At 49.0% G+C, this 127,110-nt stretch overlaps 2 protein-coding genes and 1 pseudogene across 6 annotated transcripts; 1 reads left to right on the plus strand and 2 right to left on the minus strand.

Moving 5' to 3' along the window:
• Window positions 1–11,770: 11,770 nt before the first annotated feature.
• Window positions 11,771–66,269, minus strand: ACSS1 (acyl-CoA synthetase short chain family member 1). Of its 3 annotated transcripts, XM_001149851.7 has the most exons (14): window positions 65,754–66,269; window positions 56,064–56,160; window positions 36,275–36,474; window positions 28,970–29,145; window positions 28,444–28,596; window positions 26,902–27,049; window positions 25,523–25,660; window positions 20,649–20,741; window positions 19,551–19,663; window positions 19,135–19,261; window positions 18,339–18,466; window positions 18,128–18,191; window positions 14,797–14,915; window positions 11,771–13,470 (listed from the first exon to the last, which is right to left on the minus strand). In XM_001149851.7, the coding sequence occupies exons 1-14, from the start codon at window positions 66,082–66,084 to the stop codon at window positions 13,291–13,293; spliced, it is 2,067 nt and encodes a 688-aa protein (XP_001149851.1). In that variant the 5' UTR covers window positions 66,085–66,269; the 3' UTR covers window positions 11,771–13,290. The 3 variants fall into 3 exon arrangements, with proteins under 3 accessions (XP_001149851.1, XP_009435223.1, XP_016793067.1); XM_009436948.4 differs by lacking the exon at window positions 56,064–56,160 and having other exon boundaries at window positions 65,754–66,181; XM_016937578.3 differs by lacking the exons at window positions 56,064–56,160; window positions 65,754–66,269 and adding an exon at window positions 37,883–37,965.
• Window positions 66,270–77,337: 11,068 nt separating this feature from the next.
• Window positions 77,338–90,496, minus strand: VSX1 (visual system homeobox 1). Of its 3 annotated transcripts, none has more exons than XM_003953696.2 (5): window positions 89,957–90,496; window positions 87,721–87,799; window positions 87,109–87,232; window positions 85,966–86,146; window positions 77,338–80,292 (listed from the first exon to the last, which is right to left on the minus strand). In XM_003953696.2, the coding sequence occupies exons 1-5, from the start codon at window positions 90,378–90,380 to the stop codon at window positions 80,195–80,197; spliced, it is 906 nt and encodes a 301-aa protein (XP_003953745.1). In that variant the 5' UTR covers window positions 90,381–90,496; the 3' UTR covers window positions 77,338–80,194. The 3 variants fall into 3 exon arrangements, with proteins under 3 accessions (XP_003953745.1, XP_003953744.1, XP_001149985.1); XM_001149985.4 differs by lacking the exon at window positions 77,338–80,292 and adding an exon at window positions 81,870–84,831; XM_003953695.2 differs by lacking the exon at window positions 85,966–86,146.
• Window positions 90,497–107,627: 17,131 nt separating this feature from the next.
• On the plus strand, window positions 107,628–108,298 carry LOC129138177 (V-set domain-containing T-cell activation inhibitor 1-like; annotated as a pseudogene).
• The last annotated feature ends 18,812 nt before the right edge of the window (window positions 108,299–127,110 follow it).

Below are 127,110 nucleotides of genomic sequence, written 5' to 3' on the forward strand. Positions count from 1 at the left end.
CGGTGAGGTTCCTCAAAATGGGGGAGTCATGGGAGACTCCTTGTGGGGTTTGGGAGTGGAGTTAGTCCATCGATAGTCTTGCCAGGGATTGGTCAGAATCCGTTAACAAGGGGAGTCACTGGAGGAACCGTGGCCTTAGCTCTGGGACATGTAAGTCCATTCGGAGTTACCAGGAGGTCAGCTCGTGGGCTTATCATGAAGCACGTAGGTAGTTGGTGTTACCGTGGTCTGAGCTAGATCATTTGTGCTGCATAGCACAGGTTCAGTACAGGTCTTCTGTTTTCAAGTCACGGTGAAGCACGCTTTGCTTGTTGTATTTGTTTCAGTTCTCAGTTCTCCCGCCCCACCTTCCAACCAGACCGACTTTGTTTCTCATCATGCTGATGCCAGTTATTGGCAGAGGAATGGGACCACTATGATTAATTTGATCAGGTTTCTCAGCACCACTGATATTTTGGGCCAGATAATTCTTTGTTAGGAGGCGGAGGGGGGCCTCTCCTGTGCGCTGGTGTTTCAGCAGCATCCCTGGGCTTCCCCCACTAGATGGCAGTAGCATCCCACCTAGTCGTGATGATAAAAAATGTTGCCAGACATTGACAGATAGCCCCTGGAGGACAAAACAGCCCTTGGTTGAGAAGCGCTGAGTGAGACCAACCAAAACCCACACCCAACCCTGGCACTGGGGATAAGGCTCACTTCCATCGGAACACTGGCCCACGTGGAGGGCATTTATCTCAACAAAAGCAGGCTCTGCCAGCATGGAAGAAGAAGCGCATGATGCTGGCAGGGAGCCCACAGTATGCCTCGCAGCTCAAACCAGAAGCAAACCCTACTTCTAGTCCAGTGCTTTTTCCCCGTCCCATGCTGTTTCAACTCCTTCCACAGAGATCTCCTGAAAGCCTGCCAGGTGCCAAGTGCGGTGACAAAACAAGGGTGAAATACAGTGATCCAGCCTGCACAGGCGTTATCATCTGGGAGGGGAGAGAGGAAGCGTAACAAACGACACTATAAAGCACTGCTGCAGAAGAGCTGCAGGGTACCTTGGGGCTGCAAGGAGGAACAAGTGCTATTAGATGGGACTGACCAGAGATGGCTTCTTGGAGGAAGGGGCTTTGCACCAGGACTTAGATAAATAAGATTATAATGGCGGTGGGGGGGAGGTTGGGGGATAGAGAAGGACAAGAAACAGGCTAAGAGGGAAGAGTGGGGTGCCCAGGGATTGTTAAACAAGGGGGTGATGATCAGGGATGGACATCAGGGTTACTGAGTGATCAGAAAGAATAGCCACAAATATATACGCCTGTTATGTACCCACAAAAACAAAAAATAAAAATAAATATTTTTAGCAAAGAAAGAATAGTCTGAAAAGGGCAAAGCAGGGCAGGAAGTAGCTGAACCCCTTCTTCCCCACAAGTCCAGGAAAGCACAGAAGGCGCTGCCAACTCGGAAAAGGGCTGCAAGGGAAGTTGTTCTGTCGCGGTGGGAAGCTCCGGTTTTAATTCAGGTGGGACAGTGGAGACAGTAAACTTAGGCAATGTACACTAGTTTGTTCACCGCAGGAAAAGCACCTTAGAGACCACGCAGCTACCAGAAACAGACATCCACCAAAGCTGGTGGAGAATGAGGGAGGGATGCATTGGAAGGATCTGGGGATACCTTATGGAACTCAGGCTCAGAAAGTACAGCCAGGCCTCACAGGGACTGGAACAAAGACCTGGGAACACAGGGGCAGAGTCACCCTCTGCCTCCTGGTGCCTCACACTGTCCTGTCTCTGCACCCCTCCGTGCTCACATGGCACGCCCTGCTGGGCTGGCCCCTTCTCTTTTGTTGCCCTCCCCTGGAGAGCTGGAAAAGATCAGTGTTACTCATCCAGCTGTCAAAGCTAACGCAGCCATAGGCAGTATTTTGGCACAAGATAAAAACAGAAATATAGTGACTATTTTGACCTTTAGGAAAGTTTTTGCATTTCTGATAAAAGGGACAAATGGGACTAGCACTGCCCCTTCTTCTCCTGCCTGGAACCCGAGAGTTAAGCATGGAGCAGCAGCATCTTAAGATCACAGGAATACACCTTGATGTCTAAAAAACACACCCAGAACAGAAGAGCCTAGGTTCTTAATGGTGCCCCTGAGCTGTTCACCACAGCCAGCAACCACCTACCTCTGGGCTGCCTATCACATGAGAGAAACAGTCCTTTTATGCATTGAGGCAGCTGTCAGGGGAGCAATTTGCACTGCCCCTCAGGGCCAACAGGCTAGCATTGTCTACCTGGACATATCCATGGTGAAAAAGCATCGCCTAAGCCCGACTCTCCCTGGCTGTCCCATTTCAAGTATCCCACACGAGCTAACTATGGTCTCCGTCTCCAAGTCTTGATTCCTGGACTGAGAATCTGATGTTCCCAACTTTGGTGAGGTTGATGATCCATGTTAGAGGATAAGACCCCGTGGCCCATTGACCATTCAATGGGAACAATACAGCAGCCTCCCTGTTGTAGGCAGAAGGGCAGGACAGGCTCACTGAATGCGTGGTCACCCCATGAGAAGCAGGGAGGAGCAGAGGTGAGCATTGAAGAGAGGCTGGCCAGGAAAATTGCCCTAATTGCCCATGTGGAGGATTCTTAAGGTCAACCTAGACTTGGCAGGAAAAGTGCTCAGGAGGAAAGACGTTCAGCAGTCACCTCCACCACGGGCATGTACATTCCTGATTGTCTGTTGTTGAAAAGTGAATGGCCAGCCCCTTTGTTCCCTTTGGAATCTTAACACTGACATTTCATGATTAGCACAGATCACTCATTAATCATGTTTTATTACATCCAGAAACCATCTCTTGAGAGTAACTACACTTGACCCTTGAACAACATGGGTTTGAACTACACAGGTGCACTCATGGGAGAATGTTTTTTCAATAAAAGTTACACCAGCCTCCCCTTCCACCTGCTCCACCTCTTCTGCCTCTGCCACCCCTGAGACAGCAACAACCCCTCCCCTCCCTCCTCCTCCCAGCCTACTCAATGTGAAGACAATGAAGATGAAGACCGTCATGATGATCCACTTCACCTTCATGAATAGTAAAAATATTTTTTCTTCCTTATGATTTTTAATGGCATTTTCTTTTCTCTAGCTTAGTTTACTGTAAGAATACAGTATATAATACTTAGGACATACAAAATATGTGTTAATTCAATGTTTACAGCTATCAGTAAGGCTTCCAGCCAACAGTAGGCTATTCATAGTTAAGTTTTGGGGGAGTCAAATGTTATATGTGGATTTTCAGCTGGACTGGGGGTTGGCACCCCCAACCTCCACTTTGTTCAAGGGTCAACTGTAATCATTTCCATTTTGATGATTCCTGTCCTGCTTTTTTTTCTGTTGAAAAAACTTATGCATATTTGTAAGAGTTCAATGTTTCCTTGGCTCTCAGTAATGAAGAGATGTGTTGTTTGGGTGAGGTAATGTCCTTCTTTAGGAAGGAATTGGCCCAATGTGTTTGTTCATTCAGAAGGCTGTGTGGCAAAAGTTTGGATCTACAGGAACAGAGAGACTAGAAAACCCAAGATTAACCAACTGATGGCTCTTGCCAGAAAAGTTCCACCCTGTTGCAAAAGAAGTTGGCAATGTTAGTTATCTCAAAAGGTTTCCAAACTCAGGTGTGTACTGGTAACGTCCTAGGGTATGGGACACCCAGCTGTCTTCCATCTTCTACTTCTGGGTTTGTTTAGGATAGGCTTCTTGCCCTCTGGCTTGTCACCTCCATAGCCAGGGGTGGCTCCCTGTGGTCCAGTTCCATGGGCACTAACCAACAACTTTTCTTGTATCTGGAATAAAGACTGGCACAGGTGGGAGCCTCAGTTTCACGATTAGCAACAGCCACTGGAACAGAACCAAGTGCAAACTCAGGCACCCACAAGTGGCAAGTTCGGGGGGTAATGGCATTCCTGTAGGATGGCTGATAGGGAGCAAGTTGACAGGGAGATCTCCACTCTCCCATGGCCTTAATAGAAGGAGAAGCAGCAGCTGGACAACTGAACAAAAGCATGACTCTTCTCCCCTAGACGGATAAACTGAGCCTATCTCCTCTGTTTCTTCCCTTTCTGCCCTCCAGAGAGCAGGGTGGGTGAGGACACCCTCATTTCCTCACTCTGATGCTTGTAAGCCAAGGCAGCAGGCAGGAGGATTTTCGTGGCCCACATAGGTCTTGCCTTCTTCATAGGTCTGCCCTGTGCCTTCATAGCAGTTTATTCCCCTCCCTCCACTGCAGAACTCCAGAGCCTGAGCCAGCCCCTCCATTCCCTGCCTTTCTCCACCAGGCCAAAGCTCTGTCCTTCCCACACATCAGCTAGGTCAGTGTGACGTCTGTTCACTCTTCATTCTACATATATCACTGGGGACTTTCACATGCTGGGCACTGCTATAGGCACTGGGGATTTGGATTGGTGTTATTCGCCGTGTTTATCAGTATGTGACTGCAGACGCAAGCTCTGAACACTCTCGCTTTCACTTCAGTAAGTGTCACAGAGCTCCTAAGTCTTTATAGGGAAGCAAATCATTTATGAACTCACAGGAGGAAGGTCTCCTGAACTCAGTAACTGACTTAAGGCATTTGTGTTTTCTCAGGGGCCAAGTTTCTCGCTCCACTCTTTGTTTACATGCACACACCAGAGAGGCAACCCTAAGGAGATGAACACCTTCTCCTTCCCTTCCCATGGCTCAGGTCCTGCTTCTCCAGTTTCCTTCCTCCGAGTGCCCTGTGCCAGGAGGCCATGACAGTGTTGGGCTCCATAATGAGAGTGTGGGTACCTTCACAATGGCAGCAACTGGACTCGGAGGCATTCCATGGAAGGGAAAAGGAGCTGCGTATGCCAGGCAGCAGAGGCAAAGGCTTCAACCGGGCATCGTGAATTGTGGCTGTGCTTTATTGTGTCACCCCAGAGGGGCTGAACTTTAAGACAGTGGCTCTCAACTTTGGCTGCATGTTGGAATCATCTGGAAAGATGCCTGCGTGCCACCCCAGAAATTCTGGTATCACTGGTCTGGGGTACTGCTTGTGCATTGGGACCTTTAAAATACTTTTAAAAACTAAATTTGAAATAGATTAGCACTTTAAAAGCAAATAGGAAATAGAGAAATACGTAGAGCTTTCCAATTTGGGGAACCTGAGTCCAGTGTCTCTAAGACTGGAGACCTTGGAGAATCACTGCCACCACCACTTTGTACTGGGGACCTGAGGGACTGCCCGCCTGCAGGAGACACCTGAGAGGCAGCTCTGGGCTGGGAGGGGCTGCAGGGATGCAGGTGAGACGCTGACGAAACACCCCTCTCCTCTGCTGGGCTGGGACTCTGCAAGGCTGTGATTTAGCCATGGGACACAGCTTATGATCAGGAATGGGTGGGGGTGGCATCTGAAATGCTGATGTTTTGTATCATGACCTTGGAGGGGGTTACCTGGGTTTTGTTTTACATCAGCTTGTTTAGCTGCATATTTATGTACACTTTTCTATGTAAGTTTGTACACTTGTACACTTTTCTGTATAAGTTTGTTATATTCCATCCCCTCCCCAAAAGTCTAAAAAATAAAACAAAAACAAAAACACCTCTTGTTTAGCTTGAAAGTTCTCTCTATCCAGGTCCCTATCTTAAGTTGAAATAAAACTTAGGCTTGGTCAGTGATCTCCAAACACTGGTTGACTGGACCAGGGCCTGGCTAACTGTGCAAAACACCTGGGGAGTTGTTAGAATTTACAGATTTGAAGACCCCAGCCTCCTGAGAGTGGAAGGAGTTGAAACAGCATGGGACTGGGAAAAAGCACTGGACTAGAAGTAGGGTTTGCTTCTGGTTTGAGCTGTGAGACACACTGTGGGCTGCCTGCCAGCATCATGTGCCTCTTCTGACATGCTGGCAGAACCTGTTTTTGTTGAGATAAACGTCCTTCACGTGGGCCAGTGTTCTAATGGAAGTGAGTGCCAGGGTTAGAGGTGGGTTCCGGTTGGTCTAACCCAGTGCTTCCCAACCAAGGGCCATTTTGTCCACCAGGGGACATTTGTCAATGTCTGGCAACAATTTTTATGATCACGACTAGGTAGGATGCTACTGGCATCTGTGGGGGGAAGGCCAGAGATGCTGCTAAACATCAGTGGAACATTATGCAATACTTTCCATTTAGATGATGACTAATTAGATAGACTCACACTCCCAAAGGGGACAACAATGAACAAAATATTTAAAGCATTTGCTTGAAGAAATCGGACAGCCTGAAACTGGTGTGGAATTGCTGGACCAGGATCCGGGAACAACAGAGACCCAGGATGATGAGCCTGGTGTGTAACCACTTTTGTTTTTTTACACAAGGTCTCGCTCTGTTGCCCAGGCTGGAGTGCAGTGGCACAATCAGGGCTCACTGCAGCCTCAGCCTCCCAGGTTCAAATGATCCTTCTGCCTCAGCCCTCTGAGTAGCTGGGACTGCAGGCATGTGCCACCATGCCCAGCTAATTTTTTTTTTTTTATTTTAGTAGAGATGTTTAGTAGAGGTCTATGTTGCCCAGGCTGGTCTCGAACTCCTGAGCTCAACCAGTCCTCCTGCCTTGGCCTCCCAAAGTGCTGGAATTACAGGTATGAGCCACCGCACCTGGCCTTGTAGCCGTTTTTCCCCTGGGTGTGTATGCAGCTTCCACAGGAGAAAGTTGAGATGCCAAGCCATATTTCTTTTTTTTCCTTTTCTTCTTTTTTTTTTTTTTATTATACTTTAAGTTCTAGGGTACGTGTGCACAATGTGCAGGTTTGTTACATATGTATACATGTGCCATGTTGGTGTGCTGTACCCATTAACTTGTCATTTACATTAGGTATATCTCCTAATGCTATCCCTCCCCCCACCCCAGAACAAGCCCCGGTGTGTGATGTTCCCCACCCTGTGTCCAGGTGTTCTCATTGTTCAATTCCCACCTATGAGTGAGAACATGCGGTCTTTGGTTTTCTGTCCTTGCGATAGTTTGCTCAGAATGATGGTTTCCAGCTTCATGCATGTCCCTACAAAGGACATGAACTCATCCCTTTTTATGGCTGCATAGTATTCCATGGTGTATATGTGCCACATTTTCTTAATCGAGTCTATCACTGATGGACATTTGGGTTGGTTCCAAGTCTTTGCTATTGTGAATAGTGCCACAATAAACATATGTGTGCATGGGTCTTTATAGCAGCATTATTTATAATCCTTTGGGTATATGCCCAGTAATCAGATGTCTGGGTCAAATAGTATTTCTAGTTCTAGATCCTTGAGGAATCACCACACTGACTTCCACAATGGTTGAACTAGTTTACAGTCCAACCAACAGTGTAAAAGTGTTCCTATTTCTCCACATCCTCTCCAGCATCTGTTTTTTCCTGACTTTTTAATGATCGCCATTCTAACTGGTGTGAGTTGATATCTCATTGTGGTTTTGATTTGCATTTCTCTGATGACCAGTGATGATAAGCATTTTTTTACGCGTCTGTTGGCCGCATAAATGTCTTCTTTTGAGAAGTGTCTGTTCATATCCTTCACCCACTTGTTGTTGGGGTTGTTTGATTTTTTTCTTGTAAATTTGTTTAAATTCTTTGTAGATTCTGGATATTAGCCCTTTGTCAGATGGGTGGATTGTAAAAATTTTCTCCCATTCTGTAGGTTGCCTGTTCACTCTGATGGTAGTTTCTTTTGCTGTGCAGAAGCTCTTTAGTTTAATTAGATCCCATTTGTCAATTTTGACTTTTGTTGCCATTGCTTTTGGTGTTTTAGTCATGAAGTCCTTGCACATGCCTATGGCCTGAATGGTATTGCCTGGGTTTTCTTCTAGGGTTTTTATGGTTTTAGGTCTAACATTTAAGTCTTTAATCCATCTGGAATTCATTTTTGTATAAGGTGTAAGGAAAGGATCCAGTTTCAGCTTTCTACATATGGCTAGCCAGTTTTCCCAGCACCATTTATTAAATAGGGACTCCTTTCCCCATTTCTTGTTTTTGTCAGGTTTGTCAAAGATCAGATAATTGTAGATGTATGGTATTATTTCTGAGGGCTCTGTTCTGTTCCATTGGTCTATATCTCTGTTTTGGTACCAGTACCATGTTGTTTTGGTTACTGTAGCCTTGTAGTATAGTTTGAAGTCAGGTAGCGTGATGCCTCCAGCTTTGTGCCAAGCTGTATTTCTAACAGCTCATCGTGAGTGAGTGAGTTCAGGGACATATTTTATAAGATTCCTCCTGAGTCCTGAGATGGAGCCCGAGTTGTCTGTCACACCAGCTGACTCACTCAAATACTTGTATTGGTTCTTGCTCCTTCCCTGTTCCATACCCCTCATTCCTCACATTTGTTCCTAGAATCACATCCCTAAGTAATGTACCTGCATGTAAGCCTTTATATCAGGCTCTGCTTTCCAGGCAACCCAGGCTAAGGCAGCAAGAGATACAGAAATTAGAATGTGAGAAATTTCATCATATGGGAAGTTGGGGTCCTCAACAAAAGGAGAGAATAGGCAAAAATGATATTTAAAGAGACAATGGTTGAGATATATTTCCAAAATGATACAGACATCAATACAGGTCTAAGAAGTCCTGCAGAACCCAAGCAAGATAAAAAAAAAAGTCAACAAAAAATAAAACTGCAAAAACCAAAGACAAGGAGAAATATCAAGAGCAGCCAAAGGAAAAGTGGTAGATTAACTTTAAATGACCATTTCTTAGTTTGACAGCCAACTACTCAACAGAAACATGGGAAAACAGATACCAATGGAAATGAGATCGTTGTAGTGCTGAAAAAAATAATTAACAGGCTAGAGTTATACACCCAGTCAAAATATCCTTTAAGAGTGATCATGAAATAAATACTTCCAAGTAGACAAAAACTGAATGAATTTCTTATCAGCAGACCTTTATTAAAAGAAACGACAAAAGTCCTTTCAGGCAGAAGGTAAATTATTCCAAATGGAAGTTTGGAGGTATAGAAGAGATACCAAAAAATGATAAATATATGGGTAAATCTAAGTTAATATTGTCTATATAGAACAATAATAAGATGCATACAACTATAATAATACTACCTTGTAGAATTAAAATAGAGAGAAAACTAAAATGCATGATTTATAAGTTGGAAGAGAGGTTTATATGTTGTTAAAGTGTGTTCTTAAAGTCTTTGTATTGACTGGAAATAGGGTAAGGTACCAATTAATATTGAAGGCTGCAACTTATAATCTAGGGTTACAATTAAAATGGTAAGAGTTTATAACTTCAAGCTAATGGGGAGAGGGCAAAAATTAGAATAATAAAAAATAGTCACTCTAAAGGAAGGCAAAAAAAAAAACAGAACATAGAACAAACAGGGCAAATAAAAAGTACTGAGTTAGATGGTGGATTTAAACCCAAATATATAAATAGTTACGTTAAATGTAAGTAGATTAAATGTATCATTTAAATGGCAAAGATTGCCAGAGTGGTTTAAAAAACCAAGGTGAAGCTACATGCTATTTAAAAGAGATACATCAAAAACATAAGGCTATAATAAAATTAAAGTTAAAGGAATGATCCAGTGGACACCATGGTTTTCTCCTGTGGTCCCAGCTACTTGGGAGGCTGGGGTAGGAGGATTGCTTGAGCCCAGGAGTTCGAGACCAGCCTGGGGAACACAACAAGACCACGTCTCAAAAAAAAAGAAAGAAAAGAAAATTAAAGGGATGGAAAAAATATTCCATGCAAATATTAACAAAAAGAAAGCTGATGTGACTATACTAATATCAGATGAAATATATTTTACAGCCAAAAGAAAGCACATTTAGAGACTAAAGGGGGATGCCTCTTTTAGAGTCAATTCATCAGGAAGTTATAACAATTTTAAATAGCACCTAATACACAACAAATAGATAAATACATAAATAATTGTTCTAGATAAATATGCAAATAGATAAAGTTTCAAAATGTCCAAAGCAAAAACTGACAGAACTAGAGAAACAGAGAAATTCACAGTGGAAGTGGGAACTTTTAACAAGTGTGTCTCAGTAAGTGACGAAACAACTGAGTAAAAGTGAGATGGGACATGGATTTGAACAACATGATCAGCAACTTGACCCAGTGGATATGTATACAATCTTCTACCCAATGATTACAGAATACTTCTTTTCCATCTCGAATGGGACCTTACTAAAAATTGGCGATAGGTTGAGGCACGCAGCAGGCCTCAACAAACTTCAGAGCACAGAAGTCATGGGAGAGCATGCTCTCTGATCACAGTGCAAATAAGCTAACACCAATAACAAAAACTATAAAATAACAAAAACTAAATGTTTAGAAAATTTAGAAATAGGCCAGGCGCGGTGGCTCACACCTGTAATCCCAACACTTTGGGAGGCCAAGGCGGGTGTATCACCTAAGGTCAGGAGTTTGAGACCAGCCTGGCCAACATGGTAAAACCTCGTCTCTACTAAAAATACAAAAATTAGCCAGGTGTGGTGGCATGCACCTCTAGTCCCAGCTACTTGGGAGGCTGAGGCAGGAAAATCGCTTGACCCGGGGAGGTGGAGGTTGCAGTGAGCCGAGATGGTGCCACTACACTCCAAACTGGGTTACAGAGCAAGACTCCATCTCAAAAAAAAAAAAAAAAAAAATTAGAAATATTTTTCCAAACAATCCATGATGCAGAGAAGTCATAATGTCAAGTAGAAAAGCCAGAACTGTACCCCCAAAAGAGCAGGTACCTCTGCAGACCTGGCCCTGGCACAGGATATCTGGGAGAAGGTTGGACAGCCAGTCTGTTTGCTCTGCAGAAATTTCTTTGTGGAATAGCAGAGGGGTATTGCAGCGATGCCAAATAAACATAGAACAGGATCCTAGAAGCTGGAGAAGGAGGAACCCTTGGCCAGAAGCCCTGGAGCAGCTCTGTTTGTTAATTATTTCTGTAGTAACCAAGGGAACATTGGTGAGCACCCCACAGAGTAACCACAGGTCAGCATCAAAGTAGGCAAGTAGCTGGCTGGCAGTATTTCACAGCATCTTTGCTTTTCTTCCCAAATCTGCAGTTTGAGAGAGGCGGCTTGCCCTGGGAACTCTGCTGGTAGGGCATCATGCATCATGGTCCAGAATCCTTTTCTTTTTTGTCACAACCTCTGTACAATATGAAGTAGGAAAGTTGTATTCGTTTGTATTCATTTGCTGCTGTAACTAAATATCATAGGCTGGGTGGCTTAAACCACAGAAATCTGTTTCTATGGAGGCCAGGAAGTATAAGATCAAGGGGCTGGCAGATGGGTATCAGGAGCAGACCCAGACCACTGAGATTCTGCCTCTGTGGCACTGATTCAGTGTGTCCTGATGAAGGACCAGCCCACCCTAGCAGAGGGATGACCCAGGGACCAGGCCATGCTCCTCATGCACGCTACTCAGAGCCAGGTTGTCCCTCGCTCTTGCCTGTGCTCTAGCCCAGTGCCGCCTGCGGCCTCCAAGTGATGGTGGTAGTGCGCCTATCTGACCTGCTGTGCATGGCCTCTGGGCACTTGAAATGCAGCAACTGCAGACTGGGAACCAAATTTCTATTCTGTTTAAGTTACAGTTAAGTGGCCACGTGTGGCTGATGCATCAGTGCAGTCAGCCATCCTTGGTAAGGCAGGTGAGCTCACCAAAGAGCAGTCAGGGCTGTGAGTGTGAACCCCCCAGGAGAAAAGGCCCCTTCCAATTTTGTCTGTAGGATTATATTCAGGAAAAAAAAAGAGTAGCATTATTGGACCAAAAAAAATCACCACAAACAGAAAATGAACAAAATAAAGCTTTATTTGAACTCCCTCCCCTACAGATCATTCAGATGCCCGGGACCATGTCCAGGTTCCTCTCAGCAACATGGAAAGCTAAGCCATTTCACAAACGCACAACTGTAGCTACACTATAGCCCCCCATGCCCAGGGCACAGCTTTGTTGCTAAGCCTGTAACAAAAGACCACCACTCAGTATTTGTGTGCGCTGCAGCCAACACCACCTCCTGGGCATCACAGGCTCACTCACCCAAGAGGCCAGCACAACCACGACCGAGTGGGTACTCAGTAGCCCAGACACCCCCCGAACACTGGCACTGCCACAAGGTCCTGAAGGGTAGACTGTGGGGCAAAGAGGACAAACTCTCCCTCCCCTAAGGGACCCGGCTCACTGGGCCTCCTTCCCCTGCCAACCGCCAGCCCCTGCATGCCTAGCAGGGAGGTAAGCACCCACTGGCGTCGTGATTTCCATTATCTTGCTAATGTTGACAGCACCTAAGTCACATTAAAACAAAGAGAGACTGGATCCAGACCTCCAAGTCTCATCATTGGACCTCAGTGGTTCTCACCGCCCCAACCACAGAGTGAAGGTCAGGCAGCGTTTGCCAGGATTTGGCTCTGACCAAGTTAGTGCTCTAACAAGTCACCTGAGTTTCTAATAGCTTCCCTGAAGAACCCAACTATTTGGAGTATGTTGCCTCTCCTATCAAGAGGCATCTGGGGGCACAAAAATCTTTCTGGATCACAGCTTGAAGAAACAGAACATAACTGGAGTAGCTTCAGAACTAAGGTGGCCACATTCACCCCACCGCTTAGGAGTTAGCTCCATTATACACAACCAAGCACAGGAGAAACACTCACCAGGAAAAGATGCCGGAGGCTTGGAAGTTCTCAAGGGAACTGTTCAGACAGAGGTACAAACATCTCCCATTCAGACTTCCAAATACACTAACAATAATTTAAAATGTGGCCTCTGATCCTCATGTTTCCTCACCAGTAGAGGCAAAAAAGGAGATTTTCATAACTACATGTTAAAAAGAACATGTTCAAGTAAATCCACACATGTCAGTGTTGCATGCTCTTCTTCCACAATATAAAAGTATAAAAATAAGATTTCTGACCTTTGTATCTAGACAGATCTGGAGAAAACACGGTTGCTACTAGCTAACTAGCTCTGTGTTATCTGAGCAGGCGCGCTATCCCAGGGCCTCACCTTCCTGTGCTGGCTCAAGAGGGCAGAGGAATGGAGATGGCAATGCCTTTTCATTCCAGGAAACCAAACTCAGATGGCAGAACCAGCCCTAGCCATGTCGCATAGCCTCTCCATGGGTGACACTCCTGGGACCTCCAATGGATGGGAGAAAGGGCTCTCAGCCCAGCTTCACGTGAGGGCGGTGTGGGTCATGTGTGGGGTGGGGGCTGCTTCTGGGACGTAGGAAGATGCCAACCTCAGGGGTACCTTCTGGGAAGGACAAGCCAGGGCTTGGGTGCCCGCCCATCCCAAGAGCCCCACAAGGTGCCAGCTCACTTAGCGGCAGCCTGCTTGTCCTTGCACTTCTGGTAGACACTCAGGATCTCTGCGATGATGCTGGGGTCCTCCAAGGTGGTAGTGTCTCCCAGCTCCTGGGCCTCACTAGTGATGATCTTCCTCAGGAGCCGCCGCATGACCTTCCCAGACCTGGTTTTTGGAAGACGTTTCACCACCTGGCAAGGAACAGGCATAGTGTTAGAGCGTGGATGGTGCCCAGCCTCCATGCTAGCGTGGACTGCATTGAGATCAGAAGGGCTCTGCTCAGCGGGGATGCCCTCCCGGGGATCCACAGTGGATGTCTAAGCCTCCACCCCAGAGAACGGTGAGGCCCGAGGTCTTGGCTTTATCCTCCTACTGTCTGGACCTAAGCTGAAATCCACCCCGATGCCCTCCGCCAGGCAGGGTCCACAGGCCGGGTTCACCCCGTACTGCCGTCCGTCTGTCCTGCCACTGTGCCACGTGCAGGCACCCAGGTGGCAGCAGGTCCAAGCACCCACTGGGTGCCTCATCTCCATTCTCTGGCCTGGGACTTAGCAGGTTTTGTCTTACATCAGAGGTGAGAACTACTTAACAGAAAAATTTTGTCTTAGTGTTTGAAAAGCTAACATGGAGCATGCTCAAACAACTACAGCCCATTCACTGCAAATGGCAATGCATTAAGAGCTGTGTTTGGGATCTTTGACAGTCATTCTGTCTTTTGAAATAGTTCAGTTCACCTAGGGTGAGTCCAGGTCTCCTGAAACTCTGGTCACTGGGCCAAATGTGTCAACTCTTGTAATACCAAGTGGATCCTGGCCCTGCCGCCTCTGAGGGCCGCCAAACCCAGAGTCACAGCGCGCAATGTTCATAAAGGAGGGAATGAAAAGCCGGGGGTTGAAGAGGCAGCCCAATCCTCCCCTGATTCTGACCCCCTAGGTTGGGGGTCTGCGATCTCCTTCACTGCCACCAGGAAAAGTGCTCAAGAACCACACAGGGGCTGGAGAACCCTGGTACTGTCCCCATGTCTCTAATGAAAATCCCTAAGGTTCTTCACCAGCAGCCCCATTTCTGTGACTAGCCTGCACATGCCAACATACGAGAGCAGAAGCCTGCCTAGGTGACCTCCTGGACAGGTGAGCTGGCTGGGCGTGGAAGCCTGCCTAGGTGAACTCCTGGGCAGGTGAGCTGGCTGAGTGTGGAAACCTGCCTAGGTGGCCTCCCAGACATGTGAGCTTACTGAGCATGTAGGCCTGCCTAGGCAACCTCCTGGACAGATGAGCCCACTGAGCATGGAAACCTGCCTAGGCGACCTCCTGGACAAGTAAGCTGGCTGAGCTCACTTCTCCCTCTATGACAACACAGAGACCCACCATCCTCACCACCAGCCAGGAAAACCAAACAGCTAGTGTCCGTTTTGATGCTAATTGGAAAAGAGTAATATGCTCCTAAAAGATCATTGTCACTTGACAATTGTGGGAAGAACAGCAGCACAGCCCCATCTTTGTGGGAGGCCCACTCACCAGGATCTCATCAGGCACAGCATATTTGGCGATCTTGGTGGCCACCATGGACTTGAGCTCCTGCACCACCACATCTGAGTCACCCGCACTATCTTTCACCACAATGAAGGCAAAGGCAGCTGAAAATAAAGCCAAGTTTGGGGATGTATTAAATACTAGACAAGGAGCCAACTCCCGAGGCAGGGTGCTATGCACAGACTGCCAGAAATCCGAAGGGCTTTAGAATCCTATGTTAGTGACATTGTAGCAGCTGGTTTCTTTAGTTGCAAACCCAAAGATGCACTTCAGTTTCATGAAAAGTGGCAGCAATTCTAACAGCTCCACAGATGTTCCAGGTGAGTGCACATGTGTGGCTGAGAGCTTGGCATCTCAGCTCTAATGCTGACTGGCTGCGTGTGACCTGGGACATGGGACCTCCCCTCTCTGTGTCCGCATCTGTGAAATAACCCATAATGTGGTTTGATGGAATGAGACTTCCATGAGAAGGTGCACAGATGCACAGCAAATGGGCACCACCAGCCTTTGGGGGTGTGTGTGCAACATGGTGCCATGGGCCAGGGTAGCTATTTCAGTTCAATTAAATCAGCAGCTCCCTGGCTGCATGAGCCACACTTCAAGTGCCATTCAGCACCATGAGCAGCCAGAGGCTGCCACCCTGGACAACGCAGACAGCTGAGAGGCAGCTGAGAGTTCTGCTGGGCAGCACGGGCCAGCCCACATTATAGCATAAATACTAGCTTTCGTTTTTCAGTACCCTGGCATGTTCCAGGAAGAGTTCACACTGTGAAGAGGGATCTAATTTGATTGTTGTCCATATAAGGAGTTGCTTGTCCCGGTGCCATCCCTGATAGCCTGCCCATCCCCACTGGCCTGTGAGGTGCTCTGTCTCTCCCTCGAAGCTTCTATATATGTGTGGCTCTCCTACTGCTCATCTGCCCCAGCCCCATGCCACCTTCACCCATTCTTCCCTGGCATGTAGCACCTAACTGACTGTGTCGTTTCCTTGGTGATCATCTTTCTTGCTCTTTGTCTGTCTCTCTCCTCTACTCTTGACCCCTCTATGGGGTCAGAGACCTTCTTACTCACTGCTGTGTCCCCAGCATCTAGAACCATGCCTGGAACACAGGAGGTGCTCAACACATGGTTGTTAAGTGCATGAATGGATGATTGGTTTTCTGAACAAGCTACGATCTGTAAAGACCTACAGCCTTTGCCTGAAAGGCCTTCCTATATCCATGTGGCGAACTCCTATTCATCCCTCAAGACTCAGTTCAGCCACCTCCTGCTCTGTGAAGCCTTTCCTGACTCCACCCATGAATCTAGTTTATGGCACATGCTATGTGGGAACAGCTGTCAGTCCCCCTGCTGCCACCCCACTAGGCTGTTAGATCTTTGAGGGAAAGAACACCGTTTTTCTCATCTTGGTCGTTGATATGGGATCAGAAGTGGGCCTGGACTGTTGAGTTCTGAGGATGGTGCTGGAGGGAGGAAACCTTCCACATGGGTGGAGGAGCCAGTTAAGAGCCAGGAGGAGGCAGGCAAGGCTCAGGACACTGGAGACAAGAGAGACAAGAGCCTGGCCAGCAGCACCAGAGGCTTGCTGGGTTTAGGTCCTAGACAAGGTCCAGGGGCTGCCCTTTTTCAGAGCTGCTGCAAAACAGAGAGAGTGGGGACAAATATACGATATTCACAGGCAGCTTTAGAGCCAACCAACAGCTGTTCATCAGCTCTTCATAATTATAGAATGGATACTCAAATTCATTAGAAATCAGGAAAATGCACATCATCACACACATGATAGACAAATTATCCCCACACATCTGGCAGACATTAAGAAGCCTGGCAACACCAGACTTGCAATAGCTCCACACACGCAGAACATGCCCTGGGCAGCAGCGTCCACAGCAGACCATGCCCCAACACCACCCCAACAGACCTAAGGCTAGGCCACCCTATGAAAGACAGTGATTGTGATGCCCAAACGTTTGTCTAAAGGTCACTTCCATTGTCCTTTCCTTGATCTTGCACTTGCTTTATGGAGTTCAATCCAGGGGCTGCTGAATCCCCAGACACAGTGGACCATGCCCGGACCCCTCTCAGTGGCCCCAGGGAGTACTGGCTCAGCCACTGGACTCAGACATAGATGGGGCTTTCAAATCCCAGGACACATCAGTGCCCTGTGGACCCCCAGCCCAGAGACGTGAAATGCAGGAGTCCTCAGAGGAGGGGCCCAGGCTCCTGCCAGAGCGAGGTAACCTCAGGGGGGCACTAAGTTACCCTAGTCACACCTGAGAAACTGTCCTCGTCTCCATCCTCTCTGACACTCCTGATCACACCTGGACATGTCACTGGGCAGGGGTCCCTACCAGCTCTCTCCCACATCCCAGCCTTACCAGCATAGCCTTTCCATGGCAACTGAAAATGCTGTTTGTAAAGCACTGAAACAAATTCTCAATCTTGCAATGCCTCAATTTAAAGAGAGCATTTAAGTAAATAATGGAATAACGGCACATAGAAGTGCAGGGAGGAAGGTGACATCTGGGACACACTGTGACACAGGGTGGCCTCCCAGTGGGAGGGCAAGCCTGACCCCAGGCCACTGGGCAGGGCAGGAGAAGCCAGTCTGCCCAGCAGTGCCCTGGCATGGGGTCAGTGTGTGTCCAGTTCACGCCAGGCCAGGCAGTGTGCCTGGATGGACCTGGCATTGCAACACCTGGGTGTTCCCGCCCCTTCCCAGACCCAGCCACCAAGAAGCTGGCCGACTGGAAACGAAGCGTGGCCTTGGTAAAGACCATTCTAGTCCCTCGTTCTGCATTCCCCCAGCATGTCGCTGTGCAGTGGGAACCACAGGTCAGATTCGTCCAAAGAGTCCCAGCGCAGCACACAGCCTGCACGCTCCAGAGCACACTCTGGCACACACGCGTGGCGGCTGCAGAGCTGGCTTGAGTGCTATGACCAAGCCCGTGAGGATACGTGAGGCTGGACATTTTCTCATAAACTCTCTGTAATGGGGCTGGACGGTGTCCCCACCAGATACACCATGGACAGAAGGGGAAACCCCCCAAGCTTAGCCAAGCCCAACTGGGTCATGGCCACTGTGGATGTGTGTCCTGAAAGGACAGCAGAACCAGGGCATTTCAGAAACCCGACCGAACACGAATGCTATTCAGCCTCCTCCCCTACAGTTTCCACTTGAGAGAGAAGAACACCGAGAGCTTGGCCCACAGTATCCCCTATCACTCCACTCTCCAGAGTCTGCTCCTCGTACAGAGGTGCCCATAATGGGTGTGGGGTCAGGAATCAGGTAGGAGCTCGTCTCCAGGACACTCACCTTCTCCTTTGATGTCGTGGGGGTAGCCAATGACAGCACTTTCCGGCACTGCAGGGTGGTCGGCCTGTGTACAACAGAGAACAAAAGGGCAAAATGTGGCGGCCCCGGGTGCTAGAAGTGACTCGGGCCAGGGACTCCCACCCCAACTTGCAGGTCCACAGGGGCATCATGGAGGTGCAGGAGTGAAGGAGGATGCCCAGCCTGTGCTCACGATGGCGTCCTCGATCTCTGCGGTCCCCAGCCGGTGGCCACTGATGTTGATGACATCATCCATCCGCCCTGTGATCTGGTAATAGCCGCCCTCAGTTCGGTAAGCCCCGTCTCCAGTGAAGTAATAGCCTGCACCACAGCAGGGAAATTCAGCACCAGGAACCCTGAGCCAGGACCCATGTCCCAACCTCAGTAAGCGTGAAGCTCTGCAGCCCAGCACACGGCTGAAGTCTCGCCCATCGGCCCTCCTTGCAACTCCGATGCTTCCCTATGTTCTAGAGCATGGGCAGGTGGCTCCGAGATATCGAGACTTCAGGGAGCAGAAGGTATACAAGCAGCACATCCAAGATGCTTCTCCAAAACACTGAGTCTTGTTTACAAGCTTGAGACTGAAAATTACTTGTTCCAACAAGACAGAGGAGATAGCGTTCATATAAATTTCCAACCCAAGGACAAAAAGGGAAACTGGGAAAAAATAAAAGTAAACTGGAAGAAAACTCCCAGCCGTAGCTAACAGGATCCTACCATGGGCCTGGCTGCAGTGCAGGACTTCACACCCACACCTAAGTAGCCCCAAGAAAGTCCCTGAGCGGGGAATCACTCCCACTGTCAAGATAAGGAAAGCCAGGGAGGTACAGCAAAGGGAGAGGGGTGCGGAGTCAAACTCTGGCCTCGCGAGCACCTATTCCTGGCCACAGTGCTACGCTGCACTCAAATCCCATTAAAAATGTTTTCTGAGAATAAGATTCCAGCAGTCAGCTGAAAAGGAATGAGAGGGTCCCTGACAGCCTGCTCACCTGGGTAGGCCTTGAAGTAGGCGTCCACAAATCGCTGGTGGTCGCCATAGATGGTCCTGGCCATGCCCGGCCAGGCCTGGGAGATGCACAGGGCCCCGGAGACGTTGCTGCCCTCCACGACGCTGCCCTGTAGACCCCGGACATGCATGTGAGACAGGGCAGGCTCTGGGTGAGAAGCGTGCCAAAAAATGACAAGCACTGCCCTCAAGGGAGCTGTCCATAGCTCTCCCCTCTGCCCCTGAGGAGGGCCCCAAGCCGCCTGTGTGGCCACTACCCAGTGCATGATACCAGCTGCAGTGAACGCTGCGAGGTCAGCAGTCTCCTGCCAGGTACAGACCTGGGCACACAGGAGAGAGCTGGGCTGGGCAGGCAGGGACAAGGGAGGGCCTCCCCATGCAGCGGAGGCCCATACACACCTTCTCATCCATGAGGACGGGGACGATGCCAAAGAAGGGCCTCATCGCCATGGCAGGGAGGATTTCCGCCCCTTCTTCCGAGGGCCGTGGTGCGATGCAGATGCCACCTGTTTCTGCAGATATGACAAGAAAGAAATGCATAATCGGCCCCGGACCCAGGGATACATGTATCCAGAGTGGGTGGTAGGTGGGACTGTCCCTGTTGTGGGCAAGGAAACACCTCAGGGGCACAATGATCTTTGAGGCAAACCAGATGTGGGTCTGGTGCCCTCCACTGTGGATATGAGAGGCGGCCCCACAGTGGCCTCAGCCCCAGGAGCTCTGGCATCCCACAGCCAGGTGCAGGCCGCCTCGCCATGTCAGGCCCTTGCTTGAAGTGGGAAAGGGCAGAGCCCATCCACTTGCACATGAAGACAGGGAAAAAGAACTGCTTCTGGGCCAGCGCCCATTTGACATGAACCCAACAACGAAAAAAGATGCTCTCAAATCCTACCCTCACATTATTTCCAGCCTGTACCAGGGAAATGCCTCAGTGACTCAGCTAGAGAATCTCTGTCCCAGGTTTTCCCGAATGGATGGGACTATCCCATGGGAACACCTCATTTTCTGGCTTGAGGATGAGCCCTCAGATAGTTACATTCATTACATCTATGGTGGTCTCTCGCCCCAAGCCTCCTAATAAGTCAGATACCGAAGAGAAGGGGGGACAAATCCAAACAAAATGTCACAGGAAAAATTCCTTTTCCCACTAAAATTTAAATTTAGACTCTGAGCTCCTGCTGCACACCAGGCCTTGGGCAGCAAGCTGAGCTGTGTCACCTCAGTTCACCCTCACCCAGGCGTGTGGGGGGCACCCCCACCTCGCAAAGGAGGAAACCGAGCCTCAGAGAAGTTGTGACAAGAGGTCCCACAGCTGGGAAACAGCAGCCAGGCGACCTCTGAGTTCCCTCACTCTAGGCTCCAGGGTTTCCGCAGTCTCGGGCGTTGACGCGTCTTCTATCGCACCTGCTGTTGAGAGCTCGGACCCCAGTCCCAGCCTCACACCTGACCCTGCAGACCCAGCACTTAGACCGGAACCTGTTCCCCAGGCCTCCTCACCTGTCTGCCACCAGGTGTCCACCAGCGTGCACCTGCTGTCCCCCACCACCCTGTGAAGCCACTCCCAGGCCTCACAGTTGATGGGCTCTCCCACTGAAACCACACAGAAAAGAAAAAGATGTTAACAGGCTGCAAATAAACCTGAAACCAAAAGGAAGTTTTGTTTTTTGTTTTTTGTTTTTGTTTTTCTTTGAGACTGAGTCTCACTCTGTCGCCCAGGATGATCTTGGCTCATTGCAACCTCCACCTCCCAGGTTCAAGCGATTCTCCTGCTTCAGCCTCCTGAGTAGCTGGTATTACAGGTGCCTGCCACCACACCCGGCTAATTTTTTGTATTTTTAGTAGAGTCGGGGTTTCACCATGTTGGCCAGGCTGGTCTCGAACTCCTGACCTCAGGTGATCCACCTGCCTTGGCCTCCCAAAGTGCTGGGGTTACAGGTGTGAGCCGCTGTGCCCAGCCAAATAAAGAGATTTTTAAGGAGAAAACAGCTCCGTAATTTTTGTTTTTGAAGAACATACAAGGAGACCTGAAAATGCAGTGAGACATACCGTATTTATGGTCATCAAAGAAATGCACATGACCATGATGTGTTTTTACCATTAGATGATCGATATCAAAAAGCCAGTAAGAATGTGGGGAAAACAGGATTTCACAGACACCATTAGGAGGATAGTTTGGTTCAGCAATTTTGAGGAGCAATCTGGATGTTTCTCTTAACATTTAAAACTCCATACAACCAATACAACTACTTTGAGCAACTGCATGGGGCAGAATCTACTACAGCTAAATACCTCAAAACATGACCCCTGACGTACACCCCACAGAAATGACTGCAGATGGCACCAGAAGTGGATATGTAAAGGGTGTCCTCAGCAGCTCTGCTCATGTTAGAAACCACACACATCCCCCAGGAGTAGGTGGCTAAATACAACATGGCACGCTCCTGCAGAGGAACGCCACATTGCAAAGAAGATGGCGAACCTCCACGACCCACAGCGGCACGGGTGAGTCTGAGGCATGACGCTGGGCAAGGGAGGGGTGTGCTGTGTGATCCCACCCAGCTGAGGTTCAAGTGCAGCCGGATCTGTCCGTGGTGATGCAGGCCACACTGTGGTCATGGCTCGGGTAACTCCCGTGACTGGGAGGAGCCATAAAGGGGCTTCTGGGGACTAGGAATTTCTGTAGCACTTATACACGTAAACATCTCTCAAGTTGAACACTTAACATCTGTACCCTTTAGTACACATTATATCTCAATAGAAAGGAAGAAGATATGTGTACACCCTATGATTCTCAGTGTCTACCTTATGACATTTCCACACCAGGCCAGCACTCAGCCAGAACTCACCAGGCTAGACGTCCTGTCACTAAAACACTGAAATACTTTCGTGCTGGTGGTTGCCTCTTGCTCAGGACCACTCACAACCCACAGCCTGTCCTGGCAGTGGCCCCCGCGTCCATGCTGCATGATCAGTGCTGGCCACATGGGCAGCTCAGTGTCTTGTGTGTCACACCTGCACTCAGAACATCCACAAGGGGCAGGGAGATGCCCCGCAGCGCTGGTGGACACGCTGGGAGACTGTGACAGCCTGCACCCAGCCACGGGGCTGTGACCACACAAGCCAGGGCAATCCCCACAGCAAAGCAGGTCCGTGTGGAAAAATGCAGATTCTACAATCTTAAAAGAAACATTACAGCATCATAGCACGGTGTGGTAACTTTGGTGTTAAAGAAAACGTCATTTAACAGAGCTGCATCCACTACAGGAACTTAACTGCAGAGACAGGGCCGAAGGCGCAGGAGCAACAACCCCTGGAGCAGAGGTCGAGGAAAACTTCAGCTTTTTTTTTTTTTTTTTTTTTTTTGAGGGAGAGAGACAAGGATCTTGCTCTGCTGCCTGGACTGGAGTGCAGTGGCACGATCATGGCTCACTGCAACCTCGACTTCTGGGGCTCAAGGATCCTCCCATCTCAGCCTCCCAAGTAGCCGAGGGACTACAGGCATGTACCACCACGCCCAGCTCCTAAGGACATCAGCTTTAAGTACAATGCTCCAATTTCTTCTTTTCACAAGAGCGTATCCATGTATTACTTATGAAATTGAAAGTTTAAAAAGGCTTTGAGAAATACAAATCTAGGGGGAGTGTCTTGAGTGAGTGGGATTCTGACGACTCAATGGATTAAATGTCATGAGGGCTGATCCCAGCTGCCTGGAATGGGTCTGGGCTGTGGAATTGCACCGACAGGTGTGCCAGCACAGCACTGGCCCTGGCCAAGGTGTGGAACACACTGACCCCCAGCACTGCTCCGAGGTGCTGGGAGCCCCAGGTGCAAGACATCACAAGACGCCACGCTGCCTGCCAACACTGTATACCGAGAGCAGAACAGCGAGGTGTGTGATTAGCACCTGGCCTCCCGCAGGGCTCTGCGGCTAGAACCGGTTATGCAACAGGAATAGGAATGTGCCTATCAACCAGCTAAATACACAAAACCCAGCTAAGCCTCTGCTGGGGGCTGTCCCCCTGGCTCAGAGGTGTTCCAAGTCTGTGGGGACCCCTAGGTGAGGCAGAGGCTGCTGGGATACACATCCCACTCTAATGCAGCTGCCAGAGCACACCCCTTCCTGAAATGCACTTAGGGCGGTACCCCTTGTCATTGGACCCCGTGAACCTTCCTTCAGGAGACAAATCCCATGAGTGTATCTGGAAAACCAAATCTTGCCTTTCAGCCCTGTCCCCACCTAATGCCTAGGGCCCACTCAGGTGGCCCTGCTGACAACACCTAGAGGATCTGGGTGAGTTTCTATGGCCCTGGCCACCCCGCTGTTTGTTCCCAGTCCCCAAGCACTACATGGCCCAGGCAGTCAGAATCACACGGGCCTCTCAAGCCCAGCTCCAGCATGCCAAGAGAGACCACCCAAACTCACCACTTGTTATGGTTTGAATGTTTGTCCCCTCCAAATCTCACGTTGAAATGTAATTGCCATTGTAACAGTATTAAGAGGTGGAACCTTTATGAGGTGATTATGCCAAGAGGCTTCCACCCTCATGAGTGGGATTGGTGCCATTATAAAAGGGTGAGTTCAACCTCCTCTTGCTCTCTCTTGCCCTCTCTTTGCCCTTCCACCATGGGACGATGCAGCAAGAAGGCCCTCACCAGATGCCAACACCTTGATGTGGACTTCCCAGCCTCCAGAAATGTGAACCAATAAATTTCTGTTCATTATGAATCACCCAGTTTCAGGGTATTCTATTACAGCAGCACAAAGCAAACTAAGATACACCATCTAGAAAGGAACCCCATACTCTTTCTGAGAGGTGGAGGGGACAGTATGGCAAGGGACCTGTTGAGGGTACAGGGTGGGGGCACAGAGCCCATCAATCAGGTGGGGGGCAGAGTGAGTTTTACGGACTCTAGAACCAAGTGCTGCGTTCAACACAGGCTGCCCTACTTGCTGAGTGACCTCAGGCCGGTTCTCTGACCTCTCTGTGCCTCCTCTTCCTTCTCTGTAATGTGAAACAACATCTGCTGTTTGCTCAAAGGACTGATGTGAAGATAAAGGCATTTAATACATATTTGCTCTTATTAATAGTATTCAAACTCCTCCTGCTTTTTAATCTAGAAAGCTGGTTGAGAAACAGAAGGTTTTTACTGTTAATGGGGAAAATAAGGGAAAAGAGGAGGAGGAGTCATTGGATGCCTGCTATTCCTCAGGAGCTCTCTCCATTAATCATCTCCATGCTGAACATTACACTAAGGCTCACATCTGACCCTCTGTGGCATCCTCGCCACCCTGTAGGTAGGTCTCATCCCCATCTCACATTTGGGAACAAGTGGTGAGCTCTGCAGGGCACAGCCCCAGCTGCTGTGCCTCTCAGCCTGTGGCCCGGATGCCCGCATGGCCTCGTGGTCACCCAGCAGTAGTGGAATCACATGTTCACTGGGAGGTACATGCTCCCTTCCCAAGGATGCATGTGGCAGAATGGGACACTCTTCCATGGTCACTGCCCTGCATGCTTCCCCGGTGAAAAGCCACCAAGCAGGTGGCTGACCACGTGTGACCACACGTCAAGGCAGACATGAAATGTGGCAGGGACAGGAGAGAGAACAGCAGTCACCAGCACCCAGTCCCTCCCAGCACCAGCCCGAAGGACAGACACTGCCGATACTGTCGAAACCATGCCACCGTCACATTTCCAAAATGTTTCCATGTGATTTGGCAATATCCATCAACATTACCAATAGGCCTAAGCTTTGAACTGTCTGCCTGGAAATGTCTACAGTAACAGCAGGGCAAAAGTGCAGGATGGTATCCACTCCACAGACTTGGAGACAATCAAAAGGTCCAACTATGGGGCAGTGTTTAGCAAACTGTAGTTATACTATTATTACTATTATTTAGACGACTGAGTCTCACTCTGTCACCAGGCTGGAGCGCAGTGGTGCAATCCTAGTTCACTGCAGCCTGAAACTCCTGGGCTCAAGCAATCCTCCCACCTCAGCCTCTGCCACCACACCCAGCTAAGTTATACAGTTAAATCCCATGCAGCCACTAAAGAACTGACCTGGCCCTTAACTTATTGAGTGGGTAAGTATTCCTAATGAAGATTAAGCTACAGAAATTGGGCACAGAAACAACGGCACAGAAAATGTCTGGAACGTTGTTCCCCGGACTGGTAACTGCTGCCAGCTCTGGGGAGGGGCTTACAGGTGGGAAGAGGTGCTGGTGCTTTCTACCAGATCCAGTCTGGCATTGCATGAATTCACACATACAAAGCCGGGCAGCTTCATGACTGAAGTCCTGCTGAAGCCCGTATTGGCTCTGAGGGTCTAGGGCAAGCACAACCTCTCCTGCTGCAGGGCAGGCCGCTCACCTGACCCCAGGGTCCGCAGGGAGGAGCGATCATACTTCTTCACCCAGGCATCACCGTATTTCAGCAACAGCCGGACAGCCGTTGGGGCGCCATAGAACTGATTGATCTTCAACCTCTCTACTGTCTCCCAGTACCGACCTACAGAAAGGCCGAAATTCACTGTCAGCAGGAGAGCTGACATGGTTTACTTTAAACTCAGAGATCAGCCAAGACTTCCTGAGTGCTGGGCATGTGCAGACGCGCATATGTCCATATGAAAGGGATCCCCCCAACCCCCCACCCCCGCCAGTGAAAGATGGAAAGAAGCCCCATGGGACAGGTCCCCAATGGCCGCTCTCCTCCAAGCACTCCCCAGATCCATGGGCGGCACATTCAGGAACAGTCTTCACCAGGCTTAGGGTGATGGCCTAGTTCAAGGTGATACTACGTGGATTTAATAACCCATGGAGCATTAACACAGAGCTTTCACTCGGTCACACTCACATGGGCTCTAAAGTGGTGACTGGTGCTTCCCCTGGTGACAGTACAGCTGCCACTGCGTGTGTCCCAGGGAACAGGGCCATGTGCCCGGCATGCACACCCCTGGTTCCTGTAAACCCACTACCCACACCATCCCCTCCACATGGGACACTGAGCTTCTAAGGGCTGAAGTGGTGGCCTGAGACAGCACCTGGGCCATGGCCCTTAATCCCTAGTCTTGCCCCTACAACTTCTTCCTTGAGCACACCCAGCCCCCAAAGGCAGGGATGGAGCACTGGGAGGTGATAACACAGTCCATGCACAGTTGTCAGTGCCATGGAACCCTGGAGCAGCAGCCTTTGGGCAGAGCCACCATGATCTGCTTACATTAAAGAAAATATTTGAAGACACTGTGCTGTGTGGGAGGACGATGCCCAAGGGAGCCAGACATCACCTTGTCTTCAAAGTGATCTCAATTTAATGGAGATGGTTCTAGGCCATGCATAACATGGTTTGAGGCACAGCCCTGAAGGCTCAGGGGCAGGGCTGGGGACACAGAAGTGGCGGGCAGCTGGCCCTGGCTTCGAGAAAGGGCTGGATCTGGGCAAGCAGCCTAGAGGTGAGAAGGATGCCAAAGCGATGGCCTGAGGCCGGCAGTTTAAGTCAGAGGGCAGGAGTGCAGGAGCAGGGGCCTTGAGATGTCCTCCAGCACCAAGTCAGACTCCCTGCTGCTGCCTGTCGGATCTTTCTGAAGACCTGGGGCCTGGCCCCACCGGGCATTTCGACAGCAGGACCTGGAGAGCCACACCCTCACCAGAGCCCAGGCGTCACCCTTCCATGAACCTCTCCACAAGCCTCGAGCCTCAGGCTCTCTCCCCTGATACCAGCATGGGGTCCCAAACAGGGTTCACCATCCTTACCAGCATTGGGATAAACTGGGGTGCTCTCAAAAAGGACGCTGGTGGCACCATTGCAGAGAGGCCCATACACCACGTAGCTGTGTCCTGTAATCCAACCGATGTCGGCCACACAGCCAAAGATGTCACCTGGCTGGTGGTCAAACACAAGCTGCAGAGACAGGAAAGGAGCATCAGGAGCTTGTCCCCCCACTCCACCATGTTCACACCAGGTCACTAGGAAATAGACATGCATAGGCTGCAGTCCATAGCTGTGAGAGGCAGCTGGCTCCTCAAATGGCCTCCAGCAGCAGGACAGGTGGGCACACTGCAGAGTCCGTCTAGTTGTACGTTTAACACATGGACACCTTTTTGCATTACCTTATGCCACGATTTTTTAAACCCCTTAAGAACTACAAAAAATAAAAGCAAAAAAGGCCAAGAATGGCATCAAGCATCAACAGCTTCGAGGAGCATGAGAGGACAGACATCCGAATCCCCTTTATTCTTCCACAGCAGCTGAGTGGAGCCTGATCCCATCTCAGGATCTAACTGCCCACGTGCAGGAAACACAGAGGCAGAGGGACAAGAGGCACAACCCAGACCAAAGGACACCAGAGAAAAATGGCTGGATGTGACTATGGCCAAGTGTAAGGAAATGGGGGAGCATAGGCTTAAAAAGACTTAAAACACATATCAACAATATTTTAGGCCGGACACGGTGGCTCACACCTGTAATTCCAGCACTTGGAGAGGCCAAGGCGGGCAGATCACTTGAGGTCAGAAGTTCAAGACCAGCCTGACCAACATGGCAAAACCCTGTCTCTACTAAAAATACAAAAAAAAATTAGCAGGGTGTGGTGGCAGGTGCCTGTAATCCCAGCTACTCAGAAAGCTGAGACAGGAGAGTCACTTGAACCCAGGAGGCAAAGGTTGCAGTGATCTGAGATCACACCACTGCACTCTAACCTGGACAACAGAGTGAGACTCCATGAAAAAACAAAACAAAACAAAACAAAAGAAAAAACAATATTTTAATTGGCAACAGTAAGCTACAGTGCCCACGGATGCTCATATGGGTCACAAAACTATCAAAATAAAAACACAGGGCAGGCGCACAAGACGCATCAAGACATGCTGGACGGGGCTGTGGCCATATGGGCCTGGAAGGGGCTTCTGAGAAACCGGTGGCCTTCCACTTCTTGATCAAAGTGGCATTTGCCTTATAATAATTCATTAAGCCATGCATTTAATTTGGGTGGTTTTCTCTATCTGTTCTAAAAAGAGTTTTTAAAAATCTTTGGGTGAATGGCCCTTAGTGTCCTGCTGCCGCGTTACATGATCAGATTATCTGGGAGTTTCCAGACAGTGCAGTGGGGGCTTGAGGCAGCCAGGGCCCTGAGGAGCTGTAGGGTGGGAGGAATCGAGGGGCCCTGCCCCGAATAGGCCAGGAAGAAACACTGACCTCTCACACCTACAGGCCTCGCTCTGCAGCAGAAGGACTTCCAGCCCTGCCCCTGCCTGGATCCCTGCCAAGGGCCCAGCACCGCCCGCACAGGCCTGTACCTTGTGAGTCAGGGCAGCATACAGCAGGTAGCCTGCCTGGGTATGGACGATGCCCTTGGGCATTCCGGTGCTCCCTGAGGTGTACAGCATGAAGAGCATGTCCTCACTGCCCATGCTCTCTGGGGTGCACACAGGGTCCTCCTTGGCCATTTCCTGGCAGGGAGAAGAAACAAACAGCCCACCGAGGGCACTCAGCCTCTCTGAGAGCAGCACTCCCCCTCCGCAACAGGACTCCACACACAGGATTCAGAATTCACCTGCTCTGACCTGTCCAAGTTCAATTCCAAATGTGGAAAGGACACAAAACAAAAGCGTGGGTGCAAGCATTTGTGTTACAGTAAGTGTTCCAACATGCTTGTCGTATTGGAGTTTTATCTTCCCAGTCAGGACTCAAGCTCACCAAATACCACAGAGGAACCCTGGGCACCTCTAGGGAACCCAAATTGAGAACCACAACCCGAGAAGCCTCAGAGCCAGCTAACTTGATATGACCTCTCCTCAAACTGTGCAAAGCGAGGTAACCCACCTGCTCCAGCGGGACGTCCAGATCCCCCATGTGGACCTTGTTGTCTGTCCTGTGAGCCACCAGGACATGCTGCACGGTGGGGCAGTGCTTCACAGCCTCATCCACTATTTTCTTCAGCTCCACCACGCGCCCACCCCGGAGTCCTTGGTTGAAGGTGATAACCACCTTGCACTTGGCTAACAGAGACAACACAGACATTTCTGATCAGTCTCCTCCCGACTTTAACCCTCATAGCTCTGACTCACATAGGACATCCAGGCCTAGGAGTGTGAGAAACCCAGTCCAATCTTGAGTAAAAGACTCAATGGAAAAAGTGAGGGGCTGCCTGCTCTCCAGCCTTTGTGTGCCATGAAGAAGCACCAGGCCTTTGTCCAGTTCTGAGGCTGAGGGGAAGGAATCAGAGATAAATTACTTTGAAGCTCAGCTCTTCCTCCTTGAGTCAGCAGCATAAAGACAATTTCCCAACCAGACTCCCACCTTTCTCTCCTGTCTGCCCAGGAGCAAACCCCAGGAAAGAGGCCATCATGCCACCTGCAGCAATCAAGGTGACAGAGAAATACCGAGAGGCAGAGAACAAGAAAGCTGGACAACCAGAGGCCAAGCCCAAAGGTGTCCCATGTGGCCAGGCCCTGTCTAGAGTGACTTGTGTGGGCCAAGAGCCTTCACTGTCCAGAGATCAGAAACCACACCCCAGTGGATGACTGGGAGCTGCCTGCCCTCCTTACCTTCAGGAGAAGGCCCTTCTGATCCCACACCTGCTCTTCAATGACCAATGTTGCTCAGCCAGGCCCAGGGGGAAGCCAGGAGGACCCTAGCTTCCATGGCTAACCTAGGGGGAGGCCCAGAGCAGAGAAGAGGGGTGCACACACAATGGGCCTCAAGACCCCAGGAAAAGGAGGTGTCCTCCACGCTGTGCCCCAGTGCGGGATGACCCAGAGGGATCACAGCTGCAGGGGGTTACTACACAGCCCCTCAGGAAGAGCCTGGGACAAATGCCCAGCTGTGACCCTGACTGGCAGGGCCTCACCCACATCCCTTGGGCCTTTCAGTCATTCTGCACCAAAGGCCTCTTGCAGAGCTATGGGCAGAAGTGCTGGGGAACCCTCGACCAATGGCTCTCCATAATTGGGGTACAAATCCTGCAACTCCCTACCCTTTGCGTGGAGCCATTTGAGGCATGTGTGCCACATTCCCGTCCAGAGCCACCACTGCCCTACCACACTTCCAAGACAGACTCTGGCCTCAATGTCCCCTCTGGGAGAGTCCTACCTAAATAAATCTGAAAGCACTTTTGGACAACAGGCCCACCCTTTCTCCTCCTAAGAGCCCTGGAGATGTCATGGCCATGAGGGTTCCCTGAGAATTTTCCAGCACACACAGCACCATCCGGGGGTCAGAGAGATACCCTAGACCTGCCCAGATGCAGCCACCCCTGCATCTGGCACCAAGAGCCGTGGCTACACACACTCTTTGGCCTTCAAGCCTCAGCGATAGCTCACCTGGGGAAACCAAGTCAGTTGGGTGGAGCCTATCAGAGACTTTCCAGACCTACATCCCCAAGCAGGGGTTGGTCCAGGTGAGCCCCCTATGGGCGAGGAAGGGAGATGGACCAGCAGGAAGGAATGAACCTTTCTCAACGGGATGGGAGACAAAGAAAGCTCATGGGGGTCAGAAGCTCTCACGATACAATGACCCCAGCCCATGCAACATGCTGAAATCACACTACACAGCAGGCAGTTCCTTCCCCACCTCCCAAGGCGCACACCTCACTCCTGACTCGCACCTGTCCAGGGCCTCCCTGCCCAGTAGGCTCTCCAGGAGAGTCCTCTAGGAAGTACCCAGGAGCTTCTGAGCACCATGAGCATGTCTGGCCCACTGGCACCCTCCAAGGCTGGGCCACAGCATGGGTGCTGGCAGGAACCACATGCCACTCTGGGAGGATTCAATTTTCTCTCCCTGGTTTTGAGCAGGTACCAGCATCTACGTTCATTTTCTGCTGCTTCCATAACAAATGACCACAAACTTAGTGGCTCAGAACACTCATTTTTAGCTCAGAGTTCTGTCGTCTGGACAGGCTTGGTGGGGTTCTCTGTTAGAGTCTCACAAGGCCAAAGTCAAGGACAGGGCTGGCTCCTATGTGGTGGCTCTGGGGGAGTATCCACCTCCAGGCCATTTCAGTGGTTGGCAGAACTCAGTTCCACGCGACTGAGGGATTAAGGTCGCCTTTTCCTTGCTGACTGTCAGCCAGGGGTCATTCTCAGCGACTACAGCCACCACCTGCCCTGGTTCGTGGCCCTGTTTATCTTCAAAGCCAGCAACGGCGGGTAAAGTTGCTTTGAATCTCTCTGACCTCCCCTTCTGCTTCACTTCCTCTGCCTCTAGTTGGAGCAAGTTCTGTGCATTAAGGGATGTGGGATTAGATGGAGCCCACCTGGATATCCTATTGCCTTATTCATATGTGCAAAGTCCTTTCACCATGCAAGTGACATAGCACAGCTTCTGGGGGATTACAGTGTGGCCATCTGAGTGGGTCATTATTCTACCCCCACAGTCTCTCTCAAAGCCATTCTCCTGACCGCTACCCTCCCCTGCAACACTCTCCACTCCTCAAGCAGCCTAAAGCAAGAGGGAAGACAAAGAAGAGGGATGGTCCAAGCCTGGAAGCCAGGCCAGGGGACTGAACTCTGGAACTGCACCTGCTGACTGAGGTGGCTGCCCAGACATGTGAGAGCCTAGCGGTCAGACTCACAATATGCACCCACCTCCCAGTGGCCAACTGAAGATGGCTGCACATTCTTTCACCTGCTCTTATAGAGAAGCAGGATCCAGGTCTCCTCCCCTTGAATCTAGAATGGCCACGGACTGGTTTGGCCAATCTAGTAAGGCAAGAGTGATGCCAGGCCTGTGCCAGCCTGGACTGTAGGACACCGGCAGTTGCTATTTCCTTCCTCTTGGAGCCATGTGCTGCCATGTGACAAGACTGACTGCTGAGGCTGCAAGGCTATGAGGAAGCCCAAGTCAGCCATGTGAAGAGGCCAAGTGGAGAGAAAGACAGGCCCACCAGTCCCCAACCCTTCAAGTCAACCTGACTAATGTCCCAGATGTCATGGAGCAGAAAACAGCCTTCCCCTGTCCCCATCTGATTCCTGTCCCACAGACCCATGAGATAGAATACTAAAATTTATTGTTTTCAGTTTTATTAAACACTAAGTTTTGGAGTAGTTTGTGACACAGCAATAGAAAACCAAAACAGCCCCTCATTGACCCAACAGGACACAGATACCCATCTCAACAGAATCTTGTCCCCAGGAACCTGGCACCTGCAGAGCTGCACAAAAAGGCTGAAGGATATCAGGGCAGAGTCCTCTTCAGGACAGAGTCATGGCCCCTGCCCTCCCATGCTTGGTTGTTTAGGAATTCTGAGGTTCTGGGAGCTGCCCCAGCATCCAGCTACTAAATCCCCACATGCTGAAGTCACCAAGAGTCAACTGCTATTGCTTGTTTCAAACAATCTCAACAGAAGCACTGGGTGACCATGGCCACACCAGCAAGAGAGAAAAGGGGCAGCTTAGCATAATGCCGAAAGCATCAACTATGGCAGCAGAATGTCTGTGTTCAACTCCTGGCTCTGTCACTTACTAGGTATGTGACCTTAGGTAAGTCACTTAAACTCTCTGCATCTCAGTTTACCCATCTTCTTCCCTTTCTAAAGACCAGAACCAGATGACTTCACTGGTGAATTCTATGAAATATTTAAAGAATTAGCACCAATCCTTCTCAAACTCTTCCAAAAAATTGAAGAGGAGATACTTTCAAATTCATTTTATGAGGCCAGCATTACCCTGATACTAAAGCCAGACAAAGACTACTATAAAAAAGAAAACTACAGACAAATATCTCACATAAACAATGATGCAAAACTCTTCCACAAAATGCTAGCAAACTGTATCCAGCAGCATATTAACAGAATATACTATGACCAATCAGGACTTACCCTAGGAAAGGAAGGGTGGTTCAACATGCAACAATTAATCACTGTAATACATCACACTACTACAATGAAGGAAAAAACACATCTCAATTGACACAGAGCAAGCATTTGACAAAATCCAACACCCTTTGATGATCAAACACAAAACTAGGAATAGAAGGGAACTTAATTGATAAAGAGCATCTGAAAACCCACAGCTAACATCATATTAATGGTAAAAGACTGAAGCCTTCCCCCTAAGATCAGGAACAAAACAAGGATGCCCACTTTTCACCACTGCAATTCAACATTGTAAACAAAGTTGTTGCCAGAGTGATCAGGCAAAAAAAAAAAAAAAAAAAAGAAATAAAAGACATCCAAATTGGAAAAGAAGAAGTAAAACTATATTCAGAGATGATATGATCTACTATGTATAAATCCTAATGAATCCACAAAAAAACTATTTATTAGAGCTAATAAATCATTAAATTGCAATATACAAGATCACTATGCAAAAATTAGCTGTATCTCTACATATTAGCAATGAACAATCTGTAAAGGAAATTAGGAAAACAATTCCATTTATAAAAATTCATAAAAGAATAAGATACTTAGGAATAAATTTAGCCTAGGATATGCAAGACTTGTACACTGAATACCACAAAATATTGTTGAAAGAAATTTTAAAATACTTAAATAAATGGAAAGCTATCCCATGTTTGTGGATTAATATTGTCAATATGGCAATACCTTCCAATTTTTCTACAGATTGAATGCAATCAAAATCCCAACATCTTTTTTTGCAGAAATGGAAAAGCTAATCCTAAAATTCCTATGAAAATACAAGAAACCAAGAAGAGCCAAAACAATCTTGAAAAAAGAAGAACAAAGTTGGGAGACTCACGCTTCCTGGTTTTAAAACTTACAAAGCTACAGTGTCAAAACAGTTTGATACTGAGATAATAATAGATACATAGGTAATCATATGGATAAATGGAATAGGATAGAGAGCCCAGAAATAATCCCTCACATATATGGTCAAATTATTTTCAACAAGAGTACCAAGTCCATTTAACAGGGAAAAGAACAGCCTCTTCAGCAAATGGCGCTGGGACCACTGGATAGCCATAGGACAAAGAATGAAACTGGACCCTTACCTCACACCCTGTACAAAAATCAACTCAAAATTAAAGATCTAAATGTAAAAAGGTAAAACTTAAACTCTTTGAAGAAAACATACGAACAGGGAGGCCGAGGCGGGCGGATCACGAGGTCAAGAGATCGAGACCATCCTGGTCAACATGGTGAAACCCTGTTTCTACTAAAACTACAAAAATTAGCTCGATGCAGTGGCACGTGCCTGTAATCCCAGCTACTCGGGAGGCTGAGGTAGGAGAATCACTTGAACCCAGGAGGCGGAGGTTGCAGTGAGCTGAGATCATGCCCCTGCACTCCAGCCTGGCAACAGAGCGAGAATCCATCTCAAAAAGAAAAAAAAAGAAAAAAAAAAGAAAACATAGGAAAAAATCTTCACAGCATTAGATTTGGCAATGTTTTCTCAAATAATACAGCAAAGACACAAGCAACAAAATAAAAAATAGATAAATTAGACTCCATTAAAATTTAAAACTTTTATACACCAAAGTTTACTACTGAGAAAGTGAAAAGACAACCCACAGAATGGGAGAATATTTGCAAATCATATATCTGATAGAGGTCTAATATTCAGAATATATAAGTAACTTACATACTCAACAACAAAAAGACAAGCAAGCAATTAAAATATGGGCAAACAGCTTAAGTAGACTTTGTCCAGTGAAAACATACAAATGGCCAACAAGTACATAAAAGATGTTCAATATTATTAGTCATTAGGGAAATGCAAATCAAAACCACAATGAGATACAACTTCATTCTTACTATGACGGCTGTAATTTTTTAAAGTGAAAAACAACAAGATGCAGAGAAACTGGAGCCTGTATACACTATTAGTGGAAATGTAAAATGGTGCATCTCCTTAGCAAAACAGTTTTACAGTTCTTTGATAAGTTAAACATGGAATTACCACATGAGTCAGCAAGCCCACTCATAGGTATATACCCCCAAAATTAAAAACAGGTGTTCCTATACATGAACATTCATAACAGCTCTATTCACAATAGCCAAAAAATGGAAACAACCCAAATGGCCATCAATGAATGCATATTATTCACCTATTAAAAATATGAAATACCGATACATGCCACAACATGGATGAATGGAGAATGTCTGCTTAATGGGTGTAAAGTGTACATTTTGAGTGATGAAAAACTTCAGGTACTAGATACTGATGATGACTGCATAACACTGTGAATGTACTTAATGTGACTGAATTGTACACTTTAAGATGGTTACAACAGTAATTTTAGGGGAGGGGAATAATAATAGTATTATTGCATAAAATACTTATGAAGAGTAAGGTAAATTAAAGGACATAACCTTTGTAGAGTGCTTAGAACAGTGCCTGGTACACAGTTGGTATTACAGAGTTCTAGAGAGAGGAAGAAAAAGAGAAAGAGGTAGCAGCATCACCCTTGAACGTGGGGGAAGAAACTCTGAAAGGAAGCGGAAGGGCTTCCCAGCCTTTTATACAGAGGGAGGTCAACAGGGGTCTGAGAACTCTACCCATTAGTTCTATTTTCTATAAGCCACAAGAATTCTCAATGGCACCTAGAACCTGGCACCTGCCTTGCGAAGCCAGCTCAGGGGACTCCCTCTAGGAGACAGCACGGTGCAGAGATCAGACTGCATGGACATAGGGCCACCATCCAGACACTCAGTCCTTTGACAACAGCAAAACAAGGAAGTTATTGTTCTGCACAATGTCCAAAACACACTGACCCACATGCAGACAGAAAGACCCCCTTCACCTGACTCCAGATCCCCAAATATGGTCCACCCCTTCACTCCTCAGGATAGAAGGCTTCCAGTTGTTGACCTGTGGAACCTTCCCTGTGCATCTCCAGCCTTATCCCACCTCCACACTTCCCTCCTGCCGCACTACACCCACCTCCACTAGGCCCTCATGCTGTGCTCCTCCTCCACTTGGCCTGTGCCTCTGCTGTTCCCTCCAACTGGAACTGTCCCTTTTTCACCTGGCTAAATCCAATGCACTCAGATCTCAGCCCACAGAACAAATTCTCATTCGGCCATGTGCCTGTCCCTAGTACGATCTGTCATTTGTCTGTGTGACATTAATGTCTGCACTCTGATGGTCTCTACACTGATGGCCAGGCCCCCAGGAACAAGGATCAGGGAACTCCAGGGTTCCTCCCTCCCCATGCCCACCTCCTCACCATCATTGATCCTCCCAGCCAAGGACTCCGCACTGAAGCCAGCAAAGATGACTGTGTGGACAGCTCCGATCCTGGCACAGGCCAGCATTGCTGCCACAGCCAATGGGGACACGGGCATGTAGATGGCAACACGGTCCCCACGGTGGACTCCATGCCTCTTCAGCGTGTTGGCCAGGCGGCACGTGGTCTCCAGTAGTTCCCTGCAGCACAGGGAAGAGAGCCATCAGAGATGGAGGAGGGCCAAAATGCAGAGCAGTTTGGGGGTGGAGCGATACTGCAAATTTTATGTCATATACATCCAGCCCAGTGCCAGGAAAACAGGCACTTGAATACTTGATGCATGGAAAGTACTTTTCCAGAAAAAGAAAAGTTTTTAACATTTGTAGATTGCTATTGGCAGAGATTCACTGCCACATTGCTAGGGTGACAAGGCTATCCTTAAGTCCGCTTACGGCAGGGTTTTGTTAGGGGAACAGGAGTGTAGGGGAGCCATGGTGACACCATTTTAGAATCAATTCCATCTTAAAACTAGCAAGGCACATTCCTTGCCAGTCATGACCCACAGTCATAAGATGTTTACAGCTGAGGAAGTAGCTTAATACCTGCAAAGACAAACTCTTGCAACAACAGAATGTCCAGATGCCCCAATATTGCATAATATATGCTTTTAAGATGATTATAGGCATGCTTTGATGTACTTATGCACTAAAATGCCAAGGATAGCTTTCTTTCAATCAACAAAGTAATAAATGTCACTTTGTCAGCCTACCCGCAGGGAGACATAGCTTAGCTTTTACATAGATAAGACCCCTATATAAGAAAAAAACAAAACAGAGGCATTCCTCCTCTTGCTGAGGATGCCCTACTATGTAACTGAGAAGCTTTCAATAAACTATCTCTTTTCACTGCGCTCTGCCACGCGCCTTGGATTCCTTCCCGGCAAGATCCAAGAACCCTCTCCTGGGATCCGGATGGGGACCCCTTTTTCCAGCAGCAGCTTCTCAGGGACCACAAGTGTCTGAGGCATAGATCATCATGGTTCCAAAACTTCCGAAAATGTTTGCCTCCAAAAGAAAGACTGATCTCATAAGACATTTAGTCGAGAAACAACAGGTCCCAGATTTCTGAATCAACACAGTCGAGGGGCACCAAATAATGCTCTCAGGGAGCAGACCCCCAAGCCCAGATAGGGCGGACTCCAGCTCTGCAAAGCCACAGTGAGTTGGGAGTGAAGACGGCAAGCAAGGCAGCCACAACTCCCTGCAGCCCCGAGACAGCACTGGCGGGTAGAGCAAGCACCCTGCTTTCTCCCCAAGCTAGGGGACCATGGACAAGGGGAAGGAAAATCACTGGGCACAAGGTGGGTGAGCAGCACCCCCGCCCAGCCCCCATGTCGTCCACCACGTTGCCTATGTCTATGGTGTGCGCATGCCCTTCCTCTCTGGCCACTCTGGGGCCTATCACCAGGTTCACCCACCACTCAGGGCGCATCATCTCTCTGGGCAAGCTGATTGGCTCAGGGCCGACACGTGACCCAACCTGGTCCAGTCAGAGTCAACCATACTCAACTCCGGGAAAACTGGGAGCAGGCGAGAGCCGCCAACTTGCCGGCCATGCGGTGCGAAGTGGAGGAAGTGGAAGCCATCCCAAGGTTGTCTTTCCTTTCGGCGCCGCATCCCTCTGAATCTGGACCTGGCAATTGCATTAACCACTTTCCCACTCTTGCTGTACTGACTTTAATTAATTATTTGCAATAAAAAGAGCTAACACAGAACGAAGAATGAGGGGAAGCCAAGGCCCTTTCTCTCTGGGCGGGGCAGGCCACCAGCCCGCGACCCCTGCCCTCTGCAGGGGCCCAGAAAGCAGACCCTCCTCGGGCTCTCAAGGCCGCTCGCAGCGTGTTTGCATAGCTCTCCTCTGCTCAAAGGGTAGTCAAGGAAAGGGCTCCCGAGAACAGTGAAGCTCAACGAGGCCACCCGGGAAACCACAGCAGAATGAAAATGAGCTGTCCGCATCACAGGCAGGGGCCTCAAGGAGGCCTTTGTTTCTTCCCAAGGCCATCTGCAGAGGGGACCACATGAGAACCAGATCGCAAGGCCAGCCCGCAGTTCTCCCCGCAGCCAGCACGCCTGCCCAGCCTGGCTCCAGCGGCCTCTTCTGTGGGATTTCATCGTTTTCCCTTCAGGCTTTCAGAAGGAGGACAAAGGCGCCTTTCAGTGGCGCCCCACCCACGCACCCCTTGCCAAGGTTTATGATAAAAGACGGAACACTCCCCCGGAAAACCCCCAGCACCAAGCTCTACAGAATCTAGGGCTCAGAAACACTCCTGCTACTCCGGGAAGGAGGCTGGGGTGGCCTGTGACCGGCTGAAGAGGGAGCCGTGGTCCATAGCAGGGAAGAGTCACTCAACATCTTCGGCCAGATTCCGTTTTCATAGCTCTGAGAGCTTAAGCCTCGCTGCTACGAGAGATGAAGGCTTGAATGTATGCTCACCAGTAAATGGCGATGAAATTTAGTCCCTGTTCTGCAGACGGAGGGCAGCAATCTGAAGCCAAGAAAGGACACTGGACTGTCCCTACAGAAAGGCCTGGGGTAGCTTTCTGTAGTAGCTGCCTAGACATGGGAGCTTATCTTTCTGAGCTGCCATGTGACCATCTGAGAAACAGCAAGCACCCTCCACCTTGCACAGCTGTCACAAGTATTAATAAAAAGCAAGACTGACTTGGAACTCTGCCAAACATTCAGTAGCTATCGTCTTTCCCATCAGATGGAAATTCTCAGAAATCTTTGTTTGAAATCGTTTTCTAAAATGACAAAAATCAGCTAACTCACTTCAGTGAATTCCTGAGATGTTAAAAATCCCATTCTAGGCACCTTGGGAGTGAGTGGGGTGTTTGCATTGGAGAAAGGAATTGACAGGGAGAGTGTCCTCCAGGAGCACAGCTCCGATGAGGAAATGACGGCACATGTGAAGGTGTGCAGGGCACTGAGCAGCTCAGCTTGGTGGTACAGCCACTGGGGGTGGCAGGGAAGGGCAGCAGGGAGAGCTTTCTGGATAGATTGGCTGTTGGGAGGAGGACTGGGGCAGAAAGAAGAGTGGATTTTCCCTATAGGGGCAGAAGTCACCCAGTCATTGAAGCTGGACAGCTAAACGACAGCCTCCAGGGAGGGTCTAGAGACCAGGTTTCCCTGGAAGACTGAGGGGCCTCAACATGGGCCCAAGAGCTGAGGCAGGGTCTGGTGAGTCTCACACTCTTGCTGCTGAGTCCAGAGGAGGGGCTCCTGATGAAGGATTTGATCCAGGTAAATCTCAGAGCTCTCTCCCTTCCTATTTTCTCTGCCAAGGTCATAAACCTTGAAGTGGAAAGGATCCTTGGACGTCAGGCGGTGCAGCCTCCTTGGGGTTCTGAAATCTGGCAGCCACATTCTGGCCTACAGCAGCCCAGCCTCTACTTAATCATCACACTGCCAGAGCTCACCTCATGGGGCCACATCTCTGTCACTTTAATAGGGAAACAGTCTACCAAAAATTGGACCAAGATTTGCAGCTCTTCAAACTCCACCCCTTAGTCCTACCTCAGACCTTTAAAGCTTCCCAGAATAAATCTAATTTCTCAATGACAGCCCTTCAAATTCCTGAATACTCCTTGCCCCTCATCCTCTTAGAAGCTTTTCCTCCCCCAGGTTCTCTGGTCGAGCCCTCCATGACGGCACTCGATCTCAGTAGACACCTCCAGACTTCCAAATGGACCCCCACATTCTCATGGTGCCTGCCCAGAGCTGAATGTGGGTACCCAGACCCTTGACCTCAATTCTATATTTAACCTTTTTTTTTTTTTTTTGAGGTGGAGTTTCGCTCTTGTTGCCCAGGCTGGAGTGCAATGGCACGATCTCAGCTCACTGCAACCTCCACCTCCCAGGTTCAAACAATTCTCCCACCTCAGCCTCCCGAGTAGTTGGGATTACAGGCATGCACCACCACGCCCAGCTAATTTTGTATTTTTAGTAGAGACGGGGTTTCTCCATGTTGGTCAGGCTGGTCTTGAACTCCCGACCTCAGGAGATCCACCCACCTCGGCCTCCCAAAGTGCTGGGATTACAGGCATGAGCTACCACCGCGCCAGGCCGACCATATGGATTTTTTGTTTTTTGTTTTTTGTTTTTTTTGAGATGGAGTCTCGCTCTGTTGCCGAGGCTGGAGTGCAGTGGCGCGATCTCCACCCACTGCAAGCTCCGCCCCCTGGGTTCATGCCATTCTCCTGCCTCAGCCCCCGGAGTAGCTGGGACTACAGGTGCCCGCCACCACGCCTGGCTAATTTTTTTGTATTTTTAGTAGAGACGGGGTTTCACAGTGTTCGCCAGGATGGTCTCAATCTCCTGACCTCGTGATCCACCTGCCTTGGCCTCCCAAGGTGCTGGGATTACAGGTGTGAGCCACCGCACCCGGCCGACCATATGCATTTTTAAAATACCTGACAGGTGGCTCAAATTCAACATGAGGTCACTAACCTGCACCCTCCCAACTCCTAATACATGTAACAGATGCCCTTTAACTAGGGCTTGCTCCTATTATGGCCATGGAAATGTTTTGTGTTTTTTTAAAGCAGGCTTCCATTTATCCCAATCTAATTCTATCTCAATTTCTCCCCATCTTTCCAGGTGACTTTTTTTTTTTTTTTTTGAGATAGAGTCTCACTCTGTCACCCAGACTGGAGTGCAGGGGTGCCATCTCCGCTCACTACAACCTCCACCTCCCAGGTTCAAGGGATTCTCCTGCCTCAGCCTCCTGAGTAGCTGGGACTACAGGTGTGCACCACCACACCCAGCTAATTTTTGTATTTTTAGTAGAGACAGGTTTCACCATGGTGGCCAGGCTGGTCCCGAACTCCTGACCTCAAGTGATCCACTGGCCTTGGCCTCCCAAAGTGCTGGAATTACAGGCATGAACCACCACACCCAGTCGATTTTTGAAGCCTGGATTTTTAAGTTTAAACTCTCATGTTTCATTAGTAATATCCTCCAGACATATATTATTGGAAAATATGGTCAGCAAACCTAGGTCTTCAAATCATTGAAAAGTAAATGTTGTTCAAGTAAGTGATCCTGCCATTCCAAGTACTCAGGAACTATTTGAAAGCATGTTTTTGGACATTCATAATTTCTCAGACTTCCACAAACCGAAATGTTACTGTTTCTGTATCAGAAAGATAGTGCAGCCATTCAGTGACTGGTGCCTTGGGCTACAGTTGCAGGAAACAGTGGCTTCCTCACTACCTGCAGGATCCTCTTATGTAGCACCCTAGTGGGTTTCCAAAGCACGGGAACATGCAGCTTTCTGAGTCACTAAAATGAGTTAGAGTTTTACTTTTAAGTCCAAGAAGAAATATAACACTTGTTGTTCAGGTACTGAGCAGGATATTTAGGTTTGTCTGCAGTGTACTCTGCCGGGTCAAGCTTTTGGTGCGAACGTATGCAAATTATGTGCACAAAAATACAAATGTGGCCTCGTGTTCCTGGTGCTTAACACTAGGAAAACGCTGACTGGCCTTGGGGAAGGAAGAAGACTTATTACCAACTCTTAACATCAATTGGGAATAACTTTTATCCAATGCTAAAGATACAATCTGACTGCAAGTAATTGTGACCAACACGATAACTGCCTGAACTCAGAAGGTACAAATGCACCCCTGCCCCCCACCCCCCGCCTCAGAATTTAAAATTAGTCCAAAACAGGAAACAGCTGGAAACAGAGTTCAGAGAAAAGAGAGGAAGAAATACACTGGTATTTATTTTTTCATCTGTCTTTCAATCAGAGCTAGTTTTGTCACGGTTAATATTGAAAGTGTCTTTTCCTCCTAGACATTTCCTGATGAAGGCCCAGGATAAGTAAGTCCTGTGTGTGCTCTCGTGTTTAAGAAATAAACAAATTGAGGCTGGGCATAGTGGCTCACAGCTGTAATCCCAGCATTTTGGGAGGCTGAGGCAGGCAGATCACTTGAGGTCAGGAGTTTAAGACCAGCCTGGCCAACCATAGCAAAACCCTGTGTCTACTAAAAATACAGAAATTAGCCAGGCGTGGTGCTGCATGTCTGAATCCCAGCTACTTGGGAGGCTGAGGCAGGAGAATCGCTTGAACCCAGGAGGTGGAGATTGCAGTGAACTGAGATCCCATCACTGCACTGCAGCCTGGGTGACAGAGCTAGACTCTGTCAAAAAAAAAAAAAGAAGAAAGAACGAAAGAAAGAAAGGAAGGAAAGAAAGAAAGAAAAGAAAGAAATTGAGAATGCATGATTGTTTATTGCTTACAATTATTCTGGCACTCAGTATTCATGAAATAAACACTAGCTAACAGACTTCTTTGTTGTCCATCAAGTACAAGGTCTGCTTGGGTAGAGATCTGGGTTTTGCTTATTGCCTTCCTCCTGGCATCCACCTAGCTCATATAAGGTACTCAATAAATATTTGTTGAGCAAATGGGCGCAGCAGGTGAGCATGAAGTGGGAAGGACCTCCACCAAGAGCGACACCCACCCTGCAGACACCCTGTGTCCTCCTTCCCCTGAGGGGCTAGGCTGCTGTCACCTTGCATCACGCTGGCATGAAGATGTGCTGCTGCTCTGAGAAGCAAACGGGAAGGAACCCCCTCTGAGAAACCAGCCTACAGAAACGTTTCATTTTCTTCTGCCAATAAGGGAAGTAAACCCAGGTAATTGTCTTGATATGTGAAGGCCTCTGACAGACACAAAGCATTTCCTTGGGCTCAGTCACTTCTCTCCAAGCACCGGTGCTGATGGGGGCTGGGGAAGGCCAACTCCATGGTCTAGATCCAAAACTTGAAAGGACATTCCTATGCTGTCTCTAGAATTTGATATTTTCTTCAGCATGCTGTGTCAGGAACATATTCGTAGTAAGAGAAGAAAGGATCAGCCTTAGGGAAGGGAAGCCTGGCGAGGCTGACCCCTTCTTACGCAGGAGGAGCGTGGAAGGCCACGCAAAGCATGGATGGCCAGCTCGCATCTCATGGACCCAGGCCTGGTGAACAGACTCCTTCCCTCCTGGCAGCCTCCTCTGGCCCTGACATTACTGTAGCCACTGACTGTCATTCAATGGTGGTAAGATTTGCTCACTCTGCTCTTTACTACCACTGAGAGAACAGAAGACCAGGAAGTCAGCTAGCAGGGATCATAAACCAAGTATGAAATTTCTCACGTCATTATTTGATGTCGTGACCATGACATTTAGCAAAGAGAAGCTGCCATGAAAACATAAAGTGGCAGCCGCACTTGAACATGAATGGTCCCCTGGGCCAAGGGGGGCCCAGGCACAGCGAGGGCCCCCAGGAGACATGAGCTGAGTTGCTAGTAGTGATGCCAGCTCAGCCAGTAACAAGATCACTAAAGCTATGTGTGTTCTAAATTCCTTATGGAAAGTGAAAGTCTCTTCCCTGAGGTTTTGCTAGACTCTGTGGAAAGTGCTGAACCTGCAAGTTTATCACTCAGGAGTCTCACGGGAGGCCAAACAATGACTGATCAGAGAGCAGGGTTCCCAACACAGCCCCCCACACCACTGGGGCCTGAATTGTCTCATCTGTGAAATGGCCTAATAATAGGACCCACTACCAAGGTGGTCGTGGAGACCAAATATGAAGTTGCAGGCACCTTTGAAGGTGACCTGTAAACAGCGGCCATAATGACTGCAGAAAATACAAGACATGGGAAAAAGAGAATTATTGAACACTGATGGACCTTTAAGAAAGATGGGCACCTCAGGCACCTCCTTCTCAGGAGGGCAGGTGCAAAATGCTGGTTTGCCTTATGGAAGCTGCAGTCTCTGTGTCGCCGGCTCAGGGCACCTGCACCTCAGCTGTGTGAATGCCTTGCAGGAAGCCCTCACCTACACAGCCTGCCTGCTCCATGCCCCCAAGGCAGGTGCTGAGGGCGGGAGTAGATCTGAGAAGGATGCAGAGCCTCCTACAGTTGGGGTTGCTGCCAGTCTGGGGGTTCCAGGCACTCAGCCTGAGGCCTGTGCTTCCAAAAGGCCAGAGGGAAGGCAGGTCCACCCCACGTGCTCTGCACAGCCTACCACCATCTGCCATGTCGTCCTGTCACGGCCCCCCTGCTGGCTACCCAAGCTTCTCCAGCCATGATTGCCTACCACTGCCAGCACAGGAAACCTCCTCTCCAGGCCCATGGCCTCCTACCTCCTCTGCATCCAGGGGGTATTCCCTCCCCTGCCCCTCCTCCCACTTGCCCTCACCCCACCCTCAGTTCACAGCCCCATCTCATGGAACAAGGACAGAACAGCTATCAAGCAAGTATCCTGTACCCAGGGCTGCTCCCACAGAGCAGGTTCCCATGGAGAACCCACATAACCCTCACAGCAGCCCATAGGCTCTGAGCTCCCCTTCCCTTCTTCACTTTCCTGATGAGGAAATTGAGGCATAGAGAAGTTGGGCCACTTTCTCAAGGCTATTCAGCTGAAGGAGTCAGGGCAGGATTCAAACCCAGGCCCAGCTCCAGGGGCCTTGCTGTCAGCCAGCTCCTCAGTATCAGAACCACTCCTATTGCAAAGGCTCCCAAACTTCAAAAGATTTGCCATCTGCCAATGCTATAATTATTCATGTAACATTTTTCTTGAGTTAGTTCACTTTTTTAATATAAATTTATTCTAAGAATGAACCTGAGGCTGATTCTCATTCAAAAGGGAAAGTTAGCAAGAGAAGTGCCCAAAGTCCCCACACGCATGGGGGTTCAATCGAGCCTTTCTTCTTGTCCCCAGAATGGAGGACAGGGCCGAGGGTGGGTGTGGAATGGCGTTTTCCTTCATCATTCAGTGTTTGGCTCCTCATTCAGGGCCACCTGCCCAGGGCATGCCTCCCCAGGCACAGGCAGGTCAAATCCCACATCCTTAGTTTCTCTTTTCTCCTCTAACCAGAGCCCAGGATGCAGTCAGCTTCTAAGAAAGCCTTGTAGGACTAAAGTACCAGGCCAGACTCCAGAGAAGCTCTGTCCTCATTCCTGTTAACGCCTGGTTTTCCCTTCGACCTCAGCACTTGGCCTTTGGCCCAAGTCTTGTCTCTGGAAAGGAAGTTCTTTCCCTTCCAGACAGAAAGCCCAGCTCACATGACTGCGGGAACCAGGTGTCAATGCCTGAAGAACTCTGGAAGCTCCTGCAGGCTGGCAGCCCAGGACAAGAGCACACTGGGGGACTGGAGTCCTGGAAGCCAGCCCCGAGAACAGCTGGTGCCCTGGCAGAACATTCGCCCCTGGCTGGACAGACTTGTTTACCTCCTGGGAGAAAGCCACAGAAGTGAGTCCTTTCCCTTGTGGAATTTGGAAAGGGATGTAGGTTTTAACATTCTGTAAACATTCACTTTCCCCTGTGGTTAAAAAAAAACCACAGGAGATTTTTCAGGTCCCACTCCAAGTTTGCACACCCCACATGCCCTCTGTTCCGTCTCTCTGAATGGCTCTACCAGAGCCCATTCGGCTGCCACAGACACAGCACAACACAGGGCAGCCAACTTCACACAGAACGCTCCAGAGCCTGGACGCAGGTTGGGGGTCCTTCTATTTATCAGACTTTCCTGGGAGTCCACACAACATTCCAGATTAACACCTGGAGGAGAGTAAGCCCTGGAGGGGAAGTTCACAGACACAGCCACACAGGTGGAAATCCAGAGAGCACAGCCACTTGGCATACCTGCCTCGGGCCCAGCGACTTTCCTTGCCTCTTGGCAGCAGCCTAGAGAAGCATCAAACTCCTCCAAAGAACAGGAGGCTCCTGCTCCCCAGTGCTGTGCTGGATAACAGCCAGTTTCTCTGCAAAAGAAGCCTTGACTTATAACATTTGCCAGTGATCATGGTGCAAATATTTCCACCGCTGATTCTCGGCTCCTGATAGGACTGACTGCACAAGGAAGATATGCACACACAACTGCTCCACAGAGCCCGTTTGACACTAGCCCCAGCCTGGGAGCCTGCAGCCCCAATACCCAAACCACCCAGCCCCAGGGGCAGCCTCCTCCTCTCTCTTTGCAGCCACACCCCAGAAGCTGCCCAGATGCCCCACCCCAGGCCACCCTTAAAGTTCACTTGAACTAATTTTCCCCTTTATAAAACAATAATTGTTAATAATTTATGATTTCATTCCTTTTATTGAATAATTATTCATTTAATGATAAGTAATTGCTAATAAAAACCTGTTAATTTGGCCGGGCGCAGTGGCTCATGCCTGTAATCCCAGCACTTTGGGAGGCCAAGGCGGGTGGATCACGAAGTCAGGAGATTGAGACCATCCTGGCTAACACGGTGAAACCCTGTCTCTATTAAAAATACAAAAAATTAGCCGGGCGAGGTGGCAGGTGCCTGTAGTCCCAGCTACTCAGGAGGCTGAGGCAGGAGAATGGCGTGAACCCAGGAGGCGGAGCTTTCAGTGAGCCGAGATTGCGCCACTGTACTCCAGCCTGGGTGACAGAGCAAGACTCCGTCTCAAAAAAAACAAAACAAAACAACAAAAAAAAAACCTGTTAATTTGGAAGGAAGGTGAGAAGCAAAAGCATGCAGCTTTTTCAGCCCACCCCGTGTGACCTCCAGGCCACAGTCCCTCTGACCCTGGGTTTAAGATGGCATGGAGGGTCTGCATAAGCTCAGGGCTGGGCTTCCACAGATGGCACCGTACTCCCGGGCATAAGGCCACGGGCTGAGAGCACGCCCACAGACTCTCCATGGTAGCCCTTGTCCCCAGGCCACCGCATGTGGCCTTGCAGCTCATCCCTGTTCAAAGGCACTACCCCAGGGATGCTGGAATCCGCACCAGGCAGAATACCCCTTTGGGAGGGGAGCCCTTCCACAAAAGTGGCCCCATTCGCACCAGGAAAACATGCCAGAAACCATACAAAATGTTAGCCTGGAAAACTGTCCCACAATTTAGTTGTGAAGTCCAAAAAACTAATGGGTTTCTAATGTGAAGATAGAAGACTGTTCTTGTTGAAAACGGGCTGGCCTACAGGGAATCCACATGAGATGGGCCACCGTGGGTGGAATAAATACATCAGGGTGAAGACCAGAGCCTGTTAGTTACAGCAGATTTTGAACAGCTGTGGTGGCCAAAGGCCTTTGCACACTGGAGTGACTTTGAGGCTTTGGTCACCTGCATGAGGAGGAAGGACGCCAGACTCCATTCGAGTGGCCTGGGATCCAAGAAGGTACAGGTGGGATCCTCCTGCCCTAACAGTGGGTTGTGGAGCCCAGGTGTCAGCCCAGTCAGGTTCCACAACCCACCCGCTGGCCTAGAATTGCCTGTGGTCACCACAGCGTCTTCTCCCTCCAGATCTGCGCCAGCCTGGCATCCTCCACCAGAGTCACCCTTGCTCCCGAGGTTCTGCCTGTGAATCAGCTTGCATCAGACAGCTGCGCATGGGAGCGGCTGCAAGGCGTGCTGCTGCTCTGCTGCTGTGCAGAGCGGCTAGAGGATGCTGGGTTTCCTGGGGCAGCCCCGCTCGCTGTGAGGGTGCCGAGACACAGGTAAACCAGCAGCAACGGTGGTTTCCTGAGCCCTGGACCGAAGCTGCAGCAGTGTGTTTGGAAACTCGGCAGTGCCCGTGAGGTCTCTGGAGGCCCTTCTGATTGTGCCAGAGGTCAGGGCTGAGGGTCCTTCCAGAGGCTGCTCCTCCTACCTCCCAGGGATTTGGAAGCACCCTGCCTAAACTCCCTTTCCGCTTAAAAGAACAGTAAATCCTGACAGATTTCTGACAAGCCATTGCAGCAGCATTCCCGGGGATGCATTTTCAAATACAGATTCCCAGGGCCTTCCCAGAAACTCAGAATGGCCCAAGCAAGGCCTGGGTACTGTCTCACTAGAAACCCTCCCCAGGGGACTCTGAGGCATGGCCTGCAGCTGGAAATCAGAGCTGTAAATTCCAACCAGAGTGACACAGTTGCTAAAGCTGCCTGGCGATTTCCCTGGCATGTTTGGAGACCACGAGGAATTCCTGAAGACGTTCATGTCTGAGAAGATCCCACATGACCACTTCTGAATTCCCTGTCCACATGGCCTCCCTCCCTTGGTCGAGGCTGTTCCCCTAAAGGCTTCGTCCACGCAGAACCAGCAGGAAGAGTGGGACTGTGCTGGCCCAAACAGGGGGCAGACACATTCACCATATCTGCCAATGGCCCTGAAACCTCTCTCCAGGCTTCTCAGGGGAACTAGACTGGATTTGTTGGTGGGAAATTGTCAAGCCCCCACCCATCCCGACCCCCTACTGTCACCATGTTCAAATGAGGTCAAGACAGCCATGGGGAGGGTCAGAAGAAAGAATGACAGGGGAGGCCCCTGTTCCAAGAGGCCAGCAGCACCATGCCACCACCCCCTGTCCTGGCACCAGTAACTCCACAGCCTTTGACCCTACCTCCTCTGGCAGCCGGCCCTCAGTCCCTGAACCCTGCACAAGGGGTCCTGGAGTCCTCTGGCATGAGCCCCTTAAGCCCCAGCTGGTGTCAGTGTCTGATGAGTGTCTGCTGGTCCTCTGAGGCCCCAGACACCTGGAAGACATGGCCCTGGCCAGCAACAGGGCATCCTGTCTGCAAACAGCAGAGTTCAGCCTGGGCACACCAGGACAATGTTTATTTAGAGGTGTGTGGAGGGCCAGAAGCCTCAGCCACAGAGCCCAGGGGTCCCATTCACAACTGAACTCCACTTCTGATAGGACTATAGACTCCTCAATACATCCACCACAGCCAGAGCTGGGGGACCTTTTCAGCTGCATGAACTCCCAAGTTCCTAAAGCTCTGTTGATACCAGAGTCCCCAGCTTTAAAAATCAGGGTCCCAAGCAAACATCAATATGAAATGAGATCCTTGGTGTCAGCTCCTGCCCAAAGTCAGACCCATGGAGGCAGGGTAAGAGTGGCAAGGCCAGACTGGACACCAAGGAGACATCAGGTGACTTGAGGAGGATGGAGGGCTGGTGCCCCATCCATCCAAGGCCTTGTGTGCAGGCCCATTACCAGGAATTAGGGGTTCCTGGGCCAGCTGGGAGGTCTAGTCCGTCCTCACCCCACTGCCGTCCCCTATCCGGGGCTGCACTGGGCACCCTGCCACAGGGGCACACTCGCTACTGAATGGGCTTTGGTTTCCATTCTGTGCACTGGACCCCACATCTAACCCATGGTGACACCTTCACTCTGTGTCTGCCTAGCAGGGGAGGAGGCAGTGTCAAGGACAGGAACTTGGGAATGAAGATGTAGCCCCCCCATGGGGAAGGGATGGGGGTGAGCTGAGCTGAGCTGCAGTTCTGGGCAGGTGAGAAGGTTTCACCCACTGGCCTCTGTGCTGCCCACACTGTGCTGGTGGGGACTGGACACAGGCAGGACCGAGGGACCCCACAGTGCAGCCCACAGCAAAGCTGCGAGTCACTTACCCCCTGCCTAGTGCCTGCAGAAGCAGGAGGGAAAATGTAAAACAGGAGCCACAAAGCCGTGTCCTGGTCCTCGAAGACTCATCTCCAAGCGTGGCCCTCCCCCTAGGGAGGCTGTGCCCCCACCAGCCCACGCCCCTCCCCCACCTCCTCACCATCACCCGCTAGCTCCCACGCCTCCCCTCAGTCAGCTGTTCCTTCCCATCCCAGAACTGGGCTATCCCCAAAGGCCCCTGCATGGTAGCAAGGGGTCACAAAAGCCAGGATCCAGCTCCACGGCAGGCATTTGCTCGTGTGCGTGCCCCTCGAGTTAAACCTCGGCGCACTGTGCCCCAGAGAATTCTCAGAAAGGCCCTGTCCCCAACAAAGAGGTCTCTGTGGACATAAACTCCCTCAGTGTGGGTCACTGTGCTGCAGTCTGAAGATGGGGCCTCTCTAAACTACGACGTGCCAGGACCTCGGCACCCAGGAGAACGCAAGGGAGCACAGGCAGCGTGCGTAGGAAGACCCCAAATATTCCAGTGGCAGCAGCCGCAGCCTGGGGCTGGAGGAAAGGTGGATGCTGCTTCAAAAACAGCCCATCCCGAGTAACATGGGATCCTATCAGATTCTGGCTGTAGCGTGCAGATTCCAGACCAAGGGTCCCAGCCCAAGTCTCAGAGGCTGCCCAGGCACCCTCCTCTCAGGTGGGGCAGCTAGGCCGGGACTCCACACCTCACCCCACCATGGGAGCCCCACAGACCACACCGAGTTTGCCTTCCACGACAGCCGCTGTGTCACACATGGGTCAACGAGGCTGTTCCCCCACAGCCTCCCGTGAGTTAGGATCCTCCCCCAGCTGCCCTGATGTTTTAATAAGGGCGTGTGCTCACTAGGGTAATTAACTTGGGAGGTGAGCAGAAGAGCAAGGGGCAAGGGTCACCCACTAGGGACATGGGGAGGGGGCACATTTTAGCTGATGTACATGTCCTCCCAGGCAAAGTCCTGCTGAGTACCGTCACCCCTGAAATCACCACCCACCCACTCTCGGCCCCAGCAGCCATGGGGCCACCCATGTCCTGCCCTTCTTCAAATCTGAAACCCTTTGCTGGCCTTCCTTCACCTGGCCCTGACCTGCAGCTGAAACGGACCCTCATCCTCCAGACACCCCTCTGGTTTTCATCCCACATGCCCCTCTCCATGCCCAGCAGCCCAGTGGAGGAGAAGTGTGACTGCATTTTGCAAATGAGAAAACCAAGGGTGGGAGAGGTGGAGTGACAGGCTCTAGGTCCACAGCCAGGGTCAGGCTGGGCAGAGCACAGCCTCCTGCCTCCACCAGGTCCTGGGCCCTGGCCCCTCACCCTGCCAGGGACAGGGCAGGCAGGGCACAGCCTCCCGCCTCCACCACTTCCCAGACCCTGGCTCCTCCCCGTGCCATGTCCTCACCAGTCCCCCACTCCTGCCTTCACCACACTTCCCCTTCCTCTGCCTCTCAAAACTCAACCCTCCACAAAGCCTTCTCCACCTAAGTGTCTGTGACAGGACTTCCTGCTTCCTGCTCCCCACAAGGGACCAGCCACTTCTGTGACCCCCCTAAATGGCTGTGTTCGAAGACATCCAGGGCCGACAACAGAAACAAGCCTCTCGGAGAGGTGGCCCCAGGCTCAGTCCCCGCCCCACCACAGCTGGAGTGTGTGGCAGCTCCCTCTCCCTAGGGTGAACGGCCAGGCCCTGTCATGCACAGCCCTGCAGGCCTCTGCATCAGGTGCCAGGCTGCACAGATTCGCAGTAAAGCCCCATGCCCAGCCCAGCACAGCACACCCAGGGAGAAAGCCTCCCTCAGCTCCCTGGGACTCTGAGGTAGGTGGGGTTGGGGGAGGCCTGACATCCCCTCTGCTCCTCTGGTCAGGGATTTCTCACTGTGCACGACCCCACCCAATAAAAAGGCCAGGAAGGAACAGCCACAGAAATCACCCCCACCAGCGGGAGTTTCCACAGGGAAACAGCTCCCAGAGCGGCACACGATGCCTGTGCTTCCTCACAGAGTCGGGGCAAGCTCTGCTCCTCCGTGCTTCACGCACGCTTGCCAGGGCTGGAACACTGGGGCCATCGAATCCCTCCTTTTACAGATGAGGACGCCAAAGCCCAGAGGGATGGGTCCGAGGCCATAGGACAAGCCAGAGCTAAAACTTGGTCCTCTGGCTTAAGATGCTCTCATTTAAGTTCAAGTTCAAGTTCACACCCCCCTACAGAGACCCTCAGAGAAGAGGTTCACTGATTTGGAGGCTCTGCAGGCACCCCCAGCCTGGCACCCACAGTCCGCTCTCTCCTCTGTGTGAGGGCACACCCTGCTGGCTGAGAAGATCTGGACCTGCACAGGGCCTCAGGCTGCTTCCTGCACCTGGAGTCCAACCCTAGCCTGGGAATTCCTGGCCCAGACTCCAGGTTCCAGGCTTCAGGCTCCAGGCAGGGAGAAACACACCAGCTAGGCAGCAGCCATCTCAAAGCCTCATCCATCTACCTGGGCCACCGCTTTTCCGAAAGAGAGGAACTTGCATTTCTCCACATGGCCACCCCCCAGGGTCTCTAGAACCTGCCCATGTGAACTACAGTGTGAAGGACAGTCTTCTAAAACAGGCACCGGCCAGGCGCGGTGGCTCACGCCTGCAATCCCAGTACTTGGGAGGCCAAGGTGGGCAGTCACTCCAACCCAGGAGTTCCAGACCAACCTGGGCAGCATAGCGAGACTCCATCTCTACAAAAAATAAAAAGCTTAGGCTTGGTGGCACACACCAAGCTATTGGGAGGCTGAGGCAGGAGAATCACTTGAGCCCAGGAGGTCAAGGCTACAGTGAGTTGTGACAGCACCACTACACTCCAGCCTGGGTGACATTTTTGAGCCCCTGCTTCAAAATCAATAATTAAAAATAAAATAAAATGGGCACCTGCTGGAGAAGTGCAGGTAAACAGCCAGAAAGAGCCACTGCCCTCCCAGAGTGCTGCCTGGCCCCACAGCCTTGGGGCCACCAGGCCTACAGCCTCTGGCAGGCACTGTCCTGCTCTGGGCTTTCAGCCTGCTGGCTCACCAGGGGAGAAGGGCTGCCTCAGCTGGCTCCGGGCAGAGGAAGGCTGGAAATGGAGCTGGGACCCTGGAGTCGGGTGGCAGACTGCCCTGGGAGATGGGTGCAGACGTCCCAGGCTGAGCCCTTCACCTCCCAGTGGGAAGTGAGGACTGCACTTGTGAAGGAGGAAGCGGGGCAAAACCGTGGCAGGGGAGGGGCTCCTCCTCCCCAAGCCCTGCAGCCAGCCAGCACGAGGTCCAACCTTGCTGCCCAGTTACAATGCTGAAAACAGCTCTAGAATCCAGTGAGTACTCAATAAATAGCAGCTACATCATTATCACGGCTATTCTTACTTGCTAGTGCATTCAGGCTGTCATCTCCCTGTGCCTACTTTACAGTCATCTCCATTGTGATAATTACCCTGGGTGTACAGATGGGAAAGTCACACCCGGGGAGATTAGGGAGCTGCACAAGGTCACAGGCCAGCAGCAGGATGGTACTGAACTAGAACTAGAACGGGCCTCTTTCTGCTGACCCTGCACCCCAGAGGACCTGGGGAAGCAGGGATTGCAAATCCTCCACTTGCAGGGTAAAGGCCATGGGCACCCGTCCCAGGGCTGCATCTGCTGGTGCTGACCCAGCGTCACCTGTGCCTAAGGTCATGGTGGGGGTCAGAGTCGGGAGGTTTCCCTTGCCAGGTCACCTGGGATTGTAACACACAGACTTCCTCACTGCCTGCAAGCTTCCTGCATCGGCACCAGCGTCCCAACCTCTACCAGCCCCACGGGGTTTCTTTAAATGGCCCAGGCTGCTAGTCTGGACATAGATCTTCCAGCTGAGGAGGCCTGCAACCATCCTAGGCACCTCGAGTGCTGTGGCACAAGGCCCATGGGCAGAAAAGCACTGTGTTCAGTGGCAGTGATGTGTCTGTCAGGAGGACAACCAGTGCCAATGTCTGGGGGCTTTCCTCAGAGAAAGGAAGAAGAAAACCTCACATCAGAAACCTAGCCTGACCAGGACAATGAGGAACTCACATCCCTCAAATACTAGCTGCAATTACAGGTAACACTTTTCACTCAAACAGTAAATAGAAATGGTCACCTGGTACTAAGCCTGGCTAAAGTCTGCAAACCTTTTTAGAAGAAGTCAATTTATTTTTATTTTTATTTGTATTTTTATTTGTATTTTTGAGATGGAGTCTGGCTCTGTCACCCAGGATGGAGTGCAGTGGTACAATCTTGGCTCACTGCAACATCCACCTCCCAGGTTCAAGCAGTTCTCCTGCTTCAGCCTCCCAAGTAGCTGGGACTACAGGCGCACATCACCACACCCAACTAATTTTTGTATTTTTAGTAGTGACAGGGTTTCACCATGTTGGCCAGGTTGGTCTCAAACTCCTGACCTCAAGCGATCCACCCACCGTCCTCAAGTGATCCTCACCATCCCAAAGTGCTGGGATTACCGGCATGAGCCCCTGCGACCAGCCCCTGTTTATTTTTAGAGACAGAGTAATAAGTACTTTGCCAGGGCCATTTCAGTGTCATGGACCTGAAGCTGTCCTTAGCTTCCACAGGCTGGCTGTGGTCCTGAGAATTCTCACATGGTTTATGTTTAACCACACGTCTCCACAGGGCTCCAGCCCCGCTCACAGACCGAACCGCTACTTAGCACACACTCAGTGCTCCCACGGGCAGCGTCCAGCCGAGGGGGCGTGGCACACAACCCGCCTGCCCCAGGGTCCAGGCACACCTGAGAGACTGATGGAGAGAAACTGGCCCTTCGGGGAGTGCCATGGCTGGGCCCTCCCTGCCGGACCTCCAGGTGTCCAGTTAGCTCCTTAGCCCCCGACCCCCAACAGAGGGTTTTCATCTTTTACTGAAGAACTACTCCCGGGGCAGCAGCCTCAAGTTCCTTCTCAGAAGGGGCTTTGTTCGCAGGCAAATGGAGCTGGGCCCACCGTGGCGAGGGGCGGCTGCAGCAGCTTGGGTCTTCAGAGCCAAGCACACTCCAGTGTGCAGGGGCCACCTGGGGGGGCCGCTCAGTTGTCCAGTGGGGCCCAAGGCTCCCGGGCAGAAGAATGCTGCTGGCCTATGGGCCACACGGCATCTGCAACCAGGGACTAGAGATAAGAAATGCATGCTGTATAGGCTGTGAGTCTGGCCGGTGGGGGAGACGGGTCAGCAAAGGAGCCCTGGCCGAGGCTGGTGGAGCTGTGATGGGCCTGAGGGCTCCTGGGGGCCGAGGGGAGGAATGAGCAGGACAGGGCCCACCAGGAGCCGCAGCAGATCCACTAGCATCACTCGTCTGCCTCCAAAAGTCAGCATGAGCACGGTTTTAGCAGGTTTGGTGAATTTGGTCTGTGATAAAATTAGAGTTCAAGAAACAAACAGGAAACTACAAGTGCCCCTTCGCCCCCAGGTCACCCGAGTGGCAGAGCAGTGACCGCTGCTCTCAGGCTGCCCAGTGCGGACCTGCCTGTCGGAATGCTCCTCCTCCACGTCCCCTCGCTCCTATGTCCCAGCCACGTGCACCTTCCCTCTACCTCTGGGACCCCTGCACCACGTCTGCCCCTGTCTTCTCAGGGCTGCTCCTCTTGGCCCACAGGACCTCAGCTGGAACGTGCCTCCTCCAAGAGGCCTTCCTGACTATTCAGCTCACAGTGGCCACCCAGCCACGCTCTGCCATGTGCTTGGGGATTGTTTGTTACTGCAACATACCCCAGCCCATACTGACATGAAGGCACCCAGTGAAGACTTGCTAAGTAATTGGACAAGAAGACCCTGGAGCTGCCCCCAGGAGAGTAATCACGCTCGATGATTGTGTGTGATGGGGACTTAGGAACTCACAGTTTAGGGGCACAGTGGGCCTGAGGCATCTCTGTAAGGGTAAGGTGAGCTTCAGGCAAACGGGGTTTGCATGGAGAACCAAGGTGCTGCACCAACACAGCAGCCCCTACAGGAAGCAGCTTGGGGAAGGCCAGTGCAGATCCCCCAAAGCACACAGCATCTGAAGCATGCTTGGCACGTAGAATCTGCTTAAGGAATCAGAGACTAAAAAGATCAGCTTAAAAACAAAACAACTCTTCTAAAGACGATTTTATTTATTGTCCCATCCTCACAAGGCGCTGAGAGTGTGGCCAGGCAGGCTAGACCGGCTTTTACTGTGTTTCATTCTGCTTGCGTTCACATTTACTTTTCCTGGATAAGAGAGCACTTGCAAAGCCAAAATGCACTCCTTGAGACTCAGACGGCCCCTCCCTGACAGCCAGACTCAGCATACAGGACTGGGCTGGGCGCCTCCCTCGCACCTTGAACATTCGAGGGCACACAGTACCTGTAGGTGATCCTCACTTCCGTTCCAGGCTCATCGCGCTCCCAGATCAAAGCAACGCTCTCGGGGGACTTCCGAGCATGCTGGTCCAAGCAGTTGACTGTACAAAAAGAGGGTTTGCGGATGTTACACTTGGTGCTTTTGGAGTGAGAATTCGGCCAGGTTGAGGGGTTGGAGCGGGGGTCTAGTTTGCTGTGGCTCTCTCTTCTTCCACTGACAGAGACCCTGTCCTCATCAGTGATGATGTTTCTACCCCCTTGCAAGGAGAAGGGTGAACAAACATGATCTCAGAGGTACAAGGTGATGTCCTGCAAATATTTTGAAGTGGTTGCTTCACACCAGTGGACCCAACCCTGGCTGCATATTGGCATCTCCTGGGCCACCCCTAGAGACCCCATCCAATGGGTCCTGGGCCTTCAAAGCCTCAAAAGCCCCATGGTTGGTTCTGATGTGCAGCCAGGGCTGGGCACTGCAGCCTGAGCTGTTGGAAAGAACACTCAGTGCAAACAGGTTGTTCCTGTTTCAGGGCTTGGCTCCTGCAGTTCCCATGTGCCCAGTGCTGACCTGCCCCCAAGGTTAAAGGTGCAAGAAGGGACGAGGACCCAACTCTCCCACGTGTTCCACCAGCACCCAGTAAACCAGCCTTGTTCCAAGAAGTGGCTCATGATGGGGAAATGTCCTGGTTTTGCAGAAGGCTCTGCTCCCTCCCTCTCCATTACCCAAGCTCCCACACATGACCCTCCGGCAGAAACAGCTCTGTGGCACACCGTGAGACTGAGGATTAGCAGCACAGGGCCCCTCCGCTGGCAGGCTGGTCACTACTCATTAGATTCCAAAGCTGAGCCCCTTCTGGCAACCCTCAAGCCAGCTCTCCTCACTCACTGGCCCATCGGTGGGTCCCCAGGTATTCAGGGACATAAGCCCCATGAATGGTTTTGGGGGCAGCAGCACCCACTCACCTGGTCTCTCAGGGTCACCCCTGTAGCCTGTTTGTAAATTACACCTCAAAAAATGTAACAAATGTAGACAGATTCCAGGAAAAATTACTAATACTAGTAACAGACACAGGAAAGTTCTTTGAACTACTATTAACAGAAAAATAAAAGAGAAGACATGCCCAAAAAATAGAAGAAAATAAAAACAAGAAGACAAACTAAGAAGGGGATCAGTGGCAGACCTGAATTTACACAACATCTCTGTGTGTGTTGAGGGGCTGGGGGTGCTAACCTCTGTTCACTGTGGTCATGCCAAGTGCAGCATTAACCACACAATGTTTTGCTGGGTGTTGGGGAGTCTCTTAGGAGCAAAGAGAAGGAGCATACAACCCTGAGATGGTTTAACCCAACCAGTCCCGGGTGCCAATCCTGATCAAGGCCCCACACTGAGCACTGAGGGAAATGCCAGGGCAGATTCGAAGCCCCTGCCATGGGTGCAGGAGACAGATGCAAACGTAAGAAACATGCAAAAGTGACCAAACACACAAGGCCGGTGGCGGCAGGCTCATGACACTTGTCCAAACAGGGCACTGGAGCTGAATTTACCCTGGGAAGGCAAACCCTGGGAAGTCAGGAGCAGCCTGGGGCTGAAACAATAATTACTGCAAGAGCCTCCACGGAGGCAGCACCCGCACCACCAGCATCTCCCATTACGGATGGGAGAACAGAGGCCCCGAAAAGTTAAGCTGCCTGGCCAAGGTCACACAGAGGCGGAGCTGGATTCAACGCAGGCAGATTGGCTCCACAGTCTGTCCCACCGCCCCACCCTCCAAAGTCCCCCGGTAACAGTCCAGTTCTTCACCAGGCGGTGAAGAACTGCTCTATGCAACAAGTGGGAGGGAAGCGAGCTTTGCCAGTAGTGGGGGAATTGGGGAGGAGGGATGAATCAGGCTTGGTCTTACAGACGGAAGACAGAACAGTTGAGAAGAATAGTGAGGCCAATTCAGGCAGGCGACAGGAACATGTAAACCCTGAAGGAGATGGAAAAACAACACAACTGCCAGGGAGAAAATTAATACACGGGTATAGCAGATATTAGCCAACGTGGTCCCTAGGCTGAGTCCAGCATACAGTTGTGCTAACCACCCTGACCAGGGTGTGTGGGCATGCGTGTGTGAGTCCAGTCCAATATTTAAAAATCGAGAGCTTTCACATGAAAGCCATGGACTTCTGGCTTCTGAACAATCAGCAGGAGACCATCCCTCCACAGAGGGTCCTACACCCCACTGCCTGCCTGTCACCTCCAGTGACTCTATGATGCTATGACAAGCCTGGGAATGTCCAGCTGAGGATCGACAGTGTCTGCACCCACCATCCCCCCCCGGGAGCTGGTCACAAATGCAAATCTTCAGCCCCACCCAGACCTGCTGAGTCCCAACCAGCCTCATAAGAAGCCCCAGGATATGTGAACCCACTCTCACATCTGAAAAGCTCTGCCTGACATACTTGCTCCACTCCAAATTTGACCCTGGAGCCCCCCGGAAGAGTGGCCTGCCCAGGTGTAGATGAGCAAACGCCCTCTGCATGGCCTGGTGACCTGCCCAAGGCCCCAGCCAAGATGAAGCAGGAAGGGCTCGAACCACGCTGGACACTTCGCCTTGGCATTCATCTCATCGCCTCACCTGCTCCCACAGCAGCCAGGGCACCAGGACACTCTTCTCAGAGACAGCGACTGCCCAACTTCAAACAGGCCCTCACAGCCTCCCAGCCCAGCAGGACATCCTGCATCATTTTATACCAAGCAGGAAGGCAGAGGTGAGGAAGGTGGAGAGGGGCAGGCCAGCCCCAGGATGGACAGCACCCAGGTGCGGCCGGGTGGCCCGTGAGATAAGCCCTGTGTCCCTGTCTTTCCAGGGCTGACAGGTGGCCTGAGTCCAGCAGATCAGAAGAGAGCCCCAAACACAGTGTCCCCCAGGTGCCTCGCCACATGCAGAGGTACTCAAAAAGTGGCCACCAAGGCCCCAATGACCTGCCTCTCCCTGCTGACCGGGCCACATCTGGTGAGCTCCCCTGCCCTCGGGCCTTTGCTGTGGCTTCTCCCTGCCTGGGGCGCTGTGCCCTCCTCACACCCACACTGCAGCTCTCAGCCCAAGGCGCTCACTCTCCCGAGCACCTCACTGTCCCAGACCCTGCGCATCCCCCAACTCTTCCAGATGCTCACTGCCTGCTGCGCTCCCTAGGGCGAGGGCTGAGTGTCCTGCTCAGGTCTGGGTTCAGGTAGCCTGGTCCAGAGCACAGAGCTGAGGAACAGACCACTTGCATCCTCGAGCCAAAGGGTCATATTGAGGTGTAACTGGCACCAGGTGGTCCCCTCATGCCCAAGGGAGGGAGCAGACCTCTTCTTGTCTTTGTGGCTTCATCCCTCAAGTAGAAGACATTCTCTTTTTTGGCCCAAATCAGTGCTTCTCAACCTTGATTGGCATCAGAAGTCCCCAGAGGGCATGTTAGCTGCAGCCAGTGTGCCCCGTCCCCGCTCTGGGCATCTGCATTTCTAACAAGATCCTAGTGATGCAGCCGCTGCTGGTCCTGGGACCCGACTCTGACAATGTGTGCACATGGACCTACATGCACATCCACTTTCTATGCAGATGCCAGATTTCCAATGGTTTTCTTTTTCCTTTGGGACAGGGGTGATTACGCATACTTGCCAGCCTCATGAGCCACTGGTTGGCAGCCTGGAGTCACCACTAAAAACTCAGGGTCTAAAGTCCAGCCCCTGTCCAGCCACTCACTAACCACAGACAATGCACATATCATTTAATCCAAGCCCATTTCCTAATCCTTGGAGTGGGTATAATGATCCTTGGTCTGGGTGGGACTGGAAGGATTAGGTGCCACTGGGTTGTTTCTGGCTGTGTGTCAGATGGAGTCAAGGTGTCCCCCAAGAAGGCAAACAGAACAACCCTCCCCCTGTCTTTGTTCTGGCCACCACGGCTGGTGCTCAGACCACACAGGCACCTGAAGAAAGCTCCATGTGGGGTTTGGGGGGACAGTGGCCCTAACACCCATGTGCACATGGCTCTTCGCACATAGTTATGGTTCCTGCTAGTGCTTCAATTTCAGGATGAAAAGGTGGAAAGGAGGGGAAGGAAGGAGGTAAGAAGGTGAGGAAGGATGGAAAGGAGGAAGGAAGGGGGGAAGAGAGGGAGGAGGAAAAGAAAGTTTAAAAAAAAATCTGCCCAAAGAACTGGGCAGTGAGACAAGAAAATTCCATTTCTCAGCATTTCCAAGAAGAGTTGGGCGAGGACCCATGGCAATTTAAAGTGTAGCTGAAACTCCACCTCCTATTTCCGGCCTTTCCCAAGTTTCCCAGCACATGATGGATGACCTGTCCTTCGCCTCGCAGAGGCCCACACCATTTCACACTGCCCCATGCTCCCTGGTGGTCCCCATTACGGGGCACAATGCCATTCCCCAAGGGCAGGGACTGCGTCCCTAAGATTCCTTTATCATGGAGACCGGCGTTGGGAATTACATCACAATTCCCCTCCCACCCCAGTGTGGACTTACTCATTTACTGACTTATGGTTCCTCTCCTCATTAGAATGTGAGCTCTGTCGTATTGAGCATTTTCTGGATTATTCATGGCTGTACATGAATTGGAGCCTTTATTTCCAAATCTGTGCAATGGGACCACCAACCACTTCATGTTGGTGCCATGAGGATGCGACAAGCCATGCGGAGCAGAGGGCTGGCCAGCCAGGGCGCTCCATCTCGCTCACAGATGCCCAGGACCCCACCCAGGGACTAACACAGCTGGACGCAGTCAGCCAATGCCCGTGGCTGGGGCAGGGGTTTGGTATTTTGTTTTAAAAAGGCATTATAAGAGTATTGGGATTTCCATTACAATCCTGACACACACGTAGGAATTTTCAAGTACTCTTGTTGCTTATTTAAATACATCCCTCACACTCACACACCCTAACTGAAAGTGGAACCCAGCATACAGAAATTCAATTTGAATAGGGAGTTACTATTCACAATGGGCTTTTTTTTTTTTTTTTTTTTTTTTTTGAGATAGGGTCTCACTCCATTGCCCAGGCTAGAGTGCACTGGCGTGATCTCAGCTCACTGCAACCTCCACCTCCTGGGCTCAAGGGATCCTCCCACCTCAGCCTTCCAAGTAACTGGGACTACAGGTATGCACCACCACGCTCGGCTAATTTTTTTTTTTTTGAGATGGGGGTCTCACTACGTTGCCAGGCTGGTCTCAAACTCCTGGGCTCAAGCGATCTGCCCACCTCAGCCTCCCAAAGTACTGGGATTCCAGGCATGAGCCACGGCGCCTGGCCCACAATGGACTTTCTTTTAATAGCAATCTTCCCTGGCAGGCTTTGAGATATTACGTCAGTCACAAAAATTGTTTTGGACAATTTTCCCAAAGCATCTGTTATTTAAAGTAAGTCGTACCCCTGACAGCTGGGGAGGACTTGGATTCCTCTGGAGGATCCTCCTCCTAAGATTAGGGGTTCCTTTTTCATGTAGAGTTCCCTGAAAAACCTTAGAAAAGTTAATCACTGGAATCACTAGGAGGAAAATGAAGCACAGGCGCACAGCGTCTTGCCGCTGTCAGTGTCCTGCCTTCTGAACGATTAGAGGCATGCCACAGAGAGGAAACTACAGCAAACGCAGAGGAACTACAGCAAAAGGGCCTCTATTCCTGCAATTAATCTCCAAAAAGCATCCAAGAAATTTCCCAGTGCTCAATGCTTGGTTACAAAGAGGATTTTTACATTCTTGCTTAAGAGTACACACACTGAAAAACATGACTTAAAATTGGGGGTTTTAAAAATAGAGCTTAGCTGTGTGTTTTGAAAGCAACACATGTCATTACCCTCCGGTTCTGCATTTACAACTTCCTGACGTCTTGAGTTGATATGCCACAGGGCAAAAACAGCTGCAGAGCCCTACAAAGGACAGAGCCAAATTTCACAGGTGGGAAAGAATCCCTTTTAGAACCTGGCTCTCCAAAGAACCTTCTGCAAGGCAGTTTTACACAATAGAAGCAAGTCACAGAAGGGCACAGACACTCTGTCTACCCTGCCCAGTGAGTCTCAGACACCATAACCTCGCCTGGCTATTGGAGTTGTGGGATGGGCAGGATACTGTGGAGCTTTGAAAGCCACCTCAGCCACCTGCATGCTCTCCAAAGTCTATTCCCCACCTATCCCAGGCTGATCAGATGCAAGCCCATGTGGTCCAGTTCAGATGAAGCTCAGCTCTCTCAGCAGCACTGCCGAAGGCCAAGCACAAGGTCACAGCCTCCCCACATGCTTCATTAATAAATAACAAACGGCCAGTGACTGGGGATGTATAATGTGTTAAGAAAGTGCTGAGTGCCTTACAAGCGTTTCCTCATTTCATTCTAACAGCCCTGGGATGGGTGTGATAGATACTCCCATGGATAACAAAACAGGTGCAAACAGTCAGGTCCCCTTCCCCAGGTCGGAAGATGCCTAATAACATCTGTGCTGGTCTCTTGGACCTCTGGTTGCAGGACATTGCCTGGGCCCAGCCACCATGCTGTGACAAGCCCCAGGAGGTGCTTTGGGCCACAGTTCTGGCTGAAGCCAGCCTGCAAGTTGTCCCAAACCAGGCTCCAGACTTGGGAGTGAGAAACAGGCAGATGACTACAACCTCAGACACTGAGGAGCAGGAGCAAGTGTTAAATAAAATGTATAGGAGGCCACTGGTCTGGACTGAGCTGCATGAGGCCCAATAGATCACACAAAAATGGAGTCACTCTTGCTAAAGTGTGGTGTCACCAAATGGAAACTAAGTTGTTTATCCGGCCTTCTAAGAAACAAGGAGAGTGAAAGATAGCTAAATCTCCAAACAAGCTGGCATGATAAGGGAGCTCCTTCCACTTTCACGTTTACAACAAAAGTAGCTTTGAAATAACCAGTCCACTTTTTGTTCTCCATGTCTGCATTCTTCAGCCCCTTCTGTCTATAAAACCATCCTCCTCTGTTCAGCTCATCAAACATTCCTTCTGTTTTGTGGAATGGGGTGTTTCCCAATTCTATAATCACGAATAAAGTGAATTAAGGTCTTTAAACTAAATTTGTCCTAATTTTGCCCTTTGACATGAGTCATCCCCATCAGGCCCTGTCCAAAGTCCTGACCCACAGACTATGCGAGGAATATAAAATTGTTGTTATCTTGTGTCACTAAACTTAGGAGTGGTTTGATGTACATCAATAGTAACTAGGACAGAATTCAGTTACATACTGCCCTTGTTTTACAGATGAGGAAACATGCAAAGTACAGTACAGGGAAAGCAAGAAATCAACCCGAGTCATGATTCTAAAGACACCTGGATCCACGAAACTGTGTTTCGCCATCCACAGCCCATTATTTGCTTGCTGTTTGTTTAATAGGGCCAAGGCCAGGACACTAATCCCAATTCTGTTTTAGAAGTGCCTTCATCTGCCCTGGTTTGAGGCGTACAGGCCAGTGGTTCTCAAGCCCGAGTGTCCTCTGGAGCATCTGAAGGGCTCATTATAAACACAGGTGTCAGGTCCCACTCCAGGGTTTCTGATTCCAGATGTCCAGGATGGGCTCCAGAATTTGTGTTTCTCAAAAGTTCTCAGGTAATGCTGATGCTGCAGGTCTGAAGACCATGCGTTGAGAACCACTGGTATTCTTGAGGGGGTGAGGTGAAGCTTTCTTCAAGAGTGATATTCCTTTGGAACAAGCCATCTGACTTTATCACACACAGCTGACAGATCAGACCAAAGTGTTCTCATCCATCCCACGACTTTCTAGATGCTCCCAGAAGAGTCATGGCCTGGCCTGGCCCTTTTTCATACTGTCCCCTCTATGGTTTGCAGACACCGGCAAAGGAAAGAGATATTGCTGACCCATGAACAGGAGGGCACGCACATCCCAGGGGAGAAAGCTGCTGAAAAGCTGTTTTTCAAGTTAGTTTTCTGAAGCTCAATTTCTGGCTAAGGTAGCCATAAAGGCCATATTATCAGAAGAAATAAGTGAAGGAAAAGGAGACAGAAGAATGCTTGCTGACCACACCCTGATCCTGACCGAGCGAGGTTCAGAAGGTCCTTGCTGTTGGCCCCAGGAGGTCCGCCCCACTGTCTTATCTGAGTGGGGCTGCAAGTGTGCACAGGCCAACTGTGAATGTTCCCCATGACCTTGGCCTCACAAGTCCAGAGCAGGTCACTTTCCACCTCTGTCCTTGGGCAAGCTGCTCTAGTCTCCTTCAAGGACACATTGCCCCAACTCTGCAAACCAAAGGGTTTGGTTTTTTTCCCACTAGTTCAAGGGCACTTGCTGCTGACTCAATGTTAAAGAAAACACTTATCTAGTAAGTGACTCATTTTAATTAAACCAGCAAAGTAATATACAATATCGGGGAGGGGGGGAGGTCCAAAGTTCCTTCCAATTTCTTTGAAAAATAACTGCAAGACACTATCTATAATTGTATGACTATTTCTGAAGTTATCTAAAATCGCTACTGCTTATGGGTCACCAGTAAGCGCTGGGTCTGCTGCACACCTTGCAGCACTCAGCCTAACCTCTGAGCATGACTGCCCCCATCCTCACAATGAGGAGACTGAGGGCTGGGGGGTCAGAACAACAAGGACAACTGAGGGAGGATTTGGAGAAAATGGGGCCCTGGTGACCCTGCCATAAAGACCCGCAGGTCCTTTCTTAAACACTCCCAAATCCAGCAAGCTGGTTATGGCCACCCTTCTGGTCTGCATCCCTCTGATCAACACCGTGTCTGCCAGCCCCTCCCCGCAGGCCCCACACCCAGGCCCACCCTGCATCCGGAGCCCACCTCGCACTTGGCACCCACCCTGCGTGGCCAGCCCTGCCTGCAGTTCAGGGCCTCCCCCTCGCTGCCCAGTCAGCGCCTTAGGTGGGGGCGAGGGTGCTGTGTACGACCCCCAGCCCCAAATCTTAGCAGAGCAGCAGGGCCTCTGCTCAGCAAGTTCCAAACAACTGACCACCGGTCAACTGTTTGGGGCCGGTTTCCCGGGACCTCAGACCCCGCGGGTCCAAAGCAGGCCCCAGGTCGCTGGGGTGCAGTTCTCTGAGGCCGAGAACGAGAACGGGGAGGCCGCCGTTACTTCCTTCCCGCCCACAGGCCCCAGGCCCCAGGCCCGCAGCGAAGAAATAACTGGTTCCAGCTGCCACGCCGAGTTTCCTCCTCCCCAGGTCGCCCGCCACAGCTCTGTTTGTTTACGTGGGCAGGGCTTGTCCCCAGGCTGATCCCCGGGCACCGCAGCCCGCAGTGACAACCGCCACCGCTTTGTTTTTCCCTCCACCCCGGTATGGGAACGGGAAAGCCCCGACTCCGGGGCGCTCGGGTGTAGCCCGCGGCTCCCCGCCGGCTCTTGCTCAGCGGCGCTATGCACCCGGTAACGCAACTCTGGAGTCCGCCGAGCAAGGCGCCGCGCCGAGCAAGGCCAGCAGCGGGGCGTCCCAAGCGGCCGCCGGGTCCCCGCGGGCGCCGGCCCGAGCTGGGCACGTGGATCTGGGGCCCGATGGGATGAGGGACGGGGTGACGTGGAGCCACTGCTTAGAGCGGGCGGGGCGGACGGAATACCGGAGGAGGGGCCCCTGCAGGGCTGCGATCCGCGCTGCCCGGGGACGGCTGCCGCTGGCGAGAGGCTCCGAGTCCCCTCGGGACCCAAGAGTTGGGGGCGTCCTGGGTCTCCCGAAGCCCACTCACCAGAGACATTTAACTGGCCTCCCAGGAACCAGCCGATCTTGCCAGAGCTGAAGTCGCAGTCCCAGACGGTGTGGTAGGGGGTGTCCCACACGAGAGTGTCCCGCGCCAGAGACCCCCAGAAGGCGGCCGGCTCCCGGGCTGCCTGTGCACTCAGCGCGGGATACGAGCCTGGCTGTGCTGCTGCTGCAACTGCGGGAGCGCTGCCCGAGGGTCCCGAGGCCGCCCTGCGCGGCGCGCTCACCCCGCACGGCGGCCGCGCGGGCTGCCCCGAGAGCCCTCGCAGGCTGCCCAGCAGCCTCCCGACGCCGCGGCCCAGGGTGCGCGCCGCCATCTAGCCAGACTACCTAGCTCTCTGTGCTCCCAGAGTGGGTGCCTCACGCCCGGGGCGCCCCGTGGAGTCTCCGCGGGCCCCGCCCCTGCTCCGCCCTTCGGCCACCATCCATTCCTCCGGGGCCCCCTCCCGGAGCCCGCCCGGGTCCCACCCCTTCTTCTGCTGCCCGGGAGAGGGGGGGCCGCTTAGGAAGAGGGGAGCAGCGTGGGGAAGGGGTGCGGGGGAGCGCGGGGCGGAGCAGGGTCCCAGGCCCTGGCCCAGGCGCTGCGCTCCGGCGAGTCTGCGGTCCCACCCGGACGTTCCTCGCGTCGGCCTGTTTTGGTTTCAGTTTGCACGCTCTCCTGCAAGCCCCGACAGCTTCTTCGAGCTGCCAGAGGCACGTGCGGCCCAGGACGCAGGCTCAGGGCCTGGGGCGAGGGGACCCTCTGGGATGGGGAGGAGGCGGGAGGGAGCCCGCACCAACGTTAAGGGGGCTGGTGCACCCAAGCGCACTGGTGGGTCCCAAGACAATAGGTCGGTCAGTTCCGCATCTCAGAGGCTGAAGCCAAGGTTTTCATGCCTTTGTGCGCCCCTGAGAGTGAACCCCACCCCTGGCGTCTCAGCGGCACGCGAAAGGGGCTGGCGGGGAGCCTAGAAGCCAGGAGGCTGCGCAAGCCTGAGTCCGTGTTCTGGGTCCCATGCTCCAGCCCCCCAGCTGCCGGCCTCCGTCCTGGCGGGGGTCACGTCCTGCTGGGGGTCGGTGGTGGGTGATATGGGGCGATGAGGACTGTCTCCAGTTGCTGCAGCATCTGTAGCCTGAGTTCAAACTCTGTGACCTTGAGCAAGTTCCTTAACTTCTCGGTGCCTCGTTTTCCTTTTGGGGAAGACGGAAGTAATGTCTCCCTGGGGGGCGGGGACGGCGGGGGTGGGCAGCTGCAGTAAGGAATACATTGGACAATGTCTGTCAAGCGTCTACCCTTGCGTGGCCCCATAGTAAGCTCAGTAGTGGGGATGATGTTTTTGCAGCTGTGGAGCCAGGAAGGACAGAAGGAAACGTATAAAACTGGTCTCCACCGAGTTCTTAAATATTTTGACACCCAAGAAGTAAATTCATAACAAACGGGTAAACACAGGGAAGAGAGATTTTGGAAAACTGGTTTATTGAGTTCTTTGTGATGGGAAAGTTTCTTTCCCTTGAGCTGTAGGGCTTGCAGAGGGGAGGAGCCTGCCATTGGAGGAGCCTCTGCGTGGGCTACCCACCAGCCCCTGCTGGGGAATGCTGCTGTCTGCCAGAGAAGACAGGAGTGTACCTAGAGCTGGAGAATCAGTGACATCTACTAGCATAACACATGCCCTGCACAGTGCTAGCGCTTGACCTGCATTTTCTCCTTTGTTTATTTATTTATGATACTTTTTTAGAGATAGGGCCTGTAGCCCAGGCTGGAGTGCAATGGTTCCCATCACAGCTCACTACAGCCTGGAACTCCTGAGCTCAAGCGATCCTCCTGACTCAGCCTCCTGAGTATCTGGAACTACAAGCGTGTGCCACGGCACCCGACTAGTCTACTTAATTTGAAACTTATCTAGTGCTGTCCATTCCCACCAACTGTCAAACTCCAGGTGGAAATAATGAGGAAACTGAGCCCAAATAAATAAAAGGACTTACTAAAGAGCATGCAGCTGGCTAAGGGAAGAGCAAGACTAACACCCAGTGCCCCCAGTGGGGAGCTCGTTGGCCTAAGTTCATTTGAATAGAATATTAAAGACACCCAGTACAGGGCACTGAGAGGCAGAGGTCAGTGAGTAGTAAAATTGTAAACTGAGAAAGCTCCTAACTGTGGCAGGGGGTCCCAAAGACGGCCACCAACTCTTCCTTCCCACGCCTGCACCGCCTGCATGTGATGGTGTGCTGCTCTGTCCAGAGGAGGCCCTGGCTGGCTGGATTGCTTTGGCCAGTACAGCCTGGTGGGAGGGATGCTGTGACAGTTCCATGTGGAGGTCCTGAGAGACCCCGTAGCCCCAGCTTGTCCTCCCATGGAACCCAGCTGCGAGCTGTGAAGAAGCGGGGCTGGCCTTCCAGAGGAAGGGACCCAGGGAGAGGATGAAGCTGTCCCATCCACAGCCAGGACCAACTCCCAGACAAGAATGACGCCAATGTGGAGGTTCCTGTCCCAGCCAAGGCAGCCTCATGAGTCACCCCAGATAACACCTGGGATGCAAAGGAACCTCCCAGTCCACTTACAGAATTGTAGAAGGAATAAATTTAAGCCACTAAATTTTGGGATGGTTTGTAACTCAGCAGTGGTAACTGATATAACAACTGAGGCTGAAAAATGCATGGTTCTTTCACTCACTGACTATTGCCTCTCAGTGCCCTGTACTGGGTGCCTTTCTTCTCTCTGCCTTCCAAGTGTTGAAGTGCCCAGGAGCTCAGCCCTCAAATCCCCCTTTCTCCCCTGCCCCCTAGGAAACAGCAGCCAGCTCTCTAGCCTCTCACTTTCATATTGACACCTCCCGCCTGGACCTTTCCTCCACATCTCAGTCCTGTATTCAAATGTCTCATTCACATTTGAAACATACCAAGTCCTGGGATTCTTCCCCACAACACGGATCTTCCATGTCAGTGAATGGAAATGGCATTTTCCTGTTGTTTGGGCTCATACCCTTGTCATCCTAGATTCCTCCCCCTCACACTCCACATGCAGCCTGTCAGCAAATCCTGTGGCTCACCTTCAGAACACCTGCAGCACTAACCTCTTCCCCCATCACCATCCCCTCCTGCTACCATCCTAACCATACCCATCTCTTTTAGGATTATTCAGTAGGCTTCAAATTGCTTTCACCCTTGCCCCTGACAGCCTAACCAGCAGCCAGTGCAATTCCTTTAAAACAAGAGTCAGAGGAACTTGCTCTGGAGCTTGGAACAATCCAAAGGCTCCCCAGTCTCCTCAAAACAAAGACCATATCATTCCCTGGCCCACAGGCCATAGCCTCACTACTCAATGTGTGGTCCATGGGCCAGCAGCATCACTTGGATACTTTGTAGAAATGCAGAATGCCAGGCTCCATCTCAGACCTGCTGCCTCAGAATCTGCATCTTAAGCCCCAGGGGAGCTGCATGCACATTCACGTTAGAGAAGCGTTGCCCTCCCTGATCCAGTGTACCCTCTTCCTCTGCTCTCACTCATTGGGGCTCCAGCACATCAGCCTCCTCCTGTCCTTCCCATCACCCAGCAGGCTCCCACCTCAGGACTGTCACACGATGTCCCTTCTGCCTGGAATGCTCCACCCAGTTGTCCACAGAGACTCCCCCTCACCTCCTTCAGGTGTCTTCAAACATCCCTTCATCCAAGAGCCCTTCCTTCCCTGTCACCTACATAAAGTTATACCTCCGCCCTCATTCCCTAGTCTCAACCCCTGACTTGATTTTTCTCCATGGCTGTTACTTATTAGCTCTGTGTTTATCTTCCTAGTCCTCCTACCAGGAGGGAGCCCTGTGAGAGAAGAGACCAGCTATGCTGCTTGTGACTGGGCCTGGCACCAACAGCCACCCCATGGAGAGTGCACGGCGATGGCTCCTTCTTCCCACTACCTTCGTTTCTAAGGTCTTCTACAGTTGCAATGAGAAAAGTACGTAGAACTAACTCTGTTTTAAAGTAAATGCTACCTCGTTCCTTCTGGTTGGATAAGAAGAAGTGATCATTTCAGAACCAAACATGTCAGAACCAACCAGGTGGTGCAGAACTGCACTTCTTGCTGCCCGAGTTACCTAGAGGTGGCCTTGAGACCTTCCTTCTGAGTGTCACAGCCCAGGCCAAGGTCGTCCCCACTGCCTCCCTCCTGGCAGCCAGTCATCAACTCTTGCAGAACAAGCACAAGATTGAACAAGCACAAGGAGCACCCACTCTTGGCCCTGCATCCCGAAGGACCCTCAGAGGTTTGGACAGGGCAGCAGCCTATCTGGGCAGTGCTGGTCACATCTTCTCCCTAAGAAGCCGCTGGCCTCAACTTCAGGAGAGCTCACCTTGGAACGCTGGATGCTGTCAGGCAGGGGCTGCAGACACACGAAGGGCTTAGAGGGCAGGGTTCTTGGGAATGCAGGATTCGCTTCTGTCTCGGTACTAATGTTTAGGCCAGAAATGCCAACACAGCTGTGACTACTGACCCTACAACCTGCAGCAGTGAATGCTCTTGCCCTTGCTGTACATGTGTGAAAATAAGCAGGAGGACAGAAGCTCACCCGAGGCCACCAGCTAGTAGGTAGCAGAGCCATAGCGTCCAGAGCATCTTAATTTAACAGCTTTAGGGACAGAGCCCACCAACACGGCCTTCGCCATTTGCCTTCATAGCTCCTGCCATGCCCATTACTCCAGAGTCGCAGTGCTCAGATGCTCAAGAAACAGTCCTGGCTGATAACGGATCCCCACCCACTCCCTGTGCACTCAGTGGTCTCCAAAGAGCTGGTAAAACCCTCCCTTCCTCTTCTTTCCTCCATCTCTCCCTCTTCCTGTTCTCTTCATTTGTCTCTGTGACGCCACACACACACACCTCTTTCCAATGACACTCAGAAGAAACCTGTGAGCTTCTCCCATGTGCACCACCAAGAGCTGAGGGCTCTCAGTTGGACAAGGATGGTCCAGTTATGGTCCCTGCAAGCAAGCAGGTCACAGTTCAAATTGGGGAGAGACAGACACTGTTCAAATAGCTGAAATGCACAGTAAAACCAAAACACAGAATTTAGAAGAGCATGGCAGAGCTCACATCAAGTACAGGACCCAGATGCTGGGAGTCTGGAATTGGCTTCGTCACCAGTTCACTGAGTTCTTTCTCTACTCTGCATCAGCTACAAAGAAAGATCACCAGATTGGGGAAAAGGGAAAGCAGGTTTTATTCCCAGCCAGGCATGGAGAAGGAGAGAGCGCTTGCTCTAAAGACAGCTTCTTCCAGAGCGGTGGGGAGCTGGGGAATGTAACAGGGTTAGATGTGGGGCAGGGGCTATGTAAGCTTATGTGGGGAGGAACTTCAGACACGCAGGTGCAGATCATGAACAGGCTCTTCATACGACACATGTGCAGAAAGTGGCAACGATTCTCTTCCATGATTCTCTTCTATGAGTGGGGACTTTAGCATTATAATGATATGCTAATGATCTAAAGGTGACAGGGGCCACTGGTTCTGGTTTGCTCGGTTTTGGGCAGGCCTTATCTTCCTCTGGTAATTGGCGAAGCGTCCTGAAGTTCCCAGGCCACCCAAAGTTCTTTTAAGCAAGCTTACCTATAGATAAAGAGATTAGAAAAAAAATTGAGTAAGAAAAAATGAGGAGCTTTCTCAGCTATATCTCTAGGGCTGCCATGGTGGCAGCTTCACAAGGTGACAGGGCTCCCTTCCCTTCTGGCTCCTATTTCTCGATGTCCCCATGAACTCCGGGTGAGGATGAGGTATGTGGAGTCTGCGCATACATCTGCTTCAGCAGGGGGCTTGAGGATCCCATATGGCTGCAACACACCATAGCCTCACGCACTGTGGCACCGTGCACCAAGCCGTGCAGAAGTGCAGTGCGCCCCTGACCCTGCGGGGTCAACCCAACAACACACAGCGAAGCACAGGACGAGAGAGGGTGGCCACAAGCACAAGAAGAGCTGGGAAGTGGGAGTGCAATCCAGCAACTGCCCAGTGTCCTTCCTGGGGCTGCGGGATGCCCGGCCAGGCAGCTATGCTCTCTGATGCTCTGAGGGCGGTGCAGGAGGCAGAACAGTTGGGCTCTGTGGTGGGGCAGCTCCTGGTCAGCACGAGCGACATGGTAACTCAATTCCAGCAGCACCAAATCCTGGTAACTCTTAATCACTCACCCCAGCCATCCATGAGCATGCACAGCTGGGGACATCATCCATCAACCACCCATAGAACGGACTTCCCCACAAGACCCCTTGCAGCCCTCAGTGTTCAAGGAAGACACCATGAAAATCATTACACCTGGAAGAACAGTCCCTAACTGCCAGGCCTGCAGGGCCAAGGAGGGCACAGCAATTGCCCCCACATGCCAATGCCCTTCCCCATTCCCAAGCTGCCTCTCCTGGGGTTCCCCTACTGTGGTAGCTGCACTGCCTGCTCTCGCTCAAGGCCAGGCGTCACTTTTAGTGCTATTTGAGAGCTGTAAGTCTCTGAGATCACAGGGACATCTTGGGGTCACTCCAAGGGCAAAGCTCTGAGAACTTTGAGCTGTGGCCACTGTCCTGCCTCCTGTGTGGATCAAAAATGGCTTCCTCCTTCATGGAGCTCCTGAGTGTACACATAGCACTAGACAGGGAGCCAAGAGAGAGGCCTAGAACCCCTCCTGGCTTCTGCCCTCTGTTCTGCCTCCAACCTGCCATGTGGCAAGGCCCCTGACATCTCTAGGCCTCAGTTTTTTCATCTGCAAAATGAACCAATGAGATCCAAATTCTGAATCCTTGAGCTCTAAAATTCCAAGAGGTGTATGAGTCCCATTAAGAACATGCCAGACTTAATAGCCAGAGTTTCTACTCCTGTCCCAAAATCACAGCCTCTGCCAGTGTGGGGGCCCTCCACAGATTTCCCTAAGGACCACCGGACTCTGGCTCTGGAGAACTCCTGCCCTCCTTCCTTCCGTTCAATGTCTTCTTTGTCTCACAACTGCCCCATCCCCATCAGCCGTCACTCTGGGCCAGGGACAGCCGCTCTTTCTCACACTACTTTAGGGCTGGAGCAGAGACATAGCCACCCAAGCCCATGTCTGAGGGATATAGACAGGAACACCCTTTGTGGTTTTCTTTTCATGTTAGTTCAACTAGAATTAACTTTATCTTGGACTTAAGTGCAAGCAGGCATTGACATTTTGGTAGATTTCCAGTCCAGTAGCTTCTGAGAATGGCAGCCAGCTCTGGCTGGGAAGGTTTAGATTTTGACTTGCATAAAACTAAAAACTAAGAGGTGAAGCTAGGAAATGGATCCTCAGCTAGAACTCGGCGTTTGCTTTAGTTTGGATTTGAGTGACAACTAGAATGTGGACCTTAGAGGAGGAGGCTTATAGTCCAGAGGACAAAAGGGATAGTCCCAAGTTCAACACTGTGCTCAAAGAAACAGACTCCCACACCCAGGCAGAGGCACTGGCAGCAGCAGGGTTTCCACTGTGCCTGAAAGACCAGGGGCCACCTGCCCTCATGGCTTTGTCCTGTAGTTTCATCATCCAAGCAGAAGCCTGAACCAGTCCCCACACACATGGAGGGCCAGGGGTCCTGATGCCTGCTGGTAGCCCACCCTGTCCCCTGAGTGGTCTTGGAGCCAGGTGCACTGCTTGAGTCATCACGCAGATATTGCTCGGTTGCTTGTTTTGCAGCAATCACCTGGTTTCTTGATCCCTCCATGATAAGAGGCTACAAGGGGGAGAGGGAAACCAGGGAACAGCCTTTGGCTAGATCTGAGCTGTCGGCCCCTTTGCTCTGTCCTGAGAAGGCAAAGGTCACTAAAACTGCCATCGCATCTCTGCCTACCGCCTCAGGAACTTCTTGGGCTTCCCAGCCTCTCAGCTCAAACTCAGGTGTGAAGGTTTATGATGCAGTCACAGCTTTGAGCAGAGACCACAGGCAGGGGAGGAATTAGTCTGCAAAGGTGCTGATCGCTAGGGCTGGACATGGCTTTCTCAGGGACCAGTTTCTGTGGGTCCCAAAGAGAGATGAAACATGGCCCCAGCCCTGAAAACACCAGCGAGGACCCAAGAGGATGTGTATCTGTTGATGAGGAACTAATAGCATTAGTCAAATTTCTTACCGGGCTGAATGTTGAGAAATTGTAAAGCTGGCCAACACTGCCCCCTGGCGCTGTAACTGATGCTGCTTTCCAGCCTATCTAAGCAATCTGTCAAGTCTTCCACAGGACAAGCCAACCAGAAGAACTCACGCATTCCTTAAGATCATATCGCCATCAAAGGAAGCCCAGGAGCATTTCCCTAATAATGAGCCCTCGCGGAATAACCTTTGTCTCCTTAGTAAATTAATCAACACAGATTGACTATGGCCAAGGCAGTGTGATAGTCCTGAACTCGGGGAATTCTGGATGAGGATATGAGAAATCTGTTCGCCCTCGCAAAGATACGTACTCCATCAAGACGGACTGGGTACAGGAAGTGTATAGATTAGATAGATAGGTAGATAGATAGATAGATAGATAGATAGATAGATAGATAGATAGATTCCTTTAAAAGTCTGATAAATTGGGAAAACACAAATCCCTTGGTGGAAGAGAAATTCTGAGGAGGAGCCCCTGGCAGGTAGCAGGCAAATGGGTTAGAATTCAAGGCAGAAACTATAACTGAGGGATATAGTCAGGAACACCCTTTGTGGTTTTCTTTTCATATTAGTTTAACTAGAATTAACTTTATCCTGGACTTACGTGCAAGCAGGCATTGACGTTTTGGTAGATTTCCGGTCCAGTAGCGTCTGACAATGGCAGCCAGACCTGGGAAGTGGCTTGAGAGGGCAGCTGGGAGCACTGCGAAGGTGCTCTGGGGAAAGTGTCAGGTCTTTTGGCTGGGGACCAGGGAGAAGTAGAAGTAAAGTAAAGCCATTTTTGTCCAGCAAAAGTTTTTGTCTGGATGGAGGAATGATATAAATGCAGGCTAACTCTACATAGTGATAGAAACATGTTTATTAGGTATGTTTAAATTTTATGTATAATTATTAGAAAACTAAAAAGAGTATGTGATTTCCAAACCATTGGTGAAACAAATGGAAGAAAAGTTGGTCAATTTTAATAAAACAAAACAGGAAAGGGTGGAGTGGGGAAGGAACAAGCAAGGATGGCAAGTTGGGAAATATAAAATAAGATCAAGAGATATGTCCATATATCATATCAGTAATAACTGAATTAATTAAATTTTCCCATTAAATAGAAATTGTAGCATAGAGTAAAAAAGAAAATTTAGAAAAGAGGATGCAAGACATGGGGCATGGGATAGACACACATACACTACACACACACACCACACACACACACCACACACACACAGACACACACCACACACACACCACACACACACAGACACACACCACACACACGCACACACCAAACACACACACCACACACACAGACACACCATATATACACCAGACACACGCACACACCACACATACACCACACACAGACACAGCATACACATGCACACCACACACACGCACACACCACACACAGACACACACCACACACACGCACACACCAAACACACCACACACACCACACACACGTGCGCACATACAAAGACACCACACACACCACACACGCACACACCACACGCCACACCACATAGACATCACACACATCACACACATGCACGCACACACATATCACACAACCACACACATGCACACACCACACACACCACATGCATAGACACCACACGCACACACCACACACACCATACACAGCACAAACACACCCTCACACCCCCCCACACCACACACACACACCACACACACGTCATGCACATGCACACACCACACACAGGCATCACACCACACACACACCACACACATGCACACATCACGCACACACCACACACACCACACACAACCACACAGCACGCACACACACCACACACACCACACACACCCCTACACAACCACACCACACACACTCGCACACACACCACACACACTACACATAATGCACACACCACACACACGCACACATCACAAACACACGCCACACACATGCACACACACACCACACACATTCACACATAGACAACACACACACATCCCACACACCACATACACACAGCACACACACGTGGTCACAAACACCACACACACATTACACATACCACACACACACTTCACACACACCACACATGTACTCACACATACCACACGTGCCCGCACACACATACACCACACACACATGCACACACCACACACAGTCCCACACAACTACATTTGCACACAAACCACACACAGGCACACACCCACACACACGCACACACACACCACCACACATACACACGTGCACACACTGCACACATGCACACACATGCACACACACACCAAATACCACACATGCGCATGCTCACACACACATGCGTGCACATACACCACACAGAGGTGCACACTTGTGAGCAAACATGCACACAAACACACTACAGATGCCCATGTGCACACCACACACACGTGTGCACACACACACCACACCACACACACACCAAACACATGCACACACCACACATATACCACAGGTGCACCCACACACCACATGCACACACACCACACACACGCACATGCGCACACACACATTTGGAGTTTTAGAAGGAGAGAAGGGGAGAGGAAATATTCAATGAATTAAAAGCTGCAACACTTCTAGAATTAATGAAAGACAATACTCAGGCTCAGGAAGTACACAAATTCCAGTCAAGCTAAATAAAAATGAAAGCGGCACCTCTACACATGGTTGTGAAACTGTCACAAACCAAAGATCAGCAGCAAGTCTTTAAAGAGCCAGAGAGTGAAGATAGATTACCTACACAGGAATGGCGTTTAGACTGACAGCTGACAGCTGAGTAAAATCTTTAAAGTATTTCAGGAAAATAATTGATAACTTTGAATAGTGTAGTTAGCGAAATCATCTTTCAAGAACAAGCACAAAATACATTTTCAGGCAAACAAAAACTATAGGCTTTTCACCCCATTACTTCAGGATTACTTCCAGAAGAAGGAAAATTATCCCCCAAATGAGGATAATAAGGGTGGTGTGCCTGCAATGGAGGGACAATGAGCAAGGAACTTGTTACACTTGTGGGTAAATCTAAAGAAACATTAGTGATATGAAATTACAGCAATAACGCCTGCATCATGGGGTTAAGAAAAAAAACAAGGTAAAAGAAAAATCCTGAACAAGAGTGTAGAAAGTAATTAAGAAATCAAAAGTAGCATCCTGTAATTCCTCGAATGTTCAGGACAGTTTTATATTTACATCAATATGCATGTCAGATTTTCTAGATTAACCACAAATAGAAGCAGAATATATACCTTCTAATCTAGTAGAGGGGGAAAAGGGGTAAGAAACCTGAGCAGTTTGAAAAATGAAAAAAAGGAGAAATAGATTTAAAAGAAAGGGTAAAAAACATTTGCAAATACACACAAAAAATAAATTTGTTAAAATAAAATTTAAATGTCAACAATTATAATTGATGTAAATGGAGTAAATTCTCTAGTTAAAGACAAAGATTTTTGGAATGGATTTTCAAAATCTCAACTATATACTCCGCAATAGACAAACCTAAACCTAAAACATATTTAGAAATGTTGATAGTAAAAGTATAGAAAACATTTACCAAATAAATATGAATTAAATATCAGACAAAATGCACAGTAAGACAAACGCAAGAAAGTTAAAAGGGGAAACTTTGTATGATAAATGTTCACCAGGAAGATCTAGAAGTTCTTAACTTGCAGACAACTCCAAAAATATGAGCAAAAATTGATGGAAATACAAGGGGAAACTGAAAAATTGACCCTCATAGTATTTTCAGGCCATGTATAAGAAATCCCAAAATCATTTTTTTGATTGGGGCAGTGACTGTATTTCATCTAGATTCACAAAAGTGGCCATTTCACTGGATGCAAACTTTGTTTACAAAACTGAACTCGGTAAAACCAGTTTGTGTGTGCAGGAGGAATTTTAGGTCGTAATAATTCTTCCAGATTCTGTGATGCATTCAGTCATGGCTGGGGTTGTTGTCCCTGGCATCCTCTCCTGCTCCTGCTCCCAGTCTTGTGGGCTTGTGGGTAGGTGCCTTGACTTGGGAGAGGATGCAGGACTGAGGAGTGGGAGAGGGGATGGACAGAATACCCAGCAAGTGTTCCTTCTCCAGTCTGTCACGCCAAGGGCAACCAGGGCTAGGTGCCACCAGGATCTTCACGTTGCTGCGTAGAATGACTTCAGAGGTCTCCATCACAGAGGCAGAAGAGGAGAATTTATCACAAGAACTCCCCCGACTGGTCACGGGCTGCCTTGTGTGTGCTATGGACTTCTAGGAAGCCCTTCAGGGTCCACAGGTGGAAGTACCAGGCAGGGGTACCTAAGGCATCCACATCTCAAAGTCAGAGAAGCCCCAGGGCGGTGTTAAAAGAAAAATCTTAGGCAAACTAAATGTAACAGAGTTTAATTGAGTAAAGCATGATTTGTGAATTGGGCAGCCCTGAACCAGAATAGGTTCAGAGAGTCACCAATGCTGCCGCATGGCCAAAGAAGACTCATGAACAGAAAAAGCAAAGTGACACACAGAAAACGGAAGTGAGGTACGGAAACAGTTGGACTGGTTACAGCTTGGTGTTGTCTTATTTGAACACGGTTTGAACAGTTGGCCCCCTGTGATTGGCCAAAACTCAGTGATTGGTATGAGAGTAGGTTATAGCCTATTTACACATCCAGTTAGGTTATAGTTTACTATGTACAAAGAAACCTGTTGGCCAGACTTAAATATGTAAGGAGGCAGCTTTAGACTAAACTGAATTTAAGTGGGAAGCAAGACCAGTTGCTGTGGCAATGGCCGAAGTAAGAGATATTTGAGGAGATGTGATCTGTGGCAGAGAAGTGTCCCACGCAGGAATTTCTTGTAAGACTCATTGCATTACTTGGGAAAAGGAATGCCCCCCCCAACCCCCTGCACACAGACACTCCTGTGCAATATTGGGCTTCACCTTAGTCATTGTTATGGAATCCCTGGCCCTCCAAGGGCTCCCTACATGGGACAGTAAAGGAGATCCCAGAATCTCCCCCACTTCCCAGTTTAGTTACTGCACAAAATTGACTGTGTTAAAGAGGGAAATAGAAAAGAGGCAGCCTGGTTGCTCGAAGGACAAAAAATTTCAGTTCTGCAGGAGGAATGAGTTTAAGTCCTGTATAACACGGTGACTATAGTTAATAACAATGTACTATATACTCAAAATCACTAAGGGGGTAGATTTTCAGTGTTCACACCACAAAAAAAACTGTATGTGAGGTAATGCTATGTTAATTAGCTGGATTTAGCCATTCCACAATCTATACACATTCCAAAACATTATGTCTTACACCATAAATATATGCAATTTTTGTCAATTAAAATTTAATTAATTCTTATAAAGAAAGAATGAAAAGGAGGAAGTACTTCTTCTTAGTAGGTGATCTTCAACAGAAGAAAGTGAAAAAAAGTCTTAAAATGTCAGTATGAGACAACAGATTCTGCAATGACAGGAAGGATGGGTAATGGACAATTATGTGAACAAACACATTTCAAAGCCCGGGTTGAGATCAGGGGTCAAAGAGGAGATGACCACAGCTGGTGACTTAGAGGGTCAGTAAGAGGAATCAGGGCAGAAAAGCACAGAAACTCCTCCATTTAAAATTTCAGGCTGCAAACTCACATGGGTGCCAAGCTGAGCACCCAGGCAGGCACAGGTCAGCCATGCTAGCCGAAGGGGATGCCCATGTGTCATTCATGATGGAAGGAGAGGAGAAGGGCAGCCAGCCTTGGGGGAACTCTTAAGTTGGAGTAGCTGGGGCAGTGGCTCACGCTGTAATCCTAGCAACATAGGAGACTGAGGTGGGAGGATCACTTCAGCCCAGGAGTTAGAGGTTGCGGTGAGCTATGATTGTGCCACTGCACTCCAGCCTGGAGACAGAGACCCTGCCCTAACACTCAGTGTCTTTTTTTTTTTCTTCAAGGCATTTTGGGTTGAGGAAGTCCAGAAAAGTCAGAACAATGCCCTGGTATGGACAGTTCCCTTTCAACAGATAATCTTGCGCAGAAGCAGTTCCGAGTGATAGACAAAGCCTCTTAATAAGGAGGGGAGTTTCTGTAAGAGCAGCTTTCTGCACCTGTCACTAGGACCTAGCTGTCATGACTGCAGGTTTATTCTCATCAGCTGGTAATAGATACGGGAAAGAACACACTGAACTTGGGAGACCAATGCTTTCAACTCCTAGGTTGTTGAATTCCTTGCACATGGGGTGGCCTGCAGGGGGCAAGTCTGGTAGCAGTGATCATCAAGGATGACACAGGAAAATCGGCATGCTTCCTGAGGCAGAACAATGCTACCTGAGCACTTCTCCAGAGGGGCAGACTTTAGCAGCATTACAGGGTTCAGCTGAAGGTCATCAGGCACCACCACGGGGTCTGGGGAGCCTGTGTGTCTCCTGCAAAGTCCAGTGAACGGGAGCCTCCAGGAGCAGAAGTTTGCACTGGAAAACAGGGAGAGTATTTCACAACAACTCTTGCATATATGTAGATAGAGAGAGGGGAAGGTGGGACTGAGAGAGAGCGAGAGACTGTGGCTTAGTGAACTTAGCTGAAACAGATGCACACAATTGTGACCTTAAAATGGTTGTTTTAAGCCACAGTTTGGGGGTAATTGAAGGATCTTCTAAACCAAAACATCTGAAAGCTTTATAGTTTTGCCTTTCACACATCCCACACATACACCATGTCTTTAATCCACCTGGAAGTGTTTTCCTGTAAGGTGTGAAGTACAGGTCCAATTGTATGTTTTCCCATATGGACAGTTGTCCCAGTAACTTACCAAAAAGCCAGCCCTCCCCCGGTGTCAGCCGCACCCACTTTCTGTCCACACGTGTGTGTGCTGCCTGCTCCTATTCCTGCTGCATGGGTCCATTTGTCCCCCCAGGCCAATACTATCCTGCTGTGATGATCACAGTCTTATCAAAGCACTGACCTGGGACAGACTCAGCCATCACCTCGTTCTTTAAGGGTGTTTTCCCGATCCTTGGCTCTGAGTTTCTCATCCATTTGACAATCGGCTTAGCAGGTTCACTTCATTTCTCTGCAGCCCAATGTCTCACCCTCTGAGAATGCAAAGAGATAATGAATTTGAACATGATTCATTGACCACAGAAAACAATTGTGTTTTCATATATTGTTTTTATACGATTAAACCTAAGGAAAAAGCATTATTTGTTATATCTTGTTCTTCTATCATTTCTGAAAATATCACCTTAATTCATGAATGTCCTCAAGTCCTGAGGTGCTGCCTCCTGCTGCTACAGGGCCAAGAGTGTTACACTGGTTCCTATTAAGAATGTTTCCAAATTCGCCTTACTAAAACTGTAATTTTTTGAAATCTCCTTTTGGATTTTAACAGCCACATTTCAGCTGGCAAACAATTTTGAACACTGGAAACAATTCAGTCCTGCTGTCAGTCTGTAGCCAGATTCCAATCTGACGTGCTGGGGGATTTGAGTGAGGGTTGAGAGGACCACGTGTAAAATCCTGCTGGCCTCTCCATCCTCAGATTGGCACTGTGAGAACCACGCAGGAGTCACTGGCAAGATGTGAACTCTTTATCCTGAAAAATTTTCATATGATATTTTTAAAAGCGTTTTTGTCTCATGTGAATTTAACCCTATATTGAGAAAGCGGTGTTAATATTTTAATAATATTAATATTAAAAAATATTTTATTTTTACATACTAATTTTACAAAACTTAGAACATATTTAAAAATTCAAAGTATCCATTTGTCCATGATCTGAAAAATGTTATGAATATTTTTTAAAATTTTCGTCTATTTTTTCGTCTTTATGCACGTTTCTTGTTTTCTCTCTTAATATCACACACGCACTACTTTATCTCCTGCATAGGGATGACCTTTGGTTGGCTGGTTACCAGTCATTCCCCTTTCTTTCTTCTTTGTTGAAAGGGGCCAAATTACATCAGTTAATGGGCAAAAAGAGCGGGGGCTGGCCACAACGTAGCCCCAGAGGTGAATTTTGATTGGACTAAACCAAACAAGGAATTCTGCCCACCTGGCTGGTGATGATTGGCTTAGGCCTGAGCGTGACATGCAGTGCTGACCAATGAGGAGTGAGAGAGGGTCTGCTAGCAGGTGGGGGTTTACTCCTTGATGAAATGTGGCCATAGGTAATCTCCACTGTGATGTCTGGACTTCAGGAACCTCCAGTGACCTTGCAGGGACAAGCTTGAGTCCTGGATTCCTGATGATGTTCGCGAGCGGCTCAAAGTCCTCGTCTCCAGACTCTAGTCACACAGGACAGCGGTGGTCCTCTGTGGGGGGTGGCCAGTTGAGCTCCTGGTCCTTGCACAGCCAGGGAGAGAGCAGCCCGATGACACACCGAGCCCTGCTCTTAGGGCGACGTTTTGCTGTGTTCGTAGAGTTCTTCTTGAGTTGTTGTTGCAGACCATTCCAACAAGCTATTATTCCATGATTTATTTTGTTTGTCCCATATTGTCAAAAAATGATAATGATAAACTTTCTCGTTTGATTTTTGATATTAATAGAGATTCCAATAATTACAGTAATAATAGTTAATATTTAATTTGCTCCTTCCTCAGTTACACCAGAAAGTGAGCCAAGTATATTACTCATGTCATCTCATTTAATCTTCAGAAAAATGAGTGTTCTGTTGTCATCCCCATTTTACAGTTGAAAAACCAAGAGATCAGAAAGGTAGTGAAACTCATCCAAGGTCACATGGCTAGAGGTGGCAAAGCCGCCTCAAAGACTCTGCTCTTATATATGTACATATAAACACGTGTATGTATGTATACATTATAAAATATTAACCTGCCATATTGAAGAGAGTTCCTTATGTTAAGAAAGCATCCTTCCATTTTTACTTCAGTGCTTCTAGCCCCTTTCTCTCGTGCCACTTCCTATTTTCTCCTTTTCCTTTGTAATATTACATAGAGATTTGTCCACTACTTGTATATTTTGTATGCAGAACCAGTTGTTAAGGTTATTCATTTCATTTTCATTCTGCTTTACATATTTGTTTATTTCTATCTTTTTTCTTTTTTAGGGTTTTTTTTACTCAGCAAAATTTTGTCAGCATCATTCCACATTAATAAATAAGCCTTACTGTTACAATTTTAGTGGCTGCCCGTATTGTCTAAGTGTGATGTATGTAAGTTGCACAGCTTACTGGTTCCCTCTCCCAAACTCAATCCTGGATAAGCTAAGGAAGAGGGATGGAGGCAACAACCGAGGAGTAAACATGAGGAAATGTGTTGAGAACCAACCCTCTGGGAGGCAGAACCTGTGTGGCTACAGAGCCTGGAGCCAGGGCTGCTGTCTCTAAACAGGAAAGACAGAAGAACTTCTAGAGTTCATGCCAACTGCTCATTATGGGTGCAGTCTCAGGCCTCAGTTATGATATCTATTAGCCAGAATTAATACAAGAACATAGGGCTTATCATTTTCTGTTGCTACAGAAAGGAACTGGTGATGTTTAATTTTCCCAAGAGTATGGAACTAGCATAGGATGAGAAAAATAGGCCAAAGGGAGAGAGCTTCTGTTTTCTCACCTGCAGAGATGGGAGCACCAAGCCTAGCCTGACAGATCACTGGGCCAGTTCCCAGAGAAAGCCCTCACAATGAGCAGTTCCACACTTTCCTTGTACTGCCCTTCCTTCTTCAGGAAGCACCATATTTTCCCATCAACTAGAAGGTATCTTTCTGGCCTCTGAACTCCAAAGAGTGAATCAGACACAGCTGCTGCCCCAGAGGAGTTGACAAAGCAACACATGGTAAGAGCTGCAGCCTGAAGAATAAAACGTGTCACATGTCCCCAGATTGAGAAGGGGTGAAGGGAGAGCCTGGCTGGGATCAGAGATAGTGGAGATGTACAAGTGTGTAATAGAGGAGTGCCTTGAAAAGTAAACACACCACAAAATGTTTATTTTTAAAGAATAAATAAATGGCAAAGGAAACGCAGGAAAGGAAAGATTTACAAAATCCAAGTCACTAAAGTGCTTTCAATCACAAATTTTGAAAGACCAAAAGCCTGGTCTGACCTAAAAACACTGTTTCCAGCTATCCAACAATTGTTTAAATATGATCCCATGCTATTTTTAAAGGAAATGCAGAAACGACTAGAGTATGGGTTTCTTTGAATTCCAATATGCATAGCCTATCAAGTGACACTCAAGAAAACACAAAACTACTCCCTAACAAGAAAATTGAAATATCCAAGGCCAAGTTCAAGGTAAAGACAATATAATTCATTCATGTGTCTGTATGGAGTCTTCACTATAATGATATCAGATTCTTCTGGATATTAAACAATTTTATATTTCCTAATTGAGAATGAGGACATCAGACCTAACCTATTCATCTATACAGTACATTGAACCACACATCTCAAATGATGCCCAGCAGTGAAATCATTTTTGAACTTCGGATCCTCCCTGCTCAAGCTACAAAAGAGAATCAAAAGTTTTGCACCAAGTTAACTGGTTAAAGTGCCATTAAGGAACCGTTTCCATTCTAGAATGAAATAGAATTTTCCCTAGGTCACTCATCTGTCCTCTTAAAGCAAGTGGCATTGCATTTTATCTTGACATTGTCAGAAGAAAATCAAACTGAGAGTATATGTCTTGGACCATTTTTGTCTTTTGGAAAATGCCAGTGAGGAATATGCACATTTTCAGCCTTTGACAGTGGGACCTGTGGGTCTCATATGGCTCCCACCTTCCCTGGCTGGGGCCCCTCCAGTGCCGTGGAGTTGGAGCCTCCTTGAGCACCAGCCCCAGGGTGCACTTTCTTGGTCTCCTGCCGGGCAGAGCTGGAGAGGTCAATAGCCACATCTTCCAAGCCATTCTCAGGGCTCACTTTATCTGAGCCTCTCTGTGATCCTGACTCACTCTGGCTAGAACCTTCTTTGAAGTGGTCAGAGCCCCAGAGTCCTGCCAACTTATCTTCACTTCCTGGCTTCCTTATCATCCCCATGGATTTTTTATGCATCCCTTGTAAAAAAAAAAAAAAAAAGGAAAAAATAAAAATAAAAATTGAAATTCAGCAATGAAGTAAATTTCCTTCTTATTGTTATCTAAATCCCACTAGAATTGTCCTTGTCAGTGCCTATCTCTGGGGCCTACAGGAGAGGCAGGTAGGTAACTCCCACCTTAGGGGTTTAAAGCAGGTGCCTGACCCCGGGTCACATCCAGCAAAGGTGTTTTGGATGACACAGTGATTGGCATTGGGCCCACTTTCCCCTAGGCTGCGGTCTCGCAGATGCCAGTAAGTGCCCTCCCCCACCTGTTCGTGCAATTTCAGATGAGCCAGTTTGGGTCACTGCCTACAATGCTCCCTCTAGTGTTTCAGTCCTTGAGAGCAAAGTCAGGACATATCTATGATTGGAACCTCCAGTGCCCAGGATAGGGCTGCTTGGTAGCTGTTCAAAAACTGTTCGCTGAGCAAAAAACTTCCTCCATCTAAACCTAAAATGCCACCATGATCCTCCTAACTAATTACCCCGTGCCCAGAGGTACTCATCTGTGACTCATTCCCACAATCTGTGATCCCTGCCTGTTGGTTTCTGGCGACAGCAAACAGGGCAACAAGGGTGGAGCATCCTGAGAGTGCTGGGCCTCAGCAGCGGAGACTCTTTGAGCACCAAAAATCTAAGGGACAGAAAAGCCACTCGGCAGGTTGTTCATGGCAGAACCAAGCCCGGGGCCAGCCCTCCTGACTCAGATGGAGGGGCTCACTGTCCCCAGGGGTCGCTGCTCAGCACTGCCCTGTTTCCTATTACCAAGTGCCCTAAATTGTATGGTTTCTAAAAATTCTAACAGCATTCAACACTTGGATGCTGTTAATGCAATGATGTCATTTCGCCCTTAAATCCCAAATACATATTTAGCATGCATAGCCCGGTGAGACTTCCACACAGCCTAGACAGTCTCTGTGAAAAATGAGGCAACCATCCAGTTGCTGCAAGCTTTGTTATTAATTTAAAATAATAAGAACGGTTCTGGACCTGAATCTCAGTAAACTGACGTTGCTTTGCTTTGGAAATGGCTGCCTCGGTGGGGACACCCTGGGATTCCCCCACCTCCTACAACACCTCGAGCCGTGCGATCCCGGGGGCCCTTCCTTACCCAGGAGCCAGGGCGCGCAGGAGCCCAGCAGGCCGCCCTCGGCGGAGTTGAGCACGGAGTCTGGCAGCGGGATGCAGTGGCGCACCATAGCCCCGTACAGCCCGTACTCGGCCATCACGCTGCTGCCGCCCCAGCGCTTCTCCCGCTTGCGCCATTTGGCCCTGCGGTTTTGAAACCAGACCTGGTTGGAGGCAGGAGAAGCAGAAGGCACACAGAAGAGACAGTGAAGAGGGGCGCCTGGAGGAGCGGAGGCGGCGTCCCAGGGCTCCGAGCTTCTCTCCCGAGCATGATCCCATGCTATTTCTGAAGGAAATAGCTCCCGGGGGCCAACCAGCCGCCCTCAGGGAGAGCGCCCAGGAGCCCCCAGCAGCGCCCACGTGCGGTCCGGACTCACCGGCATTCAACGCAGTAGGGACACTTGTGACCACGTCCACTGAAGTTTCCATAGAGTCAGGAATGAAAAAAAACTAAAGAACCAAACTCCCTTTTCCCACATTGTGTGAAGAGGTAACTACAGTGTTTCCTGTTTTTTCTCATTAATTGGAAAGAGTTCACTGGGGCACTGGCTCCTTCCAAGCTTAGGCTATTGGGTTGCTGGTGATATTTCTCATTAAAAACATTATGTTAATAAAGGACTATTATGAAATACGGTTTAGCTGTTAAAAAAAGAGTTAGTGACATATCTTCTGATAAAACCAAGAGGAAAATTCTATGTATGCATGTGAGTGTGTGTATATATGCATGTAGATATGTATATGCACATACATATTCAGGGGCAGATAATATACTCCACAAAGTGGAGAAAGGTCTCCTCAGGCATTTGTGTTGATTTCTTTCAGGGTTTGAGATGGAGAGGTAGTCTCTTTTTTTTTTTTTCATTGACATATCTTTATAGTTTCTAGTTGCAGCACACATTATCATGTGATTTTAAAGAATGATTTGATACTAAATAATAATAAAACGAAAAAAGGCATGAGGGTCATAGGGGCAAGCTCTTGTGGTGCCTTCAGCTAAGGGACCCTCAGTTTCTATGCAAAGGGAGCGTGTTGGCTATACAGAAGGGACTGCTGATTGGCTCACTGAATGTGGGAATGACACGTTCTCTGTGGTATCTTTGGAGTGGAGAAAAGGGACCCCAGACACCTGTATCCGGTCTTCAGGGAGCTCAGTTTTCACAGCCAGCATTTCTCGGGCATACACATCAGGGTAGTGGGCCTCGCTGAACGCCTTCTCCAACTCTTCCAGCTGGTGAGCAGTGAAAACTGTCCTGCAAGGACCCCAAAACACACACGTGGGCACATGTCCCCTGGGGACAGCAGCCTCCCTGGCCTTAAGGACCACCGTGCCTGCTTCCTCTGCTGTCCAGACCCTAGAAGCCACTTCATGATAATGGAACACCCCACCTCTGAATGATTAGCTGATGTAAAGTCCAGAAGTTTGATTCAAATGAAAACAGTTCTTTAGCTCTTTCTTAATGAATTCCATCAGCTCATTCTGACAAAATCCATTTGACAGATCCACAAAATTGTCTTTAAAATGCTCCCAAAAAAATGCTAGCAAGATTGTAGCATTTTCCCAGCCTCCTAGGAACTGCAGAATTATCTTCCCAAATGGCTTCTGCGTCCTTCCCATTGCCAACCAGGAAACCACTGGGCCTGCTATCATGCCGGGCCATAAATTCTCAGATGCAGATGCCATAAACCTTGGGCTGTGTCCCGAGGAAAGGCAGGCAGAGGGGACTGCCTGGCCCTATACCTGTGCCGCCGCTTCTTCCTCTTGCCCAAGGTGGGGGATGCCTTTAGGTCATTCCTGTCTTCAGACTGGCTGTCCTCATCTGATGGCACAGAAAGACGAAGAGGACTTTAAGGGTGATCATATCCCCTCTATTTCCTGGATTTTAATGTGAGGATTGAAGTTATGAACCTCTTGGGTACTTAAGTAGTTTACAGTATGAGCTAGCATTTTTAGTGCCTACTAGATCCCAGGCTCTGTGCTTAACACTGTCCATACATTATCTCAAGTATTCTTAATATAATAATAAAACACCAAAATGGCTGCTATTATTATCATCCTATTTTTACAGATGAGGAAACTGAGGCACCGAATGGTTAAGTAATTTGCCCAAAATCACACAGGTAGTAAATGGTGAAGTTGAGAATTCAAATCCCAGATTATCTGAAGCCAAAACTACTCAGCCACTGATTGCACTTTCTATCCCCACACTGCTTCCAAACACATCCACCCCTATGCCCCCAGCCTCATCATCTTAACCTCTACACCAACATTTCCCAAAGGAAGTCTGGGGCTTGTGACATCAGAACCCTCGTCAGAACTGCACCCCTTCCCTGATGCACCAAATCAGAATCTCTGGAGGTGGGATCTAGGAGGCTCATTCTTGACAAGTGTGCTCAGATGATGTGTAGTTGCCCTTGAAAATTTGAGAACCACTCCACTGTGCTTTACCTTTTTATACCCAATACATCAAAAAGTCTAGATGGAAAAGAAGGTTAGAAGACCAAACTATTGTGAGATTCATTGCTAGAAGGCATAATTGCCTCAAAATATCTTTAAAATGAATAAAGGCAAAAATAACTAAATAATACTAGTTTTACTCGTCCATCAATTAGTTCACCAGAAACCTGGCTTGGATTAAAACATTCTGTATTGGGCTGTCCAACCTGATGAGACATGAGACACATAAGGTTATTAAGCACATGAAATGTGGCCAGTAAGATCAAGACATGCTGTAAACATAAATCACTTAATGGAGTTAGAAGACTTAGTGCTCCTAAAAAGTAAAATATTTTTGTATTGATTATGTGTAAAATGATAATATTTGCTATCATTGTTGGGTTAAAATATAGTATTTAGATTCATTTCACTTTTAATGTGACTGTGAGAAATTTCCGTCAAACATGCAATCACATTTCATTTTTCTTGGACAGCGCTGCTCCAGAATTTCAGAAATGCTGGCAGAGTTGGATTTAGCTGCCTTTGGTTTTGTAAGAAAGAACCCATCCCATGAAAACAGTTTTTGCATTTTTAGTGACACTAATAGGGAGTTTCATTTTATCTTACGTAGAAGCTCATGAAATAAAGTCCTTTTAGAGTGGAGCAAAAACGTGCCTGCCTATTGATCTGACATGCTTCCTTTTAGTATCAGAAGACCCAGTCTACTCTTTTTGCCTTGGCTGCCTGGATGCTCAGCTCTAGATTCTACCACATACCATCCTTTCTTGTGTAATTCTTTCTTTTCTCTCCCACACCCAAAACCACTCGTTTCCTTAGCCCTTGTCCTTTATAGAATTTCATTGCTTCCTTCTCTTTCCCCGCGACCTGTCTGGATTTCTTTGGGGAAATGGGTAGGCCGGGAACACATCTCTAGGCGTAACTACAATGAATCCCCAAGGTTGCTTCTTTCTCCTGCACAGGGGACTGGGAGGACGCTGCGCCGGCAGAGGAGCGCGGTACCCGGGACTCTCTTTTCAGCACCCCGAGGGGCGGACAGTTCCAGGGCTCGAGGCCCCGTACTCTTCAAGGACCCGTCAATCATTCGATCATTTCCGCCCGCGTTTCCACCTGGTACCTTGTTCGGTGCTGCTGGTGACCACCACAGGCCCGGGCCTTCCCGACCCACGCAGCTGCCAGAGGCGGAGACTGGCGCCTGGCGCTGGGGGGAAAAAAGGCCCTCTGGAGATGGTTGTTGAAGACCCCAGGGTCTCATCAAAAGGTTCCACCCGGAACCAGGTGGTGGCGGTCTCACATCGCTGAGGGAACAGGACCCCGGATGAGAGGCAGGGATTTGGGATGCAGCAAGGGGCAGGCGGCGCAGCTCCGCGAATGCCCCTCCCGCGACGGGGCCTCGCTCTGGGCTCCCCGCCTAGATCTGGGCCGCTGGGGCCAGGGGTGCGGTGGGGCGATGGTCTGTGACCCCTGCGCGGCTCAGAGCCTAGGGGACAGGGGCAGGAGCGGAAAGCGCGGGCCTGATTACCGGACGTGGAGACGCTCTCGCTGCACTTCTGGCGGCCGAGCGCAGGCGGCGGACGGCTGGGAGCCAGCGGGGCAGCGGGCTCGGGGCCCCTGGGCGGCAGGAACGGCACGTCCGCTAGGAGCAGGCAGGGCGCTCGAGCGGCCGCCGGCGGCTGCGTGCCGAAGCCACAGAGGAGGCCGAGTCCCAGCGGTAGGGCCCCACGCGCCAGGCTGGAGCCGTCAAGCCCCGGGCCCGGGCACGGCGCGACTGCCGGACCCTCGCAGCCAGATCCCTGTCCTGGGCCAGCGGGCGCCGGCAGCTCGGCCTCCAAGCCCAGCAGGTCCGTGATGGCGAAGCCCCGGGGGCGCGAGCCCCTAGGGGAACCGCCAGGCACCAGGGCCCTGCTGCTAGTGCGCCCGTCGGAAAGCGAGTCCCGGCCGGTCATGGTTCCTTAGCAAGCAAGGCGCGAGCCTCTCTGGATCCCGTTTGCGGAGGGCCCAGCTTAGAGGAAGCTTTATAGGATTGGGCTGCCGGTCGGGCGCGGGAGGCCTGAAGGGCTCCAATCAGCTGGGCGCGGGCGCGTCGCCGTTCCGGACCCCGCGAGATGGGGACGCCACCAGTTCCCCTCCCCTCGGTTACCGCCCACCCAGCTGCAGTCCCCTCAGTCACCTCCTTCTCCTCCTCTCTTCTGTCCAGCCCACCCCACCCCACCCCCATTCTAGGAGGGAGGGGAGGAAAGAAGGTAAGGGACAATGACTCCGCTGTCTGCCTGTCCCTCTAAAAGTCGCAAGTTCTACATCCTGGCGTGGTCTTCTCCTTCCTTCCAGACTCTCTGGGTGGAGGCCCCACTCCCAGCTGCCCTGAAGCTTCTTTGATGCGACCCAACTGCCTATTAAGACCTAGGACCCCATTCCCAACCACACCCCGATGGCTACCCCCTATATGTCCCCAGCCAGCCCTCCACCTCCGCCGCCAGTGCCACGAAGGCCTTCCTGTAAGAAGGCCTTCTCTGAAAATCCCCAAGGGGAAAGGAATGAAAACCGTGTATTTAATCCATGGTCATTCTACCTCCATCCCTTTAATCCATGGTCATTCTACCTCCATCCAAATCCACCCCCAGGTCCATCCCCAACACTCCACGGGCTGAACTGTAGGGGGTGGCAGACTCACAAGAGCTGGGGAAAGGGAGAGAAGCAGAGAGAGGAGTGGACTGCCCGGGGCTGAGACGGGCAGGGTACCAGGTTTAACCAACAAAACACTGTAGGCTCAGTGAAATGTGATTTCAGATAAAAAAGGAGGGCTTTTTTTTTTTTTTTTTGTAGGAGTATGTATCAGTATTTTATCCAGCAACCCTAAATTGGGGAGGAGTGGAGGGAGGTAAATTGAAATAAAATAGAGTCTGTCTACTGGAAAGCACACCTTTTCATCGGGGCTTACAATTTATTGTCCAATTTCACGATTATTCAAAGAAAGCCTGATTCTTTGAATAATCAGTGAAACTCTGATATTCGCTAAAGTTGGCCCCAAGCACGTGGGTAAGTAACTCCTGGTTCGCGCTTTGAACCCAACCAGCCCTCATCGCTCGGAGCCCTGCGTCCCCCTCTTCCCAATCCCAGAACCCCGGAAGCAGATCTCCTCAGTCCCACTCCCTGAGGGTCCTACAGTCCGAGGTCCCGCAGCGAGGGAGGAGCAAACGCCTGAGCTCCGCGGGAACCCGGCGCGGCTGCCTGCGCGCACGCAGGGACCGGAGCCCGAGCCTGGGCCCTGCAAAGTGGGTCTCCCACTCGCTGCGCGTTCGAGTGGGGCCTCCGCTAAACATGCAGATTAAACAAGGGGCTTCCGATAAGGATAATTACAGGAGGCTGCGCATTGACTTTCCGTTACTAAAGGAAGACCCAAATCTCCCCTTGCAAGCTGTTCCCGGGATTACCAAAACAATCACTTTCCTTTGAGATCATTGTCTTTTGAACCACTCCAGCTCGGGGGAGAACGCTTTAGACGCTGGCGTTGTTTTCCGCTCCGCGAGGAATTTTCCCCCAGATTTATCTCTGGGTTTAGGGAAGGCGTTGGGCATTCGGGACTGCGTAGTCGTTTGTAAATCCGAATTTGGGGTAGCAGTTAAGTGAGATACCTACGCTTCCACACAGTTTGTAGCCCGAGACCGGTCAGGCAGGCAGGGTAGTCGATTCTAAGGTGGCCCGACCGGGGTCGCCCGCGAATGGAAAGCCTAAGGGGCGCGGGCTGACGCGGGCGCCGCGCCTGCAGCCCCGGGTGCCGACCAAGTGGCCTCACCTGGGACAGGTCTTGGGGTCTCCCTCCCCTAGGTCTCCCTGGAAGGTAGGCGATCACGGGAGTGACAGACCCCGAGTAGATAGCCAGTGATCCAAAGACACCAAAAGGCCAGACGGTAGGAGCCCAGCCTCAGACACTCTCTATGGTGACTGCGGCGCCTCGGGAAGGATCGTCTTAAACTCATTTTGCAGGTGAGAGCAACTGGGACTTATTAACCCAGTCACATCGGACACAGAGACGTGGCGAGGGCGACACAGAGCAGGAGACTCAATCAAGGAACCCGTGTTGGAGCTCTAAGGGGACTCAGAGATGCAGAAGGAACGAACTTCTAAGGGGTCTTGCAATTCCTGGACTGGGGCGTTCCTAATGCATCCCGGGACCCCAATGCCAGGGAGGGGCCTGCAGGACCCCAGCGGTGGGCGAGTTGTGTCCTGGGTCACCTTGTGTTTCGCAGCGTGGCGGTGGCAGGAGCCCAGCGCGGGAGGACATTTTCATAGCCTCCTACAGTGAGAAACGCCCCCCACCCGACGCTGCGCTCATCTGTGTCCCCGCTGTTGCCGGGGCTCTGGTATCCACTTGCGCGCCCTACGTGGTGGGGATCCACTCAGAGCCCAGCGTCAAGTTATACGGGCGCTTCACTCAGCGTCAGCCAAGACCAGGGAAGCGCTTCTTGCCGTTTAGGAGACGTCTGCAAGAGATAAAAAGCTAGCCCACGATCCACCCACAATCCTCGTGTCCCCGGGGTGCCCTCGCAGTTGCCAAACCTACGGGCCGCGTTTAGGGGACGCCTCCGCGTCCTGGCGGCCAAAAGAATGGGCTCCTTCCAGCTTCCCCCTCCCGGATACCACCTGCAAATCTATTGCCAGAGGCGCAGCTCCCGCGAACGTTCCCGCCCCGGGCGGCCCCCAGGAGTCGTTTTGGGTCCCTAAATCCGTTGAGGGTTCCGAATCTGTCTTCATCAGCCAGGATTACCCGGGATTTAACTAATGAATAAAGGTTTCTCAGCTCATTATTTTCTAAGGAAGATTTCCAGCCCCTCTGTCGCCGACCGCGAATGTGCCTTGGCAGCGCCAGGCTGAGGTTGGACCTGCTGTGAGTGGTTCAGCAGGCACCCCTCTTGGGCTTCTCAGAGCCGCGGCTGGCCAGGCTGGCGGGATAAAGTGCTCAGACACAATGGGGTGGGATGCCCCGAGAAGGTGAAACGGATCGCCCTGTGAGTCTGCAGAAATGACCCCCACGGCTCCGTTCTTCTGATTTTCCTCCCACCTCTGGCTGCTCCATCTCGGATGCTTTTGTGTCTTCAGTTAAAAGTCCGGGCACAGTGGCTCACGCCTGTAATCTCAGCACTTTGGGAGGGCGAGGCGGGCGGATCACAAGGTCAGGAGTTCAAGACCAGCCTGACCAAAATGGAGAAACCCTGTCTCTACTAAAAATACAAAATTAGCCAGGCATGGTGGTGCATGCCTGTAACCCCAGCTACTAGGGAGGCTGAGACAGAAGAATCGTTTGAACCTAGAAGGCGGAGGTTGCGGTGAGCTGAGATAGAGCCATTGCACTCCAGCCTGGGCAACAAGAGTGAAACTCCGTCTCCAAAAAAAAAAAAAAAAAAAGTTGTAGCAGAGGCTGTTTGGCCCCACCCACCTCCAGCCTGACCCCTCCAACTGCACGCCGCCCAGCCTCCAGTGCCCGCCACATCTTTACCTGGGGACTTTTCTCGACCTTCAGAGTTCACTCTGCCCACTAGCTAAAGGTGCCAATAATTAACACGTGGAGAAATGCGACACCAAACACTGACGGGAATTGCGATGTAAGCACCCCCCACACACACACACACAAACACACCCCTGCACAGAGTGACTCTTAGAGGTGCCTTCTACTCCGCCTCCCAGAGATCCAAGCAGGAGGAGCTTTAGTTACTTGCTGATGATTGCATTCCATATTGCCTCCTATCTAAATGCTGTTGTGCCTACCCAGACCCCCTTTCCAGAACTGTCGCACCTTCTTCCAGCTGTTGTGAGTGTGGGGCCCTCGAATAGGAAGAATTGCCCTCGGCTGACAAAAGCCCCTTAATCCAGAGCCCCCCACCCCCTGACAAACACACACACTGTGTCATCAACTGACAGAGGGATGATAGGAGGCCTCTCCTCTCGTTTCAAAGGACAGCTCTGCAGAGGCGTTTCTGCTACAAGACCCTCTCCCTTCATGGATCAGACCAAGTCAGCTCCTTGCTCAGCTTGTTCCCACCCCGTCTTGGCCCCTCATTCCTGAGACCTTGTCTCAATATCTCTCAGGCGCCCAGACCCTGTCCCTGGCTCTGCTTCTAGCCACCTGAGCTCAGACACTTCCTGTCTCCATCTCGCTTTTACCTGGGTGTTCCTGGAATGCTCAGCTCAAAGTCTACAGAGCCCTTCTTTCTTCTCAGGTGGAACCCCACGGGGCAATCACCATCTCCCTGCCCAGATCTCTGGAATCTTCTCCAATCTGGACCCCACTCTTGAAACCCAGGCTGTTGTCTCAATGTACTCCTGCATGTCTGAACCAGTCTCCCGGGGCACTGAAATGCAACACACCCAGAGCTGAACACAGCAGCCTCCCCGGCAGCCTGCACCTCCCCAGGTCTCCTCTTCCTCCACCCCGGGGCCCACACAGAATCGAGTGTCATCCTCAGCCCCTCACTCTCCCCACAGGCTCTCCTCCCACGACTGAAAGTGATGACGATGGCCAACCTCTCTTGGCTTCTTACTGGGGGGCAGCTATTATTATAAACACCTTATCACAATGGCCACATTTCATCCTGACCACAGCTCTATGGGTAGATAATATTATTGTCCACATGCTTCAGATGAGGAAGTGAAAATTTCAAGTGATTAAATAATTGCATAAATTGCCCAAGGTCACTCACTATCCAGTGGCAAAGACAGGATTTGAATACAAGCAGTGTCAGCTCACGGCCTAACTCTGACTGTGGGTGTCTTGCTGCCCTGCATCTCTCTTCAAACCCTCTCAAAGTGGCATCTTCTCTCCTTTGCCTGCTCTGATTTGACTGTGTGCCCTGAAGTTCGTGTGTTGTGCCTTAATCGCCAATGCAACAGTGTTGAGAGGTGGAGGCTTTAGGGAGTGATTAGGTCAGGAGGGCTCTGCCCTGAGGAGTGGATCAATACCATTGTTGCAGGAGTGGGTTAGTTATTGTGGGAATGGGTTAGTTATCGTGAGAGTGGGTTAGTGACCACGGGAGTGGGCACATGAGTTTGGCCCCTTCCCGCCCCCTCTTCTGCTCTTCCTCTCTCACCATGTGACACCTTCCACCATGTGATGTGGCAACAAGAAGGCCCTCACCTGATGTGGTCCCTTGACCTTGAACTTCTTCCCAGTCTCCAAACCATGAGCCAAATAAACCTGTATTGTTTATGAATTACGCAGTCTGTGGTATTCTGTTACCGCAGCACAGAACAGACCATGACACCACCCATTGCCACAACATGGCTCAGACCAATTGCTCACTTGCTGGAGTGGAATTTATTTTTTAGTCTAGGGCTACTCAGTATACAAATGAGTTTCAGAGTACCCTAAAGAGGTGGCTTCTAAAAAAAAAAGAAAGAAAGAAAGAAAGAAAAAAAACAGCAGGTAAAGTCCTCCTTGTCCCACTCCTTGGCAGTTCTGTGACCTTGACCCAGGGACAAAAGGAGAGGGAGGGTTTTCTGCAGCAGCAATGGTGGGTGTCCCGTGGCTACCCTGCATGCTATGGCACACTCACTGCTGTACCCTGTGGTGACTTGGCCTTGTTCCCAGGTGCCTGGGCTGCACATCCCTGCCCTTCCTCTCCAGCTGTCCATCAGTCTGGGGAGGGGGTGTATGGGGGAGAAATAATGCCATTCAGTAAGGCTATTTTCTGTGTAAATTGGCTGGGTGACATTTCTGTGGTTTGCATCCAATAACCCTGTCTAGGGTGTATGGCCAGGGCTCTGCCCTCTGGAATCTCCTTCTACCTCCTTCATGCCCCTCCCCGTACCCCACCACTGCCATCTTTATTCCACAGCCACAGTGATCCTTGCCTGAGCACAGCCTATTGCTCCCTACTGCAGTTTCCTCAATGGCTTCCCCTTCCCACATGGGCAATGCTAACTCCTAATTCCTTCCTGCTAGTGACTGAAGAAGTGATGGTATCACATGCCCAGCTCATCAGTGAACAAGCGGGCTCTTGAGAGTCAGCAATGTGGTATATCCTATAAAACTGACCCAGGGTGTGGAGATCAGGGTTGTCCATCCTCTCATCAGCCCCATGAGAGCACCAGCCCCCGAGTTCCCTTTCTTGGCTGGATGTTCTGGTTACTATTTTAAGGTAACACATTATCCCAAAACTCAGCTACTTACAAACCATTTCATTTTGGTCACAGTTTTGTGGCTCAAAAATCTGGGGAGAGCTCAGCAGGCCGTTATCACTTAGAGCCCTCCTGTGGTTGCTGTCTGGGGTGGCAGTCATCTGAGGGCTCAACGGGGCTGGGCTGGGTGCTCAAGGCAGCTCGCTCACATGGCCCAGGCTGATTGGCCTTGTGGGCTCTCGGGGAGTTGGGAGCATCCCACAAGAACCAGGCAGATGCTGCACAGCCTTTGCTGGCCCTTCCACAGAAGTCAGAGCATTACTTCCATCACGCTCAGTCAGCGAGGCCATAGCATGAGTTTTGGGGGAGTGGCACTTCTGCTTTCATGGGCCCCTTCTTCCATAAAAATATTTAAAGTTGTATTTTGTGCCTATGTTGGCATAAAGGTGAATATAATCCAGTCTAGATTCATTATAGTATATTCTTTATTATTGTACTCATTTTTCCTTCTGATTTTAAAATATATTCAATGGCATTAGAAGCATAGGCCCTGGGCATTGTACCCAAGGCATTAGTGTGCACTGGCCCTGCTGACTGGTTTAAGCAGCCACAAGCCACCAGATTCAAGGACAGGCACAGATTCAAGGTGGGACACAGGACCCACCACATCGCACTTGCAGGGCCAGGCGCCAAGCAGTGCTCAGCCATCCATCAACGCCCAGCCCAAATGGTTCCTCACCGCAGAGCCTCCCCAGGTTTTCCTGCCCCAGCTAGAACAAAATCACTGCTGCACTCTTGAAGCACTTGATGCTCCTTTGGTCTTATTTTCTTATTCTTAAGTTCTTTTGTGTCTGTTCTCATCTCCTACCTGGCTCCAGGAGCCCAGAACTGAGTCTTTTCATTAACACATCCCCTGGACAAATGTTCTTTACCTTCCAGGACAGTGACTTCCCTGGTGGCCTCTGGAAGAGGCCTCCTTACTATGTGCCAGTGGTTCTCAAAGTGTGGTTCCCAAAAGTGGTTCTGGCCACCTGGGCATTGGCCAGAAAAACAAACTCTTGGACCCCATCCAGACCTCCAACATCAGAGACCTTGGGGAGACCCATGATCTGTGTGTTCACAAGCCCCCCAGAGGACCCTGAGCTCCACTCAAGTTTGAGAACCACATCTTCTATTAATGCTTCATGAACCATATATCCTGACTGGTTTTACAAATATGTTGTGGGTGCAGAAACACCCAGTTATTCTCAAATGCTCTGAGGAGCTATGAGGAAAGCTTGAGTTCAGCACTAAGATAATAGTCAGCACCAGACATGAGCTTAAGGAATCAGGAAATTGAAGTTCTAAAAGGAGAAGGAAAAAAGAAAACAGAAGATTTTATTTTAAAATGTTACATATCAAAAAATACATTAGTGGGAAAACTCACAGCCACCATCGGTGGGGCCCTTGGTCTGCGCCAGGCACTGCAGAGCTTCTCACGAACCCATTCACTTACCACTTGTGACAGCTCTGATGAGGGAGGTCCTGTATCGTCCCCATTCTGTGGGTGAGAAAACGGAGGCCCAGAGCTGGGACCAGCCCAACAGCCAGGGGAGCGGTCAGGACCCAAATCCTGACGGTCAGGCTAGAAGCAGCGAAATCTCCACGGGGCCTGGTCTGTGGCTTAACCTTGGTTTTGTTCTTCATGTTGCAGCGCTTGGGATCTGGCGAGGTCTGACTCTTACACTGTTCCAACTGCTGTAGACGGATGGCATTATGGGCTTGAGGCAGATTTCCCAGAGGCTCACATGCCCCATGGCCGGTCTTTTCCCTTTAGGTCCTGAGACAATAGGAAAATCCTGGGTAAGAATCCAGGTAACACTTTGATTCCAAAGAACATACTTCTCTTCCTCCTTTTCCAGCCTCTTCACTGTCTCTCTCCTCTCCTCTCTTCTCTTCCTTAGCTTCTTCTGGTTAAGTTCCATCTGTAAGACAAAGGAACCCAGAGCCAAGTTAAGCTTAGGAGAGGACACACCATCCAGTCCCTGAGCTAAGCCCACCCTCTGACCCCACTGCAGAAAAGGTCATGAGCAAAGGGCACAGAAGGATCTGCCTCTCCTCCTCTCCACCATGGCAGACAAAAGCAGGTGCACCGTGTGGACATCAAGAAGGTGAGAGGGAGGTGACATAGGCCACCCTAACCAGAAGGTCACACCTGGGCATGTGAGGGGCCGCTGAAGGACAGCCCAAGAGCTGCTGCTGAGCTTCATTTCTGGTATTAAACAAGCACTAGGTCATCTCTTGGCAATTGAGAAACCTGGCCAATGATAATGTGCTTTTAACCAGCTCATATTAGAAGTGAATGTGATCACTATCCCAGCTCACAGGTAGCACCGAGGCTCTAGGCAAAGGTCAGAACAACTCTGCCAGGGTGGCGTGACTGCGGGTTCCTGCCTCTGCTTGCTGGGGACCTACTTACTCCAAGGAGGCAGGCACTGGCCATGACCCTATTTGAAGGGGGTCTTTGCTCCTCCCTCTGTGCTCAACTCCCAGTCAGCTCCCTCCAAGGCACCCGCCACAATTGCAACAGTTCACTCACCTGCTGGTTTACCGCTTTACCCATCCGCCTTGCCGGATGCTGTAGCTGATGCCCTCTGGGTCGCCTGCAGCCTCTGTAGACAGTTCACACACACACCACAGCTTCCTGCCTGCAGCACCTGCCACTCGAGCGGAGGATGCCCCAAAGCCAGGAGTGCACCAGCTAGGACTGAAGTCCTGGGGGGCAGAGGGTGATGCCTCCAGCAGCCACTCTTGACAGATGACAGGGGTTGATGGATGATACCTGGCCAAGGGGTGCAATGATCCTGTGGTAGGAAAATCCCGAAGAGAAATCACCTTGCATAGTCACCCGAGGTCCTGGTGTGATTGAGCCTTGGGAAATGCCACTTGCTGTCACAGCTTCTCTGTGTCCCTGCCCCTCCCCTACTAGAACTCCCTGGGTTCCTCCCACATTACTTACTTCACTCAAATTCCTGTCTCAGAGTCTGCTGTGCAGAACCCAAGCCTAGACTGACCATAAGCTCCAGAGCAGGGCTGGGGCTGGCCTGGGGCCCCTGCATGCCAGGGCCCCGCACACTCCTGGTGCAGAGCCAGTGCTTGGTGAAGGTCTGCATGGGGGGAACAGGCCATAAGATGGAGGAGTCTGAACCATATGCCTGTTGCCTAACGGGGTCTCCTGGGAGAAACTTAGCCCTTCCCCATTCACTCCACATTAGATCTGGAGTCCTCTCCCCAGTCCTGTCCCCATGCTCAAGGCCTGGTCCAAGGAAGGCTGGCTGGGAGCATGTCATCCACTGTAACCTGAGTGCTCAAGAGGAAAGAAAGGCGCCCCAACATCAGACTCTCACAGCCCAGCCCTGGGACTGCCCTCCTGCAGGAAGAAGCTGAATATTTTACAAAATACTAGAAGAAGAGGCTGAGAAATTTACAAACCTGTTTCACTCACCGGTTTCAACAAAAGTGTGGAAATGAATGTCACTGAGCTGCCACCCTGAAACTGCTTTGTTTGTGCTGAGTTTTCACTGATGAAGGCTAGCAGAAGCGGCAGCATGGCTAGGGCACCTTGGGGACTCTGGCAGGGTTGGCTGCAGCAGCCATCTGTGTGGACCCAGTACCTCCAGTCCATCACCCTGAGTGGAGGGTTGCAGCATGCTTGTCTGATTACTGACTCTTCTTCTAGCTCACTCCCCCTAACACACTAATAACCGGACATGCTCAGATCGGTCAGAGAAATGCTCATGAAAGAGTGGAGGAAGAGAAGGAGAAATCAGAAAGGAGAGGGTACAACAATGAAGAAGACCCATCCATCACAGACACTGGCCACCACATGCATTAAATCAGCCCTTCCTGGACACAACAAAGGCCACTATCCTAAGTTCAGCTCCCTGGAGAGACAGAAAATGGCAAATGCTGAGACATTTTATTCCTAAACTACCGTTATAGTCAAGTCTTTTGTCTGCCAAAGGGGAAAGGATTCTGCAGTGGTTTATGCTCTTCATCCTCTCACACACTTAGAGGAACTTTGAGTACATACTTCCCATACTGCTGAGCATACATCTTCTGGTCCTGAGGGTTCTTGTCTTTCATTTCAAGTAGGAGGTAAATTTTAGAGTGCCCTGGCCAAGGAGGGAGCCCATTCAGATGGTTGCAAGGAAGTGGGGGACCTTCAAATTTTATTTTTGGTCTACATAATACTTCAGATGCATGCACCTAACCACAGAGTATCAAAACACAGGAAGCGAAAACTGATAGAACAGCAAGGAAAATATAAGCTATATAAAATTCTTCACTGCATTAATAGTTGGAGACTTCAACGCTCCTTTATCAGTAATTGATAGATCTAGTGGGCATAAAATCAGTAAGGATATAGTAAGGAACAGCACCATTTATCACTGGATCTAACTGACGTCTATAGAGTACTTCATCCAACAACAGCAGAATACATATTTTTCTCAAGATCACATGGAACATTCATCAGATAGGCCATATTCGAGGCCATAACACATACCTTAACAAATTTAAAAGAATAGAAATTATCCAAAATATGTTCTCAGAGCACAGTGGAATTAAACTAGAAGTGAAAAACAGAAATCTACCAGAAGCTGAAAAAAAAATCCCCAAATATTTGGAGATTAAGCAATGTACTTTATTTTACATAAGAATTAAAAAAGAAGTCTCAAGAAAAATTAAAAAGTATTTTTAACTTAATGAAAATAAAAATACAACTTACCAAATGTGTGGAATGCAGTGAAAACAGTGCTTAGAGGAAAATATGTAACATTAAATTCATTTGCTAGAAAAGAAGGAAGGGCCGGGCACAGTGGCTCACGCCTGTAATCCCAGCACTTTAAGGGGCCAAGGCAGGTAGATCACCCAAGGTCAGGAGTTCGAGACCAGTCTGGCCAACATGGGGAAACCCCATCTCTACTAAAAATATAAAAATCAGTTGGGCATGGTGGTGCACGCCTGTAGTCCCAGCTACTTCGGAGGCTGAGGCAGGAGAATCGCTTGAACCTAGGAGGTAGAGGTTGCAGTGAGCCAAGATGGTACCATTGCACTCCAGCCTGGGCGACAGAGTAAGACTCTGTCTCCCAAAAAAAAAAAAAAAAAAAAAAGAAGGAAGCTCTTAAATCAATCATCCAATCTTCCAACTTAGGAAATTAGAAAAAAAGAAGGGCAAATTAAATCAAAAGTAGATATAAGAAAATAAATTTTAAAATTAGAGAATAATTCAATAAAATGGAAAGTAAGAAATCATTAGAAAAAATAAATGAAACCAAAAGCTGATTCTTTGAAAAGAACAATAAAATCAGTAAACCTCTATTCTGGCAAAGTGAAAAAGAAAGAGATACAAATTGCTCATACTGTAAATAAAAGAAGGGTCATCACTGCTGATCCCATGAACATTAAAAAGATAATAAAGAAGTATTATAAACAAATATATACATACAGTTGATAAGTTGGATGAAATGGATCAATTTTCTGAAAGACACAAATTACCAAAACTCACAAAAAGAGAAATAGATATTCTAAGTAGGTCTATATCTACTAAAGAAATTAAATCAATAAGTAATAGCCCTCAAAAAGATAAAGCACTAAAGCCCAGGTTATTTCACTGGTTGCTTCCACCAAACCATTTAAGGAAAAAATAATACGAATTCTCTAAAGTCTCTTCCAAAATATAAAAACAAAGGGAATTCTTCCTAACTCATTCTATGAGGCCAACATTACACTAACACCAAAACTAGATAAAGACATTACAGGAAAGGAAAAATACAAACCAGTATCTCTCATGAACGTAGATGCAAAAATCATCATCAAAACATTAGCAAATTAACCCAAAATTGTATAAAAAGAATTATGCCAGGGACAGTGGCTCACACTTGTAATCCCAGCAACTCAGGAGGTTAAAGTGGGAGGATTGCTTAAGGCCAGGAATTAGAGACCAGCTGGGCAACACAGAAAGACCCCTGTATCTAAAAATAAAAATAAATTCAATAGCGAGCCATGGTGCTGTATGCCTTTAGTCCCACTACTAGGGAGGCAAAGGCAGGAAGATCCTTTGAGCCTAGGAGTTCATGACTCCTAGCTATGACTAGAGCTATGACTGTGCCACTGTACTCCAGCTTGGGTGACAGATTTAATCCCAGGTATGCAAGCCGGGTTCTACATTTAAAAATCAATTAATGTGGCCAGACGCAGTGGCTCATGCCTGTAATCCCAACACTTTGGGAGGCCAAGGCAGGCAGATCACTTGAGGTCAGGAGTTCAAGACCAGCCTGGCCAACATGGTAAAACCCTATCTCTACTAAAAAGATACAAAACTTACCTGGGCATGGTGGCAGGTGCCTGTAATCCCAGCTACTCAGGAGGCTGAAGCAGGAAAATTGCTTGAACCTGGAAGTCAGAGGTTGCGGTGAGTCAGGATCACACCACTGCACTCCAGCCTGGGCAACAGAGCGAGACTCTGTCTCAAAAAAAAAAATCAATTAATGTAATCTATCACATAGAAATGAAGAAATCATATTGTCATATCTTCAAATGCAGAAAAAATGACAAAATCTAACACCCATTCAAGATAAAGAAAAAAATCCTCTCAGAAAACTAGGAATAGAGGAAGACTTTCTCAACTTGATAAAGAACATCTACAAAAAACCTACAACTCCACAAAACAACCAGAAAACAACAAAATGGCAGGACTAAGTTCTTACTTATCAATAATAACATTGAATGCAAATGGACAAACTCTCTAATAAAAAGATACAGAGTGGCTCAACGAATTAAAAAACAAGACCTACAAGAAACACATTTAGTCCATAAAGACACACATAGACTGAAAATAAAGAAATGGACAAAGATATTCCATGCCAATGGAAACAAAAAAGAGCAGGAGTGGCTATGCTTATATCAGACAGAATAGATTTCAAGATAAAAACTATAAGAAAAGACAAAGAAGCTCACTACATGGTAATAAAGGGGTCAGTTCAGCAAGAAGATATAAAAATTGTAAATATATATGCACTTAACTTTGGAGCACCCAGATATATAAAGAAAATATTATTAGAGCTAAAGAAAGAGATAGGCCCCAGTACAATAACAGTTAGAGAATTCAACCCCCCACTTTCAACATTGGATAGATCTTCCAGGCAGAAAATCAGCAAAGAAACATCAGACTTAATTTGCACTACAGAAAAAATTGACATAGGAAGTGGAGATCATTATGTTAAGTGAAAACTGCTCCCATGTTTTCAGGTATCTTTATAGCAATGCCCCACGTCTCTGGTACCAATTTTCTGTATTAGTCCATTATCACACTGCTCTAAAGAACTACCTGAAACTGGGTAATTTATTTTAAAAAGAGGTTTAGTTGACTCACAGTTCCACAGGCTATGTAGAAGCCATGGCTGGAGAGGCCTCAGAAAACTTACAATCATGATGGAAGACTGAATGGGAAGCAAGTATGTCTTCACAGGGTGGCAGGAGAAAGAGAGAGGGTGAAGGGGAAGTGCCATACACTTTAAACAATCAGATATCATGAGAACTCACTCACTATCATGAGAAGAGCCAGGGGAAATTCTTCCCCCATGATCCAATCACCTCCCACCAGGTCCCTTCCTCAACACTGGAGATTACAATTCAACATGAGATTTGGATGGGGATAGAGAACCAAACCATGTCACCCATAAATGTATACATCTACTATGTACCCACAAAAATTAAAAATAAATTTTTTAAAAACCTACAGCTAACATCATACTTAGTGGTGAGGAACTAGATGCTGTCCCCTTAATTTTGGGTAAAAGGTAAGAATGTCCCCTGTCACCACTCCTATTCAATATCATACTGGACGTCCTAGTCAATGCAATAAGAAAAGAAAAGGCATACAAATTGGGAGGGAAGAAATAAAACTGTCTTTCTTTGCAGATGAAATGATTGTCTATGTAGAAAATTTCAAAGCATCAAGAAAATAAACTCCTGAAGCTAATACACCATCATAGCAAGGTGGCAGGATACAAGAGTAATAGGCAAAGTTAATTGCTGTCTTATATAGCACCAATGAGTAAATGGGATTTCAAATTAAAAATATAACACCATTTACATTAGCACAAATAAATGAAATATTTATACCTAAATGAAATGTTTAGATATAAATCTGAGAAAATGTATACAGAATCTATATGAGGAAAACTATAAAACTTTGATGAAAGAAATCAAATATCTAAATAAATGGAGAGATATCCATGTTCATGAATATGAAGACTAAATATTGTTAAGATGTCAATTCTTCCTAACTTAATCTATAGATTCAAAACTATCCCAATCAAAATCCCAGCAAGTTGCTTTGTGGATATCAACGAAGTAATTCTAAAGTTTGTGTGGAAAGGTAAAAGACTCATAAAAGCCAACACAGTTGCATTGGCTGAAATAGAACAAGGCCAGAGGGCTGACACTACCTAATTTCCAGACTTGCTATAAAGCTACAGTAATAAAGACAAAATGGTATTCATGAAAGAAGAGACACATAGGTTAATGGAACAGAACGGAAAGCCTAGGAGTGGACCTACCTAAATATATTCAACTGATCTTAACAAAGACAATTTACTGGAGACAGGATAAGTTTTTCAACAAATGATGCGGGAATAATTAACACCCACAGTCAAAAAAATAACGTTACACCTTATCCAAAAAATAACTCAAGATGAATCATAGACCTAAATGTAAAATGCAAAACTATAAAACTCCTAGATGATAATTTAGGAAGAAATCTAAATGATCTTGGATTTGGTGATGACTTTTTAGATACAACCCCAAAAGCACAATCCATGACAAAAATAATTGACGTTAGACTTTATTAAAATTAAAAATATCTGCTCAGTGATACACATTGTTAAGATAATGAAAAGACAAGACACAGACTGGGAAAAAATATTTGCAAATCACAGATCTGTTAAAGGTCTTGTATTCAATATATAGAAAGAACTCTTAAAATTCAACAAGAAAACAAGCAACCCAGTTTTTAAGTGGGCAAAAGATCTGAACAGACACTTATGAAAGAAGATATCCAGATGGCAACAATTATATGAAATGATGCTCAACATCATATGTCATTAAGGAACTTCAAATTAAAATAATGAGATAACACTACACGCTGATCACAATGATGAAAACCCAAAACACTCACAACACCAAATGCTGATGGGAATGTGGAGCAACAGGAACTCTCATTCATTGCAGGGAATGCAAAATGGTGCAGCCAGCTTAGAGGACGTGTGGCTGTTTGTTCCAAAGCTAAACAGAGTCTCACCATGTGGTCCAGCAATCACACGCCTTGCTGTTTACTCAATTGAGTTGATAATTTATGCCCTCACAAGAACCTGCGTAGGAATGTTGATAGCAGCTTTTTCCTAGTAGCCAAAAACTGAAAGCAATCAAGATGCTCCCTCAATTGATGAATATATAAACAAATCCAGGCAATGGAATCTCATTCAGTGATAAAAAGAAGTGAGTTATCTAGCCAAGAAAAGACATGGAGCAACCTCACATGCAATGCATGTTGGTAAATAAAAGACACTAAAGTGACATAAGTGTCGTACTTATTGTATGATTCCAACTATGGGACATTTTGGAAAAGGCGAAACAATGCAGACAGTAAAAAGATCTGTGGTTGCCAGGAATTTGGAGGGAGGAAGGGAGAGATGAATAGGCAGAATGCAGAGGACTTTTAGGACAATGAAACTGTTGTATATGATGCTATAATGGTGGATACATAACATTATACATTTGTCTAAACCCGTAGAATGTACAACATAGCCAGGCACAGTGGCTCATGCTTATAAACCCAATGCTTTGGGAGGCCAAGGTGGGAAGATTACCTGACCCAGGAGTTCGAGACCAGCCTGGGTAACATAGTGAGACCTCATCTCTACAAAAAATTTTTTAAAAAATAATGTACAACACAAACGATGAACCCTAATGTGAACTGCAGACTTTAGTTAATAATGTACCAATACTGGTTCATTGGTTATAACAAATGTAGCACACCACTGCAAGATGCTAATAATAGGGGAAGCTGTGGAGGAGGAGGGGTGTATTGGCAACTCTCTGTACTTTCTGCTCAATTTTTAAAAATAAAGAAAAAGTCTGGTTGCTAAAGCTGGCAAGGTCCACAAAGCAGTTCTTCTCACCACTCTGGTTTTTACCCTTTATTTGTGGCCACTGAAAATTCCCCTTAAGTGATGAGAGATAAGCTGTGACTTTAAAAGGACACGTATGACATCCAAGTTCAAGAAGCACGGTATCGCAGCCTCTCTGTGCTCCCTGATTCCTCCAGAAAAGCACAAGGATTTAATCCAGATAGATATAAATTTCACCTGGGATCATTTATCAGTCCACCTTCTTCTTTAAGAAATATGCTAGGCCGGGAGCGTTGGCTCACGCCTATAATCCCAGCACTTTGGGAGGCCGAGGCAGGTGGATCAAGAGGTCAGGAGATCAAAACCATCCTGGCTAACACGGTGAAACCCAGTCTCTACGAAAAAATACAAAAAAATTAGCCGGGCGTGGTGGCGGGCGCCTGTAGTCCCAGCTACTCAGGAGGCTGAAGCAGAATGGCGTGAACCCGGGAGGCGGAGCTTGCAGTGAGCGGAGATGGCGCCACTGCACTCCAGCCTGGGAGACAGAGTGAGACTCTGTCTCAAAAAAAAAAAAAAGAAAAGAAAAAGAAATATGCTAAAGAGCAGCAGATTGGGTCTTCATGAAAACAAAGAAAAAGCCATGAAGTTTCTACAGCATAATTAGCATCATCGTTACTCTGGCTGGAGCAATTGCACTCATCATTGGCTTTGGTATTTCAGGGAGACACTCCATCACAGTTGCTACTCTCACCTCAGCTGGGAACATTGGGGAGGATGGAATCCTGAGCTGCACTTTTGAACTTGACATCAAACTTTCTGATTATCATGATACAGTGGCTGAAGGAAGGGGTTATAGGCTTGGTCCATGAGTTCAAAGAAGGCAAAGATGAGCTGTCAGAGCAGGATGAAATGTTCAGAGGCCTGACAGCAGTGCTTGCTGATCAAGTGATAGTTGGCAATGCCTCTCTGCAGCTGAAAAACATACAACTCACAGATGCTGGCACCTACAAATGTTATATCATCACTTCTAAAGGCAAGGGGAATGCTAACCTTGAGTATAAAACTGGAGCCTTCAGCATGCCAGAGGTGAAAGTAGACTATAATGCCAGCTCAGAGACCTTGCGATGTGAGGCTCCCTTATTGGTCTCTCAGCCCACAGTGGTCTGAAGATCCCTAGTTGACCAGGGAGCCAAATTCTCAGAAGTCTCCAATACCACCTTTGAGCTGAACTCTGAGGATGTGGCCATGAAGGTTGTGTCTGTGCTCTACAATGTTACGATCAACAACACATACTCCTGTATGATTGAAAATGACATTGCCAAAGCAACAGGGGATATCAAAGGACAGAATCTGAGATCAAAAGGCGGAGTCACCTACAGCTGCTGAACTCAAAGTCTTCTCTGTGTGTCTCTTCTTTTTTTGCCATCAGCTGGACACTTCTGCTTCTTGCCCCTTACCTGATGCTAAAATAATGTGACTCGGCCACAAAAAAGCATGCAAAGTCATCGTTACAACAGGGATCTACAGAACTATTTTGCCACCAGATATGACCTAGTTTTATATTTCTGGGAGGAAGTGAATTCATATCTAGAAGTCTGGAGTGAGCAAACAAGAATAAGAAACAAAAAGAAGCCAAAAGCAGAAGGCTCCAATATGAACAAGAAAAATCTATCTTCAAAGACATATTAGAAGTTGGGAAAATAATTCATCTGAACTAGACAAGAGTAATAAGTAAAATGCACGAGGAGACAAGTGCATCCCCAGATCTCAGGGACCTCCCCCTACCTATCAACTGGGGAGTGAGAGGATAGGATAGTGCGTGTTCTTTGTCTCTGAAATTTTAGTTATATGTGCTGTAATGTTGCTCTAAGAAAGCTCCCAGAAAGTCTCTATCCCAATATATCCACATCTTATATTCCATGAATTAAGCTGTAGTGTATATTCTAAGATGCTGCTAATTGACTGCCACTTTGCAACTCAGGGACGGCTGCATTTTAGTAATGGGTCAAGTGATTCACTTTTTATGATGCTTCCAAAGGTGCCTCAGTTTCTCTTCCCAACTGAAAAATGCCAAAGATAAGAAAAATGATCATAATTTTAGCATAAACAAATCAGTCTGTGACACCGATTTTATAAGTAAAGTGAGCACCATCTTTTCAAACAAATGCGGGTTTATTTCTCAGATGATGTTCATCTGTGAATGGTCCAGGGAAGGACCTTTCACCGTGACTATGTGGCATTATGTCATCACAAGCTCTGAGGCTTCTCCTTTCCATCCTGCGTAGATAGCTATGACCTCAGTTTTCAATAGCATCTAGAGCAGTGGGACTCAACTGGGGAGATTTTCGCCCCCCATCCCCGGGGGAATGTCTGAAGACAATTTTGGTTGCCACAATGAGGGAGTGGAGGAGGAGACGGTGCTACTAGCATCTAGTGGGTAGAGGCCAGGGATGCTGCTCAACCTCCTACCATGTACAGGACGTCTCCCCATTACAATTACCCAGTCCCAAGGGTCAACTGTGTCAGGGCTAAGAAACCCTGATTTAGAGTAGAAAAGGGCCTAGCAAGAGGGCAACAAACAAATATGTCTGCTTCCTCACATTAGTCATTGGCAAATAAGCATTCTGTCTCTTTGGCTGCTGCCTCAGCACAGAGAGCCAAAACTCTATCGGACACCAGGATAACATCTCTCAGAGAACAGAGTTGACAAGGCCTGTGGGAAATGCCTGCTGGGATTATCTTCAGCTTGTTGCGCTTCTAAGTTCCTTTCCCTTCATTCTACCCTCTAAGCCAAGTTCTGTAAGAGAGCTGCCTGAGTTCTACCTCAAGTTTTCTTACTCTGAATTTAGATCTCCAGACCCTGCCTGGCCACAGTTCAAATTAAGGCAACAAACATATACCTTCCATGAAGCACACAGAGACTTTTGAAAGCAGGGACAATGACTGTTTGAATTGAGGCCTTGAGGAATGAAGTTTTGATGGAAAAGAATGCTTTGTTTCCAGCCCCCTTCCCACACTTTTCGTGTCTTAACCACTGCCTTCCTGGCCCTTGGAGCCACCGTGTCTGTATTACATTTTGTTATAGAAAACTAGCTTTGGAGTTCTGATCGTTCAAGAGAATGATTAAATATATATTTCCTTAAAAAAAGGACACATAGATTTTATTTAGCATTTCTAGAGAAAGTTTTCAGTTTAACCAGTTCACAAATACTATTAAAAATGGAAATCAAATACTCTCCTTCAGATAAAATTTTCAAGGTGCTTCTGGTTGCAAGCATCAAAACCAACTGTGACTGATTTAGGCAAAAGGGGAATTTATTGGCTTGTGGAATGGCCTGTTAGTCAATTTGCATTGCTACAAAGGAATATCTGAGACTGGGCAATTTATAAAGAAATGAAGTATCTTGTTTTGTTTTGTTGTTGTTTTTTGTTTTTGTTTTGTTTTTTGAGACATAGTCTCACTCCGTCACCCAGGGTGGGGTGCAGTGGCATGATCTCGGTTCACTGCAACCTCCACCTCCCAGGTTCAAGCAATTCTTCTGCCTCAGCCTCCCAAGTAACTGGGATTACAGACACCCACCACCCAAACCCAGCTAAATTTTTTTTGTATATTTAGTAGAGACGAGGTTTCGCCACGTTGGCCAGCCTGGTCTCAAACTCCTGACCTCAGGTGATCCACCCGCCTTGGCCTCCCAAAGTGCTGGGATTACAGGCATAAGCCACCGTGCCTGGCCAAGAAATGAGTTTTACTTGGCTCTTGATTCTTCATTTATACAAGCATGGCACGGGCATCTGCTTGGCTTCTGGTGGGGCCTCAGGAAGCTTTTAGTCATGGCAGAAGGTGAAGCAGGAGCCAGTGTATCACAAAGTAAGATGGGGAGCAAGACAGAGAGGGAGGGGATGCCAGCCTCTTTTAAATAACCAGATCCCATGTGAACTCATAGAGAACTCACTCATCACCAGGAGGAGAGCACCAAGCCATTCATGAGGCATCCCCACCATAACCCAAACACCTCCCACTAGGCTCCACCTCCAACACCAGAGATCCCATTTCAACAGGAGATTTGGAGGGGACAAAACATCCAATCTATGTCAAATGGGACCCCATATGTGATAACTGAGAAGAGATCATAGTGCAGCTGAACCTGCAGAAACAATTGTGGGGAACCCCCCCTCCTTTGGCTCCATGTCTAGGGGCTGCAGGCTCTGCCTCACTGAAGCATGTTCTCTGCTATCCTGAAGAGCAATGCCCCACATGGGCTCTGTGCCCAGGAAGGACACTGTTGGGGCCACACACTCGCCCCTATGGGCCCTCTGGAGGGAGGGAGCATTTGGAGGAAGAGACAGCCACTGCAGGCACAGAGTGTATTGTGTCCACACTTTCACCTCTTTTCTACCTCCTATGTGTTGTGATGAAACTGTCCTGGAGAGAGAAGGAAAGGTGATGGATTTAGCCAGGGCACTGTGGTCACAGCACATTGCAGGAGTGCAGGAGGCTGTAGAGTCAAAGGCAGAGAGGCTGGTCTGCCGACAAAACGAGAGGCCCTGGCACTGGAGCTCAGGAGCTAGAGGTGCTGACCACTTCTTGACAGAGCAGGAGTTTCGCCATCTTGGACAAGCACTGTCATTTTAAAGTTCACGTTAATCAAAAACCACCTAAATCCAAGGGGCAGCAGCCTAACGGCTAAGGTCAACATGACCATAAACCACAAATAACATCTCTGATCAGAAACATTCCAAACTCCTCCCTGACCAGAGATATGCTAGCCCCAAGATAAGCCCCCTCCGGCCAGGAAGGTGTCAGCCCCAAGGTAACAGACATTCCAACCCCATCATAAACTTCTCCCCACACAGAAACATTCTAAGTTTGTAATAAGCCCCGTCACCCTAAAACCAATATATACTTAGTCTGTAAGAGAAAGCACTCCTGACCAAAATCACCCAGAAGCCCCTCTCGGATTTTTTTTCTTAAATAAACCTGTCTTTAACTGTTAAGCTGTGTTTCATGTTTCTTTCCTCTTTAACTCTTACACTTCTCTTCTAGCTTTTGCGGGCTGGGATGCCCAGGGTAGTGCAGGGGTAGGACACCTCTATCAGTAGTTCTACCGAGACACCATGAAAGCAGGCCGTGTCCCCAAAGAGAAATGCAGGTGGCCCCTAAAGAAGGAGGAAGGATTGCTGGGCAGGCAGAGATGACAGATGGGGTTTCAGAAGGATAGGGCCACTGCCAGGGCCAAGAATTAGGCAAGAGAAGGAATCTCTCTCCTGGTATAAAACTAGACAATGCTGTGTCCACATCACATGATGAGACCTGTTCAAAAGAACTAATGGGGAAATAGCCTGGAGCTCTCCTAGAGGGACAATGAACCTGAATCAGAGTTAGGAAAGGGCCAGACCACAACTTTCCCCAACCCCAAGGCATAGCACAGAGCCCAGCCTCCTCCTTCCCCAGTGATGAGGCCAGAGCCCAGCCTCCTCCTTCCCCAGTGGTGGGGCCACAGCCCAGCCTCCTCCTTCGCCAGTGGTGGGGCCACAGCCTAGCCTCCTCCTGCCCCAGAGACGGGGCCAAAGCTCAGCCTCCTCCTTCCCCAACCGCAGGGCTGGGGAATTGCCCCAGGCCATCCACCTCGGAGTCAGCAAAGTCTGAGCAAATATCTCCTTTGTGTCCAGTGGGTACTGGAGGTTGGCAAGACCCAGAGAGGAGTACCTCTGTCACCTGGGGGACTGAGGAGGGTGGAGGGAATGGGAAAGAGGGGGCTGTTGAGACAGGAGGGCTGCTCAGGGCCCCCTCCTCTGTCCTTTCCACCACACACAGCTTTCCTGAGGCCCTTCGACTTCTGGGTGAAGACTTTCATGCTCTCATGGGACATGGGCCAAGGGAGCATTTGGGGAGCACTTGTGTGGGGGTGGGGCTCAGGCACAAATGGGGTTAGAAGGGCATGGGCCTATGGACTGTCCAGGGCCTTGTGGGTCAGGAAGGCCACCGGCATGAAGACCCTCCAGTCTCGAGACTAAAAGCCATTCCCTGCAGGGCTCAGCTGGAAACTAAGGAGCCCCATCGCCGCTCTCCACGGCCCCCCATTGTAATGGCTGCTGCTTGCTCGGTAACCAGGAGAGCACAGGCAATGTGGGACTCAGCAAGAGGAACCGGGGGCTGGGGAGGACCCATCTCCGACGTTCTGAGCTCCCACTACCACATGACTGGCAGCTGTGCTGCCCCTATAGGCTCCACACCTTGAACCCTTGCCTCCTGCCCTCCTTCCCCTCCACAGCCAGGCTGCCTGCTGCATCTGCAGCCACATAGTGGGTGGCCTCATCCCGGTGGGTGAGACCAGAGCTCAGAGAGGCTCGGTGCTTCCTGCAGTCACAAGGTGAGTGGGGCCTGGCTGTCTCCATCCTGAGGCTGTGTTCTCTCTGTGACACTCAGCTTCTCCCACTCCCCAACTGAGGATTAGTCATCAGTAGGGCCACCTTCAGCTTCTCCTGAGTCCCAATAGCAGGGAGCCCAGAAGTAATGTGGTGTTGTTTAAGCCACTGTAGTCTGGAATGGCTTTTGACATAGCAATACATCACTGAAAGAGTTCACGTTTTAAATAATTACAAAGAATATTCCCAGCACACTGTCCATATGAAGAGCTTTAAGTGAAATTATTAGAGTGCTCTTTTTAAATAAAAGGCAATTTGATGCCCACCATCATCCACTTTAGAAAATGCATTAATAAACATTTCCTGGAGAAGTTCCAAGATGGCCAAATAGGAACAGCTCCAGTCTATAGCTCCCAGCGTGAGCAACACAGAAGATGAGTGATTTCTTCATTTCCAATTGAGGTACCGGGTTCATCTCACTGGGGCTTGTCAGACAGTGGGTGCAGGACAGTGGGTGCAGCCCAAGGAACGTGAGCCAAAGGAGGGCGAGGCATCACCTCACCCGGGAAGCACAAGGGGTTGGGGAATTCCCTTTCCTAGCCAAAGGAAGCCGTGACAGATGGCACCTGGAAAATTGGGTCACTCCCACCCTAATAGTGTGCTTTTCCAATGGTCTTAGCAAATGGCACACCAGGAGATTATGTCCCGTGCCAGGCTTGGAGGGTCCCATGCCCACGGAGCCTCGCTCATTGCTAGCACAGCAGTCTGAGATTGAAAAACAAGGTGGCAGCAAGGCTAGGGGAGGGGCACCCGCCATTACTGAGGCTTGAGTAGGTAAACAAAGCACGGGAAGCTTGAACTGGGTGGAGCCCACCACAGCTCAAGGAGGCCTGCCTGCCTCTGTAGACTCCACCTCTGGGGGCAGGACATAGCTGAACAAAAGGCAGCAGAAACTTCTGCAGACTTAAACGTCCCTGTCTGATAGCTTTGAAGAGAGTAGTGTTTCTCCCAGCATGGAGTTTGAGATCTGAGAATGGACAGACTGCCTCCTCAAGTGGGTCCCTGACCCCCTAGTAGCCTAACTGGGAGGTACCTCCCAGTAGGGGCCGACTGACACCTCACACGGCCAGGTGTCCCTCTGAGACGAAGCTTCCAGAGGAACAATCAGGCAGCAACATTTGCTGTTCTGCAATATTCACTGTTCTGCAGCCTCTGCTGGTGATACCCAGGCAAACAGGGTCTGGAGTGGACCTCCAGCAAACTCCAACAGACCTGCAACTGAGGGTCCTGACTGTTAGAAGGAAAACTAACAAACAGAAAGGACATCCACACCAAAACCCCATCGGTACATCACCATCATAAAAGACCAAAGGTAGATAAAACCAAAAAGATGGAGAGAAACCAGAGCAGAAAAGCTGAAAATTCTAAAAATCAGAACACCTCTTCTCCTCCAAAGGAACGCAGCTCCTCGCCAGCAATGGAACAAAGCTGGACAGAGAATGACTTTGACGCGTTGAGAGAAGAAGGCTTCAGACAATCGGTAATAAAAAACTGCTTCGAGCTAAAGGAGGATATTCGAACCCATCGCAAAGAAGCTAAAAACCTTGAAAAAAGAATAGACGAACGGCTAACTAGAATAAACAGCATAGAGAAGACCTTAAATGACCTGATGGATCTGAAAACCATGGCATGAGAACTACGTGATGCATGCACAAGCTTCAGTAGCCAATTCGATCAACTGGAAGAAAGGGTATCAGTGATTGAAGATCAAATGAACGAAATGAAGCAAGAAGAGAAGTTTAGAGAAAACAGAGTAAAAAAGAAATGAACAAAGCCTCCAAGAAATATGGGACTATGTGAAAAGACCAAATCTACATTTGATTGGTGTACCTGAAAGTGACGGGGAGAATGGAACCAAGTTGAAAAACACTCTTCAGGATATTATTCAGGAGAACTTCTCCAACTTAGCAAGGCAGGCCAACATTCAAATACAGGAAATAAAGAGAATGCCACAAAGATACTCCTCGAGAAGAGCACCTCCAAGACACATAATTGTCAGATTCACCAAAGTTGAAATGAAGGAAAAAATGTTAAGGGCAGTCAGAGAGAAAGGTCAGGTTACCCACAAAGGGAAGCCCATCAGACTAACAGTGAATCCCTCAGCAGAAACTCTACAAGCCAGAAGAGAGTGGGGGCCAATATTCAACATTCTTAAAGAAAAGAATTTTTAACCCAGAATTTCATATCCAGCCAAACTAAGCTTCATAAGTGAAGGAGAAATAAAATCCTTTACAGACAAGCAAATGCTGAGAGATTTTGTCACCACCAGGCCTGCCTTACAAGGGCTCCTGAAGGAAGCATGAAACATGGAAAGGAACAACCAGTACCAGCCACTGCAAAAACATGCCAAATTGTAAAGACCACTGATGCTAGGAAGAAACTGCATCAACTAATGAGCAAAATTACCAGCTAACATCACAGTCACAGGATCAAATTCACACATAACAATACTGACCTTAAATGTAGATGGGCTAAATGCCCCAATTAAAAGACACAGACTAACAAATTGGATAAAGAGTTAAGAACCATCAGTGTGCTGTAGTCAGGAGACCCATCTCACATGCAGAGACACACATGGGCTCAAAATAAAGGGATGGAGGAAGATATACCAAGCAAATGGAATACAAAAAAAAAAAAGCAGGGGTTGCAATCCTAGTCTCTGATAAAACAGACTTTAAACCAACAAATATCAGAAAAGACAAAGAAGGTCATTACATAGTGGTAAAGGGATCAATTCAATAAGAAGAGCTAACTATCATAAATATATATGCACCCAATACAGGAGCACCCAGATTCATAAAGCAAGTCCTAAGAGACCTACAAAGAGACTTAGACTCCCACACCATAATAATGGGAGACTTTAACACCCCACTATCAACATTAGACAGATCAATGAGACAGAAAGGTAACAAGGATATCCAGGAATTGAACTCAGCTCTGCACCAAGCAGACCTAACAGACATCTACAGAACTCTCCACCCCAAATCAATGGAATATACATTTTTCTCAGCACCACATTGCACTTATTCCAAAATTAACCATGTAGTTGGAAGTAAAGCACTCCTCAGCAAATGTAAAAGAACAGAAATTATAACAAACTGTCTCTCAGACCACAGTGCAATCAAACTAGAACTCAGGATTAAGAAACTCACTCAAAACCACACAACCACATGGAAACTGAACAACCTGCTCCTGAATGACTACTGGGTAAATAAAGAAATGAAGGCAGAAATGAAGATGTTCTTTGAAACCAATGAGAACAAAGACACAACATACCAGAATCTCTGGGACACATATAAAGCAGTGTGTAGAGGGAAATTTACAGCACTAAATGTCCACAAGAGAAAGCAGGAAAGATCTAAAATTGACACCCTAACATCACAATTAAAAGAACTAGAGAAGCAAGAGCAAACACATTCAAAAGCTAGCAGAAGGCAAGAAATAACTAAGATCAGAGCAGAACTGAAGGAGATAGAGACACAAAAAACACCCTTAAAAAATCAATGAATCCAGGAGCTGGTTTTTTGAAAAGATCAACAAAACTGATAGACCACTAGCAAGACTAATAAAGAAGAGAAGAGAGAAGAATCAAATAGACACAATAAAAAATGATAATGGGGATATGACCACTGATCCCACAGAAATACAAACTATCATCAGAGAATACTATAAACACCTCTACGCAAATAAACTAGAAAATCTAGAAGAAATGGATAAATTCCTGGACACATACACCCTCCCAAAACTAAACCAGGAAGAAGCTGAATCCCTGAAGAGACCAATAACAGGCTCTGAAATTGAGGCAATAATTAATAGCCTACCAACCAGAAAAAGTCCAGGACCAGATGGATTCACAGCTGAATTCTACCAGAGATACAAAGAGGAGCTGCTACCATTCCTTCTGAAACTATTCCAATCAATAGAAAAAGAGGGGAGAAAGCAGAGCTGGATATTCAGAGAAGGACTGTGTGGTAGATAGAGCTCCCTCTCCCCTCTCCCCTCTCCCCTCTCCCCTCTCCCCTCTCCCCTCTCCCCTCCCCCCTACCCCCTCTCCCCTCTCCCCTCTCCCCCTCCCCTCTCCCCTCTCCCCTCTCCCCTCTTTCCACGGTCTCCCTCTGATGCCGAGCCAAAGCTGGACGGTACTGCTGCCATCTCAGCTCACTGCAACCTCCCTGCCCGATTCTCCTGCCTCAGCCTGCCGAGTGCCTGCGATTGCAGGCGCGCGCCGCCATGCCTGACTGGTTTTCGTATTTTTTTGGTGGAGACGGGGTTTCGATGTGTCGGCTGGGCTGGTCTCCAGCTCCTAACCGCGAGTGATCCGCCAGCCTCGGCTTCCCGAGGTGCCGGGATTGCAGAAGGAGTCTCGTTAACTCAGTGCTCAATGGCGCCCAGGCTGGAGTGCAGTGGCGTGATCTCGGCTCGCTACAACCACCTCCCAGCCGCCTGCCTTGGCCTCCCTAAGTGCCGAGATTGCAGCCTCTGCCTGGCAGCCACCCCATCTGGGAAGTGAGGAGCGTCTCTGCCTGACCGCGCATCGTCTGGGATGTGAGGAGCCCCTCTGCCTGGCTGCCCAGTCTGGAAAGTGAGGAGCGTCTCTGCCCGGCCGCCATCCCATCTAGGAAGTGAGGAGCGCCTCTTCCCGGCCACCATCACATCTGGGAAGTGAGGAGCGTCTCTGCCTGGCCGCCCATCGTCTGAGATGTAGGGAGCACCTCTGCCCTGCCGCCCCGTCCGGGATGTGAGGAGTGTCTCTGCCCGGCCGCCCTGTCTGAGAAGTGAGGAGACCCTCTGCCTGGCAACCACCCCGTCTGAGAAGTGAGGAGCCCCTCCGCCCGGCAGCCACCCCGTCTGAGAAGTGAGGAGCGTCCTCCCTCCTCGTCCGGGAGGGAGGTGGGGGGGTCAGCCCCCCACCCGGCCAGCTGCCCCGTCCGGGAGGTGAGGGGCGCCTCTGCCCGGCCGCCCCTACCGGGAAGTGAGGAGCCCCTCTGCCCGGCCAGCCGCCTTGTCCGGGAGGGAGGTGGGGGGGTCAGCCCCCCGCCTGGCCAGCCGCCCCGTCCGGGAGGCGAGGGGTGCCTCTGCCCGGCCGCCCCTACTGGGAAGTGAGGAGCCCCTCTGCCCGGCCAGCCGCCCCGTCCAGGAGGGAGGTGGGGGGGTCAGCCCCCCTCCCGGCCAGCCACCCCATCCGGGAGGGAGGTGGGGATCAGCCCCCCGCCTGGCCAGCCGCCCCGTCCAGGAGGGAGGTGGGGGGATCAGCCCCCTGCCCGGCCAGCTGCCCTGTCCAGGAGGTGGGGGGGCGCCTCAGCCCGGCCGCCCCTACTGGGAAGTGAGGAGCCCCTCTGCCCGGCCAGCCGCTCTGTCTGGGAGGGAGGTGGGGGGGTCAGCCCCCGGCCCGGCCAGCCGCCCCGTCCGGGAGGGAGGTGGGGGGGTTAGCCCCCCGCCTGGCCAGCCGCCCCGTCCGGGAGGTGAGGGGCGCCTCTGCCCGGCCGCCCCTTCTGGGAAGTGAGGAGCCCCTCTGCCCGGCCAGCCGCTCTGTCCGGGAGGGAGGCGGGGGGGTCAGCCCCCCCGCCCGGCCAGCCGCCCCGTCCGGGAGGGAGGCGGGGGGGTCAGCCCCCCGCCCGGCCAGCCGCCCCGTCCGGGAGGGAGGTGGGGGGGTCAGCCCCCCGCCCGGCCAGCCACCCCGTCCGGGAGGTGAGGGGCGCCTCTGCCCGGCCACCCCTACCGGGAAGTGAGGAGCCCCTCTGCCCGGGCAGCCGCCCCGTCCGGGAGGGAGGTGGGGGGGTCAGCCCCCCGCCGGGCCAGCCGCCCCGTCCGGGAGGGAGGTGGGGGGGTCAGCCCCCCGCCCGGCCAGCCACCCCGTCGGGGAAGTGAGGGGCGCCTCTGCCCGGCCGCCCCTACTGGGAAGTGAGGAGCCCCTCTGCCCGGGCAGCCGCCCCGTCCGGGAGGGAGGTGGGGGGGTCAGCCCCCCGCCCGGCCAGCCGCCCCGTCCGGGAGGGAGGTGGGGGGGGGTCAGCCCCCCGCCCGGCCAGCCGCCCCGTCTGGGAGGTGAGGGGCGCTTCTGCCCGGCCGCCCCTACTGGGAAGTGAGGAGCTCCTCTGCCCGGCCACCACCCCATCTGGGAGGTGTACTCAACAGCTCATTGAGAACGGGCCATGAAGACAATGGCGGTTTTGTGGAATAGAAAGGGGGGAAAGGTGGGGAAAAAATTGAGAAATCGGATGGTTGCTGTGTCTGTGTAGAAAGAGGTAGACATGGGAGACTTTTCATTTTGTTCTGTATAAGAAAAATTCTTCTGCCTTGGGATCCTGTTGATCTGTGACCTTACCCCCAACCCTGTGCTCTCTGAAACATGTGCTGTATCCACTCAGGGCTGAATGGATTAAGGGCGGTGCAAGATGTGCTTTGTTACACAGATGCTTGAAGGCAGCATGTTCGTTAAGAGTCATCACCACTCCCTAATCTCAAGTACCCAGGGACACAAACACTGCGGAAGGCCGCAGGGTCCTCTGCCTAGGAAAACCAGAGAACTTTGTTCACTTGTTTATCTGCTGACCTTCCCTCCACTATTGTCCTGTGACCCTGCCAAATCCCCCTCTGCGAAAACACCCAAGAATGATCAATAAAAAAGAAAAAAAAAAAAAGAAAAGAAAAAGAGGGAATCCTCCCTAACTCATTTTATGAAGCCAGGATCATCCTGATACCAAAGCCTGGCGGAGACACAACGAAAAAGAGAATTTTAGACCAATATCCCTGATGAACACCGAAGCAAAAATCCTCAATAAAATACTGGCAAACCGAATCCAGTAGCACATCAAAGAGCTTATCCACCACGATCAAGTCCATTTCATCCCTGGGATGCAAGCCTGCTTCAACATACACAAATCAATAAAATTAATCCATCATATGAACAGAACCAAAGACAAAAACCATATGATTATCTCAATAGATGCAGAAAAGGCCTTCAGCAAAATTCAAGAGCCCTTCATGCTAAAAACTCTCAATAAATTCGGTAGTGATTGGACATATCTCAAAATAATAAGAGCTATTTATGACAAACCCACAGCCAATATCATACTGAATGGGCAAAAACTGGAAGCATTCCCTTTGAAAATGGCACAAGACAGGGATGCTCTCTCTCACCACTCCTATTCAACATAGTGTTGGAAGTTCTGGCCAGGGCAATCAAGAAGGAGAAAGAAATAAAGGATATTCAATTAGGAAAAGAGGAAGTCAAATTGTCCCTGTTCACAGATGACATGATTGAATATCTAGAAAACCCCATCGTCTCAGCCCAAAATCTCCTTAAGTTGATAAGCAACTTCAGCAAAGTCTCAGGATACAAAATCAATGTGCAAAAATCACAAGCATTCTTATACACCAATAAACAGACAAACAGAGAGCCAAATCATGAGCGAACTCCCATTCACAATTGCTACAAAGACAATAAAATACCTAGGAATCCAACTTACAAGGGATGTGAAGGACCTCTTCAAGGAGAACTACAAACCACTGCTCAATGAAATAAAAGAGGACACAAACAAACAGAAAAACATTTCATGCTCATGGATAGGAAGAATCAATATCGTGAAAATGACCATACTGCCCAAGGTAATTTATAGATTCAATGCCATCCCCATCAAGCTACCAATGACTTTCTTCACAGAATTGGAAAAAACTACTTTAAAGTTCGTATGGAACCAAAGAAGAGCCCGCATTGAAAGACAATCCTAAGCCAAAAGAACAAAGCTGGAGGCATCACGCTACCTGACTTCAAACTATACTACAAGGCTACAGTAACCAAAACAGCATGGTACTGGTACCAAAACAAAGATATAGACCAATGGAACAGAACAGAGCCCTCAGAAATAATACATACATCTGCAACCATCTGATCTTTGACAAACCTGACAAAAACAAGAAATGGGGAAAGGATTCCCTATTTAATAAATGGTGCTGGGAAAACTGGCTAGCCATATGTAAAATCCTGAAACTGGATCCCTTCCTTACACCTTATACAAAAATTAATTCAAGATGGATTAAAGACTTAAATGTTAGACCTAAAACTATAAAAACCCTAGAAGAAAACCTAGGCAATACCATTCAGGACATAAGCATGGGCAAGGACTTCATGTCTAAAACACCAAAAGCAGTGGCAACAAAAGCCAAAATTGACAAATGGGATCTAATTAAACTAAAGAGCTTCTGCATAGCAAAAGAAACCACCATCAGATTGAACAGGCAACCTACAGAATGGGAGAAAATTTTTGTAATCTACCCATCTGACAAAGGGCTAATATCCAGAATCTACAAAGAACTTAAACTAATTTACAAGAAAAAATCAAACAACCCCATCAAAAAGTGGGCAAAGGATATGAACAGACACTTCTCAAAAGAAGACATTTATGCAGCCAACAGACACATGAAAAAATGCTCATCATCACTGGCCATCAGAGAAATGCAAATCAAAACCACAATGAGATACCACCTCACACCAGTTAGAAGGGCGAGCATTAAAAAGTCAGGAAACAACAGGTGCTGGAGAGGATGTGGAGGAATAGGAACACTTTTACACTATTGGTGGGACTGTAAACTTGTTCAACCATTGTGGAAGACAGTGTAGCCATTCCTCAAGGATCTAGAACTAGAAATACCATTTGACCCAGCCATCCCATTACTGGGTATATACCCAAAGGATTATAAATCATCCTGCTATAAAGACACATGCACACATATGTTTATTGCAGCACTGTTCACAATAGCAAAGACTTGGAACCAACCCAAATGTCCATCAATGATAGACTGGATTAAGAAAATGTGGCACTTGAATGGTAATGCCTGGGTTTTCTTCTAGGGTTTTTATGGTTTTAGGTCTAACGTTTAAGTCTTTAATCCATCTCGAATTAATTTTTGTATAAGGTGTAAGGAAGGGATCCAGTTTCAGCTTTCTACATATGGCTGGCCAGTTTTCCCGGCACCATTTATTAAATAGGGAATCCTTTCCCCATTTCTTGTTTTTCTCAGGTTTGTCAAAGATCAGATAGTTGTAGATATGCGGCGTTATTTCTGAGGGCTCTGTTCTGTTATATTGATCTATATCTCTGTTTTGGGACCAGTACCATGCTGTTTTGGTTACTGTAGCCTTGTAGTATAGTTTGAAGTCAGGTAGCGTGATGCCTCCAGCTTTGTTCTTTTGGCTTAGGATTGACTTGGCGATGCGGGCTCTTTTTTGGTTCCATATGAACTTTAAAGTAGTTTTTTCCAATTCTGTGAAGAAAGTCACTGGTAGCTTGATGGGGATGGCATTGAATCTATAAGTTACCTTGGGCAGTATGGCCATTTTCACGATATTGATTCTTCCTACCCATGAGCATAGAATGTTCTTCCATTTGTTTGTACCCTCTTTTATTTCATTGAGCAGTGGTTTGTAGTTCTCCTTGAAGAGGTCCTTCATGTCCCTTGTAAGTTGGATTCTTAGGTATTTTATTCTCTTTGAAGCAATTGTGAATGGGAGTTCACTCATGATTTGGCTCTCTGTTTGTCTGTTATTGGTGTATAAGAATGCTTGTGATTTTTGTACATTGATTTTGTATCCTGAGACTTTGCTGAAGTTGCTTATCAGCTTAAGGAGATTTTGGGCTGAGACAATGGGGTTTTCTAGATATACGATCATGTCATCTGCAAACAAGCATGGGCAAGCACTTCATGTCTAAAACACCAAAAGCAATGGCAACAAAACCCAAAATTGACAAATGGGATCTAATTAAACTAAAGAGCTTCTGCACAGCAAAAGAAACTACCATCAGAGTGAACAGGCAACCTACAAAATAGGAGAAAATTTTTGCAACCTACTCATCTGACAAAGGGCTAATATCCAGAATCTACAATGAACTCAAACAAATTTACAAGAAAAAAACAAACAACCCCATCAAAAAGTGGGCGAAGGACATGAACAGACACTTCTCAAAAGAAGACATTTATGCAGCCAAAAAACACATGAAAAAATGTTCACCATCACTGGCCATCAGAGAAATGCAAATCAAAACCACAATGAGATACCATCTCACACCAGTTACAATGGCAATCATTAAAAAGTCAGGAAACAACAGGTGCTGGAGAGGATGTGGAGAAATAGGAACACTTTTACACTGTTGGTGGGACCGTAAACTAGTTCAACCATTGTGGAAGTCAGTGTGGCAATTCCTCAGGGATCTAGAACTAGAAATACCATTTGACCCAGCCATCCCATTACTGGGTATATACCCAAAGGACTATAAATCATGCTGCTATAAGGACACATGCACACGTATGTTTATTGCGGCACTATTCACAATAGCAAAGACTTGGAACCAATCCAAATGTCCAACAATGATAGACTGGATTAAGAAAATGTGGCACATATACACCATGGAATACTATGCAGCCATAAAAAATGATGAGTTCATGTCCTTTGTAGGGACATGGATGAAATTGGAAATCATCATTCTCAGTAAACTATCGCAAGGACAAAAAACCAAACACCGCATGTTCTCACTCATAGGTGGGAATTGAACAATGAGAACACATGGACACAGGAAGGGGAACATCACACTCTGGGGACTGTTGTGGGGGGATGGGGGAGGGATAGCATTAGGAGATATAGCTAATGCTAAATTACGAGTTAATGGGTGCAGCACACCAGCATGGCACATGTATACATATGTAACTAACCTGGACATTGTGCACATGTACCCTAAAACTTAAAGTATAATAATAATAATAATAATAAAAGAAAATGTGGCACTTATGTACCATGGAATACTATGCAGCCATAAAAGAAGGATGAGTTTATGTCCTTTGTGGGGACATGGATGAAGCTGGAAACCATCATTCTGAGCAACCTATCGCAAGGACAGAAAACCAAACACTGCATGTTCTCACTTACAGGTGGGAATTGAACAATGAGAACACTTGGACACAGGATGGGGAACGTCATACACTGGGGCCTGTCGTGGGGTGGGGAGAGGGGGGAGGAATAGCATTAGGAGATATATCTAATGTAAATGACGAGTTAATGGGTGCCGTGCACCAACATGGCATGTGTATATATATGTAACAAACCTGCACGTTGTGCACATGTACCCTAGAACTTAAAGTATAATAATAAAATTAAAAATAATAATAAAATAAAATAAAATAAAGTGATAGCACTGAAAAAAAAAAGAAATGTCATATATCTGAAGTTGATACTCATGTGCAAGATAAACCTATATTGTAAGTTTTATAGTAAAGTTTAAAAAATGTGATACTTAGATTATACCTGGTACTACTTAAAGTTACTCCAATAAAAAATGAAATTTAGATTTCGATACTCAATATTGTTTAATGAAAATTTATTCTGAAATACATTACTTTTGGAAAATAAAAAAAAATTTCCTTTTCAATGAGAAATTTAACACTGTTCCTTTCACACCTTGAATTTGTATTTATTCCAGTTGCCCCAAAGAATTTGACCCTAATATATATGTTTTGTGCTAGAAGATCCTTCATTGAACAATGTCATATGTCTCTATAACAAAAATATATCATTTTAACTAATTTTAAAAAATTTCCGGCCAGGCGCTGTGGCTCACGCCTGTAATCCCAGCACTTTGGAAGGCTGAGGCAGGTGGATCACAAGGTCAAGAGTTAGAGACCAGTCTGGCCAACATGGTGAAATCCCATCTCTACTAAAACACAAAAATTAGCTGGGCGTGGCAGTGGGCGCCTGTAATCCCAGCTACTTGGGAGGCTGAGGCAGGATATTTGCTTGAATCTGGGAGGTAGAGCTTGCAGTGAGCCAATATCATGCCACTGCACTCCAGCCTGGGCGTCAGAGTGAGACTCAGTCTCAAAAAATTAAAAATAAAAATTTCCTGCAATCATATGTTTCTATGTATTTAAAATGTCATCTGGGTTGAATTATAACAATTATTATTATGCACAGTTGAGCAATAATAAATATACTTAAAATTTAAAGAATGATTAAACATAAAAACTCCTATTTTATTGGAGGAATGTATCTTTTTTGAAATAGAACCTTTTTGATTGGTTCATCATGCATAGCTGGATGCTGTTTATTGCTAGCCTGACAGTTTCATCACCCATTTCATCTCTTTTCTCAGTTTTACAAATGGAGCATCAAGATACCTGCTCACATGAAATCCATGGGACTGGAAGCAGTTTCTCTATAGCAACATCACTCAAATATTTGGTTTTTTGTTTTTTGTTTTTTGTTTTTTTAGACAGAGTCTTGTTCTGTCACTCAGGCTGGAATGCAGTGACACGATCACAGCTCACTCCAGCCTCTGCTTCCCAGTTTCAAGCGATTCTGGTGCCTCAGTCTCCCTAGTAGCTGGGACTACAGGTGGACGCCACCATACCCAGCTAATTTGTGTATTTTTTGTAGAGATGGGGTTTTGTCATGTTTCCCAGGCTGGTCTCGTACTCCTGAGCTCAAGCAATCCACCCTCCTCAGGCTCCCAAAGTTCTGGGATTACAGGTGTGAGCCACTGCACCTGGCCCACTCAAATATTTGAACCCCTTCCCAGTTACATGCTGCAAACTCCATTTTTGCTCCATTATCAGTTGACAACCTAATCAGGTCCTTTTTAGATTTGATAAAACAAATAATGAGAAAACACCTGACATGCAAGGTTATTTCTTTTCCAGTGTTTAGAGCCTTATTTTTGAGGAATTATAACCAAAAAGGCTTTGCTTAGACCTATCAAGTGACAATAAATTGTACCTATTTTTCTCTCACTTAGCGGCACCTGGTTTATTGCCATATATTAAGATCTGTTAGTGATACTTTGCTTAAGGAACAAAACAATGAAACTAAAATGAGGTAAAATTGGAAAAATGTACATTTCAGAAATGTTTCTGGCAGCTCTGAACAAAAATGAATATAAGTCAATCTATTTCCATTTTGAGTGTCACCTTAAAGTGCCTTAAAATGCATGACAGATGGACAGAAAGACAGATACAGCTATATACACATATACATAGGAATTGACTTTATAGTTATGCTTCTGACAGATTTAGCACAGCCTCTCCTGATGCAAGTGGGAGGAATTAATCCTGCTCAAATGAAGCCGGTTTTCTCAAATTCAGGGACTTGATTCCTAGATTATGCTTTAGGAAGATGTTGATCCCGCCCATGTATACAGTATGTGTTTGGAACTGCAGTGTAATCCAGGCTTACAGCATGAGCGTTAATGATTGCTAAGTGCTTTATTTACAGTACATTCCACAGGGCACTTCCTGAGAGAAACTGGGTAGAAATGGCTCCTGACTTATAACAGGATGCTTGTGCCCAAGTTTTTTGTGTTTTTGTTTGTTGTTGAAACAGAGTCTCACTCTGTCGCCCAGGCTGGAATGCTGTGGCACAATCTTGGCTCACTGCAACCTCTGCCTCCCGGGTTCAAGCAATTCTCCTGCCTCAGCCTCCCGAGTAACTGGGATTACAGGCGCCCACCACTATGCCCAGCTAATTCCAAGTTTTAAAATTCTTTTTTACATCTTATGTTTTATGAATTTCCTCCAGTATGCTTTATGCAAAAGTCAGTAAAAATATTTCTCCTATAAGTCTAAACAAATGTTTAAAAATATGTAAGTTAGGAAGTTATTTCCAACACGCATATTCTTTTCACATGCAGAAGTAATGGTGAGAATTTTTCATATCCTTTGCAGCAGACTCCCGGCCCCGGGGCTGGGCCCTCAGCAAGCTCATTCCTGTGGCTGGGAAGGCTGGGGAGGCAGAGCTGGCTTCCTAGCAGCCTGGGGTTTCCTCGGGTGGTTTTTGGGCAAGTTAAATATGCTAAGAAAGTTTGGTTGTAGGATCAGTGCCTGACCAGATGCCTTTGCCTTTTACTGGCTGGTGCTGCCACACACACACACACATAAACACACACACACACACATAAACACACACACACACACACACACACACACC

Source organism: Pan troglodytes, chromosome 21 (assembly GCF_028858775.2).
Source record: "Pan troglodytes isolate AG18354 chromosome 21, NHGRI_mPanTro3-v2.0_pri, whole genome shotgun sequence".
Classification (NCBI taxonomy): Eukaryota; Metazoa; Chordata; class Mammalia; order Primates; family Hominidae; genus Pan; species Pan troglodytes.

Bases quoted from the DNA above. Each gene is read 5' to 3' on its own strand.
- ACSS1 (XM_001149851.7), bottom strand. From the start codon at position 66,084: ATGGCGGCGCGCACCCTGGGCCGCGGCGTCGGGAGGCTGCTGGGCAGC. The intron at 36,475-56,063 runs GTACTGTGTGCC...CCTGTGCTGCAG, and splicing joins GAAGTGAGGATCACCTACAG to GGAACTACTGGAGACCACGT. The intron at 14,916-18,127 runs GTGAGTGTCCTG...CTTTATTTTCAG, and splicing joins CCACGACATCAAAGGAGAAG to CTGCCTTTGCCTTCATTGTG.
- VSX1 (XM_001149985.4), bottom strand. From the start codon at position 90,380: ATGACCGGCCGGGACTCGCTTTCCGACGGGCGCACTAGCAGCAGGGCC. The intron at 87,800-89,956 runs GTAATCAGGCCC...CTGTGCCATCAG, and splicing joins CGAGAGCGTCTCCACGTCCG to ATGAGGACAGCCAGTCTGAA. The intron at 87,233-87,720 runs GTATAGGGCCAG...GGGTCCTTGCAG, and splicing joins AGGAAGAAGCGGCGGCACAG to GACAGTTTTCACTGCTCACC.